At 35.7% G+C, this 144,179-nt stretch overlaps 3 protein-coding genes and 1 pseudogene across 5 annotated transcripts in view; all 4 read left to right on the forward strand.

Moving 5' to 3' along the window:
- Nucleotides 1-19,368: 19,368 nt before the first annotated feature.
- On the forward strand, nucleotides 19,369-40,727 carry LOC150020033 (sulfotransferase 1E1). 2 transcript variants are annotated; one of them, XM_090268132.1, is made up of 8 exons: nucleotides 19,369-19,448; nucleotides 24,837-24,943; nucleotides 28,593-28,718; nucleotides 29,529-29,626; nucleotides 33,999-34,125; nucleotides 35,792-35,886; nucleotides 38,091-38,271; nucleotides 40,569-40,727. In XM_090268132.1, the coding sequence occupies exons 2-8, from the start codon at nucleotides 24,853-24,855 to the stop codon at nucleotides 40,679-40,681; spliced, it is 831 nt and encodes a 276-aa protein (XP_090124258.1). In that variant the 5' UTR covers nucleotides 19,369-19,448; nucleotides 24,837-24,852; the 3' UTR covers nucleotides 40,682-40,727. The 2 variants fall into 2 exon arrangements, with proteins under 2 accessions (XP_090124258.1, XP_090124257.1); XM_090268131.1 differs by lacking the exon at nucleotides 19,369-19,448 and having other exon boundaries at nucleotides 24,785-24,943.
- A 19,993-nt stretch (nucleotides 40,728-60,720) lies between these two features.
- On the forward strand, nucleotides 60,721-108,010 carry LOC150020034 (sulfotransferase 1 family member D1). Its single transcript, XM_090268133.1, has 8 exons — nucleotides 60,721-60,835; nucleotides 76,233-76,391; nucleotides 79,378-79,503; nucleotides 80,538-80,635; nucleotides 91,606-91,732; nucleotides 94,124-94,218; nucleotides 103,640-103,820; nucleotides 107,638-108,010. Exons 2-8 carry the CDS (start codon nucleotides 76,244-76,246, stop codon nucleotides 107,748-107,750), a joined length of 888 nt encoding a protein of 295 aa, XP_090124259.1. The 5' UTR covers nucleotides 60,721-60,835; nucleotides 76,233-76,243; the 3' UTR covers nucleotides 107,751-108,010.
- LOC150020035 (serum response factor-binding protein 1 pseudogene) lies at nucleotides 103,862-105,682 on the forward strand (annotated as a pseudogene).
- Nucleotides 108,011-132,726: 24,716 nt separating the features above from the next.
- Nucleotides 132,727-144,179, forward strand: part of SULT1B1 (sulfotransferase family 1B member 1) — a 16,966-nt gene continuing 5,513 nt past the window's right edge. For both annotated transcript variants that reach the window (XM_090266794.1, XM_090266795.1), the window contains exons 1-6: nucleotides 132,727-132,965; nucleotides 135,028-135,228; nucleotides 135,511-135,639; nucleotides 138,816-138,913; nucleotides 140,510-140,636; nucleotides 141,267-141,361. In XM_090266794.1, the coding sequence (XP_090122920.1) occupies nucleotides 135,081-135,228; nucleotides 135,511-135,639; nucleotides 138,816-138,913; nucleotides 140,510-140,636; nucleotides 141,267-141,361 (597 nt within the window). In that variant the 5' untranslated portion in view covers nucleotides 132,727-132,965; nucleotides 135,028-135,080. The remainder of the gene's footprint in view (nucleotides 132,966-135,027; nucleotides 135,229-135,510; nucleotides 135,640-138,815; nucleotides 138,914-140,509; nucleotides 140,637-141,266; nucleotides 141,362-144,179) is intronic.

Genomic DNA, 144,179 nt, shown 5'->3' on the forward strand with positions numbered 1-144,179 from the left:
ATACCACTTTACACTGGTCAGAATGGTCACCATCAGCAAATAAACAAACAACAAGAGCTGGCAAGGATGTGGAGAAATGGGAACCCTTGTGCACTGTTGGTGGGAATGCAGACTGGTGCAGCCACTATGGAAAACAGTATGGAATTTCCTCAGAAAACTAAAAAGGGAACTGTCGTTTGAACCAGCAATTCCACTACTAGGATTATACCCAAAGAATCTTGAAACATTAATTCAAAAGAACTTATGCATCTCTATGTTGATAGCAGTGCTATTTACAATAGCTAAGTGCTGGAAACAGCCTAAGTGCCCATCTGTAGATGAGTGGATCAAAAAATTGTGGTACATTTACACAATGGAATACTATGCAGCAGAAAGAAAGAAGGAACTCCTGCCATTTGCGATAACATGTATAGAACTAGAGAGAATTATGCTTAGTGAAATAAGCCAGGTAATGAAAAAAAAATACCATATAATATCACCTAATACAAGAGACTAATGAACAACAAAAACAAATAAATAAAATTGAACCAGAGGCATGTAAACAAGGAACAGAGTAACAGTTATCGGGAGCAGGGGAGTGGGGGGGGGAGGAGGGAAAGAAGGAGGGTAAGTAGGGGAAGGGCTTAGTAAAGGAACTACTATAAATAACCCATGGACATGAACAATGGGGTGGGGATTGATTGTGGGAGTAGGGGTTGGCTGGATGGAGGGGGAATAATAGGGGGAAAAGTGGGACAACTGTAATAGAAAAACAATAAAAATAAATTTTTAATAAAAGTGCACTTATAAAGCAAGGATTTCAAAATCAAGTAAACAAAATGAGATATCTGTTTTTAAATGTTAATAAAGGTGAAGTTAAGAGAAGACAGGAGAGTCACAGGAATTATATCAGCAGGATAGAACTCTTTAAATGGTTATTAATAATTTGGATAAATAAAATGAACATTGAGGGGATTAACACAAAGTTTTTAATATAGCATTACCAAAGCTAAATGAACAAAAAACTCCATGTTGGTCCCCCCACCCACCATTAAAGGGTCCCAAACAGGTCTGCTCTATTTATCCCAGTTTGGAAACATTTTTTTAGACTGAAGGAGATTAAAATCAGAAAATTTACCATCAATTGCCTGGGGGAAGCAGTCAGGCTGGTTAAGTTTTAATCAAGTTAAAGATTGATGGTAGGCCTGATAACAGGGCTAAGATCTTTTGGCTTGACTTCTCACTGTGACCCAGAGTCTTTTACACTAAAGTGTGTAAAATCATCAAGGGATAGAAAAGAAAATATTTCCAGGACTTCTTGATATGGACATTCCATGATCTGTAGTCAAAATCCAGTGGTGAAGCCCTGACTCAGTTTGCAGTTAGCTGTTTTAAAAAATAAAGAAACGTAAGGATTTATAAAGTTATAAAAATTGGAATGTTTAAACAAACTTTTTGTAAAGAAGTTATGTTAAGTTTACTTGCAAGTTTTGTGGGAAGAGATACTATGTCTGTCTGGGAACACTTCTCCATCAGTTCTTTCTTTTGGCTCTCGGAAGAAATAACTCTGAAACCTTTGCACCCTCTTGAGTCTGTGAAATTGTTTAGCACTGTTAAATATGTTTACTGTTTGTTCTGGCTGAAACTTGTCAAGATATTTGAAAGGACTTAACAACTCTATGATTTGAAATTGGGCCCAATTGGAAGCTGAGATTCAGAGCCTGAAAGGAAACTTTATTTTAGGCTCCTCTGCAAGCCAAAATAAGACTGTGTACCCAGAGGAGAAGATGCGAATTGGGAAGATGTAGTTAGACAGGCAGATCGACTTTGGTGGCATTTAAGTTACAACCCAATTTTGAGAACAATTGTTCTGTATTGAAATCTTTAAGAAACCAGAAATTCTGCTCTAGAAACAGTTCAAAGCCTTCTTATCTTTATCATTCCCAATTCCTAAGACTGAAGAAAAAAATGGGAAACCAAGGGGTATTTTCCTGAAAGTACAAACCTCGTAAAAAATTGTAAGTTTCCCTTACCAAGGACAAATATTAACTGTAATTATTTACTCAACAAATGCTAATAAGAAAATGTTTAGCCACTTAAACAGGTAAACTTATTTCATATGCCAGAAACATAGCTTGGATCCAACTGTTTTTTTTTAACATTATTATACTGCTCATATGGCAGTAATTTTAAGATGAAGGCTAAGAGACTTCTGTGTCTCTCTATATGTTTACATGTGTTGTGTGACATTTTCAAACTATGGATTGTGTTATTAATTTATATGTAAAAAATATCAATTGGCTTAAACAAGTGCATATATGACATTTCTCAAAAATATAACAAAATTAACTTAAATTTTTTTTCAAAATTATGTGATATGGGAAATATTTGATGTTAAAGCTTAACTTCAATTTGGTTAAACAGGCATGCTGTTAGAGTTATCAGAATTAAGTATAATCTTGGGTTTTTTAGTCAAATAAATTCATGTTATGATGTTGCAAAATTTGTCAGCAAGTAAAACAACTTGATATGGTAAAATTTTCATAAGTAATCTGACATAATTATTAAGAACAATTAAATCTAAGTAAGATAAAAAGTTAATTTTTAAGTGAACTCTTTAACAGTAATTACATTGTATGTGTACTTAAAAATGGTTTCCTTAATCTTTTTTGCTAACTTGAAACCTTAGAACTCTGCTAAATTGAATAAGCTAAATTCATTGACTATCTAGATTATTTCCAAATCAGTTAAAGTAATAAAACACTAATTGCTAAACATAGATTTATCTACTTTTTTGCTTCTTATTATACAGAAACTAAAGGCATTATGGTCTATTAGTGAACATGTCTTGTGCCACATTAAAACAATTGTGCTATGAAAATATATATTTTTAGAAATTATGAAATGTGTTAATACATTTACTAAACTAAAAGAATACTGGTGTAACAGACAGTTCACAATTGCTTACTTCTTAGTTTTTACTAGAAAATAAGGTTTCAAAGGTTAAGAATTCTAATATAGGTAATCAAAGCTACAGAAATGGGAAAAACAACTGTATATACAAGCACAATTAGATATATTTTGCCTTTAAAAAGGTATAAAAATGTGTTTTTTATTAAGAAAAATGAAGCAGTTTTGTCCTGATTATTTTTGAGTTGGTTAAGAAATGAGACAAAATAAAAGAGACAGAAAGTTAATGAAAAGGAGATTTGAGAAAGGAAATCTTATGTGTAGTCAAGCTGTATAAGATTGAATGAATTTATTAGAAGTTTTAAATTAAGTTTTAATATCAATTGTGTACTGAAACTTAATGTTCTTTCATCTGTTAAAAATACAGTTTTTTTGGATTATTGACCTGCTATTGATAAGACAGTGTGAAAAATTCTTTGCCTAGAATGCAAACATTCTGTGGTTTATCAAAATGATTTTGTGTTCTATGTTGTTTTAATCAGGTTCTTGGTTATTTAAGAAAACCAAATCCTCTCAAAAGTAAGAACAAAGTTTTGCTAACAATTATTTAACCTTTGTAGTTATTTTCTTTGAAATCTTTTATTGTCACTTTGGTTAAATGAGTAACTATTATTTCATAATGACTTATAATCCTGTTTAGTCAAATATCCAAACCTTTTGATATATTTTGACAAACTTTCCCAAACTCAAATTACAAATAAAGTCTTGACCTATGAATAACTTCGAGGTATTTCAGAAGAACCCGTGGAATACCTCAAAATATTCATTTTCTCTTCTTTGGGAAGACAATTTTTCATCTAATTAGGCTTTGTGTTTAATTGCATGAGAAGTATTATAAAATAAGTCATGATAAACATCTAGAGTTTACTGTATGAGCAAACAATGGTTGCAAATTAATTAAATTGTTGGAGCTGCAAGAATCCCAACACAGCCTTTTGGTTTTTTTTCAACTCCCTGGCAAACCCTATTTTTTGGTTGTGGTAGTCCTTCATCTGCCATATTACATTTAAGATGGATTTCGTTTAACTGCTACTTAGTGTAGGTTATCAATATGTTCTTGTTGCATGTATGTTTTCCAATGGTTTGGAGCCTTCTCATGATGCAAGACTGATGCCTTCACAGTAGAAAATATTTTAAAAACCCGTTTTCTCCACTTGGGGAATATTTTCCCCAATCTCTAGTGATTGAGGCACCCATTTTACTAAACAAATCATACAAGATTTGAAGAACAGCCTTAGAAACTTCTTAGAATTTTCACTGGCTCTAACACCCTCAATTATCAGGCCGGGTTGAGAGAATTACTTGAAAAACTGGATTCAAGGAGAAAAGTTTTTTTTGTGTGTGTTTTTTAAGATTTTATTTATTCATTTCTAGAGAAAATGGAAGGAAAGGAGGAGAGGGAGAGAACCACTTATCGGTTGCCTCTTGCACACCCCCAACCAGGGACTCGGCCTGCAACCCAGGCATGCGCGACCTGACTGGGAATTGAACCAGTGACCTTTTAGTTCACAGATCAGTGCTCAACCCACAGAGCTACACCAGCCAGGGCAGAAAAAGTTTTAATGACACGAAACTGAACAATCGGAGACAGAGGCTACAATTTTTATGATTTTTGTTTGCAACATTGTTGTTTCTTCTTTTTTTCCTGATGTATAAAGATTTTTTTAAAATTAAAACTAGTTATGACTTAAAGCTTTTGGTAAATTATATTTTTGTAAACAGAACTGAAATATTTGTCTTTTATTCCCTACTTAGTTATTCCAGAATCAGAAACTCCAGTGAGTGTTCTCGTTTTCATGCAATATTGTTACCTGCATTCAATAAAGATATATTCTCTTTGTAACACAACACAATTGAAACTCGTTATTTACCAATGCTTATGTTTCTGAACAAATAAGGGGAATTCATCTGCCTGCCAGCCACCATAAAAGTCAAACTCATGAGGCAGTTGCTGGTGGAAAAGGAAGGAGGTTTTATTTAGATACTGTGAGGTTTGAGAGAATGGACTCCCTATCTCAAAGCTCATTTCTTCTGCAAAACCAAGAAAAGTTGAACTGTCCTCAACAACACCAAAACAAAAGGACCAGAATTTCTGCTCCATTGTAAAGTACTGTCCTTTGGAGCCCTAGGTAGCTTAGCTTGTTCCTGGCTGTTGCCTATTTCACACACGCTCCGGGAGGCCATGGGCTGTGGGGCTGCTAAAGCCACAAGGTCATGTGCTCCTGGGAGAAAGTATGGCGAACACTTTACTAGGTCGGCAAGACAGAGAGAAGCTCCTTTCTGGAGGCCTTGGGCCATGTGAATAATTAGGCCACGTGGCCCATGAAGAGAACAGCCTGCACCATCCTAATAGAGGTCCTGAGTAGCAAGCCTCAGCAAGAGAGCATTCTTTGTTCCCTGGGTTTATATTACCTTGGGTGGAATGGACCAGGTGCTTTCTCAAAATAATCAAGCAAACTTTTGCATGCTTTGGGTGGGTCCACCTCCCATCCAATCCCTTCTTTCCCCAGGCTAGACTGGCAGGCCTCTCTGGTCCAGCACCTCCCCTTGCACCATTTTGACTTTTATGGTACATGAGCCTTCCTTACCCTGATCCCACCCCCAATCTGGAGTCTGAGGGGCAGGGGAAGGGTTTTCTGCATGCTCAGTGTAAGAACCTCCCCTGCCACCAACCAAGCCAATGGAGGAGACTCCCTGGCACTGCTACGAACTGCCCCATGGTAACGCTTTGGAATGTTACATTTGAGAGAGACATCCATAGACTCAAATATGACCAGACAGCTTTAAGAAATAAAGATCAATTTATGAAAGCCAATAAAACTCTTGGAAATATTAACCTGGTACCTAGCTTATAGGGTTCCCAGAAGCATTATTAGATGAGCAAAGAATGTCACTTTCTGGCAAGTGCAGAAACCTCAGGATATCAGGGGGACATCAAAGAGAGGAACTCATCTAAATCTATAGGTATTACAGACCATGTGCAATGACAACTCACTGCCATGCCTTTTGTGGCCCCAATTGTTCTGTTTATGTTCAACTGAAAATTTCATTACAAAACACTCTAGCAAAGCAGTTTTAAAAGAGCCTATATGGTTAATTACTATTCTTGCTGGACTTGTACAAATAATTAGGACAAGTTTATTGAAATTAGGTTTAAATTGTAAATAAATCAGTCTTAACTTGGCCATGTCCTAAAATGGGGGTGATTTTAGAGAGAAAAATTATATTTCAGTAGCATACTTTTTATTGATATTAGTTTCTAGTGCTGCTCATTATCTTTTAAGGTGTTTGCTTTCTCTCTGTAAACTAGACTGGATATTAAATTTCTCTATTTTCCTCTAGTATTAGAGAAGGTCTTTCAAACTAATATTTCCAACTTTTCTCCCATCCTTTGACTTAGAATTATTGAGAACTAAAACTTCCCTTTTCCTGAGGCCATGCATGCTGAAATTGGACAACTTGGTATAGACTTCAGAGAAATCGCCACAACAGCTAATAACATATGGACAACCTTTGTGCCTATTGGAAAAGGACCACCAGACATTCAAACTGAAGAACAGAAGAATCTATCAGACTATCACTGCATGCTTTCACTCCATCTAAAGATACTTTGAGAAAGACATTTAGAAACCATCCTGACTGTCTGCTTTCAGAACTCAAAAAGTGGAATTTCTGCTCCAATAATTGACCACTGATTTTCTTGTTTCCGTAGAATGTCTCTCATTAAAGACCTGATTACTTGAATCATAGGCTTAATTTTGGGAGCCCACATACACCACTACCTCCTGAGATGAGAGTGCTTTAATGAGGTTTGAAACAATTTATCAACCCAAGTTCTGGAATGTAAAACTTTTTCAGACGTTTTAGTGGAGGTAAATGTAGGGGTTCAGAACTGGTCTCTCCAAAATGTATCACTTTGGTATGTAAATTATTTTGACCTGAAGGCAATCAAGTCTCTGTAAACTCACAAGGAACTTTTATCTCCTCCTTAAAGAGTCTAAATCAGGAGCTTTGCTCATAATAAGAAAAGTCACTAGAAACAACATTTTATCACCTGTCTATAGGGCAGGAAAAACTTCTAATTTCTAAACATCTGCTCTTCTTATCATCTTTCAATGACCATTTGAAGCCACAAGGAAACCTACCTCATCCTTAGCTCAAAATGTTACATATACCCCTCACTTAACTTTCTGTCTCTGAACCTCTCATGTTTGTGAGGTCTCTGACTTTCTCATGTATACGAGGTTCCCATACATACATATATATAAAATTTGGTTATTTGGTCTTGTTAATTGGTCTCATGTCTATTTGATTATTAGACCAGCCAAAAGAAACTTGAGGGTAGGGGAAAGTTTCTTCCTCCCCCAAAGCTGACATAGCAGAAAGTGGGCTGACTACAGAGTGGTGATCAGAGCAGAACTTATGATTATAGTGGTCCAGCACAGGTGTAAGCTATTTTTGTGGCTTTAGGTCTTCAGAACCTACGCCTAGAGCACAAGTCACCTGATCTAGTCAGCACTAAGAAAGATCCCTGGGGGCACTTTGAACATGAGAATTTCATCTGAGTCTCTATAAATGGAGGCAGAAGTCATTAGGTAGGTTGGAATTACCCTGATGATATGTCTTGTTTTTTTCAGAATCGACTCAGGTTTAACTAAGTGATCTTATCAGAGACAGAACTATAGGAAGCTAGTGAAGAAAAAGATAAGAGACATGATGCAGGAATTCAATGGGTCTTTTTTATTCTTTTTTCGTTTTACTGTTTGAAAAGGTAGGTTTTATTGTTATTCAGGTGTGGTGAGCCTGGCAGATCAGGAGACAATACCTATAGAAAGAGTGGTGATAACTCAGGTCCCAGAAGGAAGGTGGATGCCAGGCCACTGGGGCCATGTGGGAAGTCTCTGGGTGGGTCAGAAGTTAAGGGAAGGAAAACAAGCACAAGCCCCTGTACTACAGTTTCCACTGGAGGCACAGCAGGGCCAGCACGCCCAAGCCTGGCTGGTACAAATAACTCCAGTGGCTCTGGACAGAGAGGCTGCTCTGATTGTCTGGTATCTGCCCTGGTATGCTCACTTGTCTGCTACTCTCTCTGGGAATTGACTAGCCCTGCGAAGTGCAGTCCCTCCAGGGTCACCAGGGCCCAAATGTCAAAGCATCAGAACGCAAAGAATAAAAGACATTGTCAACACACAGGTCCAAACCAGCGGGTTCAGTTTACCCATCCATGAAAGGAGGGTCCTAGGTGGCCCTTCTAGGTCCAGTTCTGCTCTCTCATGTCCAGCCAGCTCTCTAGGCCTCCCCAAATTCTGCTTCTGACTCTGGAGGCACTGAGGCAGCCAGGCCAAGGCCCAACCCCCAACTCCTGCATTTCAAGGCCAGCAGGTTCCACAGGCTCACAGGCCCACAGGCCCCAAGGCCCACAGTTCCCATGGCCTCAGTGCCTCTGTAGAGGAGAGGGCTGGGAACTGGCTGAGGCTATAGGATGACGACAGTCTCTGCAAATGGCACAGCAGGCTCTGGGTGGGAATAATAGAGAAATGTTTGCAAAGGGAAGGACAGGAAGTAATCCAAGTAAAGTACAAACTGAAAAAACCCAGGAGAACAAAGATGAGGCTCCGAGGCTCTGAGTGTCGACATGGGGTGGTAATCAGGAGCTCAGATCCTGCCAGATCAGAGAGACTGGCTAGTGATTCATGCTGAAGGTTACATAGCCCAGAACACTTCTGAAAGTAAACACACTTTCAAAAACACAGGAACATCCTGAGAAGGCAGTGAACCAAGATTGGGAGACAAATCGCACACCCCAGGGGTGGGAGGACCATGTTGGGCACTCACAGGTCTGCCTGTCAGACGTCAGACAGCCCAACTCCCACGGCTTCCCCAACCATGGGTGGACCATTCATCTATGGCCAAGCCGAGCAGCCTGGTTTGTGTCCAGGAGGTGGGTAGGTGGCATGAGAGGGATCTTGGGGCTTGGATCTTGGGATCTTGTCTAGCCAGAGGGATGGGACTCCCAGGGTGTGCAGATCCTGCCTCCAGAAGAAACAATAGCTAAATGGCCATTCCTTTCAGGCCTCTCCCCAGAGCCAGCAAGATAGGAACCTGATTGTGGGGCACAGTTAAACCACTATTCTATTCCCGTCTGTACACCTGGCAACATGAGTATCTTCATGTGCAGAAGGCAGTGGCTCAAAGAGGCAGAGTGACCTGTCCAAGGTCACACAGCCAGTCAGAAAGGGCTCACACTTCTAGTCCAACCCCTTCCCGCTCAGACATGGCCACCAGCGGGCGAGTACAAAGGCAGTTCCTCTGAATAGGGCCATGGTGGTGGGCCAGGGACTCTGTAGCTGTACTTGGAGGAGTTCCTCTGTGTCACTCTAACTTCAAAACCAGGGACAACAGGAGAGCCCAGGCTCCATCATCTGCAAGTGACGTCTGTTTATTTACAGAAATAAGCCCAGGACTGCAACATCATTCTGGGGGGAAGAAGGTAGGGTTACCTGGACTCCACGTTGCCAGGGTGGAAGGGATCCTAGTCCTCACCTCTTCTGGATCCACAGTGGATTTTGGACCCCCTGCAGCCTTTATAACCAGCTCCAGGGCCCCATGGACAGTCACTCAGCACCCCTTCTCCCCTCTGATCACCAGGATTTCTTCAAGATACCTCTTCCCGTCTAAATCAGAGAACCAGCCCAGGATGTCAGCGATGATATGTTGGTTCTGGCAGCCAGGGCAGGTCACAATGACCACGCCCTAGTGAGGAGCCAGCTGGGAGATTTGCTCGGAGGACTGGGTTCCACAGACCTTGCAGGTGTGAAGGAGCTGGTAGTGCACTGCCCTGGGCCAGGGCTAAAAGCTCACGTGCTGCCAGCCAAAGTCCCAGGTCTGTCTCCCCCGACCCTCTGGAGCGACTCCACATCCCCAGAACGCACCCAGGCAGAGCCTCTGGGGCCCTGCACAGTTCACCAGCATCCACAGACTGCACAGCACCATTGGCAACATCTCTCGTGGCCTGACCATCCCAGCCCCCTCTCGCCCAGTGCAGCTAAGGTCACACCGCCACAATCTTGGAAGCCCCAATATGTTTTTAAATGTTGCCAGGTGCCATCAGGTTTGAGAATTAACTGATTAGAAAACAGTTGAGAGAAGTCTAAAAGGCAGTCTCTTTCCACCTCCATCCCCCAACAAAGGTTTACTTAGTATCGTTACAGAAATCCAGCAATAGGAATCTGATAGAAGTAAGATGACAATACTAAATCCAAGCCCAGAGCTTTCTGGTTCCCACAGCTGTGATATCTCTGCATGCTCTGAGGCCAGTTCTACCAGGAATTCAGAGGAAGTAGGAATAGTGGAGACCAAGTTAAAGTGGTGCAGATTAAGATTATTTAGCTACTACAGTCCTTTGCCACTGGATTTTATGAATGGGTTCTTGGGTTAGTCAGCTTGGGCTCAAACTTCAAGTCAGCCACTTAATGACTGTAAATTTGTGCAACATACCTAGCCTACTGGGTTTTTTAATTTTTCTTTTTTTCTTTCCTTCTTTCTTTCCTTCTCTCTCTCCCGCTCTCTCTCTCTCTCTCTCTCTGTCTCTCTCTCTCTCTCCCTCTCCTTTTTCAAGAGTGAGAGAGGGGAAGGAAGGAAGAAAGAGAGAAGCATCAATGTGTGAGAGAAACATGGATTGGTTGCCGCTCCCACATGTCCTCACCAGGGACCAAACCTGCAGCCCAAGCCTGTGCTCTGACCCAAATCAAACAGACAAACTTTCACCTTGCTGGATGCCCAACTAACTGAGAAACACTGGTCTGGGCACCTACTGGGCTTTTATTCTTTTGTTTTACAAGGGAGGAACCCCTGACACCCCCCCCCCCAAAAAAAAACAACATAATTATCTTCTGGAGGGCAGGCACCTTGTAGTACAGGCTTCCCCCACTACATGAGTGTTCTAGGAACCCATCTGTAACAGTATACCAGCTGGTGTGGTTGTGAGAGGCTGTATTTGGTTTCTGTGAATTTTTTTGAAGACTTTCAACATGTTTGCCCATTTCATGATGGGCGATTTACAGGCACTCCTGCCCACACTGAGCTGAGTGTTCAGCAGTTTTTGATGGAAAACAGCATGACCCCCATACCCCAGGCTCCCTATTCACCTGGTCTCACTCTGAGTGACTTTCTTTTTTGTCTCCAGATGAAAAAAAGTCCTCAAAGGGAAACATTTTGCCAATGTGGAAGAGGTGAAACAAAAAACGGCAGAAACACTAAAAGGATTCAAAGTCAATAAGTACAAAAACTGTTTTGAGCAATGGAAAAGAACTTCTCAATAGGTGTATTGCATCAAATGGAGAGTACTCTGAAAGTGACTGAAGTTTAAATAAGTAAGAATAAATACCCAATTTTTCATAAATACATTCTGGGTTTTTTGGGTCCACCTTCATAAAGTGAGGATAATAGTAATAATTTATAGGGTTATTATGATAATGAAAAAAAAAATAATCTATGTAAAGTAGCTAGCATAGTTCCTGAGATATAATAAGCCCTTATGGAGCATTAGATAATGTTATCAATATTTAGCTATGATTTAGCAGTTTTACAAACTGTTTCTTATGACTGGAACTGTTTCTTATGATCAAAAACCTTATATCCCAAGTTTCTCACCCCCCCCCCCCATATTTGAATCTTCATCTGGTTAGCTTATTTCCTCTCATATAGGAATCAGACTTGCTTTTTTTCCTATCTGTCTGGAAATTAGTACTGTTTTTGAGCGACAGGCCTGTAGCAACCTTTCTATCGCTTGCTTCTTTCTTACCCTGTCTGCCAGCTGCCCATGTGAAGTCTGACTTTTAGAAAACCACAAAGTCCCCTGTGCTCCAATTCCTGACTCCGCATACCCACCTGTCACTCTCTGCCTATTTGTTATGTAATTATTTTTGATCCAAAAAGTCAATTCAAGTCTAGATCATTTTAAAGATTAAGAATATGCCTTCTGGAAAGGGTTTATAATTAACCCAAGTTCTCTCACTCTCTTTTTACCAGGAAGCACCTTCCTGTTGCTGGATTCCAATACCATAGGTATATCTTTCCACCTGTTGACCAAGTCTCACAACATAGTTCTAGGACAAATATTCTTTTAATAAATGTGAAGATAACAGATAACTATACATAAACTGGTGACATATAGTAGGTCTTCTTCTGTTAATTTTACTTTCTCCTCTTACTATCATTGTTGCTGCTGCAGATTTATGAGGAATGAAAGAGCTTAGTTACTCGTCGTCGTCGGCAGCCGTCCGTCTCGAGAGATGATGGCGTAGCTTCCCGAGAGTCTATCTGCACCGCCGAGAATGGCTGTGCAGTCTGACTCAGGAGTGACAATCCCTGCCGCACTTGTTACAGGTGAAGGCAGATGGCTGTTGTTGCTGCTATTGACGCTGCTTCCGCCTCGATCTTTTCTGGACCGCCTCCACGTTGCGCGCAGCCTCTGCACGTGACGTACCTTGCCTGACCGCGAGCCTCCAGGCTAGGCGGTCATCTGCTTGAACTTCCCATGTGTTGAGATTGATGGAGCATTGTGTCATGTCCTTTTTGCAGATGTCTTTGAACCGCAGTTTTGGGCGCCCTGTCATCCTCTGGCCTTCTGCTAGCTCGCTGTAGAGGAGGTCTTTGGGAATACGGCCTGCATCCATTCTTTTGACATGGCCGAGCCACCTGAGGCGTCTCTCACTAAGAACTGCATGCAAACTGCTCATATTGGCTCGCTTCAGCACCTCGGTGTTGGGGACCTTATCCTGCCACGCGACATGCAGGACGCGTCGCAGGCACCTCATGTGGAAGCTGTTGAGTTTCCTTTCGTGCCTTGCGTAGGTGGTCCACGTCTCGCTGCCATAGAGGAGAGTGCTGAGTACGCAGGCTTGGTAGATGCGCAGTCTGGTTTTCTCAGTGAGGCTGGAATTGTTCCACACTCGCCGGTTCAGTTTGGCCATAACTGTGGCTGCCCTGGCGATTCTCCGATTGACCTCCAAGTCGACTGACAGAGAGCTCGAGATGGTGGACCCGAGGTAAGTGAAGTCGTTGACAACCTCCAGGGTGTATCCGTCGATGGTGATGCATGGGGGAGTCCCCGTGCCTTGAGCCATAACGTTCGTCTTCGTCAGGCTGATGGCTAGTCCGAACTCCTTGCATGCGTGGGAAAGGCAAGTGACTAACTGCTGGAGTCCCTCTTCGGAGTGTGATGTCAAGGCTGCGTCGTCGGTGAAGAGCATCTCATGGATGAGCACCTCTTTGACTTTGGTCTTGGCTCGTAGACGGGCCAGGTTGTAGAGCTTGCCATCGGATCTGGTGTGAATGAAGACACCCTCGCTGCAGTCCTTAAAGGCGTATTGGAGGAGCATGGAGAAGAAGATTCCGAACAGCGTAGGCGCGAGGACGCAGCCCTGCTTTACTCCGCTGCTGACTGGGAAGGCCTCAGAGGTTGCACCGTTGTAGGACACCGTGCTGTGCATGTTGTCGTGAAAGGACATGACCACAGCAAGCAGATGTGGTGGACAGCCAATCTTCCGTAGCAAGCTGAAGAGTCCGCTTCGACTGACCAGATCAAACGCCTTCGTGAGGTCGATAAAGGCGAGGTAGAGTGGTTTATGCTGCTCGTGACACTTCTCCTGCAGCTGGCGTAGGGAGAAGATCATGTCCACTGTTGATCGGCCAGCTCTGAAGCCACACTGGGACTCTGGGTAGACGCGGGAAGCAAGGGTCTGCAGGCGGGCAAGAGCGACCCGGGCGAATACTTTGCCGACGACGCTGAGGAGAGAGATGCCCCAGTAGTTGTTGCAGTCGCTGCGGTCTCCTTTGTTCTTGTACATGGTGATAATGTTGGCGTCTCTCATATCCTGGGGGATGTAACCCTCCTTCCAGCAGAGACAGAGTAGATGGTGGAGCGGCTGTAGCAGGACTGGTTTCCCGCTCTTTAGGATTTCTGGAGGGATTCCGTCGCTTCCTGGTGCTTTCCCGCAAGCGAGGCGGTCGATGGCTTTGCCGAGCTCTGCCGCAGTAGGTGGGGTGTCTAGCTCCTCCATGACTGGTAGGTCTGGGATGGCGTTAAGAGCAGTGTCTGTTACGGTGTTCCTCGTTGCATACAGCTTGAGGTAGTGCTCGGTCCACCGCCGCATTTGCTGTTCCTGGTCAGTGATGACCTCACCTGTCTTGGACTTAAGGGGGGCGATCTTGGAGGGGATTGGGCCTGTTGCCTTCTTGATACCCTCATACATTCCTCGTGCGTTGCCTATATCGGCAGCTTCCTGGATGCTTCTGCACAGGTTTAACCAATAGGTGTTAGTTACTAGGTAGAAGTTAACACGGTATCAGAAACAAGGCTGCCTTCTGTAAAATAAGTATACTATTAATGTTTTTTTCAAAATATTTTTAGTTTAGAATTTAAAATAGAGAACTCAGGAAGGAGTAAATAAAAAAATTTTGAACCTACATATTGATATCATCTTGGAGAAGTACATGTATTGAGGAGGAAAGTAATCAAAACAATAAGAGGAAAATGTGGTTTCACAGTCTGCCTGCCAGGTCATACTTGTTTGAATTCAAGGGGAAAACTACCCACAAAATAAATAAATCCAAAAAGAATAGAGCCATAATGTGAGAATTTTCAAAAGTATTTACAAATTCATCAGTGTCATTTTTTTTTAAGTGTAGTAATACTACACTAATTTTTGTTGACCCATGTGGTAAAAAAACAAAACAAAACAAAACATGGATTATAGTCTCTTTTACATGTAGTTTATTACTTTCAAATGTACAAAGTCATTAAAATGTTTGGATAAGTCTAATTTGTTATTAACACGACAATTTATAGGCCAACAACTCCTGTTTTTAGCTTTAAAGCTAACTCAACAATTGGATAGCAGGAACAAATCTGATAGGAATGACAAGGAAAAGATAAACTGCTAAGTTTGACATTGCCAAAATCTGAATTCAAGAAATTTTCTTTCACTGATGTTAAACAAAGTTGTTGACTTTTGTAAACCATTTAAAATTTCTGACATACCAAAGTACCCACATGTTAAAATAATTGCTACTAAAATGTTTATGGTATGTCTTTCTTTTCTGATAAGACACACAGGGGCTTTTCAGGAGTGAGCGAAGACTGTATTGAATTTTATTTTACTTTTAGACTTGTTAAACAGAAAACCACAGGTTCCAAATGGAGTGATTTGTGCTAAAGCCCAGGATGCTGAACCTAGACTTAATACTTGACTGAATTGCAACTTCAACCTTCTCCATGACTGCAATTTTATTAAGCCAGTCTGGAATTTTCTGGTCAGTACTAATGAGATAATCTGTCTCATGAGCACTCTTCCTTTCCCTAAAGGAAGCCAAAGGCAATCCATCTGGTAAGACCCTTACATTCCCCTAAGGGAAGGTAAACTTGCCTGAAACAATCCTTTCTTTCCGTTTGCTGATAACTTTCTTGTCCTACCCACTTCCTGCCTATAAAAGCAGTCCACGTATAGCTTCTAGGAGCTCCTTTGTACTTGCTACATAGGATGCTGCCCTTTTCCTGAATCATTTAATAAAACCAATTAGATTTGCAAATTTATTTGATGGGATATTTGTTCTTTAACAATAGTCTTACCATACTATGCAGGAATTAATTACACTCAAGTATTTACCCAAACAAGGAGAAAACTGTCCACAGAAAAACCTGTGCATTAATGTTAATAGCAGCTTTATTTGCAATTGCAAAAACTGGAAGCAGCCAAGATGTCCTTCCAGAGGTGAGTGGATAAACAAACTGTGGTACACTCAGAAAACAAGATGTTATTCAGCAATCAAAAGAAATGAGCTATCTAGCCACCGAAAGACATGAAAGAATCTTAAATGTACATTGCTAAGTCAAAAAAGACTGCCGGAAAAGGCTACATGTGATTTGGCTCCAACCATACAGCAATCTGGAGAAGGCAAAACTACAGATACAATACAAAGACCAGTGGTTGTCTGGAGTTCAGGGGAGGGGAGCGAGTGAAAAAATGGGGTTCTATGGAAAGTAACCTCACCAGGTGACCAGATCATACATTTCTAACTGGGCAGGTCATGTTGGGTAGCCACACCTCATACATATAAATTCTCTCTGTGTGTCTCTGTCTCTCTTTTAACTAAAAGGCTTACCTTTGCCTTAAGCAAGCCCTGTCCATTGTTTCTGTGCATCTAAATTAGTTTACACACCTTTGAAACAACCACCCGCAAGAGAGCACATAATCTCTTCAACTATCCTGTAATCCAATCTCTGCCTTACTTCTCTCCCATCCCTGTAATCTTTTTTAGTTCCCTCCTTGATTTCAAATGCATAAAAGAAGCTGCAAAACTCTTCTCCAGAGCTTTTGAGATCTTGCTCCCCAGCATCCAATATTCCCTCATTTATCGCTGGTATTAGGTTCTAGACGCCCCTGCGATAGGTGAAAATCCACGAAGTAGGAACCTTACATCTATTTTAGTATTTATATATATTTTAAGGCTTTATAAACCCTTCCCACACACTTACAAACCATTCCCAGTCCCTTATTAACCTTTTCCACTCCCTTATTAACCTTTTCCACACTTTTATAAACACTACTTATGTTCTTGAACATATTCTACACACTTAAACTTACATAACTTTAACAACATACATATACAGTACCTCAAAATCCCGTGATATAGCAAAAAATCCGCGATAAATAATTAAATATAATATTTTTAAAAATCCCACAATACAGTGAGGCTGCAATAAGTGAACCGTGATATAGAGAGGGACTACTGTATATTGTCAGTTTGGTTTAAGTAAACTCATAAAAATTGTCTACAGGTTTGGATGTTTTTATATCAACAACAGGCAGGATGAACAGGTGGAACACAAGAGATTTTTTTAGATGGTTGAAAACTATTCTATATGATACCATAATGGTAGCTGCATGACATCATGCATTTGTCAATAATAATAGAATTGTGAAATATAAAAGGTGAATGCTGATGTAAACTATGGACTTTATGTGATACTAATGTATCAGTATTGGTTCTTCAATTCTAGCAAATGTATCACATTAAGGCAAGATATTAATGAATGGGGGAAAAATGGACAGAGGAGAAAACATTTTTGTACTAACTGTTCAAATGTTTGTAAATCTAAAACTGTTCTAAAAAATAAAAAAAATTAAATAATATTAATTTAAAGAGTGCTCAGTCACCCTGTTATTTTTTTTAATTATTAATAATAAAACATTGTCATTTATAAAACAAAAGCTAGGATTCTCAAACTTGACCCAAGAGAACTGTGTGTGATATAGAAGGACAAGAAAAAGCTCGATGGTCACTAATAAGAACAACTATTGTCTTGGAAACATTTTTTCACACAGACATGCCAATTGCACACTTATTTTCAATGTTTTAGAATATGACAGCAGTGGTATAATGAGGATGATAACAAATATGCCTCAATTCTAAGAATCAAGATAAACATTTTTAAAAGTAGGTGCTTATCTGGGATTTTTTTCCCTCTAGAAAGGTCAGACCCAGAACACAAACATTTTGTAATTCATTTTGTACTCATTGCTCATGGAGAAGAATGAAGGTTAAGCTGGCTGTTTTGCCTATTGTCTTATTTTATTAGCAAGTGAATTCTCATCATTTAGAAGATTTTCTAAGAATATAGGTGTTTTTGGCCAATGAGGGTTGTCAGTATCACTTGATTTAAAGCATTTCTAATACCCTGACAGTCAGTTGCTTATAATTGAAAGCTAAGAGAAATAGTCAGAAGGTTAAACTTGTTCACATTAGCTTGTACTGACATCCTGATATTTTGGATGAAAAAACATTTTTGGCAAACAAGAAAGGAAGCCTCACAGATGCTCATAATTAAAGAGTAATAATGAAAAAATTAATTAAGCTATGCAACAGGGTAAAAATTATAGTCCATATTAAATTTGCATATTTGAAAATTAAATATTTTAATACATTTTATTTAACACAAATAGGTATTAAGTTAAAATGACCAACTACATAAAACCAAATTATAAAATGTAAACTTGAGCTCCTGGGTTCTCATGCTCCACCTTCATTTTTATCATGAAATGCCCTGTTTCTCAAAAACCACATAACTTCTTTTTTTACTTTAGGTAGGGCTGGAGATTAACATCTTCTATAACTAACAACTCTGGTTCTCTTAATTTCTTTTCTTTCTTGAACACTTCAGCCACTTACATTTCATTAGTATATTTTCAATCCCTAGACCCCAAATGTCATGAACTGTGCTAATTCCAGAGTAAGAACCTGTTATTAAGCTATATACAGTCAAATAAGTTTTCTATTCTCAAATCCCTTCATAAGGAAGGTGGACAAGTAAATTTAACTTCAGCACAGTGGAATAGGGCTTATTAACAGCGAGTCAGGGTTTGAAGGTCACTCAATGAAATATTGAATCTTCCAAGAGTCACCAAAAGCCTTCCAAAGGATGTGCAATTTAATGAAAAATTGAGAGACAAATGAGAACTCTCAGGTTTGGAACTGAGCTAGAGGCTTTGATGGGGATGGAGGTGTGGTAGCAAGGAAGATTTTTCTCAGCTAAAGACAGAGAAGGTACAGAGATAGGAAAAGAAAAGTGCAGAATTCGTAGATTCCACAAACACTTGACATTTTATTTTTCTCATCTTTTTATCTAAATTTCAATGATGTCAGTGGATAACTTTGCCTGGAAGTTCCATACTAAGCCTTGTGTTAAGCCTGTGATTTGGAGCAGAGAAAAGTGAGATTTTTTAAAATAATAATCTAAAGGTGAGTGATCGTTAGATGCTTTCCTAAGCTGTCATCTGGTTTTGATTTTCAAGGCTGCTTAAGCGCTAAAGACAAACATTTTTAATAGAAAATATTTTCCAATTGACTTGTTAGGACACAACCAAGTATGATAAAACTTTCTTTGACACGTGTTAGTAAATCGAGCTAGGTATCCTGATCCAGGGTCCTCACTGCCCTCCTGTTTCTTCCCTGTCATTTTCTTCTCTCACTCCTCCAACAACTTCATTCTTTAAAGGTCACATCAGTGAGTAAGAGGTGTTTTCTTCCCAGACTGTCATATATGTTGTTCCAATCTTCTCCCTCATCTTCCTTGTGTCTTCCTCTCCCTCCCTCTTCTCAACCCACCGATTGCCTTTGGCAAATCTAGAATCTGATTACAAGCCAAGAATGAAAAATAGCAGCAGAAGCATTCTACATTTTTGTATGAATGAGCATGACTGTGTGAGGCTGAATGCATTTGCATGTATGGATCTATATTTGTGTTACTCAACTGCATCACAGACTTTAGAAAGCCAAGCCCACAAAGTAATCTCCGCCTCCTTCTCTGGCATTAAGAATAAAAGCTCCTCAGAAACATTCCAGATGCACACACAACTCATCTTTTTTTGCAGCTTAAAACCTGAGTGAGGAAAACTACACTGAATTATCCAGTTTCCTTCACAGGATCATCTGGACAGGTTGTATTTTTATTATTATTACCAGTATTAATATTTAGATTTAGATATATGAAATATAGATGCAAATTGTGTATCACAAAGCTGTTAAAAAGATATATAGAAAGAATAAAGTCTTATCAATACTTTAGTCACTTAGTAATATAAAGCATTTAAAGTCTTTTAAGTCACGTGTCAATAAAAATAACATTTGCATTTATGTAGTACTTTTCTGTTTTAAGAGCTTTAACATAAATGACAGCATCACAGTTACTTTGTAAGTTCTGCTCACTAGATATATTCTCTACTTATGAGGAAATAAAGCAAGCAAGGTAGAAACATAGTGAAGAGTGACCTAATCTGGTGTTTACTTGTGTCAGAAACAGTCTATTACCACCATGGGTGTCACAAACATTGCTCTTAGTGTTAGGTGAGAGACATCAGATAAATACAGCAGAAATGTAAATCCTTGTCTGGTACTAACAGGTAAGTCATAGGCAGGATAGTACCTATTTTATCTAGGAGTCTTCAATAAAAACTAGAGAACCCAAAGAGACTTGAACTAACAATTAAATTTAATAAATATTCTTGAGCATCTACTTTGTGACACAGTGCTGAGGCCTGGGATAGAATTATGTACAAAGGATACTCTCTGCTTTCAGCCACTTTACTTAGACCTAGGTAAATCCAAGACAGTGAGGATTAAGTGAGCTCTATGCATATACACACCATAATATTCCAGCCCTTAACACTGTACATGGGGATGAAGTGGGCACTCACACAGAGAGTATTTGCTGAACGAAAGTTAGGTTAGGGGGGTGGTGAAGGGGAGGCCAAAAAAATGAAGAGAAAAATGAGGCAGAAAAAAAGAAACATAGAGAGAAAGAAGAAAAAAATCTTTCTGAGTTCAATTGAATTTATGAATCAAAGTTTTAACAATTTTTTTTTTTTTGCTGGTGTTTCTAGAGAACAGTAACCCACATACTTGATTATAAAATAAAATTGACCATTTCTAACTGAAATACATCTTTTGACAAAGAACAAATTAGCTAGAGGGTGTGTCCATACATTGTGATATGAGATAATTTACCCAAAGGAATTAAAGAAAGAGATTTTATTACATGCCACTTAGTTTAATTCTGAGTCCAAAATTGATCATGAAGGGGCAGTCAAAAGTCAGACAACTCTTCAATGATAAATCAGCTACTCCCAACTGACTATAAGCCAATTCTTTCAAATTTGGCAGAACACCAAGAAAGTTGTTCACATGAATAAACAAATTAGTAAGCAGGGCAAGCGATGCCTTTTATACACATTTCTTCCAGTGAAAGATCTATTTTCTGAGAGCAAGGGAAGGTTTGGAGAACAAGTTGATTTATTAGCAGGACTTATTCTAATTAAAATATTATAATTTTGGCAGGATTAAATCTAATATACCTAAGAGGGAGGTTTGAGAGAGTTGAGTTTGCCCTTATGGACCAGGTTTCTTTCTTTCTTTTTCTTTTCCTTTTGGTAGAAACAACAATGACTAGTGTTGTTCTGTGGTTTTCAAAACACATGTTAAGCCATTATTTGATTAAGAATAAACAAAAGAAAAACTCTTATATTGTGTCTCTCTTCTGTTGTGCAGTCTGGGGCTCAAATGGAATGAATGTCATACTGGGTTGTACCCAGAGAACCTTAGACAAGTAAACAGGGACAAAATTCATATTAGACATTTATAGATTTTTACCCTCTCCAGTAGAAAACAGATCACTGACTATGACTTTCTTCAGATAATTTTATATTTACATTCTTGGGAATTTTTTGACAAGAAATATTCTCCCTGCTTTGAACAAATATTACTATGTAATGTGTACTGTTAGTGAGAGAGTCCAAGTGTCCAAGAATCCAAGAGAGTCCAAGTATCATAAAGATGTGACATAATAACAATAAAAGCTCATACTTATTGAGCCTTTGTAATCGGCCAGGGTTACACCTTAATTTAATTCCCAATAATTGTTTCAGGCAGGTATAATTATTAACATTCTCAATTTGCAGATGAGAAAATGGAGCAGTCAAGTTAATTTGCCAGGATCATACAAATTCAATTAAAGAGCTAAGATTTAAACCAAGGTGGTCTACTTTAGAACCCACATTCTTAACTATGTTCTCTGTGATGTACACATTAATCATCTAAATTAATAGAAATGTATAAACTTTAGCACATTTGTGTTTTTCATTATATGAGCATATTTAAATACTTAGGTAACCACACCAAACATAAGGCAAACATTTAACACACTTGATTATGTGAGCAATAAAATTCTATATAACAATATTGCAAAAGTGAAAAACAACACATATCTTTGACATATAAACCAATAATAAATTACTAACTATAAATCCTTATAAGCAAAATGTATCAAAATAATTAAATTAACCAATAAATTTACAAATTGTGAAAATTTGAAAAGTTACATAATATCTATAAAGTACAGATTTAAAAAATATATATTCAATTATGAAAGATTACAAAAAAGTAATTTCCAGTACTGGTGAGTATTTGAGAAAATAGGCTATTTCATATACTGTGCAAATTTGTGCTTTATTTCAGTGACTTTAAAAAATATATTTATCAATATTTTGCACATACACAACTTTTATTTTGGCATTTCCACTATCACCTTGAAGATAAGTGTAAAAAGAGAGATGTTCAAAGACATCATTAAAATACTATTTCAAAAAAATTGTGAAAAACAGGAATTTCCATCAATAAAAAATTGTATCATCTATGTTAGATCCATACTATGAAATACTATGTGTCATTTGTAAGAATAAAAACAGAATTTACATATCAACACCAAAATATATTCACATTATATAGTTCAGTGAAAAAATAAATTACAAATAAATGTAGAATATAATAGAAAATATATGCATAAGTATTATTTATTAATTATTTTAAAATATTTGTAAGCATGCATACAATATTATTAGGAGTGATTATTTCTTAAGAGTACAATAAAGAGAACACTTTCATTTTCTCTATATTGTTTAATTTTTTCAACAATCATAAAATGACATTTATATGCATGTTTACATGTATGCATAAATGTGTGCCTATTTATCTTTCCTTGTGTAAGACAAATATAGTTCCATCTTCAAGGAATCTTGTGCAGGACAAACCTAGCCTAATATGATGTCTGCTTTCTTATAGAATCTTATGACTTATAAATACAATTTTAAAATAAAACCTTTTAAGTCTGGCACAACATAAGTAAATAACATTCATTTTCCTTCCTCTGGTGGTTACAGAAAGAGGATATATGACCTTTTTACAGGAAGGTCAATGGGAAGGCTATGTTTATATATTCAATCAAGAGTTGGAGGGGTTCCTAACTAGGGTAGCGACCTAAACAATAAGAAATAGAGGAAAATAACAGAAATAGAATCAATGAGATTTAGTGACAGATGCTGGTGAGAAGGAGTTAGGAGGCAACATCTCGAAGTTTGCATCTGTAATGTGCAGCCTAGAAATGTAGTGGGGAATACACTTCCAGAGAAAGCATACAGTATAAGTCGATGGTCAAATGATTTTGTTTGATTCGTAGGACACTTATTTTCCTGAACTTTTACCATCAGATATTGCTTCCTTTGGGTTAATCCATTTGTTACAGTATATTAATTTCATTTCCTTTTTAAAATGCCTCTCATTGATTAGGACCCTCTATTAAAAGAAATATATTAGGTGGCTAAAAGAACTACTGCCTCCAAGGGCCTCTTGTTGTAATACAAATTTCTGACAAACACAATAAAAGCTACAGCGGTCACACATCTAGGCATGTATAACAACCTGCCAGAGAGCTTTTGGGGCAAGAGTGAATTAAAGAGATGTCTAGAAAGGCTAATACCAAAGAAGGATAAAATTAGTTGAGATGCTATATAAAAAAATCAAAATGGACTAATTCACAGGAAAAATGATAGTGAAGAAGTTGAAAACCATTGAAAGAAAATTTGTGTAATTAAAAAGTCTGTGACTAACCCTGAACATGAGATGGGTTGTCATGGGATCAGGAGATGAATTATCAAATGATATCCATCTGGTTTAACCTTATAATTTTCAGACAATCACTCAATGGGAGTGTCCACTACTATATTAATGATAAAGTGAGACAGCTAAGTCAAGGTAATGTCAGAGGTCACAGAAGAGCCTTCTACACCCTCAAGAATCATGTCTTAGATGCCCATTACAGTGTTATTAATTTTACCTTTTATTTACAGTACACTCACCAAGTATCTGAATTTATTCATTAAGTAAAAATATTTCAGGAACTAAGGAAACTCTGAATTTGGAAACTGGCATTAGCTATCAAATATGACCATAAACTTAATTGCTATTTAATGTAGACATGATTTGCCCTGGCTGGTTTAGCTCAGTGGATTGAGCGTCGGCCTGCGAGCTAAGTGTCGCTGGTTCGATCTTCCAGTCAGGGTACATCAGAGAAGGAAAACTCTGACTCCAAAAAACCTCCGCTGCCTTGCGGCATACCTCTTCAGAGGAAAGGCTAAGGGAGTAAACCCCGACAGAAAATCCGGAGCCGGAGTCCCTAAGGCGGTTTGATGTTGTAGTCAACACCGGCAACTCCTGCGGCGCACCTGAAGCCAAGCTGTATCGACTCCGTCTTTCCCTTGGACCCTTCAGCTGCGAAGAGAGGGGGGGTCTGCTGCATGGGCAACAGCAGACCCTCCATATTACCCTGCCCAGGCTCTGTAGCTTCAGCGTCATCGCAAGATGTAGATTCAACACGGGAGGAGACAGATACTATGTCACTCCCGAGTCGGACTGCACAGCCATTCTCGGTGGTGCAGATAGACTCTTAAGAAGCAACACCATCGTCTCTCGAGACGGACGGCTGCCGACGAATGTAGACATGATTAATCAAAGTGATTCTTTGCCAAAATATTGTTGTATTTCTAAACTTCTTAGTCTTTTTATATGCCCAGCAATTTTGACAGAGAAATTGAAGGCTCCATTATTTTCATTCTTTATGGAATTTATTATATATGAATATTACATATAATGTGATAATATCAATGTATCAAATATTTTTACATAGTTTTAAACATTTTACTTTATAATGCCTTGTATTTTATTATTTTTCATAAGTTAGACTTAACTTCTAAAAAAAAAGGATTAGAAGCTCTTAAGGCACCAAGACTATGTTATATACTTCTTAAATATACATTTAATCAATATGTTCAACAGCTAAGAAATGCTAAATGGACAAGAGAACCTCAGTACACAGAGCTATTATTACTGTTAAAACATTATAAAGTTCTTACGAAGTAGAAAAAATGCCTTTTATTTCTTTCAGTGTACCACTGAACAATGGATTCTTCCAAACATGATGATTCTGAATTCTTTGGCAGAGTCCATGGAATTTTAATGTATAAAGATTTTGTCAAATATTGGGATGACGTAGAGGCATTCCAGGCGAGGCCAGATGACACTGTCATTGTCACCTATCCCAAATCTGGTAAGTCTTCCTGTTATGCCTAAGCTGTTCCCTTTTCTCCTAGTAATGATAGAACCACCTTGAGTGGCAAATACTAAGCTCTTCACTCCTTCCACACTCATTCTCCACATTAAATAAGGACAGATATAGTAGCTTTTATGGAGACATAAAATAAGTGGCATATGGTAGCTCTGTTCTAAGATCATAATCTATATCTATAACTTGAGCAATACCATTGAAAAACTGGTATTGTTTGCTCCTGTAAAATGATGGTGTAGATAAAAGTGGTACTTGGAAACTCCCACAATTGCATCAAAATTACAACTAAACTACAGAGCAACCACCAATCAGAACCACCTGAAATCTAGCTGAACAGAAGTTGTGTAAATAAGGATATAAAGAAAAAGTCACATGGAGAGTGGTAGGAGGAGAGGCGACACAGAACCAGCTTAAAAAATGAAGGATATCTTGGCTGCAGAGGTCTCCAGAGAAAAGCAGGGGTCCCGGCCCCATACCAGGACCCCTCCATCCCAGGGTTCCAGTGCCAGGAAGTGAACTGCCCATAACTTCTGACTGTAAAGACCAAGAGAGGTTGTGGATGAGTGAGACAGAGGGCTTTTAGAGTCCCAGGTGTTCCTCTTAAAGGGCCCATGCACATATTAACTTGGACTCACTTGTTCTGAGCTCCAGCACTAGGGCACCAGATCAAAAAGTGCCATGGACATCCTGAGAATAACTGGCAACAGGCCAAAGGCTAGAGGAGTAGCTTTCTCTTAGGTAGATGTGCTGGCAGAGGCTATTGTTCCTTTGCTGAGCCCTCTTCACACAGAAGTGGGCACCATATCTGAGTTTTCATCAACCTGACTCTCACTGTTTGCCCCACCCTGATGATTTCCTGACTCCCCACCCTACCCAATCTGAGGGCCCACCCAAGCATTTCTGGTAGTTTTTCTATACAAATAGCCTCTCTTGGCTCATGCTTCAGACTTTCCTAAAATCTCTCAAACAAGCAACATCTGGCCTCTGCATAGCCTATATGCTTGCTAAGTGGCCTCAGGCCTGGCACAAGCAACAGCCACCCTCACTTGACAGTTTGGCTTCTCATGGGAAACTCTGAGCACAGAAGCTCAAAATACATGCAATGTAATTAAAATAGCAAGCCTGTAAAAATCATGCAAAAGAAAAATACCCATACAGGCTAACACAAACCTCCTGCTTCCCCATAATAGTCATCAATTCTCTTTCTCCAGAAACAAGTCAAGCTGTCTCTTGAGCTCATCTGTACTCTCCTCCAATTGCCTTTCCAGTAATTTATTCCATATGTTTATGATCCTTTTCATGACATTCTCTGCCCAGCATGGAAGCAGAAAAAGGCAATTCTTCACACTGACATCTGGCTGTCTCTCAGAAAGCTGAGACCTTTCAAATGCTTCTCTTAGGTTTCCCTTTCACACACCCTGAACTGATTAAAATGTTCCTCTTCATCCCCAAGGAAACTCAAATCCAAGAGTCCAGTGAACTTCGTTCTATAAATAAATTACCTGTTATTAAGGCTACCATCTTCATAAAAAGCTTAAAGAATAACATGAAATGCATTACATTTACATTTTTATGATATTGTGTCCCCCTTGGGAATTAAATTACTTATGAGGAGCACTTCCCATTCTACTGAGCTGTAGTATGACTACCCTGTTTGTCCTATAAAAGTCAATTACATGTAACTATTCTAATTTTATTCATTTAAAATAAATTCAAAGATATATGAAACTTTAAACTTTAAATGCATGTACATGTGTATTATTTATAAAATATGATGTATAAAACTATAAATATGTAATCACTTACACAGGTAGGTAAACATGTATTTAATTACTTTGTGATTTTTTTCCTCAACCTTTGTATGATTTAATAACTTTCATATTTTTTAAATTGATTTTTAATTTAATTCTATTATGACCAAATAATATATTCTGTTTGGTTTCAACCCTCTTAAATTTATTGAACCTTGTTTAATGGCTCAGAATATAATCTAGTTGATGAATGTACACTTGTTCTGCTGTTGGGTAAAATGTTCTAGAAATATCAATAATATCAAGATGGTTGATAATGAAAAAAAGAAAAATGGATATTATTGGCCACATTAGAAAATCATGTACTATAGATGGATAGGTATAGAGCCATAAATAAAATTTAAGCCTATGAACTATGTTTACCTAATGTCATTATTGTCACTGTTGTATAGACATAGCATAACCAATTTTCACAGATTAAAAAAAAAAACTCAGCTAACCAGCTTTTCTATAAGTTCATCCCCAAAACTTCATATTTAAACAACATCTTTTTTTTTTCTGAGATTAGCTCACTGTTATAGTTCCAAACTCATAATCATAGACCTTCAGAAATTATAAAGGTCCATATCAAGCTTCTCTGTCTTGTTTTTCTATTTAGCACTTACATTTGTCAAACACTAAATATGTCTTTGGCTCTTCTCTCTGGCTCCTCAGATTCTCTAAAGCTGTTTGTCCACCTCTCTTCCCTGTCAGGATCTATATCAGTGTGATACCAGTCATCTGAAGAGGAAGCTCAAGAGCTATTCCAGATTCTCTTCTTCTTGCTGTTTCACCTCCTATTCAATCAGTCAAAATGTTTTGTCTATAATGTCTTATAGGCATGTCACACAGTCAGTGTCTTCCAGGTCTCTTGCCTCTCTTCTTATTGGCCCCTCATTCCATTGTTCTATTTACTCTGCCACTAGAAGACTTCTTCCAAACCCAACCCTTACTTAATGTATGTCGATGCCTTTTCAAACTTTCAGGAAACAACTTAACTCTAGAATAAATTACAAGGCATTTTATGCTTGCCATCCACTTGCCTCTGAAGCTTCATTTTCCCTATCTCTTCAGGTAGCCTTTTTGGTTTAAGCTTTACAACCTATTTCCAATTTTTTCCTCACCACTGTATTATTCTAAAGTATCTAACCTTTGATTGTTTTTTAAAAAGACAGTTCTTCTGTCTGGTAAAACCCTTCCTTACCTCACAAAACTGGTGAATTTATGCCAATAATTCGTTAAGGCCAAGCTCAGTTATTACGTTCTCCTGAAGGCACCTCTTGGTGAAACATCACAACAGCAGCCTCATACTGAATTAAATGTTCCTCGTTGTAGTCCTTTAAATCCCTGTGCCCACCGGTATCATAACATCTTAAGAACTAAAGAAGTGTTGTAATTATTGTTTTCAACTCTTCAAAGGGCCTTTGATCATCATAGGGCAAAGACTAGATTTTTTTTTTTTTCTATGTCCTCTGAACTAAGTACTCAACTTGAGTCATACAAAGCTGTCAGTAAAGTTTGTGTTTGAAAGCATGCTTGGGTGTACCATCTATTATTCAAGCCTTCTCACTTTTTAAATGTAAACATTTAGATCCAACCTGCTATCAGTTTGCACAATTTCACAATTTATCATGGACAAATTGGGACTCCTACTACAGGTATGTTTTACTATAATAATCATTCATATTTATCGAGGCTATTTTTGGGTCCTGGGGCTATTCTGACACCTTTCAAATATTATTGCATTGGTAATATCCTACTTTATCCAGCTACAGATTCATCACTTTCATCACCAGCCAAGCATGGTCAGTGGGAAACTCAGGTTTGTTTAATTTTCACAGGCACAACCTGGGTGAGTGAAATTGTAGACATGATATTTAAAGAGGGTGATGTGGAAAAGTGCAAAAAAGATGTCATTTTTAATCGAATACCCTTCCTGGAATGCAGAAAAGAAGAGATGATGAATGGTAATGTTTGTGTTGATTTTAATAGCTATAATATAGATATATTTTAAAGTGTGGATGTAGATGATATAAGGAAAGAAACTATAATCAAGAGTGGCAATTAGTATTATGTCTTCTATATAGTAAAGTGTGTAAATTTAATTTAAAATCTTGACAGAGTTTATGATATAGCATGTATCTAAAAAAGAGTGAATAAGGATAGCTCTTATATGCCTTCAGTAGAGCCTAGTAATATGTGAGCATTTATTTCTCTATGGACTAAATGTGATAATACTTAGAACACTGGAAAAATATCCATAAATTTTTAAGGACCCATGAAAAAGAATAGTTATTACAAATTGTTTTAATATAAAAACTTAAAAACACCATAAATGTTAATCAACAAAAAATATTTAGGAGTGACATGATGACACTAAAAAAATCATTAAAATTTTTAGGATATCATAAGTTCTTGACATTTCAGTATTAATATAATATATTGAGGAAAAGGATAATTAGAAAATATTAAAAGTTTTATGTGTGTATATGGTATTTGATGGCTATGAGTCTGGACATATAAATGTATTTATATAGAAGGCTGTTTAACCCAAATGTTAATTATGATTTTTCCAAAGTGATAAAATTTTATTTGATTCATTTTTCTTTATAATTTCCTTTATTAAAATTCTGTCATAGTTAGTATGTATATATTAATATTATCATTAATGAAAAATATAATCTTAAAGTTACTTCTATTTTTTTAATATCTATAAAATCCATATAAATATTTATAAAACTTTTAAGTTGTCTAAGCTTTATTTTTTTATAAATCAGGGGTAAAACAATTAAAAGAGATGGCATCTCCTAGAATCGTGAAGACTCATTTGTCAGTGAAGCTTCTTCCAGCCTCATTTTGGGAAAAGAACTGTAAGGTAACCAGAGTCAAGTATTCTAAAAACTTTATCCGAGTCAAAGAGATTTTAGAATGCTCAAATTATAACTGTGTTGTATGCACACTTGTTTGTTTTTTCTTTCATTGAATCTGTAAGTATTTAATAAATGTTCATTATAGTCAGTATAGTCAGAGTCTACATTTCAATTTCAACTTTAGAGGTGATTCTGAAAACAAACAAACAAAAAAACCCAAGTAAATTCTCTAAGCCACAGTTTCTTCATCTATAAAAGAAAGATAACAATAGCATCTTCCTCATATAAGAATTAAATAAAATAATGTTTATAAACTGCTTAACATAGTGTCTAGCATATTGTAAACAATCAATGGTAGCTACTTTTGTATTTGTTGCTATTACTAATTGTATTGAATGTACAAACTTTTGTGCTTGGGACTCAGAGGCACTCAAATGAACTAAACAAGGATAAACCAGACAAATATCATAATAATTATTTACTGAGTGTCTATCATGTGCTAACAATACAACAATTAACTTGTCATATACAATTCTTATCTTAATGGGCACATAGTTCATTGTGATGAAGGGACAAATAAACAGACAATGCACTTCCATAGTTCAAGTAAGAAAAGAATTCTAGCCTAGGCATTAAAGGCAGGGAAGACATCCAGGAGCAAGAAACATCTCAGCTGATATTTACAGAACACATAGCAGTTAGTCTATACAATCCCAGCAGCAACCCCAGAGGGGATTTAAAATGAGTTTGGTTGGAAAGTTGAGTGTACATAATGGCTGCATGAGTGAAGGAAGATAAGCTAGGACTTGATTACAGCATACCTTAAGGTCATATTAAGAAGTTTGAATTTTATTTGATAATAAGGAGGGGTTATAAACATATTAAGTTGATGATTAACATAATCAGGGTTTGTTTTTTTTTTTTTTAGAAAGAATTATATGAGTAACCTCAAAGTACAGGCATAACATTAAGTCTTGGATGACTGAGGCTGTTTTTCAAGACCTTTCTAGCTTTTTAAAAGACGCACTATGACCCATACTACACATATGAGATATTAAAGTATTATATGCTGTCATTACTAACAAAAGAGGGCCTTATCACAATCATGAAAGATTTCTACTTTGTACTCTGAATTACATGGTGTATTTGACCTTCTGGAGTTACATGGTCTAAAATTTTATAAATCCCAGTGCTGCTTGCATGTTTGTTTGCTTGCTTTTAAAAAATAAGCAATCCTGGACAGACCACATGCATTCTGCTAAAGTCAATCCATACGTAAATGCTCTCTCAGTATATTTTCTAGGAGATGTGTCATTACCATTTTTTCAAGATTTGACCAAGTCACTTTTTTTTTCTTTGAAGAATGGATTGTAACCTTGATGTTACCACATTTACTTTTCAAATGGAAATAGATACTGTACTTTTACAATGTTTTCAGTCTTCATAAAACTGCTTATCATCTCAGAGATCATCAAAGAGTAAGAAATAGTTGGATGGATTTTTGTTCTGAATATTTCCAGGATGATTCACTGAGGGACAAGAAGACAGATGGATTGAGACGGTTAGTAAAAGTGTGTGTAGAGGTGTAGACCAGAAACTATAAGTGATTAAAAAAAGAAAAGAGAATAATAAGCTAATAAATAATAGGTAATTAAGGTCAATAGATTTGAGGCCTCAAAGTGGTTGCAGAAAAAGGTATATTGGAAATAAGAGCTAGGGAAAATGGAGAAGCAGTACTTTCTTGAAGAAAACATGATGTTGCAGGATAAGGCTCCAGAAGTAAAGTTTTTAAGGTATTGACCACATTCACAATCTGATTTAAAAATCTGTTGGCTGAGGTAAAACAAAGGCAATAATTAATGAGTACAAGAACCTAGAGGATCAGAGGGACAGATACTAACATTACACAGAATGATAATAGGATTTGAAATGGAGAATAATACTAAGAACCAGGTATTAAAATCTTTTAATGAAATCAAGAGAGTGACCACAAGCTTAGAATGTCATCAGCTCATGGCAGGTGCCTTTGTTGAGCCCTTCCCTGACCCAGCCTCCAGGGTGCAGAATCTGAGTCCCATTTACCTGGCTAACAGTGATCTAGCCCCAGCCTGGTGATTTTCTGATACTCTATCCCACAAAATTCAGTTGTTCAGTCTGAGCTTCTTTCAGAGGCTGATCCACACAAGTGGTCAGCCTCGGCCCATGCTGTGGACTTTCCTAAAATCTATCAAAGGTCCATAAACCCCAATCACATAATGGCTGGCCTCTGGTGCCCTGTACTTCTTTGCTAAGTGGCCCCAAGCCTGGCACTAGTGACAGCCAGACTTGGATCACAGCAGAACTACTCCCAGGTGCTACCAATTGCAGATCACTTTGTAGTTCCTACCTCATGGCCTTGGGCTAAACACAGGCAACGGTTGATCTTGGACTGAACTTAAGCCCCAACTCTAAAGTCCCCAAACCAACACACCCGGTAGCCAGCTTCAGACCACACCAGAGCACCACCCAATTAGCCCCACAAATGACAAACCCAAAGGATGGACAGGAAAGGAGTAAGAGCCCAGGTAAAGCAAATCCTCCACTCTGTGAGGTCAGCCCACACACAACAGCTTGTCAGCTATAGTCACAGCCAGTGCTCATAGCCAGTCTGCCTGATGAGTTGCCAGGTGGGAGAGGGGTTCTGGGGCTAGGTGATAAAGGAGAAAGGACTAAGAAGTACAAACTGGCAGTTACAAAAGAGACATGGAGATGTTAAGTATAGCATAGGGAATATCGTCAATAATATTGTAATAATTGTGTATAGTGTCAGGTAGGTGCAAGATTTGTTGGGGATCACTTTTGTAACTTATATAAATATTTAAACACTGTACTGTACACCTGAAAGTAATATAATGTTGAATGTCAACTAGAATTTTAAAATATTTTTTCAAAATTCAACCCAATTTACAAGGAAACCAAATGTGCATAGTAAATGATATTAACATAAAAATGTCATCAGTAGGGAGTTATGGAATGAGTATCATAGAAACAAGAGTCTATTAAGGATAGTATTTTTCAGATGAATTATGATCCCAAGTGAATTGTGGGAAACTAAGTTTGACTCAAGAGAAAGCTGTAGTGAAAGTCATATAGCTTCAGGAAAGAACTAGACTTTTCTAGAAGATAGAGCATGTGTAGTAAAAAGTTTAGGGCATAGAATAGGATCTGCCAAACTGAAAGTTTATAAAGAGAAGGATTACATTTGTGTTCCCTACTCTTATCTGGGAAAGTAAAAAACTTCATGGAAGACATAGAGCTAAGCTTTAAATATGGATAGTATGAGATGCAGAGAATATTCAAGACAGGGGTGATAGCATGAAGAAAATAAAGGGGTGAAAAATCTGAAGCAAATTCATGGCTAGAGTGACAGAGAATTCAACTAAAAGGCAAAAAGAAGTAGAGAGAATTGTAAATAAAATTGGAAAAGTTCAATAGGGCTATCATAGCTTTGATAAGAAAAAATTTACTTTTTTTTCTGTATTAATTAAAGGTTTTATAGTGAGATCTTAAAACTGAGATTCATACTTCTTAGAATATGACAGCATTGCTCAGTGACGGAGGGAGGAAGTGGAAGACCACAGGAATATGAAATTTTCTTTTGCACAACTTTCCTGTAGCATTGAATATCAGACCTTGAAGAGATCATAGAGATCTGAACCAACTCACTTGTTTAGTGGGAAAAAATTTTGATCCAAAATGATTGGTGCTTTTTACAAGATGATAGAACTTCTTAGTGCCAGAACTAGCTATTAAAACCAAGGCTCCTGATTGTTAACTTGCTGGCATTTCCTCTATCTGTAAAACAGAAACTCAACAAGGTATTGATAGAGATTATATTTTCACTGAGGTTAATGTACATATAAACCCTCATAAAAATAATTGTTTTTAAAAGATCATGAGTGAGAAAACAACAGAACATTTTTTTATTATAAAGAATAAGTGATACAGTATAAAGATCAGAGGACTTTAATGTTGACTGTTTGACGTATCATTTATTCTCAGTGTGTATTGTGACTTACCTTCAGTTTAGTTTCTTCACTTATACTGAGGATAATAATCTAACTGGCCTAATTTATAACAATGGAATTGTGACACTCAAAGGAGGTATTAAATGTAAAAATAGCATTAAAATGAAAAGTTAGAACAAACATTGAACAACACTGCAAAAGATGCTGTCACTTCAGGCTATTGAAGGACTTTTCTTTTTTATAAATTTATATACTTTCTAAAATGAATATGTATTATGTTTATAACTGAAAACACAAATGCTTTTTAAATCTTGATGAAACTCTATTTGAAAATAATTAGGTAATTTAATATTTGATTTTACCTTCTTAGATGATCTATCTTTGCCGGAATGCCAAGGATGTGGCTGTTTCTTATTATTATTTCTTTCAAATGGTAGCTGGTCATCCAAATCCTGGAACTTTTACAGAGTTTGTGGAGAAATTCATGGAGGGACAAGGTAAGAACAGCTTTCTTTCTTTGAATTCTTTCAAGGTAAATGATACAAGAAAAATGACATCTCAGAGCAAAAATTTCTGTTATTTTTCCTGGTCTATTATCTTCCCTGATCCTTAATTTAAGAAAACAGAACTTCTAGATGCCCATGAACTTTAGAGCAAGTGTAGGGTTTCCAGATGTGGATGACAAATTGTAGAATATAGACAGCTCAGTTCAATGCTTAAAAATAAATATATAGGGTTTGGAGGTAATGATTTTCCTCTCTAAGATTGACTCAGTGTCTAATTTTTTCTCTCTTTTTTTAAATTAGGAAACTGTTTCACAGAATGTTATTACAACTCTACTGAACAAAACGGGGAAGGAAATAGAGAGAGTGCCCATTTGTTTCTAAGGAAAATTTTAGGCGCTACATGAGGCCAGAATTTATAAAGAAATCTGAATATCTACAAAGTTTTTACTCGTTCTACCAGTGTACAGCCTGAATGACTCAAATAGATTTCTCAGAACAATACTAGAATTACTTGAGCAGAAATTCTGGAAATTTTTCCTTTTTGTTCAACTCCAGACTAAAGTATTTAGACTTGAGGAAGACAGGGTTCAGGAGATTCTAGCATTAACTGAAGGCCATTCTAATCATGTAGTAATAATTGTAAGGAAAATTATAACAATGCCACTTTTATTTCCACAGAAGCTAATTTTGACTCAATAAAAGTAGGATATATGTCTTATGTTTGTTGCTATATTTTGAGAAAATTTATGCTAATACTTAATAAATAAAATACATGTTTCAAGATCATAAAAACCCATATTTTAAGGCAGAGAAAGAAAGTTGTACCTCCATAAAACAGATGAATAAGATTAGTATAAACATCATCATGTAATTTCTTCTGTAAAGAAAAATTGCTAATTCTGGAGGGAAGGGGATTACTGGAAAGAGGGAAACAAAGGGAAAAGAAATTGGGACAACTGTAACAACATAACCAATAAAATGTGCTTAAAAATAAAAATTGCCAATAGAGTAAAAAAACTGAAGAAATATGCAATGATTTAATGCAAAACAGAATACTTTGACTCACACATTATTATACCATTCTGTCAGCTTTTATTGGGTGAAACACTTGGATATATGTCAGAGAAGTTAAGGTAAGAGAAGGGAAGGGACAGCATTTGGTCATATCATATCATCTCCCAAATCTTCTAATTCTTTTAGAGTGAGCATGACACTATAGATCCTTAAGATAACAGCTCTTATCATATAAACCACATGTAGTATAATAAATAATTTATAGTTACTAGCTTCTGTTGCCAAAACCAATTTGTAAACGGCAAACTTGAGACCTGGGCTAAATTCTTATTATAAGAATATTAACAGTTCCAGTAACTCATCTCCTTTCATCAACAACCTGATTTTACACACACACACTTTTTCTCTGTGCCATACACCATGTTGTTATGATGAAAATTGAGAATGTTTCTGTAAATGAATCATTCAACATATTTTGCCTCCTTGCTGTAGAGAAATTTACTTGAGATGTGCAGCTGATCTCTAGTTTTCATTCCACGATCATTTGTTTATATTAATTTCTTACTACTGTTGTTTGAATACTCAATTTCAAACTGTATAAAGGTGATACTATGCTCTTATGCTGTTTTATATCTAATTTTAGTTCCTTATGGTCCCTGGTATGAACATGCAAAATCTTGGTGGGAAATGAGAAAGAATCCACATGTGCTATTTCTTTTCTATGAAGACATGAAGGAGGTAAGAGACTAAAAACATACAGGCAATTTAGTAATTTCTAAAATGTTAACATTTAGCAACACTCTAGATTCAAAAATATGCCTTTAAATAAATGTAACCATCTCCAAAAGTTACAATTATCCAGAAACTTTAGCACAGATTTAAAGTTAGTAAATAAAAACCTGTGAATAAATATGTTTAAACCCAAGTCTCAAAATATTACTAACAATAACATTTGAAAGAACTTGAGTTTATAAAACAAAACAACAATATACACAGAGACATACACACAAGAAATCACAACAGGCAGGAAGAGTCAACTGATCTCCAAATCTACAGATGTTGGAATTATCAGATAAGGGCTTTAAAATAACTATGCATCTTAATATTTTTAAAGAAATAAAAGAGTAAATTATAAACTTAACAAAGAAGCAAGAGGCTACTAAAATTAACAAGTCAGATTGGAAAAATAGCAAAATATAATTTTTTCTTTATTTTTTAAATATTTTAAATTTATTTTAGAGAGAGAGAATAGGAGAGAGAGAGAAAAAAAACATCAATTTGTTGTCCACTTATGTACACATTTTTCAGTTGGGTCTTTTATGTTCCATGAATGAGGATTGAACCCACAATCTTGGTGTATTGGGACAACAGTTTAACCAACTGAGCTACCCATCCAAGGCCAAAATAGAATTTCTAAAATAATAAATTAAAATTAGTAAGTAAAAGATGGTTTAAATGACAAATCAGACATGCTTAAATCATGGATTAATAATGTGGAAGACGGAGCTGAGTTAATTCTACAGAATTTACCACATGGAAACAAATAGAATAACTTAAAAAAGTAGTGGATATGTAAGATAGCATGATAAGGTTCCACATATATCTGATATTCCATATCAAGTTTAACTTTTTAACACTTTAAAAATTTTTATGTTTCCTTTTCTTTCTTCCTTTCTTCCTTTCTTCCTTTCTTTCTTTTTTCCTTTCTTTCTTTCTTACTTTCTTTCTTTCTTTCTTTCTATATTTCTTCCTTCCTTCCTTCCTTCCTTCCTTCCTTCCTTCCTTCCTTTCTTTCTTTCTTTCTTTCTTCCTTTCTTTCTTTTGATTTAAACCTTATTCTATTTTCCCATTACCATTGAGTCCCCTTATATCCCCCTCCCTTCACAAATTGTTGTCCATGCCCACAAGTCCTTTTTCCATTTTGCTCAATACCTCCACCTCGTAACCTCCATCCTGCAGTTGTCATCTTGCTCTCCATCTATGAATCTGTCCCAGTTTTCCTTGTTACTTCAGTTTGTTCGTTAGATTCCATATATGAGTGAAATCATATGGTATTTGTCTTTCTCTAACTGGCTTATTTCACTTAGCATAATGTTCTCCACATCCATCCATACTGTTGCAAAAGGTAAAATTTTCTTCTTTTGTATGGCCAAGTAGTATTTCATAGTTATTTTATCCACTCATCTACTGATGGACACCTGGGCCGCTTCCATATCTTGGTGATTGTAAATAATGCTGCAATGAACATAGGAGTGCTTATGTTCTTCTGAATTAGTGTTTTGGGTTGCTTCAGGCGTATTTCCAGAAGTGGGATTGCTGGGTCAAAAGGAAGATCCATTTTTATTTTTCTGAGGTATCGCCATACTGCTTTCCACAATGGCTGCACCAATCTGCATTCCCTCCAACAGTGCAAAAGGGTTAAATCAATAATAGGGGCTGGCAAGGCTGTGGAGAAAGGAGAATTCTTTGCTTTTCACTAGTTATCAATAAATTAGAAGAAAATTAAAAGCTAACTGCATTCTTTAAACATAGAACAATCTACCACAGGAAACTGTACTATTTGAGAGTGTATATTAATATTCACAGATATTAATTGAGCATATACTATGCATCAGGGACTACAAAAAGTATTTGATTGTACTAAGATCACCTCATTTAGTGTTCTCACAAACTTTGAAGTATCTATTTTTTTTTTTAAATGGTAGAGTTGGCATGTTGGTTTAATGGCTGAGAAAAAATGTATTTAGAGAAGTTCAAAAGATACCACATCTACAAGAATTTTTTTCTCATGAGATGCCCAATTCCAATATCAGTATGTGTGGGGGAAGAGGAGAACAAAAGTTTTTTTTTTCCTCTCTCTCTCTGCCTCTCTCTTCTTTTAATGCAAATAGTAATGTATTCAATTTTAGTATTAAAATCTTCAAAATAATTTTTCTTTCTAGGATATCAAAAGAGAGGTGATAAAATTGATACAATTTCTGGGGAGAAAGCCATCAAGGGAGCTTGTGGACAAGATTGTACAACATACTTCATTCCAAGAGATGAAAAACAACCCATCTACCAATTACACAACACTACCAGATGACATCATGAACCAAAAAATATCTCCTTTCATGAGAAAGGGTAAGATAGTCATGTGATTTACCTCTATTCCTATAGGAAGTCACAAGTTGAAATAGTTATAGGCAAAAACCTATCAAGACCTGTCCTTGCCTGTGGACTCAGCTTGTTTTCTTCAGAGCTGTTTCCCATTAGTGCCTCAGTCCCAGCACTAATAGCACACTCTTCTAGCTACCATTTACTAAGCATGTGTGCCTTGGTGCTGCACCATGTACATTATATAAACAAATATAAATTTAAAATACTAATTATCTTTAAATTTTTATCAGGCAATCAGGGGAGAGCTTTTATTATTATTTCATTTTGAAATGAAGAAACAAGCTCAGAACAATTAGTCAGCTTTTCCTTGACCAAGTGGCAGACATTTTGCAAGACTAAGTGGCAAGTGTCCAAAGTCATCAAATTATATGTACATAAATATGTACAGTTCTTTATATATCAATTATACCTTAATAAAGCTGTTTTTTTAAGCCTAGTGTTCAAAACCCTTAGTAGCAAATATGTCTCTGCTTATCAAAAATATCAAAATATCAAAAATAAAGTGACATTCTATTGAGAGGAGACATGGTCTGATGAGATGTACTTAGCTTATAAATCCAAAGACATGTAGGATACAGACTATTGGAATATCTGGGTCTTACTGATATGGAAAAAATGTTTGTTTGTTTTTTCCCCAGAAGCAGACTAGAGAAAATCATAATCATACTCTTTAAACTAAATTGTCATTGAGAAGACCAGGGAATTTTTTTAAATAATAGGAATAATGAACATGCCACTGGATGAAGGAGCCCCTGAAAAGAGAATTAACATGCAGATTATATTTTAATGATACATTTCTCAGATTATCTCAGTCTTCTTTCCCATAATGTCCATATATTTTTTTAACATAAAATTCTGTTTTTTCATTATCATGATTATAAAGGGCTGTTACTGTTGTACCCTCAGACCCTACCCAGAATACATGTTGGGTTTGTCAGAAATGTCACTTGTTATTTTCCATAAAGTAAGAGACAGACTTTTTTATTTTCACCAATACCTTTACTGATTTGGATATTTCAAGTATGTCAGTTATTTTTCACGTGGTAGAACATTGATTGTTCTCAATTAGTGTCTGGGTTTTATTGCTACCAACTTCATATGGTCTACCTGACCATGGAGCACCATCCAGTGGGAAATCTCCAGCACAAAACTTTGCAAACCACTTTTGAAACATTGAGTCAGTCACAGCACCTTCTCCATACTCTGCACAAATCTTTTGTGCATGTGTGTTTCAGTTGCATTTTTTACCTTCTTGAAATAATAAAGTATAATATGCCAAAAATGTTGTGTATTTTCTACCATCTTCAATATTAAAATGGCTACACACAAACTCACCAATTTTTTATTTATTTTTTATTTTTTTAATGCATGCTGATATGACAGCTGTCACAATACAACCTAATGAACTTATTTGGAATGAAGCTAAAGACAACTAAGCACTACTAGAGCCACCTTACAGAAAAACAAAACAAAACAACATTTTGGCCAAGCCAATACTTTCTCCTTGAGCTAAGGTGAAAAGTGAACTATTGACTGATTTAAAATATAGTGTGACTTCCTTCTGCCAGGAGAAGGATGAATGTGACAGAAAAAGCAAAAGAAAAGAGCCTGCTAGACTATGATAATAACCCACGTAAGAAATGCTTAGGAACTTCTCTGTCAGTGACAGGAGAATTAGAGAAAAGGCAGTGCGTATGAAGAAAGTCTGAATATGAATAAAAAATTAGATGTATGATTGAAAAAACAACTTCCAAGTTTATGCTTTGGATACCTGGTGTTGCCATTAATCAGATAATGGAAAAGAAAACAGTTTGGTGGGGAACAAAATGAATCAATTTTTGAACTAATTGAATTTGGGATATTTGTATGTAATTCAGGTGACAATATTATGTAGGCAGTTGGATATGGAAATATAAATCTGGATGTGAGGTTATCAGCATGAAGATGGACATGGGTAAAATGTGGATCTCATCTTAGGAGGAAGCCCCAACATTTGAGAAGAAATTGGAAAGGAAAAGTTCAATAAAGTAGCATTAAAAGGAAGAGTCAGAGAAGAAAATTTGCTGTGTGTTGTTGAACAATCGCAACAAAACCTTTGCAAGCTCAAATATGTATATTATTTATGGTATATATTTTATTACTATAATTGAGGGTTACAGGAATAAAATTTGATTAGGTGTTAATGAAAGTGATGAATATTAGAAAACTTTATGATTCTGGCTTGAAGACATAATACTTATTGTTTTTTTCTTTTGTTACAGGAATTGCAGGAGACTGGAAGAATCACTTTACAGTAGCCCTGAATGAGAAATTTGATATGCACTATGAGGAGCAAATGAAGGGGTCTACACTGAAATTACGAACTGAGATCTAAGAAAGGTTTTCCTAACATATCAGAGATTAAGGCTGTCTTCTCTTCATTTCTCAACTTTTCTAATTTTATATTGGTAGAAAAGGAGTCATGAAAGGTCATGGTCAAGTTCACAGTATAAAGAGACAAAGGATTTTTTCCTGATATTATCTTTTTATTTTGTTTTTTCTTTTTCTTTTTCTTCTTCTCTTCCTTCTTTTTACAAATATTACACAAAGCTGTAATCTATGGGAATATGTAGAAGCACAGAGATAGTTTAAATTAGAAGCTCATAAAAAATAAGCAAACATTCCAAATTTTTTAATGCTGGCTTTTTCCCATTTAGTGGTACATTTAGTATATGTATAAACTTTGAAAATCATGGGAGAAAGAACCACAAAAAAATGAATATGTTAAAAAAATAAATTGAGGGGCATAATTATACTTATTACTTTTTTCCTGATTTTTCTCACTTTCTACAAAATGGATTAATTTGGAATTTACCTTAATCTAATGTAAATCTTGGCTGTAATTTGAATTTATCATGTCTAAAAATACTCCCAGTGAGTGTTACTTATGTTTGAATGTCATATATATATATATATAATGTAATGAATTTACATTCTATAAACTAAAGGTTTGAAAAATGTGATATTAACCAAAAACAAACAAACAAACAAAAACCCCCAAAAGGAATGGAAGTCAATTATTATTTTTATATAAACTATGTTTTGGTTTATGTCTCCCATTTCTCTGCATTCTATTGATACTTTTTTCCTACATTACATTTATTTTTAACAGCCAATGCTCCCTTTCTCTAAATCAGAAACCACACAGGATCACAAAAATTCACTATGTGTCTTTAGTAGATTGTATATCTGTAATTCCTAACCTACAAGGTCAAATCTAAGGAGAAATAAATACAATTCATTTTCTTACTCTTTATAGAAAAATGTAGGGATTTCTGAACTCCTTGTTTAAAAGTATGATTTTTCAAAATCAAAGCTCCTAGAGAATATAAACATACTTATTTTTTTAAAAGAAATATAACATTGTTATGCATTATACAGAAATTGGAGTCTTAAAAATATTAAGTTTTTGTAGGGGTGGAGATGAGAAGCAGAATCTCAATCACTAAAGGCAACATTTGTTATTTATATTTTTTTCTTTTTAAATTAAAGATAATATACAATATTATGTTATTTTCAGTTGTATAACTGCATGGTTAGACATTTATATATCTTACAAAGTGATCACCCTGAAAAATTTAGGGCCCACCTGACACCATATATAGTTATTACAATTTTATTAACTATATTTCTTATGCTGCACTTCACATCCCCATGACTATTCTGTAACTACCAATTGTACTCCTTAATCCCTTCACTCTTTTCACTCATCCCCTCAACGTTTCTTCCATCTGACCACCATCAAATGTTCTCTATTCTGCACTGGCTGCTGCAGCTCAGTAGATTGAACCCCCCGCCTGCCAACCAAAGGGTTGCCAGTTTGATTCCCAGTCAGAGCACATGCCTGTGTTGCGGGCCAGGTCGCCAGTTGGGAGCACGAGAGAGGCAACCACACATTGATGTTTCTCTCCCTCTCTTTCTCTATCCTTTCCTCTCTCTCTAAAATAAATTTTAAAAATATTTTTTAAAAAGTTTGAAGAAAATGTTCTCTATCTCTGTGAGTCTGTTTCAGTTCTGCTTGCTTGTTTACATTGTTTTTAGATTCCACATATAAGTGAAATAATCTAGTGTTTATCTTTGTCTGTCTCACTTATTTCACTTAGCATAATATCCTGTAAGTCCATCCATGATTTTGCAGATGGCAAGATTTCAGTCCTTTTTATTATTAAGTCATATTCCATTCTATATATGCACCACTTCTGTATCCATTCATCTCTTCACGGACACTTAGGTTGCTTCCGTATCTTGGCTGTTGTAAATAATACTGCAATAAAATGCATATATATGTCATTTTGATTTAGTGTATTGGGTTTTTTTCAATAAATATACAGAAGTGGAGTTGCTGGATCCTTCTTTGTCTCGTTTTCTTGTCTTTGTTTTTAGTTTGTTTTTTATTTTATTTTTAAATTAAATTTATTGGGTTTACATCAATTAATAAAATTATATAGATTTCAGGTGTACAGTGCTATAATACATCATCTGTACATTGTATTGTGTGTTCACCACCCCAAGTCAAGTCTCCTTCTAACACCATTTATCTCCCCATACTCTCTTCTTCCTACTGCTACCCTTTCCCTCTGGTATCCATCATACAGTTGCCTGTATCTATGAGGTATTTTTTGGTTCTGTTTTGTTATTTTGGGTTTTTTTTTTTTTTTTTTTGCTTAATCCCTCCACCTTTTTCACCCAGTATAGCCTCTGTTTTAAAGCCTGTTTTTGCTAAATATTGCTACCTCAGATTTTTTGTTCTGTTTTCTTTCAATTTTTATGAAATATCTTTTTTCATCTCTTTACTTTCAGTCTGTGTCTTTCAATCTTAAGTGAGTCTCTTGTAGGCAGCATATATAAGGGTCTTGTTTTGCTACCTATTCAGTTACCATATGTCTTTTGATTGAAGCATTTAATACTTTTGCATTTAAGGTAATTATTGATACATATGTGTTTATTTTCATTTTATTATTTATATTTTTAATCTTCTTTATTCCTCTTCTTAAAGAAGTCTCTTTAACATTTCCTGTAATACTGGTTTGGTGTTGATGAACTCCTTTAGCTTTTTCTTGTCTAGGAAACTCTTTATCTGTCCTTTTACTCTAAATAATAGCTTTTCTGAGTAATCTTGGTCATAGGTCCTTGCTTTTTATCACTTTGAATATTTCTTGCCAATCCCTTATGATCTGCAAAGTTTCTGTTGAGAAATCAGCTGACAGTCTTATGCAAGCTCCTTTGTCGGTAACTAACTGCTCTTCTCTTGATGGTTTTAATATTCTTTCTTTGCTCTAACCTTTGAATTTTCATTATGATGTGTCTTGGTGTGGGCCTCTTTGGGTTCATCTTGTTTGGGATTCTCTATTTTTCCTAAAATTGTATGCCTATTTTCTTCACCAGGTTAAGGAAGTTTTCCATCATTATTTTTTCAAATAGGTCTTCAATTCCTTGCTTTCTTCTCCTGGCACCCCCATGATGTGAATGTTAGTACACTTGACATTGTCACAGAGGCTCCATATACAATCCTCATTTTTGGATTCTTTTTCTTTTGCTGTTCTGGTTGGGTGTTTTCTGTTTACTTATATTCCAAATTGCTGATTTCATCTTCTGCTTCTTCTACTCTACTGTTTATTCCCTATAAATCATTTTTCATTTCAGTTAGTATAGCCTTCATTTCTGACTTTTTAAAAAATGGTTTCCATGTCTTTTTTTATGCTGTTGAAGTTCTCACTAAATTCCTTGAGTATCCTTATGCCCATCATTTTGAATTCTGTATCTTGTAGTTTGCTTGCCTCCATTTCATTTAGTTCTTTTTATGGAGATTTCTCCTGTTCTTTCATTTGAGACCTGTTTTTTGTCTCCTCATTTTGATTGTCTTCCTGTATTTTTTTTTTTCTATATATTAGGTAGAGTTGCTACATCACCCAGATATGGTTGAATGGCCTTATGTAGTCAGTGTCCTGTGGGGCATAGTCATGCTAAGTACTCTAGGAGCACCACCACCCCCGAATATGGCTGTGTACCTCTTCTTCTTATAGTTGAATCTTGATTGTTATTGGCAGATCATGGGGAGGGATTGACCCCAAATGCTGATAGTTTTGAGGACCACCTGCAACTACAGCAAAGGAGCTGCTGCTCAGGGGCCAACTCCATAGAATAAGACTTACTTCTGCAATACTTTGGTGCCCACTAAAACTTCCCCTTTTGCATGTCCCTGGAGAGGTGGTTAGATTGCAATACTGTGTGATCTGAAGCTGTCCACTGGGTGCACTGGTTCTGAGACTCTCTGGTAGATCCAAGGTCAGGCATGACCTGTGCCCTTCCCAGGGCCACCTGGCATAAGCTGGAGAGAGACTTACAGATGACTACTACTTGTGCTGGGCTTGGAGGGGCCCAGGAGAGGCCAAGCTGTCAACAAATGGTGGTTACTGCTTTTACCAGGCTTGGGGCACTTAGCAAGAGTATAGGGTATGCAGAAGCTATATGCTGCTTGTTTGAGAGACTTTTAGGAAAATATGAAGCATGAGCTAATGGAGACACTTGGGTGGTTCCAAACGTTGGGAGGGGCAGGATCTCAAGGAATCACCAGGGTGGGGCAAACTGTAAGCTAGGTTGATGAAGATTCAGAGATGGCACCTGCCTGCCAGCTCTGTGTTCATGACAAGAGGGTTCAACAAAGGAACAGTAACTTCTACCGGTACTTCTTTTTGGAGAAAGCCGCCCCTCCAGTTCTCGCCCTGATGTCAAACAATTCAGTTCTTCCCCATGTCTCTGGTGCTTTTCAAGCTGCTGCCCCCATGCTGGGGCTCAGAGTGGCTGACTAGAGCAAATCTGTGCTTGGCCCTTTTAAGGTGAAGTTTTGGGTCTCTGGAAGCCTTCATCAGACTCAGACACAATCCCTGCTGGTTTTTATAGCCAGGACCCCTGAGGTGGTCTCTCACCAGCACTGGAACTCTGGCTGGGAAGCCTGGTTTGGGGCTTGGACGCCTCACTCCTCAGCAGCTTTTATGTGCCACACATGGTTGTAAAAGCAACCCATTCCACATCTCCACCCCTCTTACCAGTTCCCATGTAGCTTCTTTATATCTTTAGTTATAGAACTTCTGTTTAGATAGATTTTAGGCATTCTGAATGATTGTTGTTCTATAATTTAGTTGTAATTGTTATTTCTTTACCCATTTAGTCACAATTTTAAAAAATTTAACATTAAAATGTATAATAGCTTTTTAATTTTATACTTTGTAAAACTCATAGTTTGTGTTGTCCACATGTACCTAAATAAGAATAAACTCATGTAACTTTCTGACATTAATGCTTAGTAAACCAACATATTCCAAACTGGCCTGATTGAAATTTGGAGCATTTGCACTTCCCCACAGCTCATCCAGACATTTCTGTAACTTCATTGGAGAAGGAAGAAGTCTGAGATCTAATTGACACTTTAGCCACCCCTGAGATTTTTTGGCAATTTTTCTGGGCTGCCCTTAAAGAGAACATGGGCTGGAGACAATGAAGAACTTGAATAGCACCATGTGGTAAGGTACACAAGGATAATCACTCTTATATGCTCCCAAGAAAGCTAGAGATTTCTGGTTACCTAATGTTTAATGTTTTCTAATAATTAGATTTCCTGTATAATGCCTTCAGGCCAAGTGTTAGATATTTAGATGCACTTAATAAATTCTTGTCGACTAACTGATTAACTGATATCTTGTTAAGACCCAGAAATGCTAGGGCGAGGGTAATAAAGAAAATAATAAACAAATGGGACTACATCACATTAAAAAACCTTCTACATGACTAAAGAAATCATCAGCAAAATGAAAAGGGAACCAACTATATGGGAGAACATATTTGCCAATGATACATGAGACAAGGGTTTAATCTACAAAATATATAAAGTACTCATATGACTCAAAACAATCCAATTAAAAATGGACAAAGGGCCTGAACAGACACTTCTCCAAGGAGGACATACAGAGGGCCCATAGACATATGTAAAGATGCTTTCCTTCAACATCACTAGCCATCAGAGAGATATCAATTATAACCTCAATGAGATATTACCTCACACCTGCTAAAATGGCTATTATAAATCAACAAACAACAAGTGCTGGTGAGGATATGGAGAAATGGAAAACTTAGTGCACTGTTGATGGGAATGCAGGCTGGTGCAGCCACTGTGGAAAAAAAAACAATATAAAGTTTCCTTAAAAAACTAAAAATGAAACTTCCTTTTGACCTAGCAATTCCACTGTTGAGAACATACCCTGAGAATCCCAAAACACCAATTCAAAAGAATTTATGCACCCCTATATTCATAGCAGTGTTATTTACAACAGCTAAAATTTAGAAACAGCTTCAGTGCCCATCATTATTTGAGTGGATAAAAAAACTGTGGTAAATTTATTCAATGGAATACTATGCAGCAGAAAAAAAGAAAAAATCCCTTCCTTTTGCAACAGCATGAATGGAACTGGAGACTGAGAGCTGCAAGAGGGGTAAGGAGGAGTGGGAACTGCTTGAAAGAAGGTAAAGTGATTATTCAAAGAACATACATGAAAGCACATGGACATGGACAATGGGACAATGGTGTGGGGATTGACTATGGAAGTGGGAGGTGGGCTGTGTGGAGGGAGGCAAGGGGAGAAAATGGGACATCTGTAATAACATAAATAATACAAAAGGTCATTAAAAACAATGAATATCTGAGAAACTAACAGTCAGAAGGAATCTAAAGATATATCTAAAGATATATGACTCATACATGTAACATGGTGTAGTGGATGATATTATGAGTTCAAAAAAGGACATAGTAAAAAAGTCTAATAAATTATGAACTTTAGTTAATAATAATGTATCAATATTTGTACATTAGTGTGGTAAAAATGCACCCTAGCAGTGTGAGATTAATAGTAGGGGAAAATATATACAGAACATACAGAAACTGAACTATTCCTGAAACTATTGTTTACTTATAAAGGACAAGATAGTAAATATTTCCAATTTTAAAGACTATATGGTCATTGTTGCAAATATTCAACTCTGTCTTTTGCTTGAAAGCATCCATAAACATAGCACATAAACAAATGGGTGAGTCACTTTGTGAAAATAAAACTTTATTTACATAAGGCAGTTCCATTTTTACTTTTTGAGAAATCTCCACACTGCTTTCCACAGTGGCTGCACCAGTCCACATTCCCACCAAGAGTTCTCTAGGGCTCCCTTTTCTCCACATCCTTCCCAGTACTTGTTGTTTGTTCATTTATTGATGACAGCTATTTCAACAGGTGTGAGGTGGTATATTGTTGTAGTTTTAATTTGCATTTCTCAGACAGTATGGATGGACCTAGAGAGTATTAGGTACTAAGTGAAGTTAGTCATCAGAGAAAGACAAATACCATATGATTTCACTTATATGTGGAACCCAGAGAACAAACAGAATCGAAGCAGGCATAGATATAGAGAACAGAGTGATGCTTGCCAATGGGTAATGGGGTTTATAGACTGGATGCAAATGGTGAAGAGATTAAGAAGTACAAATTGGTAGTTACACAATAGTCATGGACATGCAAAGTACAGCATAGAGAATATTGTCAATAAATTGTAATAACTATGTATGGTGCCAGTTGGGTACTGTAAATATCTGGGGAACACTTTGTAAATTATATGATTGTCTAAGTATATTTTATTGATTATACTATTACAGTTGTCCCAATATTTCTCCCTTTGCCACCCTCCACTCAGTAACCCCTTTCCCTCCAGCAATCCCCTCCTTAATACATGTCCATGAGTCATCCATAAAAGTTCTTTGACTTCTCCACTTCATATACTATTCTTAACATCCTCCTGTCTATTTTGCACCTACCAATTAGGCTTCTTAATCCCTGTGCCTGTTCTCCCATTCTCCCCCTTCTTTCTCCCTGCAGATAACCCTCTAAATGATCTCTATATCTATAATTCTGTTCTTATTCTCATTGTTTGCTTAGTTTGCTTTTTTTTTTTTTAGATTCAACTGTTGATAGTTGTGAGTTTGTTGTCATTTTAATGTTCATAGTTTTGATCTTCTTTATCTTAAATAAGTCCCTTTAACATTTTATGTAATAAGGGCTTGGTGATGATGAACTCCTTCAGCTTTAGCTTTAGCTTGTCTGGGAAGTACTTTATCTACCCTTTCATTCTAAATGATAACTTTGCTGGATAGAGAGTAATCTAGGTAGATCCTTGCTATTCATCACTTGAATACTTCTTGCCAGTCCTTTCTTGCCTGCAAAGTTTCTTTTGAGAAATCAGCTAATAGTCGTTTGGGAATTCTTTTGTAGGTAACTCTCTGTTTTTCTCTTACTGCGTTTAATATTGTCTTTATCTTTAACCTTTGGTGTTTTAATTATGATGTGTCTTGGTGTGGTCCTCTTTTGGTCCAGCTTGTTTGGGTGTCTCTGTGCTTCCTGAACTTGTATGTCTATTTTCTTCACCAAATTAGGGAAATTTCTTTCATTATTTTTAAATAAGTTTTAAATTTCTTGCTCTTCCTCTTCCCCTTCTGGCACCCCTATGATTTGGATTTTGGTGTATTTAAAATTGTCCCAGAGGTTCCTAAGCCTCTCCTTGTTTTTCACATTCTTGTTTCTTCTTTCTTTTTGGGTTGAATGTTTGTTTCTTCTTTATGGTCTAAATTGTTGATTGGAACCTCAACTTCCTTTCCTTTACTGTTGGTTCCCTGTAGATTTTTCTTTATTCCACTTAATGTAGCCTTCATTTCTTCCCTTATGCTTTTGCCATACTCAGTTTTCTAAGCATCCTAATCACCAGTGTTTTGAACTCTACTTCTGATAGGTTGGCTATCTCTATTTCATTTAGTTATTTTTCTGGAGTTTTGGCTATGTTATTTCATTTGAGCCATATTTCTTTTTCTCCTCAATTTGGCAGCTTCCCTGTGTCTGTTTTTAGGTATTAGGAAGAGCTTCTTTGATTCCCTGTCTTGGCACACCAGTTACTTTGTATGGAGTGGAGCCTTAGGTGAACCTGCTTCACTGTTTTGTGGCTCTATATCTGGGGAAAATGTTGAAGAGGGGAAAATGCCACTGCCTGGTTGCTGGAGGTTTTTTCTGTACTCTCCCAATTTCTAGTCACTCCACCCACTTCCTGTATGCAACTGGTGCCCCTCTAACTGTTGACTTGGTGGTGCTTTCCAGAGTGGGTTGGTTTGGGTATGTTTTAGGACTGTGTTGGCCCTTTAAATAGACTCTCCTGAGAGGTCAGCAGTTTCTTCTGCTGGACCAACCACCTCTGGTTTTTATAGCCATAAGCTATGAGGCTTTATTTTCCTGGCATTGGAACCCTGGGCTGTATGATCTGTCCTGGGGCTGGGATGGCTAGTTTCCAAGGTATCCCTATCAATTTTTATCTACCACACATTAATGTGGGATCACTTGTTCTACCAGCCACCTTTCCACCACCATACCACATCCTCTTAGCCCCAGCTCCCTGTTTCCACCCCTCTTGCCAGTTTGGACAAAAATGACTTATTTAAATCCTTGATTGTCGAACTTCCATACAGTTCAATTTTCTGGCAGTTCTGGGTGTTTCTTCCTTTGAGGTTAGTTGTGATTCTTCTTATAGTTATGCAAGTAGGTTAAATGTGTCTACCTACACCTCCCTCTTGACCAGAAGTCCAGAAATCTCTTACTTATCAACAAAAATATTATTTTTCATTTATGTCAGCTCTTAAAACCATTTAACATTAATTTTAACTGAATTACTCAGTACTTTTGTCCAAATCTCCAAAAATAGAGATCAATGTTGTATATAAAGATAAAGACTTATTGTACACATTTTAGAACAACTACTCATAGAAAAAATGTTAAACTAGTCTTCAAATTAGTGTTTATTTTAAGGAAGTCTAATAGTCAAATTAGTCAGCTTTACTAAAGAAACAAAACAAAAGAATCTCAGATCTCTCATTACTTACAACAAAGGGTTATTGCATGTTCATGTTACTCTTAGACTGTAGTTCTATAGAGGCTGAGACTATGATACATATGTTTTTCATTCTGGGATGCAGGCTTAAGGAGCAGCTCCTTTGTGGGACATGTTCATCCTAAGATAGACAGAAAAATACTTTAAAAAGTTAATTTAAATTAAGAGATCCATTGTAAAATGCAATGTCTCTTAAAGCATCATTAGTGTGTTCTAATTTCTGCTATATTTATTGGGCCAAAAATATTATGGCAAGTCCAAAGTCATTGGACAGAAAAGTATACTGTTTTGATAGGCAAAATGGCAGGGAGTGAATATTTCCAACATTAATATAATCAACTTCCATGACCTTCTCTTATTTTTTTTTATAGCCTTTCATAATCAGGACTGCTGAAAAGTTGCAGAAAAAAATACATTATCAAGAGTTCAAGCACTTCCCACTTTCATTTTTAACCTCCTGTCATTCCTAAAACTCATACAGTTATTAATTTTCTTCTTATAAATATTCTGAATTCATCATATAATATTCACATTAAGTCCTCTGAGATTTCCAATGTTTGGCCAAAGTATCATAACACTCGAGGTTCCTGGGCCATGGTGAAAACATCAAAGTGATGTATATCTTAAAGATTATCCATAGTGCATACTGTCAAAGCTAGTGTAAATATGAGAAACTAAAAATCTATGCTTAGAAATTTCTTACCCTTGGTTCCATTTTTCCAGAGCTACAATTGTGTTGATTAAATACACTAATGTGATATTGTTCCTCAGAAACTCATAGTCTTGTGCTGTGTATAATCCATCTCTAGATTAAGCATGTTTTACATTTCAGTCTCGATTTATGTCTCTATATTCTGTGTTTGTAGTTACCCTATGTATATGTATATGCCTACATACACATAAGTTCAGTAAATTTGTACTTTCATAAGAAAATATTTACTTCTAAAATATATCTCTACAGAAGAATATTTAATATGTCTCATTAATATTGACAATTCTTTAAAAAATATATCAATTAGGGTCTGGTTTGGGCATCCTCTCTGAAAAATGGGACAAGTGATAAATATCATTAGTATACCCTCAAGATTCGTTCTCCACCTTTTTTCATTCTGCTCTGTACCCTGGGGGCTAATGTGTGTGGATTACATCAACAGAATTCTAAGATATCTAGTCTCTATTTGGCAGGAGTTATGAAGTCAAGTTGATTATTTCCCTGGCTCTTTCCCATGAGATAAAATTAAGGAGACTGAGTACTTCAGTCAAAGTAACTGGGAAGGTTTTAACAGTTAATTTCTTTGTTTTCATTATAACACTTTCTTCAGCTATATTTAGTGACTCTGGAGCTATATTCCTCTATTACAATTTTTCTAGATCATAAATTTCCAATATCCTACAAGAAGTAAAAATGGGGTGATGATGAGAGCCCGAGGATGATCCTCTGATTGCAAGGCATGTGAGGAGGCAAACTAAGAATACTTTTCCCTTGTTTTTCAGACTAATCTGCAAAAGTATTTTATTTTTTCCAATTGTTTTGCCTTCCTATAATTCTGTAGTGTGACATCAGGTTATTTCTTGGTTTCTTCTTGAAGCAGACTTAAAAAAAAACTTTAATCTAGATTTTCCCCTTGAGATCAAAGAAAATAACTGTATGGAATGTTCCAGAGGATGACAATGAGGCAGGGCATTAAGAAGCTAGGAAAATGGAGACTTCCGGCCAAGATGGAGGCTTAGACGGACGCGCTAGGTCTCCCTCTACAACTAGAGAGGAATACAACTACTTCAAAACAAAGGATAACTAGAAATTCCAGAAAATAAAACTACACGGAAGCCCAACATATGAAGTTATAAACCAGCGGTGCCATTTGGGCAGGTAAGGGGAGCGAAAGGGGGCGGTGCTGTTTGCGGTCGCACCTGGGACAGCGGCGGGGAGAACAACCCCGGCTGCAGTCGAACCCCCGGCAGCTCGCGACCCCAACGCTGGGGAAAGCAGCCACCACATCGCCTTGAACAGCGAGGCCCAGGGGGGCGGGAGGACAGATCCTGGTCTCTTAGCGGAATAACTGTGTGAATCCATCTTGGACCCCCGCCCCCAAAGAAAGCGCCACAGGGCCGCGAAATAGGTCGCGGACAGGCACCGGTCGCTGGATTGTGACGACAAAGCACCACGGCACAGCAAGAAAGGTTGCCGAACGGCGGCCGGTCGCTGGGTCATTACGAGTACACAGGCACTGCCCCCTATAGCCGGCCCAAGAAAACAAAACGCATCTGTCAAAATGAGGCAGACAACTATAGAAATCCCGGTGGCGCAGTTCACCAGGCAACAGATGAAGAACCTGACAGATGAACAAATAAGAAACCTGTCAGAGGCTCAGTTCTGGGCCATTGTTATCAGGTGGCTTACAGAATTCACAAAAGATCTGGAAAAAGATGAGAAAGAAGCGAAAAACACTCATAACGAAAGGAACAAAACCACATACGAGACAGATGGTGAGGAAAAAAAATCCAGAGTTCATTTCAACAAACTGGAATATGGAGAAGGAACAAGCAGTCAACCAATGCAGGGAGAGGAAATGGGAAGCAACGATGAGAGGATCAGAAACCTCTGGGACAGCTATAAAAGGCCCAACATAAGAATCATTGGTTTGCCAGAGAGCGAGGAAGATGAACTAGAACTTGAAAAATTGAGTGAAAATATAATAAAGGAGAACTTCCCAGACTTGGGGAAGGAAATAGACTTACAGGTCCAGGAAGCACAGAGAGCTCCAAAAATACTGGACCCAGGGAGAACCACTCCAAGACACATTATAATCTAAATGTCGAGGATTAATTAAAGATAAGGAGAGAATCTTAAAAGCAGCAAGAGAGAAGAAAAGAATTATGTACAAAGGGGTCCCAATTAGACTATCAGCTGACTTCTCAAGGGAGACCCTGCAGGCAAGAAGGAACTGGCAAGAAATATTCAAAGTAATGAAAATCCAAAACCTACAACCACGAATACTCTACCCAGCGAAATTGTCATTCAGAATAGAAGGACAGAGAAAATGTTTCCAGGACAAAATAAAACTGAAAGAGTTCATTAGATCCAAACCACTGTTATATGAGATGTTAAAGGGACTGGTTTAGAAAAAGGAGGATCAAGACAATGAAATCTAAAATGAAAACTGCATCACAAGAAACAACAGAAGCTAGGGAATTGAAACAAAGGCAAACTAAACAGGCAACGAGAGTGGAAAAAGAACTATAGGTATGGGGAACATATTGGGGGGAGGTCAACAGGGAGGGGGAATGGGGAGAGGGAGGGAGATGATATAGGAATTAAGAATCATGGTAGGAGGGAATGGAATAGACAGAGAGAGGTTGAGAAGAACTGTATGCACAACTAATGGACATGATCTAAAAGGGGGGGACAACTGGAGGGAGAGGGGCCACCGGGTGGAGGGGAGCAGAGGGAAGGGAAATTGGCACAAATGTAATATTATAATCAATAAAACACATTAAAAAAAAAAAAGAAGAAGCTAGGAAAATACCTGGGCAAGTGGAATGGGAAAATGAAAACAAGATAGTTAAACATGGCCAAAGAATTTGGCCAATTTACAGCCAGCTTGTGAATCACAAAACCTTATCTTCCATAACAAAGTGTACTTGAGAATAAATGCTTTACACCTTTCCTCCCTGGTCAGAGAATGAATAGTTTAAATCACCCTGAACAGGATGATAGAGGACAGAAACCTAGTAAATGCCATTTGTGCCAGCCAAACCCAAGGACAGATGAATTCATGGGAACAGATAACAAAAACCTGATTAGAGCCAGACAATCCCAAGATAAAAATAAAACATTGATCCTGGCCCAGTAGCTCAGTTGGTTAGAACATTATCCTGGTACACCAAGGTTATGGGTTTGATCCCCCATCAGGGCACACACAAGAATCAACCAATGAATGCATAAATAAGTGGAACAAGTCAATGTCTCTCTCTCTTTCCCTTTATCTCTCTCTCTTCAAAGTAAATTAAACAAACAAGCAATAAAGCTGACCAAATATTAATCCCAAACTTCCCTATACACTCATTTTGATGCATCAGCACATTAAAAACACCTGAAAAATTGATGAATACTCTCCTGAAACCCTCCCGTAAGATTCTCACTCACAGAAGACAGAAAAAAACATTCAAAAGATACCATATGGGCTCTCTCTCTAGAGCATGTCTATGCCTTTTTTCAGGCATAAATTTTTTCCTTTTTTTTTCTCCTAAACTCTAAGGGTCCCCAGAAGACTTGCAACCAGGGAAGCAGGGGGCAGCAGCTGATTGTCCTAGAATTACCCACTGAACCTGTTCCCAAAGCATCCCTTTTCTTTGACTGTCCAGTGAGCTAAAAGCAGCCCCATCATGGTTCACATCTTCCCTATAACATTTCTAGGGAACCAAAGCAGAGCATGGTCTAGGCATTCTGCTGTTTCTTCTTCTTCCCTAAGTCTTTCCTTTGCTACACTGTCCCCAGTTTTAATAAATGTGCTTTCAAAATTACCTAAACTTGTTGGAAAATCTTTCTTGTGTGAAGTCAAGAGCCCACACACTACCAGCTGGCTGGAGGCAGACCTACTCAAGGTCCAGTCCCTGTCTGAAACACTAATGTAAAATATTTACATTTTCATATTTTGTTGAATGAGAAGATTCAAATTTCAAATTTTATTATTTTGCAGATTGATAAACTCAAAGTCTTTGAGTTTATCAAGAAACTTTGCCATTTCCCAGCATCATGATTTCAGGTTCTAGATACAAAAAAGAATTACATCATAGAAAGTATTTGGGTCATATGAAAAATGACAAGTCTCAAATCAGTTTTGTGTTTTGAAACAGGAATTTTTACCACAGTCACCGCTGTTACTAGGTAACTAAGAAGGGTTATATACAACCTGTCTTTGGACGGTACGTTCATAATTTAAGATGTAGAATTTCAACTGGTCAAGGACTAGGTCTAGTCTATCTCAGGCCTGCCTGTCGTATGTGGATTCCTGATTATGTGCAGCAAAGATTTCACAACACAAGTTCAGGTGGTTTTGAGAATATAATTATTAAAGCTGAGAGAGTGAAACAAAAGAACTTAGAGTAGAAGAAGTAACAGGAGAAAGCCTAAGTGGTGTTCCACTTTGGCTCCTAGAAACGTTATAGGGAAAAAGTAAGCCAAGTCTGGTTGGTTGCTAGCTCCCCGGAGAGTCAGAGAAAAAGAGGCCTTAGAGACAGGTTCAGGGGTTAAGCCTGGGATAAGCTGCCACTGCCTACTGCTTCCATGGTTGCAAGTCTTCTGTGGACCCTTAGAGTACAGGAGAAAAAAAAATAAAAAGTTCTTGACTGAGAAAAGGCATGGACATGCTCCTGAGAGAGAGCCCACACTGGTATTTTTATCTTGAATGTTTTTATCTTTCTTCTGTGAATGAGAATTTTAGGGAAAGGTTTCAAGGGGAATATCCATCAGCTTCCCATTTGTTTTTAATATGTTGGCTCATCAAAAATAAAATAAAATATTTTTATTTTTTATTTACTTTTTTTTTAGGAAGAGAAGAAGGGAAGGAGAAAGACAGGGAGAGAAACATCAATGTGTGAGAGAAACATTGATCGGTTGCCTCTTGCATGCCCAACAACCCAGGCATGTGTCTTGACTAGGAATCAAACTGGCAACTCTTTCAGTTCGCAGGCTGGCATTCAATCCACTGACCCACATAAGCCAAGGCGTTAAATTTTTTAAAAAAATTTACTTGAGAGAGTGAACAATTTGTTATTCCACTTATTTATGTATTCATTGGTTGATTCTTGTATGTGCCCTGATGGGGATCTTTTGTATATCAGGATGATGATATAACCAACTGAGTTATTGAGCCAGGGTCATTGTTTTACTTGTATCTTGGGTCTGTCTGGCTCTAATCAGGTTTTTATTATCTGTTCTCCTGACTTCATACATCCTTGGGTTTGGCTGGCACAAATGGCATTTACTGGATTTCTGTCCTCTATTTTCTGACCAAGGAGATTCAAGCTATTTGTTCTGTGGTCAGGGAGGAGAGGTATAAACCATTTTTTCTCAAGTGCCTTCTATTGGGGAATATGAGGTTTTGCAATCACAAGTTGATGTAAATTGGTCATATTGTTTGGCCTTGTATAGTTATCTTATCTCTGCTTCCCCATTCCACTTGTCCAGTAATTTTCCTAGATTCTTACTATACTGCCTTAGAATGTGCTCCAAATTTTTCTTAAGTATATTGTATTGATTATGCTGTTACAGTTGTCCCAATTTCTTTTCCCTTTTCTCCCCTTTGCCCCGTATCCCCTTTCCCTCCAGCAATCCCATCCCCTTAGTTCATGTCTATGGGTTGCGCATGTAAGTTCTTTGGTTTCACTCTTTCCTATACTATTCTTAACCTCCCCCTGTCTAATTTGTACCAACCCAGTATGCTTCTTAATTTTCTTTTCTCCTCCTTCCCCGTCCCAGCTGATAACCCTCTAATTGATCCCCATACCTATAATTCTTTTGCTATTCTGGTGGTTTTCTTAGTTTGTTTTTGTTTTTATTTTTTAGATTCAGTTGTTGATAGCTGTGAGTTTGTTGTAATTTTTTAAATATGCTTTATTGATTATGCTGTTGCAGTTGTCCCAATTTCTTTTCCCTTTGTTCCCCTCCACCCAATGACCCACCACCCTCCAGTTGTCCCCCCCTATTTAGTCCATGCCCATTGGTTGTGCATATAGTTTTTCTCAACACCTTCCTGTCTACTCCACTCCCTCTTACTATGCTTTTTAATTCCTATACCATCTCCTTCCCCCTCCCTGCTGACCTCACCCCATAATGTTCCCCATACCTATAATTCTTTTCCCACTCTAGTTGCCTACTTAGTTTGACTTTGTTTTGGTTCCCAACTTCTGCTGTTGGTTGTTGTGATACAGTTTTCATTTTAATGTTCATAGTTTTGCTCCTCTTTCTCCTAAACAAGTCCCTTTAACATCTCATATAACAGTGGTTTGGATCTGATGAACTACTTCAGTTTTACTTTGTCCTGGAAGCACTTTCTCTGCCCTTTTGTTCTGAATTACAGCTTTGCTGGATAGAGTAATCATGGTTGTAGGTTTTTTCTTTTCATTACTTTGAATATTTCTTGCCAGTTCCTGCTTGCCTGCAGAGTTTCTTTTGAGAAATCAGGTGATAGTCTTATTGGGACCCCTTTGTACGTAATTCTCTTCTTCTCTCTTGCTGCTTTTAAGATTCTCTCTTTAACCTTAATTTTTGACATTTAGATTATAATGTGTCTTGCTGTGTTTCTCCCTGGGTCCAGTTTTTTTGGGACTCTCTGTGCTTCCTGAACCTGTAAGTCTATTTCCTTCCCCAAGTTAGGGAAGTTCTACTTCATTATTTTTCCACATAATTGCTCAATTTCTAGTTCTTCTTTTTCACCTTCTGGCAACCCTATGATTTGGATGTTGGCCCTTTTACAGCTGTCCCATAGGTTTCTGAGCCTCTCCTCATTTTTTTCCCTTTCCGTTTCCTCTTTCTGCACTGGTTGACTCTTTGTTCTTTCCCTATGTTCTGATTTGTTGATTTGATCCCTTGTTTTCATTTCCTCACCACTAGTTTTGTCTGTGTTTTTATTCATTTCAGCAGGACTAGCCTTCATTCCTTCCCTGTCTTGTTTAAGATCTGCTGTTAGGCCTGTATGCATTCTTATAACCAAAGCTCTGAACTGTGCCTCAGAAAGATTTCCTATCTGCTGCTTTGTTAGATTAGATATTTGCTGTCTGGTCAGCTGTGTTACTGGGATCTCTGTCATGATCTGTGCCATCCTGACAATTTTGTGTTTACCTTTGCTTCCTGGGTGGGGCGTCACATCTCCTGTGCTATAGGAAATGGAGCCCCACACACTCATCACAACTGGGTGACCCTTCTCACCACACTGTGGCACTTTGTGTGGGTTGGGGGTCCAAGATGGATTCCTGCCATTCACTCTCTGCTGAGAGACTGGGAGCCCCCTTCTCTGTCCCCGCCCCCTCCAGGCCTCACAGTCCAAGGCAATGGGGGTCTGCCTTCCCTGGCATTGGAAGCACAGCTGAGGGTGTTTCCCAGGAGCTCCTCACCTCTCCTTAAATAGAGGTGTCTGTGCTTTCCGCCATAGCTGCCACCACCAGCACAGCTTGACCTCTCCACCCCAGCTTTGCCCCTCCCACCTGTCCGGACTAGCACCACTTTTTTATAACTTCATACATTGGACTTCCATCTTTTTTTGGGAACTTCTGGTTATTTCTGATTTTGCGGTAGTTGTATTCCTTCTTAGTTATGGAGGGAGACAGAGTATGCCAGTCTAGGCCTCCATCTTGGACAGAAGTCTCCTGTGTGTGAGTTTGTTGTAATTTTAATGTTCATAGTTATGATCTTTTTCTTAAACAAGTCCCTTTAACATTTTATATAATAATGGCTTGGTGATTATGTATTCCTTTAGTTTTACCTTGTCTGGAAAGCACTTCATCTGTTTTTTCATTCTAAATGATAGCTTTGCAGGATAGAGTAATCTTGGTTGTAGGTCCTTGTTTTTCATCACTTTGAGTACCTCTTGCCAGTCCCTTCTTGGCTGCAAAGTGTCTCTTAAGAAACCAGCTAATGTCTTATGGAAACTCTTTTGTAGGTAACTCTCTTTCTTTCTCTTGCTGCTTTTAAGATTCTCTCTTTATCATTAACCTTTGACATTTTAATTATAATGTGTCTTGGTGTGGTTCTTTTTGGGTCTGCCTTAATCAGGACTGTCTATGCTTCCTGGACTTGTATGTCTATTTCCTTTGCCATATTAGGAAAATTTTCCTTCATTTTTTTCTCATAAGTTTTCAATTTCTTGATCTTCCTCTTCTTCTTCTAGTTCCCCAGTGATTCAGATGTTGGTATGTTTAAAGTTGTCCCAGAGGTTCCTAAGCCTCTCCTCGTTTTTTTCAATTCTTGTTTCTTCATTCTATACTGCTTGACTGTTTATTTCTTCCTTATGTTCCAACTTGATTTGAAACCTGGTTTCCTTCCCTTCACTATTGGTTTCATGTGGATTTTCCTTCATTTCACTTAGCACAGCCTTCACTTCTTCCTTTATGCATTTGGCCATACTTAATCATGTCTGTCAAGTCTGTGAGCATCCTTATCACTAGTGCTTTGAACTCCGCATCTCTCAGGTTGGTTATCTCCTTGTCACTTAGTTCTCCCACTAGAATCTTGATTTGTTTCCTTTTTGGGGCCATATTTCTCTGTTTCCTCAACTTGAAAGCTTCCTGTATTTGCCTCTGTGTCTTTGGTAGAGCTGTCACACCTGTTATGTTGTAAGGATGAAGCCTTATGTATTCATCGGTGTGGGATGACCTGTTTCACTATGTTGTGGCACTGTATGTGGGGGATGGGTCTGAGAGGGAACAATGTCATTTGCTTAGCACTTTGTCCTTTTCCAGCCACACCTCCTGCTTTTTCTATGGGATGGTGCCCATCTAGCTGTTGCCCTGGTTGTGGTTCCCACGGTGTGTAGGTTTGCATATGTTCTAGGACCTTGGGTGCTCTCTATACAAATGGATTCTGCTGAGAGACCAGCAGTTTATTCTGCTGCCCCAACTCCCACTGTTTTTCATGGCCAGAAGCAATGAGACTTTATTTTCCCTGGAGCTGGAACATTGAGCTGCCCAGTCTGATCTGGGACTAGGATCGCTCCTCAGGTGTGCCTCCTGACTTTTAAATGTGTGACTGCTAGCTGGCCACAGCCACTGCTTTGCTGCTGCTAACACTACACAGTCTGTTCTCCACCCTAGCTCCAACCATCCTACCTGTATGGATGAGTATTGCTTCTTTATATCTTTGTTTGTTGGACTTCCATGCAGCTCGATTTTCTGATAGTTCTGGTTGTTTTTAGTGTTGCGGTAGATATAATCCTTCCTACAGTTGTGGGGAGAGGCAAAGCATATCTACCTATTCCTCAATCTTGGCTGGAAGTTCTTGCTCCAACTTTTTGGCTGCACTTTTCCCCATTTGCTTCTACATATAGAGCATGACCTTACCTGTCTAAATGACCAAATAGTTTTGGAGGCACAGAAAAACCACCTTTAAGTGAGGGTTTCTAATATGATCACTGGAACCATGCAACAGTCATCTGTGTTTTGCTTGGTTTTTATAATTGAAATCAGAGGCAAAATTAAAAGTCAATGTAAAAAGCTTTTATTTACTACACATAATTACTTGACAGTAGTTAATTCTAGATGCTTTGAATGGGCTCTTTGTTTCATTCTATTTCCTCCCATAAAGTGATAGCAAAAAGCCTTCCCTTAAGCCTTTACTGTTTAAAACAACAACAGACTTTGTTCAGCTTAATCATTAATTTGATACTGCTCTATAAACTTTATCTTTCACTTTCTTATGCACGAAACGGATTATCTTGGTTGACTGAAACAACATAAAGGGTGAGAATTCCACTAACCAATTACTATAGAAACAAAATCTAGACCTCCAGCTTCTCAAGACAAGTACCTGGTAAGTGACTTACCAGCTCCGTCTTTTAAGTGCCCGTATTTTGTAGAAAACTAAATTTAATAATTGAAACATTAGAGAATGAGAAATGGAAAATTCTACTATGGATGTTTTGCCTTAAAAGGGGAATTCTTTGGGAATTATTAGGTTCACATTTCCTATCTTAAATGGATAAGATTATTTTTCATATTTAAAGCTGTGTTGAGGTAGTCTGCTCTACTAATTTTAAGTTTATAAAACTAAATATATTTTAAAAAATTATTAGTGTTTTACTTACTCAGTATTTCTATTTAGTTTAAAGGAATACACTTGTATAATCCACTGCTTAGTTGAGTTCTTAAAAATTCTATGTGTGGGAACATAAAAATCAGATCTTGCCCAAAATTATTTTCACAAGCCTGTTTTTGTGTACATTTCAATATTCTCAAATAAATGTGTTGTACAAATGCTAGAAAATGCATTTTCCATCAAAAACTGATTTATCTCTTTCAAAAATATTTTGACTGTGTGGAATATTTTTCATTAAAATATGTATTCAGTCTTTTTAATCATTAAATCTGAGAACCATGACAGTGATGTGTTCTTCAAATTTCTAAAGATTAATTACTTACTCAAGGGTCTTGAAACAAGATTTGAGTTATTTTTTTTCACATGCATTCTCTTATTGTCACTTTTATGAATAACTGTGTTTGTATAAACTTGTTTACATTCCTTTATTTTTCCTCGAGTTCATTTTCAAAGCAATATTCTCAGAAGCCCACATCAGTACAGAAAGCCCTGATAAAGACTCATGTAATATAATTATTTTGTTGCAGTATTGAAAACACTTGACATTTTAACAAGAAATAAAAACACTCAATATTTTAAATTAAAATTCTACTAATCAGTAAGTCAGTGTTTAGGCTAATGCCTGTGACCAGTCAATACAACTTTTTCCCCACTGTATAAATGCTTCACTATTACTATGATTTTTAAAAAACTCAATATTTTCATCAGCTACATGAACATTTAAATATTTAAAATTTATTAGCCAATGTTCTGAAAATGTTTCAAAATTATATTTTTATTTTTAATGGTGTGTAAATTTGTTAGCTATCAACATATATAAAGCTGTACTGAACTTAAATTATTACATCACCAATTTAAAATCCAGATTTAATAGTTGCTGCCTTGTGTGTCATATGATATCTAAGTTTTCATAAAAAAAGAAAAGAAACTTTTATGTGATTTTTAAAAAGCTCACTTTGGGTTTCCAGACTCATTTAGAATTTCATGACGGTCCACAGAATTTAGAGAGTGTTTTCAACATCAATTCGATTCTTTGTATTCCTTGGAATATTAGCAAATTTATATCCTTGTTGATTGCATCTAGGAGCGAGGTCCTCTTGCATTCTGAAATTTGATACAAATAGCTGTGAAAGAGTCCCTGAAACTGATTTAAAAAGCTGATAGTATTCTCAAGTTAGCAGAAATTAGCAATGTTTTCAGTTTATATAAATACGATTATTTCTCAAAGGCACTGCATTTTGTCTCATATCCTCAAAAGAAACTCATGCTATAAAAGTTTCTATACTCATAGAAGTTAATGATGAGCAAGGAAGAAGGAAACATATTTTAAAAGAATAATGAGATCCCTCTTTAATGAAAGTACTCACACTGATTTAAAAATTAAAACTAGATGAATATATATGGTGTATATATGTACATACATATATGCATGTATTTTAAAGAAGTTTTAATTGAGAAATAGATGACAGATATAGGCAAAAATTGTAATAATATTATTGTCTCATAAGATAAAATCAAAATAAAAGAGGTTAGGCAGTAGAAAGGTGAATCTATGGTAATAAATATTATATTACATAATAAATACAAAACAGTCAAAAGTTGATGCTTTGAATAGCACATTTTCAAAGAAAAACTCATATACTATATGTAAAAAGTTGTGGAAGATACTAGTAGAGACATGCAGAGGAAGATCTTATACAATAATAATTCAACAAATTAAATTTTAAAATATTTTAAAAACTAAAAAATATATTGATATTGACAAACCCACAGTCAGCATCTTACTCAGTGGGCAAAAACTGAAAGAATTTCCCTTACAATATGAACAAGACAGGGATGTTTGATTTCACCACTCTTATTCAACATAGCACTGAAAATGTAGCCACAGCAATCAGACAAGGAGAAATAAAAGGTATCCAAGTTGAAAAGGAAGAAGTAAAACTGTCATTATTTTCAGATGACATGATATTGTATATAGAGAACCCTAAAGACTTCACCAAAAAACTACTAGGACTGATAAATGAATTCAGTAAAATAGCAGGATAAAAAATAAATATCTAGAAATCAATTGCATTTTTATACTCCAATAATGAATTATAATAAAAGGAAACTAAGAAAACAATCCAATTCACAATGCATCAAAATTAAAAAAAAAAAAAAAAACACCCTGCAATAAATTTAACCAAGGAAGCAAAAGACATGTATTCATAAAATTATAAGACACTGAAGAAAGCAATTGAACATACAAATAAGTAGAAGCACATACAGTGTACATGGAGGGGAAGAATTAACATTATCAAATTGTCCGTACTAACCAAAGTAATCTATAGATTCAATGCAATTCCTATCCAGATACCAATTCTGCATTTCACAGAACTAGAATACATAGCCAAAAATGTATCTGAAACCACAAAAGATCCCTAATAGCAACAGCAATCTTGAGAAAGAAGAACAAAGTTGGAGGAATCATGCTACCTGATATCAAACTATATACTATAAGGCCAAAGTAATCAAAACAGCATGGTGCAAGCATGAAAACAGATATATACATCAGTGAGACAGAATAGAGAGCCTAGAAATAAACTCATGCCTTTATTGTCAATTATTATTTAACCAAGGAGGGAAAAACAACAGGGTAAAGATAGTCTATTCAATAAATGGTGCTGGGAAAATTGAACAAATACGTAAAAAAAAAATGAATTAAATTAGACCACTTTCTCATACCATACACAAGAATAAACTCAAAATAATTAAATACTTTGATGTGAGATAAAAAACCATAAAAATTCTAGGATAAAACATAAGCAACAAAATATCAGACATTTCTCATACCAATTTTTTTTTTTTTGATATGTCTTCTTGAGCAAGGGAAACAAAAGAAGAAAAAAATAAGTGAAACTACATCAAACAAACAAGTTTTTCCACAGCAAAGTAAACCATTAACAAAATGAAAAGACAACTCACTGAATGGGAGAACATATTTGTTCATGATACATATGATAAGCAGTTAATATTCAAAACTTATAAATAACTTATACAACTCAACATCAAAAATACAATTTGCTTTAAAAAAATGGGCAAAGGACCTGAATAGATTCTTCTCCAAAAAGAACATACAGATGGCCAATAGATATATGAAAAGGGGCTCAATGTCACTAATCATCAGAGACATGTAAGTTAATACCACAATGAGACATTATCTCACACTTGTCAGAATGGCTGTCATCGATAAATCAATGAACAACAAGTACTGGGGAGGATATAGAGAAAAGGAAACCCTCACACACTAGTGGTGGAAATACAGGTTGGTGCAGCCACTGTGGAAAACAGTATGGAGTTTCCTCAAAAATTAAAAATGAAACTTCCATAATTCACCAACACAATCTAAATTTGAACATAGATATAACTGCCTACAGTTTCATGTGCAAATATTATCATCACATCTGTAAAAGTCTCAGCAGTAATATTAGGTGGCCCTTTGGGCTATAAAAGTCTGTGGGGAAGATTCTTGTTCAATTTCACTTCTGGGAATTTATCCAAAGAAACCTGAAACACTAATTCAAAATAATATATGCATCCTTATGTTTATTGCAGCCTTATTTACAATAGTAAAGTTTTGAAAGCAGCCCAGTGCCCATTAGTAAATGAATGGATCCAGATGCTGTGATATATTTGCACCATGGGATACTATTGTCTGTAAAAAAGAATGAAATCTTATCTTTTGCAACACCATGGTTGGACCTGGAGAGTATTATGCTAAGTGAAATAAGCCAGTCAGAGTAAAACAAATACCATATGATTTCAATTAAATGTGAAATCTAATAAATAAAATAAGCTAACAAACAAAATAGAAACAGACTCATAGAACAAATTGACAGCTGTTCTAAGGGAAGAGGGTTAGGGAACTGGGTGAAAAAATGGAATGGATTAAGCAAAAAATACATATATGTTGTTGTTGGCAGCCGTCCGTCTCGAGAGACGATGGTGTAGCTTCTTAAGAGTCTATCTGCACCGCCAAGAATGGCTGTGCAGTCCAACTCGGGAGTGACAGGGTATCTGTCTCCTCCCGTGTTGAATCGACATCTTGCGATGACGCTGGAGTGTCCTCTCCAGTGAAGCTGAAGCTACAGAGCCTGGGCAGGGTGATATGGAGGGTCCGCTGTTGCCCATGCAGCAGACCCCCCCTCTCTTCGCAGCTGAAGGGTCCAAGGGAAAGACGGAGTCAATACAGCTTGGCTTCAGGTGCGCCGCAGGAGTTGCCGGTGTTGACTACAACGTCAAACCGCCTTAGGGACTCCGGCTCCGGATTTTCTGTCGGGGTTTACTCCCTTAGCCTTTCCCCTGAAGAGGTATGCCGCAAGGCAGCGGAGGTTTTTTGGAGTCAGAGTTTTCCTTCTCTGATGTGCCCTGACTGGAAGATCGAACCAGCGACACCCAGCTCGCAGGCCGACGCTCAATCCACTGAGCCAAACCAGCCAGGGCCGACAGATGTATATATGTATACAAATTTATATACATGTAAAATGTACATACAGATATATGTATGTAATAATTACAATAAACTTTAAAAAAAGTTCATCATCATTATCATCATCATCATCATAGCAGATAACACTTATACATAAAATACATATATAGACAAAGGCAATAATATGGTGATTACCAGAGGAAGGAAAACTCTAACTCCAAAAAACCTCCGCTGCCTTGCGGCATACCTCTTCAGGGGAAAGGCTAAGGGAGTAAACCCGGACAGAAAATCCGGAGCCGGAGTCCCTAAGGCGGTTTGACGTTGTAGTCAACACCGGCAACTCCTGCGGCGCACCTGAAGCCAAGCTGTATTGACTCTGTCTTTCCCTTGGACCCTTCAGCTGCGAAGAGAGGGGGGGTCTGCTGCATGGGCAACAGCAGACCCTCCATATCACCCTGCCCAGGCTCTGTAGCTTCAGCTTCACTGGAGAGGACACCCCAGCGTCATCGCAAGATGTCGATTCAACACGGGAGGAGACAGATACCGTGTCACTCCCGAGTCGGCCTGCACAGCCATTCTCGGCGGTGCAGATAGACTCTTAAGAAGCTACACCATCGTCTCTCGAGACGGACGGCTGCCGATGATGACCAGAGGAAAAAGGAGAAGGGGAGATTAGAAAAGGGTAGAGAGGGAATAAATGGTGAAGGAAGGAGATTTGACTTTGAGTGGTGAGCACAATACAATACACAGATTATGTACAATATGATGAAATTGTATACCTAAAACCTATATAATTTTATTAACCAATGCCACCCCAATGAATTTAATAAAATGTTAAATAATATATTGATATTAAATTCATTTATATGTGCATATATAAATACCAGATATATGATCATAATTCCAATAGATAATAAACTTGCAACAAAATGAGCATTTATTTGTGTAAGAAAATTACCATCAAATCTACAACATAGAATTTGTAATGTTTGCCTCCTCTAGACCAGCAAATCATATTGAGAATCTAATGAAAAATTGTTGCTGTAAAATCCAATTGATTAGAAAATGAAAGCCAAACCAAATATATTATTTTGAAATAATCAATTGGGTTGGCAGTCATCACATAATTAAACACAAATTATGTAGTAAATAATAAAAACCAGAAATACTAAAATCTCTGTGATTTGGCCAAATCTGTGGCTTATTCAAAATGATAAACAGCTTTATATTAGATTTTTTAAAATAATTAATTAATTAGTTAATTGAAGAGGAAAAAAGAAGAAAAGAGATGGTCTCAGAATCCATAAAACTGGTTACAATTTTTTACTTCACGACGTATGGTTTTTGACTTCAGGAAATGCTCATAACTTCTCCAAGCTTCATTTTCCTCCCTATAAAATAGAGATAAATAATATGTATCTCAAAATTTAGTATAAGGCTAAATTATTGTTATAGTTATTTTGTTGTTAGTATTTTATTGCTCTTTACTTTATGTCAAACATTTTCTAAGTACTATACTCATTTAATTCTCACAACTGTCCAATATAATGAGACATAAAATAATTCCCATTTTATAAATGAGGACATTATGGTAAAGAAAATTTACATAAATTATTTGAAATCTTACTTCAAAGGTCCTTTAAAATTTAGCCCAATCCATAGTTGATGCTCCATAAATGTTTATTTCTCCACCTATCTATTTCTGCTTACTTTTGATTTAATAAAACAAGAAACTTTCAATCAGCGTGTTTTACAATCAACTCTGCAGGATACTGTCTAGTTCTCAATCTCCTACTTAAATCTGCAGGTAAAATCATATAATACTATGGTGATAGAAAACCAAATCATTAAAGTAAGCAAAAACAATTAAATAAAGTTTCCAAAACCCACATATACAAACACACACAATTATGTTTTGTTTTAATTTTATATTTTGGTTTTTCAATTACAGTTGTCCCTTTTTTTCCCCATTGCTCCCCCCCACCCCGCCTACCCCTTCTCCCACAATCATATCCTTCCCCGTTGTCCATGTCCGTGAGTCATTTATACATGTTCCTTGACTAAACCCTTCCCTTACTTAGCCTCCTTCTCTCCCTCCCCCCTCCCCCCTATTGACTGTTATTCTGCTCCTTGTCCTATTTAGTTCATTTTTTTATGTTGTTCTTTAGTTTCCTGTATTAGGTGATATCATATGGTATTTTGCTTTCTTTGCCTGTCTTATTTCACTAAGCATAATTCTCTCTAATACCATCCATGTTGTCACAAATGGCAGGAGTTCCTTCTTTCTCTCTGCTGCATAGTATTCCACAATTATGTTTTAAATGTTGATACATGTTTATTATTTTATTTCAAACATATATTTTGTTTATGCTGACAAACAAGAAAGGCCCATTATAAAGCAGACTGTTTAAGCTTTTAGGACCTGAGATGATGATTTCATTAATGCTTTCCATTGCTAGAGTACTGGGAAGCTGTATTCTGGATTTTATTAGGCCCTTGGCACCCCAAATGAACTCTTTACCAACAAATACCTATGTTAAAAGACCCTAAAAATACAATATTGCCTAGTAGCAAATGGTATCCAGTACCTCCTGACCATGTACAATTAATTGTCTGAGGATATCAAAGAATAGGGTATAATTAACACCAGAATTTCTGTATGAGGTGGAAGAGACAGATAAGTATAATTGTTTCCACTTAAAGGCTCATGTTCCCCAGTACTTGTAGGATTAATGACTTGCTAAAGACTGACTATAAAGTAGAGATTAAATATAAAAACTTAGGCTCATTATCTTTTTGTGTGGGACTGAGTGAAGAATAGTAAATAATTCTCTAGGTGAAAGAGAATGCATTTTCCTTCTGATTTGAGGCAGTGTTGAAAATAAAAAAGCACAAATTTTCAGATTAGGGTGATATAAATGGTGACAATATGATACTTTTAGTAATACATAAACTATATAGAGCAATTTTTACATGCCAGATAGCATGCTACATCTTTATATACATTAAATAATTTCATTTATAACATTAAACAATGACAATGACACAGTGACAATGATTTTATCAATTGAATACTGTCCAATACAATGAAAAATTCTGTGCTCAAAAAAAAAACAAAAAAATTCACTTGCCCCAGAGCAACACAGTTGATAAGTTCTAGATTTTTCTAGCAATGGCCTTTCCAGCAAAAAAGCTAAGTGTTTGCCCCATTAGGTGTGTTATATCCCAGAATTTGAAACCTGAATTTATTATTTATAAGTTTTTTGTAGTTGGGCAAGTTTCATAAACACTGGAGATTTCTAATAATAATATGAATTTCAAAACTATTATTATAGGTAGAAGTGGAAATATAAGAAATGAAATTATAATGTATAAAAATTGTTTAATAAATATTAATCTTCCTCATAGCCTATGCCTTAATATTACTCCATGTTGTTTTAGGTATCTAACTTTGATTATGGAATATAAAGTAAGATTATTTATAAAATACATTGTGTATTTTCTAGGTATGCAGCAAACAAAACAAAATGTAAGTCAAAAGAAATAGAATCAATTATTTCCGAGATAAACTGCCACAGGTCATGTGTAAAGTACAGTACAGAGTAGTATTTTATTACCTTTCAGTTTTTATAAAATATAAGCTTTTATAAATGTCTACTTTTAGTATTTATAAAAGTGAAGCAATATTTTAATGGAATGTTTCAGCAATAAAGGACTATTTTGTTCAACTGCTTATTCTTTCCTTCTTCTGTTGTGACTTAAAGAATATAGTTTGCTAATCAAAGCATATTAATTTCACTTAAAATTGTATAATTTTAGAGGTGAAACAAACTGGAGTGATCACTTGGTACATTTGCCATATTTTTTCAACAGCTAAAATATGGCTCAGAAATATGACATAAGTAGTTCAGGGTCACACTGCTGGTTTGTGGAAGAACTGGACTCAAATGCCTGTTGTCAGGTTCCCAAAGGTGTGCTTAGAAAAACCGCACAAATACAGCATTTCCTACAATTATAATATTTTAGCTTTTACATATCTAAAAAGAAGCTAATAAAATCTGTTCTTTTTAGGCCAAGAATCTGTTAAATATCAAAATATCACTTTCTAGGAAAGGAATGCATTTTCAATTTAATACTTAATGTTTTCTTAATGACTAAGGCACATCATATCTTTAGGTAAAGTATTTAACTATTTTAACTCACCAATGGTCATAAGAGTCAATAGTTTCATTTCGTAAACATAGATTAACAAGGACTTTAACAGCATGAAGGATATTAAACTGTGCCCACGGTCTTACAGTTGTCCTCTAGAGGAACTTATATTTCAAGGGACATCTTCAGAGACGTAAACAACAGATACCTAAGGGACATGATCATCTACAACATTTCATGAGCTTTTACCAACTCAGAGTCTCTCACATAGTGTTATATGCTGCTCAAGGGTATCATCCTTTTAATGATTTTTTGGCTCTGATACTTAACTTAAGGATCATTTAGAGCTCTCAGGAGTTTAAAGGTAAGTTAAATTTCACTTCATTTCTTGAGTGTTTTAAGAGTCATAATGGTAATTTAAGCTATTGAATTCATACAAAATTTGAATACACTGATGTGATTAGTTCCTCTTGAAAAAAATGACCTAAAATAACGAGACACTGACAAAAACACAGATATTCCAAAAGACACAAAAAAACTACCTAAATTAAATTAAAATATTTTATTATACATTTTCACACAGTTATTAATAAAATTAATAAAATTGTATATACTTATCTAAAATATGTAATTAAATAAAAATATTATTAAAAAAATCATTAGTGTGAATCAGGTGTTGTAAAACTCATTTCATATATACTATAGTAGATTAAGCCTTCATATATTTATAAAACACCTTAATGTGTGCAGCATTAAGCAAAAAGGAATACCATTTCTCCATCTTTTCTACCTAGAATATTCTTTTGTATCTCTAACTAAATTTAATGGTCAAAATCAAATCACACCACCTGTACTACAGACCTGACAACCACCTTACCATAATTTGGCAATTGTCTTATGTACCTTGTATTGAAATTTATCTTTTCAATGTTTATATTTAGAAGGTAGTATAGAAAAGTAATTAATATTAGGGATGGTTGTCAGGCTATTTGGGTTCAAACCCAGTCCTGCCACTTACTGACAGTGTGACCTAGGCAAGTTTCTTAAACTTCTCTATGTTAATTTCCCCCTTGATAAAACCAGGATAACAAGATTTAAATTAGAAGACTTTTATGAAAATTAAATAACAATACATGCACTGAAAGCAGGGTTGTGTTGGGGGGGGTATGCATATGAGAGAGTGTGTGTGTGTGTGTGTTTTGAATAATGATTTAGAATGTAAACTCCTTGTTGATTGGGTGTATGACCTGCTGGCTAATACTTCCCAGTATATCTCAAAGTGTTAGATTGCTAACTGAAGTTATAAAGTTATAGTGGTAACATAAAGTAATTTGATTCCTGGTTATTCTTTCTAGCATTAGGGAAAATTCATTTCATTTCAGTACACACTTTTTAACCTCAACAAAGTAAAGACTTCCTGGGACTAGGAACCTAAATTCTAATCAAAGAAACAGACACTGAATTGTTAATAATAACACTTTAAAAATATATAAAATAATATCAGTATATTCAAGAGAAGAAAATGAAGAATAGAGAGTAACTTTGTTTTTAGGTCATGAAGAAGGCTTTTCCAAGGATGTGTAATTCGTACAAGATTTTGAGAAATGCACAGGAGTTTTCCCTGTAGACAAGAGAAGTAAGAGTATCAGCTCAAAGACAGTAACAGGCAATTGCAACAGCTAGATGTGAGGGGGTGGATGCTTTTTTTTTTTTTTAATTGCCTGTTGCTAGAGGCTAAAGTCTAAGTGCAATGAAGGTAATCAGAGAGGGTTGGTCAACTCTTGAAATTTGATCCTTTCAGTCGTGTGGTTGTGCTCAAGTTTTAGTGAGAGTTGGCAAGGAGATGGGAGGAAGTGAGTTTAGAGATAAGGGGACAAATTTTAAGACCATTGTCATAGTACAGAGTTTATGATGATAAGGACATACATTAAGACATACCTGTACTTTTGGGGAGGGTAATAATAAAAATATTAATAATGGTTACCCTTTACCAAATATACACCATGTTTTATCAACATACATAATATAGCCATCATATTATTTCTCTACCACAATAGCTGAGTAAAGTTACTAAATCTTCACCACCATTTTAAGATTAGAAAATTGAATTTAGAATTTTGATTTGTCCAGAGTCACATTGGTAGTGAATGACACATCTAGCATATTAATTATAAATCTGGCAACCTTACAGTCTTAACTGCTAAGCTAGTTCATGAAGGGAAGCTGCTTTCCCCCATGGATAGTTGAAAGAAAAGAAAAATCAGATTTGTGAGCCAATTGGATTTAGCAAAGTCGAAGAGAAGACAGAATCTAAGATAACTTCCAGATTTCTGAGTTTAGTGATGAAGTAAATGTGGTATCACATTTACCCTAGGACAAGAACTGGTCACTGAAGAGCAAGGCTCATGAGTTAAATTTGTGATTATTAAATGTGAAAGGTCTAAGGAACATCAGGGAAAAATGGGTAATAGCATTTGAATATACAGATCTTGAGTTCAGAACAAATTAATGATAAATATACTTTCTGTAGGATCAGCTCACAGGTGGTTGTTAAAATCTTGGAAAAGTATATACAATAAGAGCCAACTAGAAACTATGGGACCCCCCAAAAAACAGCAATTCTATCCTAAGTATTCCTTTGAAAAATTGAGAATTAAATAGATAAAAGATCAATCAGAATGTGATAATATAAAAATCAAGAGAGTTTCAGAAGACTATATGGTCAATAATATCAAATTCCATATATAAGAATACTTTGAAATCATGGAGCATGATACCTGTCCAGCTAGTTTTGTTCTTCTTTATCAATATTACACCTGTCTTGGAGCAACCTGATCAAGCTGACAGCATAGGCAGACATGGTTCACCTCTTTGCACAACCACATTAAAATTGCAACTAAAATATAGAACAGCCATCAGCCAGAACCATAAGAAACTGAGTTGAATGGAAGTCTGACAACTACAGAATTAAAGAAACCACACCCATGGAGACAGAGCTGGCAGGCTGGTGCCATTCATCTCTGAGAATCCATTAACCTGGCTAACTGTGATTGACCCACTTGGGAGATCCCCAGAGACTCCACCCCATCCAACTTACTTGCCCACCCAAGCTGCTTTTCCATATAAATGGCTGGTCTTTGTTCATGCTTCACAACTTTCTAAATTCTATCAAATAATTAACAGCTGATCTCAGTGAGCTCAAGGCCCAGCATTACCAACAGACAGCTTAGACCCACAGATTGGCTTCTCCTGAGAATCTGCAAGCTCAGCACAAGTAGCAGCTATCTGTTTGCTTTAGGGTGCCTTGGGCAAAACATACGTGGGGTCTGACCTTGGCCTGCACTACCCAGGAAGCCCCAGGGTCAGCACACAAAGTGGACAGCTAGAGACTACATCGGAGCACCACCACCATGCCCCTCCACAGCTGGTCCTCCATGGTGGGTGGAAGTTGGTGGTCAGTGGTCACAGCCAGTCCTTGCAGTGACTGGCAGAGGTAAATCCTTCCCATTGACCTGTCAACAGCAACCAAGGCTTAACTGCAAGAGGAGAGTGCACTCTGCCCACATGATGGGTGCATCTTGAGTACCCAGCTTGGGGAGGCTATGCCACTGGACCCTACAAGACACCTATTACATTAGGCCACTCTACCAAGACAGGGTCAAAAGCAGCTCTACCTAATACACAGAAACAAGCATAGGGAGGCTGTCAAATTATGGAGGCAAAGAAATATGACCCAAATGAGAGAACAGAATAAAGCCCAGGAAAAAGCTGAATGAAATGGAGATAGGCAACCTATCAGATGCAGAGTTGAAAACACTGGTGATCAGGGTGCTCACAGAAGTGATTAAATATGGCCCCAAACTAAAGGGAAAAAATGAAGGTTATACAAAGTGAAATAAAGAAAAATATACAGGGAACTAATAGGGATAGGAAGGAAGCCAGTACTCAAATCAATGATTTCGAACAAAAGGAATAAATAAATGCTCACCTCGAACAGAAAGAAGAAACAAGATTTGAAAAAATTGAGGAGAAGCTTAGGAAGCTCTGGGACAACTTTAAAAGTACCAACATCCGAATCATAAGGGTGCCAGAAGGAGAAGAGAAAGAGTAAGAAATTGAAAAATTATGTGAAAAAATAATGAAAGAAAACTCCCTTAATTCAGTAAAGGAAACAGACATACAAGTCCAGGAAGCACATCATAATTAAGATGCTGAAGGTTAAGGATAAAGGGAGGATCTTAAAAGCAGCAAACAAAAAGAAGAGAGTTACCTGCAAAGGAATTCCTATAAGACTATCAACTGATTTCTCAAAAGAAACTTTATAGGCAAGAATGGTCTGACAAGAAGTATTCAAAGTAATGAAAAGCAAGGACCTACAACCTAGATTACTCTATCCAGCAAAGCTATCATTTAGAATGGAAGGGCAAATGAAGTGCTTCCCAGACAAGGTAAAGATAAAGGAGTTCATCATCACCAAGCCCTTATTATATGAAATGTCAAAGGGACTTATTTAAGAAAAAGAAGATCAAAACTATGAACAGTGAAATGACAACAAACTCACAGCTATCAACAAGTGAATCTAAATAATAAAAACAAAGCGAACTAAGCAAACAACCAAAACAGGAACAGAATCATAGGTACGGAGATCATTTGGAAGGTTATCAGCTGGGAGGGGGAAGGGAAAGAAAGGGGAAAGTGGTGCAGGGATCAAGAAGCATAATTGGTAGGAATAAAATAGATAGGGGTGTGTTAGGCAAAGAAAGAAAAATACTATATGATATCACCTAATACAGGAAACTAAAGAACAACACAAACAAAGAAACTAAATAGAACAGAGAGCAGAATAGCAGTCAATAGGGGGGAGGGGAGAGGGAGAGAAGGGGGATAAATAAGGGAAGGGATTAGTCAAAGAACCCGTATAAAAGACTCATGGACATGGACAACGGGGAGGGATATGATTGCGGGAGAGGGGGTGGGTTGGGTGGAGGAGAGAAATTAGGGGAAAAGGGGACAACTGTAATTGAAAAACCAAATAAATAAATAAATAAATAAATAAATAAATAAAAAGAATAGTATAGGAAAGAGTGAAGCCAAAGAACTTGCATATGTAAACCATGGACATGAGCTAAGGGGTAGGGGATTGCTGGAGGGAAGGGGAGTACTGGGTGGATGGAGGCAAAGGGAAAAAATTAGGAACACTGTAACAGCATAGCCAATAAAATATACTTTAAAAAAAGATTGCTATGGTTATTTTGGTTTTATCTGGTTCCATACAAATTTTAGGATTGTTCTATTTCTATGAATGATGTCGTTGGAATTTTCATAAGGATTGCTTTGAATCTATAGATTACCTTGGGTGATATGGACACTTTAACAATGTTAATTCTTTTAATCCATGAGTACAGAATATCTTTCCATTTATTTGTGTTTTCTTCAGTTTCTTTCCTTTAATATCTTTTAGTTTTCAGTGTATAGGTCTTTTGCCTGTTTGGTTAAAATTATTTTATTTTTTGATGCAATTACAAATAGGTGACTTTATTAATTTCTTCTTATGATAGTTTTTTAAATTAGTGTATAGATATACAACAGACTTAAAAATAAAGAAATAAGAAAAGATGAGAAATGGCACTTTCGAAAAGGTACACGTTAAGTTAGGTCTGCTGACTTCAGAGACTTCTGATTTTAATTACTGAAGAAAGATTCAGCAGCTGCTAAAGGGCCTCAGGAAGCCTTTTAAGTCATTTTCCTAGAACTTTAGAGAAAGAAAAATAACCAGTCAGCTCATGCTAAATTTGGAAACAACATGTTTTGGAGTAGAGCTTAGGTTATAGTTGAAGCTTTTCCACTTTTTACTTATGGCAGATGAAGAATATAAAATAACATATGATGTCACTAACGCTAAAAAGTTCATCAGAGCAATGTATTTCCAGTGCTATACTAACCTCAAGTTCTTTTCTTCTTGACACCCTCCCCCCAACCTTTTATTCTTGTGGTTTCTTGTAGATAACTTAGAATAATTTACTTTTACCAGCCCAGGCAGTAATTTAATGGATGGAAGTACTAAGGCCACTTTTGGTTTTATAGTTAATATAGTTCAGTGCAGTTACGGGGTTTATTCAGACTTCCACTGCAATGAATTGGCAGTGCTGTGGTTAAGAAAGACACTTCTAACTCCAAAGTCCTATAACTTTATTACATATCTTAGAAACCTTTGCCTGAGGAAAAGCTGTACACAATTATATACACATAAAAAGTATTGATGATATTATTATATAAACATCACATATGAAATAAATTGTGCAAGATCTTACTGGTTTTTATAATATATTTTTTCCTTCTGCTGATTCATAATGCACAGTAGTACTGTGATCTGACGCTGCTAACTCTAGAGGAATTAAATATTTTATTCAATAAAATTTAATTCATTTTTAGTTGTATCAATGCTATTAAAACAAAGACTTTTTTACATGTGCCTTTTAATATGAAATGTAGTTTCTTCTGAAATGGACAACAAGCTGGATGTCTTCAGAAGGGAGTTAGTGGATGTTCAGAGTGTCCCTCTCTTCTGGTGCATTGCTGAGGAGTGGTCCCAGGTGGAGTCATTTGAAAGCCGACCCGATGACCTTTTGATAGCTACCTACCCCAAATCTGGTAAGAGATTTTTATTTATTTGTACAGTTGACCCTTGAGCATCATGGCTTTGAACTGCACAGGCCCACTTATTTATGGATTAAAAAATACATACGAAATTGGCCTTCCGTATCTCCGGGTTGTGCATCAGCATATTCAACCAACCACAGATGGAAAACAGTATCTTCGCTCCTCAGATGGGAATCCGTGGGTGTGGAGGGCTCACTGTGTGCATTGCTCTGCACCATTTTGTGTCAGAGACATGAGGATCTAGGGATTTTGGTATCTGCAAGGGTCCTGAAATGAACTTCCTATGAATACCAAAGAGGCATGTCTGTAGTTAATTCTGGGGTAGTCAAATGTTAGGTTTACAACCCTTAACCCTATCACTGTTCAAGGGTCAACTGTACTTGTTGACTAGTTATTGATCCATATGTGGAAGCCCACTGATCTGAAGATCAGTTGTGAAGCAAATACTGGAGCTGTTTTGGGGATAATTTTGTCTCAAATTAGACAAACTCACTTTTTATTCTTGAAGGCCCACAGTTAAATGAAGGCTCTATCTGAAGGAAAATTAATGCTGTTGTTTTGCTTTCCTTTTTAAATTCAAATAAAAATTATTAAAGTTGCATATATAAATGATGTTGGTACATTGGATTATGAATATATTAATATATATACTCCTATACATTTTTATGTTTAAATATTTTGTTCATTTTAATATTTTGTAAAATATTTTATCACTTTAAACATGTTTTGTAAATATGTTCAGAGGTACTGTTTTAAATTTAAAGAACTGCTCTCTATAGCCTCAGAAAAGAGAATTTAAGATAACTCAGTAAGAATAACTTTTATTTCTTCAGATCTTTTTATGACAGTCTTTCAACTTGCTCAGTGATAGATGTACAGAGAAATACCAGAGAAATGAGGCTCTCTTTAACCTTTTAACCAACTAATTTACTTGAACCCATGATCAATCAACTGCTCTAATTACTAAACTCTCTAATGTCAACTTTGATATTCCTGTCTCATTTCTTAATAGAAATGAGAAAAAGATGTTTTTAATTAGTATATGGACCACTAATCTTTTTATTATAAGTACTAAAATTACTTCAAAGAAATACGTAACAAGTCCTGGGAGGAAAGCCCTGAATTCGGGGAATTCTAATGTGCCAATATTGCAAACATTGCCAGTGCAATATGGTCCTTCCAGAAAGTAAACAAATGCACCATACGGGTTTTTGTAGATATAAAAAACAAGCTTGTTTTGGAAAAAGTTTGTTTTTTCTTTCTTTTTTACTAGTTACATTGCTCTCTGAGTAGTTCCCCAAACCCACATTATTTAAGACCAAAATTACTTTTCATTTTCTTGTTGAGATACAAGGTTAGAAAAGGAAGGGCAATCACTGGGAATGTATGTGCTTGTTTATTTTTTCTACTTATCACATATTTACAGATAGGAAACCATTAAGATGATCTTTGGAAGGTATCATTGCACAAGTAGTTCATCTACAAAGGTGCTGTTAGTTGGCTAGATAGTTACAAATAAATTAACCATATATTCTTTTTGTTTTTTTTTCTTTTTTCTTTTCTTTTGTTCTATTTTAAGATTCAAGTTAACTATCTCTTTATGGGCTAAACTGTGTCTTTTCTTTTTTATTTTTTTTCAAAAGTCATGGAAAATAAATATTTCAATTCAAAGCATGTCTATATTGGCTTTTCTTTCAATCAGATACATTGGCCAAAAACTGAACCACCTACTGATAGAAAATGTGTTGAATTTAGATTTCTTTTGTTCTGTGAATCTTTGCTTATGCCAGAATAGACATAGCACTATAGCTGTCTGAGTTAGAAGGATGGGAATGGGAGTCTTGTACTCATGATTTAGGGACAACAAGGAGTAAGAGTCATCCACAGAAAAGACTAAATAAAAATGAGCCCTAAAGTATTCAAATATCTGGAACCAATTCAAAGGTACCTCCAAATAAAGATTATTATTCTAAAAATTTGCTGTTTTCATAGATTAATTTTTAATTTACTTTTTTCGTTTCCACTCATGATTATTCTATTTAGAAACTATCATTATACATTTGGTAAAGAGGAAGAAAATGGGAACAGTTAAGAAGATACTTTTCTCCTATATCTTATAAAGGCTTTTTTAGCAATACCTTGATAATTTCATCATTGAGGGACATAGATGATTAAGTTGACCATATGCTCATGTGCATTAGATCCACTTCTCAAAGACTGGTGAGACATAATTTATAAAGATTAGAGTGACTTGATTCACTGTGCTCAAACAGGATATAGTCTTTGATTTTATTAGTGTCCCACTGGTCACCACAGATACAATCACAAAGTTATCTTTGCTTCCCTTCACCCCCTTGTTCCTCTTCACCCCTCCACCAAATGTCAAATATTTTTGAAGTTCTCTTCAGTTCCAAAGAATAATAGTCTTTTTGATATCAATAGGAAATGTACAAACTGATGTTCAGACTCATTAAAATTGGCTGCTTTCTCCATCTACCTCACACAGGAAGGTGAACTATCTTACACAATCTCTCTCTCTCTCTCTCTTTTTAAAAATATTATTTATTGGTTTTGAGAGAGAGAGAGAGAGAAAGAGAGAGAAACATTGGTCTGTTGTGGCACTTATTTGTGCATTCATGGGGCTTGACCACAGCTCTAACCCATAACCATGGCCTGTTGGGAGAATGCTCTAATGCAACAGAGCTACCCAGCAAGGGCTCACAATGTCTCTTTCATACCCCATGTTTTACTTCCTTTTCAAGTTTTACTTTATGAATATCTTAATCAGATTTACATACAATACATATATGTATGTGTTAAAGATAGATAAGAATGTCTACTAGGAGAAGGGAGAAGAGAGAAAAGAAATGACTATGAAGAGCACATTTTGGTTTTTGATGTTATACAACTTCTTGTGACCCTCTTACACTCTTTTTGACACCAAAGTTTAAAGTACCTTCTATTCTTTTTTTTCCAGGCACAACCTGGGTCAGTGAAATACTGGATTTGATCTATAACAATGGGGATGCAGAGAAATGTAAACGGGATGCAATATACAAACGAGTGCCATTCATGGAACTTATAATTCCTGGACTTGAAAATGGTATTTTCTCTTAATGTTCTTTTTCATCATAGGAGTAAATTTCCCTGTTTTTTTTTTCCTGGTGTCTAGAGGAGTAATGATGGAAAATAATACAGACAGAGCTTGAACAGTTGAATCATAAGTTTCTATAACAAAAGAGTATGAATTTGGTATTCTAATAACCATATTATACTCCTCTTCCACCCAAAGATAATATCTATATAAGAAGAGGTTTTATTGAGTATATGTTTTATTAACAAGACAGGAAGAAGTCTTTAGCATTTGAATATTGGCTGATCATTAGACATTAAAAATTCAGGGTTTTATTTAAGATAGAATCACATATACTGCTAGTTAGCTGATGTTCAGACTCAAGAAATAGAATTATGTCCCTATAAGGACTTACATCATTGAAATTTTTAAAATTAACTATGAACCTCACAACTTAATTTGATTTCAGAATTTTAATATAAGAAAGTTGAAAAGAGATTAAGAAGTACAAACTGCCAGTTATAAAAATAGTCACAGGGATGTAAATGGTACTAGACTTAAATTCGGGTGATTATTTAATAAAATATTATAATCTATAATCACTATATTGTACACCTGAAACTAATATATATTGTTTGTCAAATATGTCAATTGTAATTAAAAAATAAATTTAAAAAATATATTTTAAAGTGTCTAAAAAAGAAAGCTTGAAAGGGATCTTCCACATTGTAAATGAAGCAAAGAGGAACGTAAATGAAGGAAAACTTTTGTGTTTTTATAATGACCTACTGCTATTTCTACCTCACCAAGGTATTATATCTGAAGATTTTATAGACACTTATAAAGATAATAACCCCTACTATTCATAGGCAATTAAACAGCCTAATTAACCAGAATTTATCTTTAAAAAAAAATCTCATTACAGATTTTAGATCTGAGGCCATTTAGCCATGTAGCCATTTCAAGTCATATAGTTGGGTTAAAGTTTACAAAGTCTTGGGTTATATTGTAATTGACCTTTATGATTCCACATTTATAATGTAATTTAACTTTTATGATTATAGGCATTGAGGATTTGAAAAACATGCCATCTCCTCGATTAGTGAAAACACACTTGCCTGTTCAACTTCTTCCTTCTTCATTTTGGAAGAATAACTGCAAGGTAGCAAATTTTAAAGAAAAAAATTCTTATTTTTTTTCTTTTTTAAAAATTATGCTTTAACGATTTTGCTGTTACAATGTCCCAATTTATTTTCCCTTTGTTCCCCTCCACCCAGTGACCCTCTGCCTTTCAGTTGTCCCCCCTCTTAGTCCATGCCCATTGGTTGTGCATATAGTTCTTCTCAACATCCTCCTATCTATTCCACTCCCTCCTACTATGCTTAATTCCTGTACCATCTTCCTTCCTTTCCCCCTTCCCCCTCACTGCTGACCTCCCCCCATAATGTTCCCCATACCTATAATTCATTTCACATGCTCGTTGCCTACTTAGTTTGACTTTGTTTTGGTTCCCAGCTTCTGCTGTTGGTTGTTGTGATACAGTTTTCATTTTAATGTTCATAGTTTTGCTCCTCTTTCTCCTAAACAAGTCCCTTTAACATCTCATATAACAGTGGTTTGGATCTGATGAACTACTTCAGTTTTACTTTGTCCTGGAAGCACTTTCTCTGCCCTTTTGTTCTGAATTACAGCTTTGCTGGATAGAGTAATCGTGGTTGTAGGTTTTTTCTTTTCATTACTTTGAATATTTCTTGCCAGTCCCTGCTTGCCTGCAGAGTTTCTTTTGAGAAATCAGCTGATAGTCTTATTGGGACCCCTTTGTACATAATTCTCTTCTTCTCTCTTGCTGCTTTTAAGATTCTCTCTTTATCCTTAATTTTTGACATTTAGATTATAATGTGTCTTGCTGTGTTTCTCCCTGGGTCCAGTTTTTTTGGAACTCTCTGTGCTTCCTGGACCTGTAAGTCTATTTCCTTCCCCAAGTTAGGGAAGTTCTACTTCATTATTTTTCCACATAATTGTTCAATTTCTAGTTCTTCTTCCTCACCTTCTGACAACCCTATGATTTGGATGTTGGCCCTTTTACAGCTGTCCCATGGGTTTCTGAGCCTCTCCTCATTTTTTTTTCCTTTCCATTTCCTCTTTCTGCACTGGTTGACTCTTTGTTCCTTCCCTATGTTCTGATTTGTTGATTTGATCCCTTGTTTTCTTTCTCTCACCACTAGTTTTGTATGTGTTTTTATTCATTTCAGCAGGACTAGCCTTCATTCCTTTCCTGTCTTGTTTAAGTTATGCTGTTAGGCCTGTATGCATTCTTATAACCAAAGCTCTGAACTGTGCCTCAGAAAGATTTCCTATCTGCTGCTTCATTAGATTAGATATTTGCTCTCTGGTCAGCTGTGTTACTGGGATCTCTATGATGATCTGTGCCATCCTGACAATTTTGTGTTTACCTTTGCTTCCTGGGTGGGGTGTCACATCTCCTACGCTATAGGGGACGGAGCCCCACACACTCATCACAACTGGGTGACCCTTCTCACCACACTGTGGCACTTTGTGTGGGTTGGGGGTCCAAGATGGATTCCTGCCATTCACTCTCTGTTGAGAAACTGGGAGCCTCCTCCTCCATTCCCGCACCCTCCAGACCTCACAGTCCAAGGCAATGGGGGTCTGCCTTCCCTGGCATTGGAATTACAAGGTGATGGGTCTGGTCTACAGCCGGGTGTGCTCCCCAGGCGCTTCTCGTCTCCCCTTAAATACAGGTGTCTGTGCTTACCGTTGTCCCACCACCATTGCAGCAGCTGCTGCCACCAGCACAGCTTGATCTCTCCACCCCAGCCTCACCCCTCCTACTGGTCAGGACAAGCACCTCTTCTTTATAACTTCATACATTGGGCTTCCATTTATTTTCTGGAACTTCTGGTTATTTCTACTTTTGTGATAGTTGTATTCCTTCTTATTTGTGGAAGGAGATGGAGTGTGTCAGTCTAGGCCTCCATCTTGGCCGGAAGTCTTCTGTGTGTGAAAAAAATTCTTATTTATGTTGTAATTTCTTTTACAAATTATGTAGACATTAAGATGGTGGATTTCAACCCCTAGATAAATCATTGTAAAAATAACAATGTGGTCCCTGTATCCTGAAGATCAAAATAAAACCATTGATTTTTAGTGCTAATGTAAGAGATTACACTCAGTGCCCATGCCCTGAGATTCTCTCAGGGTTTTAATTCTCTAAAATGCCAATCTCTCTGTCTAAATCTATTCATCACTGTCTACTTATAAACAATAAATATTTAAATAACCTCAGAACTGGTTATGCATAAATTCAGTATAATAGCAATTTAAAGTATATAATTTTATATATAATATTTATAAATACATAATTATATAAATTATATATACAGTATATAATATATAATATTGATATATAATTGATGTGTTTTATATACTTATACATTTATATATAGATTCAAATATTTTATATATATTTATAATTATGTATTATATAGTTATATATTATAAATATGTATAAATATAATATATAAATTACATATATAATATATAATTTATGGATTAGTTATAGACTTCTTTTTTTATAATTATTTTACTACAAGAGTAGTATTAGAGAAAAAGTGCATATATTATAATCTATACCTTGATGAATTTTCACAAAGTGAGCATACCCATGAAACCAGCACCTAGATCAAGAAATTGAACATTATACACTGGCTGGTGTGGCTCAGTAGATTGAGCTCCATCCTGTGAACCTAAAGGTCACCTGTTAAATCCCCACTCAGGGTACATGCCTTGGTTATGGGCCAGGTCTCCGGCTGGGTACATACAAGAGGTGACTGATCTATGTTTCTCTCATGCATCATTGTTTCCCTCCCTCTCTTTCTTCCTCCTCCCCCATCTCTCTAACAAGAAATAAAATCTTAAAAAAAAAGAAATTGTACATTATCAGCACCTTAAAATCTCTGTTCCAGTACATTTCTAGGCAAGAATTCCTTATCTCCAAAGATTACCACTATCCAGAAAGTTTTTTACCATTAATTAGTTTGTTTTGTCTGCGATCATCAAATGTATAGTCTTGAATAGCTAATTTCATTTAACGTAATTTTTGTGAGATCAATTCTTATCATGCTTGTTATTTTGCTTCTGTTTTGTTTAATGTAGCCATCTGGATCACAAAATGTGGTACCTTGAGCAAAAGTTGCTAATTAGAGATGCAGACTCTCAGGCCCAATTCAAACTTACTGAATCAGGAATATTGGGTTGAGATCCAGCCACCTGAGTTTTAAAAAGACTTCCAGGTGAATTTGATTCATGCTTACATTTGAGAACCACTGATATAGGCATTTCCTTATGTGTATTTGACTATTTCATAGCTTACTTATCCATGGTACTATTGGTGGACTATTGACTTGTTGTTAGTTGTTAGAAATTAAAATAGTGCAGCAATGTACATTCTTATACAAGTTTTTCATTGCATATATATGTACACATTTTTCTTGGTTAGATATATTGGGATGGAATTGTTGGGTCTTAAGGTATGCACTTGTTCATCTTTAGAAGATATTTTCAAACATTTTTTCAAATCATATGCACCAATTTAAACTTTGAACAACATTGTGTAAAACTTTAAGTTACTCTATATTTTCACCATCACAAGCTATTGCTAAAAATATTTAACTTTAGCCATGCTAGTAAATGTCAGGTAGCATCTCATTGTGGTTTTACTTTGCATTTCTCTAATGACTAATTAGGTGAAGAACATTTATATAGCTTGGATATTTTTTTCTGAGGTATCCTATAGAGAAGCTCCTTTCTTTTTATTATTAAAGAGAAATATTCCATATGCTTTTAATACAAGTCTTTTGACTAGATAATTAACTTTCTTATATATTTTTTAAAAATATTATTGAATTTACTGGAGTGATATGAGTTAATAAAGTTATATAAGTTTCAAGTGTACAATTCGATAATACATCATCTGTATATTGTACTGTGTTCATCATCTAAAGCCATTTCCTCTTGTCACCATTTATCTTCCTTTTACCTTCTTCTATCTCCCCACAACCCCATTTTCCTCCAGTAAATGTCATACTGCTGTCTGTGTCTGAGTTTTTACTTAATTTCTTTATCTTTTTCACCCAGCCACGCAATCCCCTTCCCTTTTGAAAGCTGTCAGTCTGTTCTCTGGGTCTATGAGTCTGTTTCTATTTTGTTTCTTTATTTTGTTCATTAAACTTCACATATATGTGAAATTGTATGGTATTTATCTTTCTCAGATTGGTTTATTTCACTTAGCATAATACTCTCCAGGTCAATCCATGTGGTTGAAAAGAATATTTTCTTTTTTTTTTTTTTCACAGCCAAATAGTGTTTCATTGTGTAAATGTACCACACCTTTTTTATTCACTCATCTACAGATGGACACTTGGGTGGCTTCCAAATCTTGGCTACTGCAAATAATGCTGCAATGAACACAAGGGTACATATGTTCTCTCATTTTAGTGTTTTGGGTTTCTTTGGATATATTCCCAGAAGTAGAATCACTGGGCCATGAGGCAGTTCCATTTTTAATTTTTTTGAGGAAACTCCATACTATTCCCCACAGTGGCTGCACCAACTTACATTCCCACCAACAGTGCATGAAGATTTCATTTTCTCCACATCCTCACAAACACTTGTTGTTTGTTGATTTATTGATGGTACCAATTCTGACAAGTGTGAGGTGATATCTCATTGTGATTTTACTTTGCATTTCTAATTAGTGATAATATGCATTTCTTTATATGTCTATTGGCGATCTCTATGTGCTCTTGAAGAAGAGTCTATTCAAATCCTTTGCTAATTTTTTAATTGGATTGTTTGTATTTTTGGTGTTGAGTTGTATATGTTTTTATAAATTTTTGATATTAACCCCTTATCAGATGTGTCATTGACAAATATGTGCTCTGGTTCAGTGTGTTGTCTTTCATTTTGTTGATGATTTCCTTTGTTGTAAAAAAAACTTTTTAGTTTGATGTAATCTCATTTGTTTATTTTTTCTTTTATTTACTTTGCCTGAGGAGCTATGGAAGAAAAAAATTGTTATGAAAATTATTTGATGTTTTACTGCCTATTTTGTCTTCTAGCATTTTTATGTTTTTAGGTCTTACATTAAAGTATTTAATTCATTTTGAGTTTATTCTTGTGTATGGTGTAAGAAGATGGTTTCTTTTCTTTTCTTTCTTTTTTTTTTTTTTTTTGCATGTGTCTGTCTAATTTTCCCAACACTGTCTTTACCCCATTATATGTTCTTTCCTTTTTGTCAAATATTAATTGACCATAAAGTCTTGAGTTTATTTCTGGGCTCTCTATTCTCTTCCAATGATTTAAATGTCTGTTTTTATGCCATACCATTTTTTTTATTATTATTACTATGGCCTTGTAGAATTGTTTGACTTTAGGTGTCATGATTCCTCCATATTTGTTCTTTCTCAATATTGCTGTGGCTATTTGGAGTATTTTGTGGTTTTATGCAAATTCTTGGAATATTCTTGTTCTGTGAGATACTCATAAGCCATTAGTGTCTTGATAGACATTACTTTGACTCTTTATATGGCTTTGGGTAGTATGGACATTTTAATGATGTTAATGCTTCCTATCCATGAACACAGTATATACTTCCTCTTATTTATATCTTTTTAATTTTTTTTTTTTGTATAATTTTCCAAGTATAGGTCTTTTACACTTTTGGTTAAATTTATTCCAAGGTATTTTATTTTATTTTATTTTATTTTATTTTGATGCAATTGTATATAGGATTATTTTCTTAGTTTTCCTTTCTGATAATTTACTATTGGTGTATAAAATGCCACTAATTTCTGGGTATTTATTTTGTATCTGACACTTCATTGAATTTGTTGGCTTCAGTAATTCTTTGGTGGAATCTTTAGCGTTCTCTATATTTATCATCATGTCATCTTCAAATAGTGCAGTTTTCCTTCTTCCTTTCCAATATGAATGCATTTTATTTCTTCTTCTTGTCTGATTTTTGTGGCTAGCACTTCCAGTATTATGTTGAATAAGAGTGGTGAAAGCAGACATCCCTTCATTGTTCCTTATCTTATGGGAAACAATTTTAGTTTTTACCTTATTAAATATGATGTTGGCTGTGGGTTTAATATATATTGCCTTTATTATGTTGAGGTATGTTTGCTCATTCCACTTTGCTGAGAGTTTTTATCATAAATGGGTGTTGGATTTTATCATATGCTTTTTCTGCATGTATTGATATGATCATGTGGTTTTTATCCTTCATTTTTAAAATATGGTATATCACATTAATGAATTTTCAGATATTGTACCAACCTTGCATCCCCAGAATAAATCCTACTTGATCATGGTGTATGATCCTTTGACTGTGTTGCTTGATCTGGTTTGCTAATACCCTGTGTTGAGGATTTTAGCAACTATTTTCATGAAGGTTATTGGCTTATGATTTTCTTTCTTTGTAGTGTCTTTATATAGTTTTGGAATTAGAATAATGCTGGCCTCATGAAAAAAGCTTGGAATTCTTCCCTCCTCTTGGATTTTTTTTGGAATAATTCTGAAAGAATAGGTGTTAGTTCTTCTTTGAGTAAAATTTATCTTTGAAGCCATTGGGTCCAGGACTCTTGTTTATTGGGAGTTTTTTGATTACTGCTTCAATTTTATTATTTGTAATCAATCTATTCATATTTTCTGATTCTTCCTGATTCAGTTTTGAAAAATTGTGTATTTCTAGAAGTTTATTTATTTTATTCAGATTACCCATTTTGTTGGCTTATGGTTGTTCATAATATTTTTGTACAGTTGTTTATATTTTTTGGTGCCAGTTGTTTCTTCTCCTCTTTCATTTTTTGATTTTATTCATTTGGGTTTTTTTCTCCTTTTTTTTTTTTTGATGGTCTGGTTAAGGGTTTGTCAACCCAGTTATTGTTTCAAAGATCCAGTCCTTGGTTTCACTGATCTTTTGTATTGTTTTTTTAGACTCTATTTCATTTATTTATACTCTGATCTTTATCATTCCTTTTCTTCTACTCACTTTGGTCTTTGTTGTTTGTTTGATTATTTGAAATTGTTCTCGTTTCTAAGGTATGCTTATAATGATATGAATTTCCCTCTTAGGACTACTTTTACTGTGCCCCATAGGTTTTGGTTGGTTTGTCCTAATTTTTATTTGTTTCAAGGTATGTTTTGATTTTTTTCTTGATTTTAATGTTAACCCACTTATTGTTTATTAACATGTTATTTAGCCTCTATGTTTTTGTGTGTTCTTCATTTTTTTTTTTCTTGTGGTTGGTTTCTAGTATTATAGCATTATAGTCAGAGAAAATGCTTGATGTGATTTCAATCCTCGTAAATTTATTGAGACTTGTGTCCCAACATGTGGTCTGTCCTAGAAAATGTCACATGTGCACTTAAAAAGATTATGTGTTCTGCTGATTTGGGGTAAAATGCACTGAAGAAACCAATTAAATTTTTCTGGTCTGGTGTGTTATTTAAGGCTGCTGTTTCCTTTTTGATTTTCTGCTTAGATTTATCCATTGATGTCAACTGTGGTGTTAAAATCTCTTACTATTACTGTGTTACTATTGTTGGTCTCTCTGTTTATGTTCAAGAAATGCTTTATATATTTAGGTGCTTCTATATTGGATGCATAAATGTATACAAGGATTACATCCTTTTGTTGTCTTGATCCTTTTATCATTATGTCATGTCATGTTCTTCTTTTTCTCTTTATAGTCCTTGTTTTAAAGTCTATTTTGTCAGCTGTATTATTTTCTACATGAAATCTCTTTTTCCATTGCTTTATGTATAGTCTGTGTGTTTCTTCACCCTGAGGTGCATCTGTTATATATTATATATATATATATATATATATATATATATATATATATATATATCTTGTTTTCTTATACATTCAGCTACCCTATATCTTTTGATTGAAGCTTTTAAGTTATTTGCATTTAAAGTGATTATTGACAGGTATGTATTTATTGCCATTTCATTCTTCACAACTTTCTTCTCCTTCTTCCTCTCCTGCTCTTCCCTCTCCATCTTTTTCTTCCTGGTTTGATAGCAATGAACTCCCTTCATGTTTTTTTTTTTTTTTTTTTTTTCTTTTTTCCCCCTGAACCTCTTTGTTTCTCCTTCGGTTTTAAATGATAGCCTTGCTGAGTAACGTACTTTTGGTTTTAGGCCAGCCTTTTCTGCCTCTCCACCCTTCCTACTAGTCTCAATATGGCTTCATCTATAAATCTTTGGTTATAAGACTTCTGTTCAGCTAGTCTTCAGTTGGTTATTCAGACTGATTGTTCTATATTTTAGTTGCATTTTCAGTTTGTTCCTGGGAGGTGGTGAATGTAGTTTCCACCTAATTCACCATCATCTTGGCTCTCTTAAATTTCACAATATCATAGTCCACTCTGTATTTCCTTTTTCAAATTTACAATAATATCTTTTAAAGTTCTTAATTTTGTAGTCAGTATATCAGTATATCATATTTTTTTTGTTAGAGCATTTTGTATTTGTTTTTAAAAATGCCATTCCTCCAGATCATGAAGATATTCTCTCTTCTGTTAACGTCTACAAGCTTTGCTCTTTCAATTATCACATTTAAATCTAAATATATTTAATATCTATAACTTAATTATTCTTTAAAAATGTTTTGATATATTGATTCATATTCTCTTTTTTCTCTCACACATGCACACATACACAAACACATTCACACTATTTTCTAAATATTTGTTGCTAGTATATTGAATAAATCTTTTATCCTGACACCTTGATCATCATTATAAATGCAAACATGAATAAGCTATTCTCTGTTATCTAAAAATATATTATCTTATTTAATTTCCACAAATACTATTGAGCTTTGTCTGCTTGCAAGTTACTTTTCTATGTTATATTATACAATGGTTTAAATAGCATATGGTCCTGCAGAATACCTCAAGTAGTGGCAAAAAGATATTAATGAAAAATAATTACGTATTAGTAAGATAAGTGCTACTATAGGACAACAACATCTTATAATAAGTCAGCATCCTAAAAAAAGAGTAGGATTCTTTTTTTTAGATGCACAAGGTCATTTTACAGAAAGAAAACTCTGTGTACATAAGATAACAGATGTGAAACAGCAAGGTGTGTGTTGAATTTTATAAGTGGTTCAGTGTGGTTAATCTGGACAGGTAGGAAGTCATTAATCCTAAATCTGAGAAAGATGTTTAGAGTTCGCTTTACCATAGTACTTTTAATAGAATGACCAAACATCTGTTGTTTCTCTTTTGAAAAATTGATTATAATTTCAACTTTATTATGTAAAAAGTTGTTATGTTTTTCTGTATGACTTATTTTTTCACTCAAAGTTTAATTAAAAGCAAAAGTGATAAGAAAATATGAATAAAGGTTATAGTTCTTATTCCAAAAATAAAAATCCATAGAAGACTCGAGAATCTATGCCCTTGCTATTAAGAGAACTGGGGGATATCTCCAAGATAGCCTTCTGTCCACACTGAGGCAAATGGAAACAGACCTTACTAAGGATTTTAAAGTGATGATGATAGGAAAAGAAAGCAGTTTGTTCATTGCCATAATCCCTTGGTGTTGAAATAGGAAGTAATTGGTATTAGTAAAGGTTTAGTGTTTTCTCCCCCTGGCTGGTTTGGCTCAGTGGATTGAGCATCGGCCTGCGAGCTAAGTGTCGCTGGTTCGATCTTCCAGTCAGGGCACATCAGAGAAGGAAAACTCTGATTCCAAAAAACCTCCGCTGCCTTGCGGCATACCTCTTCAGGGGAAAGGCTAAGGGAGTAAACCCCGACAGAAAATCCGGAGCCGGAGTCCCTAAGGCAGTTTGACGTTGTAGTCAACACCGGCAACTCCTGCGGCGCACCTGAAGCCAAGCTGTATCGACTCCGTCTTTCCCTTGGATCCTTCAGCTGCGAAGAGAGGGGGGGTCTGCTGCATGGGCAACAGCAGACCCTCCATATCACCCTGCCCAGGCTCTGTAGCTTCAGCTTCACTGGAGAGGACACTCCAGCGTCATCGCAAGATGTCGATTCAACACAGGAGGAGACAGATACCGTGTCACTCCCAAGTCGGACTGCACAGCCATTCTCGGCGGTGCAGATAGACTCTTAAGAAGCTACACCATCGTCTCTCGAGACGGACGGCTGCTGACGACGACGAGTGTTTTCTCAAGGAATTACACCAGCAGCATAGTCTCAACTTTTAGAACTCAGTAATCAATCTTTTGAAAATTCCCTTTCCAGGCATTCTCTTCCTTCTTTCATTTTTGTCTCAGAATGTGAGTACCAGTTACTTGGGAATACAAAAGTTCTCACTTCCTTTTTCTCTCAGTCAGAAGAGCAGAAGAAAGTCTGAATCTACTAAGATAAAAGGAGATTTCTTGCTGAGTGTATTTTCTTTTAGAAATATTTTACTGCATGTGTGGCTGGAACCTCAGTTTTATTAGCTGTGCTTCAGGAGAGAATTAGACTTAAAGGAATCCAGCAGACTTGATGGAAAACTTAATGTCAGTGAGGCATAATAATGTCATTTCTACTGGGAAATATGTTTAAAATTTGTACCTGTAAGAAGACTGGAGGCCTTCAACGTGAAATAAAATTTAATTTTATACTAATCATTATAAACATGGACTGAATGAAGAATGTTTAATCTTTATTGACTAAATTTATGCAAATAATAATTTATTTTTATTGAAAAATGGAACATTTTTCTACTTTAAAAAAGTGTTTCTTTTTATCCATTTTAATAAGTGATGATACAGAAAAATATTCTAAATTTTAGAATAGTATTGTTTTGTTAATTTAATATTTACTGTTATTCTTACTATACTTGGTTTTCCTGTTTCAAGAGATGTTCTTTTCAAAAGAAAGAGAACTCAGTGGTGTGAGAGTTGAGAAGTCTTTGAATTAAGACAATTAAGTAGTTGTGAATATCCTTTTATCAGGATATAGATATACACACCCAGATCAGAAAAAATGAAAGAGAAATAGGCATTCTGTCAAGGTAAGCAAAAGTTTACAAACTATTAAAGAATAGAAAAAAAATTATGATTTCTCATATTCCCCACAGATGGTGTATGTGGCACGGAATGCTAAAGATGTGGTTGTGTCTTACTATTATTTCTACCAAATGGCAAAACTGCACCCAGATCCTGGTACCTGGGAGGAGTTTCTGGATAAATTCATAACTGGAAAAGGTGAGTCCAACTCTTATTTTAATCATGAAGTTCCTTAATAAAAGGAGTTTTCTTTTTGCAATGAGATATAAAATTTAGATATCATTTTGTATTTATTATAAACTTAATACGTGCCCACCACTCTACTAATGCATTAGGAAGACAACAGAAGACGAAGAATACATAGTCATCTCTTCCCTTTAAGGACTTTTGAGGAATATGTGACACATATTTTTCAGACATTTGTCTCATTGTTTCATTAGTGCTTGATGACTACTTCTGGGTACTTTCTTCTCTTGCTGTCTGTCATTTTATTGTTTTGATTTCATACATATTTCTTGGACTCTCTTTGCTTTATCATTCTTTCAGCTTTATTCTATTTACCGAAAATTTTTGAATGAAGATTTTATCCTCAAAGTTTTCTTTTTCTGTATATCCCGTCTTTCAGGAAAACATACTCATACCCATGGTGGTAACTCTACTTTTAATTCTTATATAAACATTTTTCATTAAAAAGTCTCTTTTCAAGGCAAATGCATCTCAATGGTATCTTGTGATTTTTTACTACTGCCTTAGTTTGGACTATTCTCTATCCACAGACTGTCTACTCATTCTTATCAATGCCCAACTCTTCTTAGAACCAGATACACTCTGCTTCCTCCACAGCCTTTCATTTACCTCTCCATCCCAATACTTTTCACTTTCTATTTTTCCCTCCTTTGAACATCTGTACTACTTATTGTTTGCATTACTATCTGCCATCTTGCTCTTCCAGTTTTAGTTTTATTTATCAAAAGCTGTATTCATTTGCTAAGGCTGTCTCAAGAAAGTACCAGAATGAGTAGTTTAAACTACAAAATTTTATTTTCCCACATTTTTGGAAACCAAAGTCCAAGATCTAGTGATTAATTTTTTTTCTGAGGCTGTTTTCCTTGGCTTGTAGTTGGCCATCTTCTCTCTGTGTCTTCACATGGCCTTCTCTCTGTATGTGTCCATGTTGTAATTACTTCTTCTAAGGAAGCCTGTCCTATGGAATTAGGATTTGTTGGGAATGTGGAAACTTCCTCTTTTCCCTCTTAGTTATTCTGGCTTATAGAATGATTAAAATGATCTAAGGCAAATTAACAAAAAAAAAAAAATCAAGTTTTAATACATGCACATGGAGAATTCACATAAAAATGACAATTTCAAAGACAGGAAGGCAAAATGAGGTATACATGTCATTCCAGACAAAGGAGGAAGAACGAGGGAAGTAAGGCAAATGTACAAGGGGTTTTTAGTAAACAAAGGTTTATGGCTGTCTTAATGGAACACATGAAGAACTTCAATCAAATGGTCTCTGCCAGGTTCCTCCCTAGTTCTAATTAAACTGGAATTACCCATAATGATATCTCCCTTCCTGGAGCACGTCCACTATCTTAAATACTTTGAGCCAGTAAAAGGGAAGGCCAAAGTTTCTTCCTGAGCCTCTGAGCCTTAATGGTTTTTAGCTTGAAATAATCTGCATACCAGAATGGCACATCTTGGGGAGACTCATTATGAACCCTCACAGACTCACCTTAATGACTTCATTTTAACGTACCTGTTTAAAGACACTATCTGCAAATACCAGTACCTCACATTCTGAGGTACTGGGCTTAGAACTTCAACACATGAATTTAGGGGTATACACTATTTAGCCATACTACCTTGCCTTCTAGTCCCCCCAAATGTATGTCCTCACATACAAAATGCATTTACTCTATATCCAGAGCCCCCCAAATCTTAAACTATTCAAGCATCAACTCTGAGTTTAAAATTTCATCTAAATATCATGTAAATCAGGTATAGGTGAGAGTTAAGGTATGATTCATATTGAGACAAAATTCCTTTTTAGCTGTGAACTTGTAAAACCAGATAATTTTCTTCCAAACTAAAGTTATGGGACAGACATAAGATAAACACTTCCATATGAAGAAAGAGAGAGAGAGAAATCAGAGAGAAAAAGAACAACAACAAAAAACCCTGAAACCTAACAAGGCAAATTCCATTAGATTTTAAGGCTTGAGAATAGTCATCTGGATTAGGACCCACCCTAATGACCTCATTTTAACTTAATTACTTCCTTTACAGGTCCCATGTCTAAATTCAGTCATATTATAAACTATTGATTGGAGTTCAGGACTTCAACATAAGAATTTGAGGAACACAATTCATCCCATAACATAAGCACTTCATTCTGTTTTTAGACTGTAAATTCATGGAGAACAGGATGATGTGATATATTTCCCTTATACTATTGTCTCTTTTTCATGAACTAATAAGTAAATAGTATGTATGTATTGATAACAATAACTTGCAATAACACTTAATAGTTTAATGATTCTTTGTATAAGTAGTTTTAATTTTCAAACATTTTATCTTTTAATATAGTGGCTTTTGGTTCTTGGTATGACCATGTGAAAGGTTGGTGGGAGAAAAGAAAAGATTATCCTATCCTCTACCTATTCTATGAAGACATGAAAGAGGTAAGAGACAACCACGGTTTCTTCTTTATTTTTTAAGGAAACCTAAGCTTCACCTTCTTCAGGTCACACTTTCCTTTCCTCTTCATCTATAAATATGACTAATCTACTATCTTACTAACTCTGCTTTGACAATTTACCTTTCACTCAACCCAATTCTTTCTACCACAACTGCTTCTTACTCTAGTTCAGACAACTATCTTGATTTATTCAGACTATCTCATTTTGTGTCAATCATCCACTCAGAATGATCTTGAAACCTAAATCAAAATAATGTCAACTTCCTCTTTCAAATCTCTCCATGGCTTCTATCTTTATATGAAATATAAGATCATTAAAATAATGTATAAAGTTAAACATTATTTAGTTCTTATCTCTCCAACCTCTACAGGTGTCATCATTTTCTTTCTCTGTGAGACTACATGTTTTCACTTAAATGTTACTTCTTCACAAGGTTATTTTATGTCCACAATGTCAAATAATCTACCTTGTTATTCCTAATTAGAGTCATAGTATCTACTACCATTTTGAATATTTTATGTATGTGTTTCTTTTCTTAATATTTTCTTGTCTCCTTTACTATAATATAAGCTCTGTGAATGTAGAGACTAAAATTATCTTATCCAAGTGGCAAGCACAGTGGGGCAACAATGTAATTTTCTTTTTTAATCTAGTTTTTATTTTCTCATATTTCACCCGATTTTTAGAATGGAAAATAACTAACTCTCTAATTTGACCTAAAATTTATTCTGATCTTTTTAAGTGATCTATTTAAGAAATGTTCCTCACCTCCTTATAGATAGAGAGCAGGCTGATAACTGTTAGAGGGTGTTACTGGGTGGGGAGGATGGAGACTGAGCAAAAAAAAAAGAAAAAAAAAGAACTCATGGATATGGACAACAATGTAGTGATTGCTGAGGTGAGGGAGTGGGAAGAGATGGAGGAGGGTAAAGGGGGATAAATGGTGATGGAAGGAGGCCTGACTTGGAGTGGTAAGCACACAATACAGTGAACAGATGCTGTGCTGTAGAATTGCACACCTGAAACCTGTATAATTTTGTTAACCAGTGTCACCAGAATAAATTTAATTTAAAAAATGTTTCACATTTCTTAAGTTGAATGTTTCACAGATAGCTGATCTACACATCTCTTTTCTCTTTAACATGGTGTCTGTGTGTGGGGGTGGGGGTGGGGGGGCAATGGGTAAATTACATAAGATATATAATAAGAAAGAGGACAGCTGGGACCCCTAGAAACAATGTCCATTGACCTCCCTTTCCCCACAGTGTACCTAGTTTTTCTGCCTCAGTTGCTTATTCTAGTACCTTGACTTGGCCTCATCTTGGTCCTTTAGATTTCTCTGAATTCCTTTAGATGACTATGACTACCAATAGAAAATTTGTTCTACAGCCTCTTGGGAAACCACCTTTCCCAGCTAAGGTGACCCCCTCTGGGAGATTCCTTAGTCAAATTCTCAGTCTCTTCTGCATCCTATTTATGCCATTTTGTACCTGTGACTTTGAAATATTCTGATATATTACCCTAGTTGTGGGTCTAAAAGCAACAAATAGTGATTGGAGTGGGTCCTGAAGAGGATAGGCATTATCTTGAAAGAAAACTTCTCAAATGAAGTCATAATAAGGTCTCCAGAAAAGAAGTTTAGTTTCTTCAAATATGGAAAGAAAATCTATATCTGCTGGCAGAAAGGTTCAAAATTACTCAAAGGTCTCAGAGTCTGTGTCATCAGATTCACTCCAATTTCTCATTATAAGCTAGAGCAGTCCACCCTTTCTCTATTACTCTTCCACTTAACTTTCACATGACAGATTTGGCACAACTAATAATTCAGCTTTCTTAGTAATTTATCCACTAGACTAATAAAGGTGTTTGCCTAATTTTCAGCAAATTCAGTTCTGTAGCTAAAATAAATAGACTATTTTAGAGCCACTACAGAAACTCTCTGATTCAGTTTTCATGAATTGAGAGGGGTAGCTCAGGAAAGCTAAATCTCATATTGCCCTTCTTCCTGATCTCCCCAGGTCACTAAGAGTATGGCTCTATTTCTCAGTTCAGTTTGTACCACCAAGAACACCTCCTGATGTGTAGCAGGGAAAAACTTTTTGGCCTAAACACCATGCTTTCATTTTATCTAAAATGCTGTCCTATGCACAATCTGAATCACAGGAAAGGGAAAGCAAGACCTTACTAAATCCATTCAAACAAGCAACAGCTGAACCAAGCCCTTGTACCTCTCACTGAGTAACCCCAGGACACACATTAGCAGCCATCTTCAGATTGCTTTATTGCTTATGCCAAGGGGCCCCAGACAGAATATAGGTGGAGGCTGATTTTGGCCTGCACCGTCTTCAAAACCTCAGAGCCTGCACACACAGCAGACAATTACAGAACACACCATGAACCACTCAACCACCTCAAGAAGCCACAGAGAAAGGTGGTTGTTGGCCGGAGTCACAGCCAGTCCTACCACCTGTCCGAACTGGGTCTGCACATCTCTCCCATTGACCTGCTGACAGCAATCAAGACTCATCTATTAGAGAAGGGAGTGCTCAGCACACAAGGGCACACTTCAAATACGTAGCTTGGGAGATAGCTGTGCCAAAGGGCCCTACAAGTCACCTCCTACATTAGGCCATGCTACCAAGACAAGGAGTCAAAGCAGTTCTATCTAGAACATAGAAACAAACATAAGGAGGTTGTAAAAATGAGGAGACAAAGAAATATGGCCACATGAAAAAATAGAACAAAACTAAAAAAAAAAAAAAAAGAACTGAATAAAATGGAGGTAAGCAACCTATCAGATGCAGAGTTTAAAACACTAGTTATAAGGATGTTCAAGGAACTCAGTGAGTACTTCAACAGCATAAAAAGAGCTAGGCAGAAATGAAGGATATACTAATTGAAATAAAGAATAATTTACAGTGAATCAACAGTGGAGTGAATGAAACAAATCAATGATTTGGAACATAAGGAAGAAAAAGACATCCAATCAGTAAAAAAAAAAAAAAAAAAAAAAAAAGAAAGAAAGAAAGAAAGAAAGGGCAGAAAAAAAGAATACAAAAAATCAAGGATAGTGTAAAGAGCCTCTGGGACAAGTTCAAATGCTCCAACATTCACATTATAGGAGGGGTTATAAGAAGAAAAAGAAGAAGAAATTGAAAACTTATTTGAAAAAACAGCAAAAGAAAACTCCCCTAATTTGATGAGGAAAATAGACATACAAGTCCAGAAAGCACAGAGTCCCAAATAAGTTGGACTCAAAGAGGACCACACCAAGACACATCATAATTAAAATGCCAACGTTTAAAGGTAAAGAGAAACTCTTTAAAACAGATAATTAGTTACAAAGTAGTTCCCATAGGACTGTCAGCTGATTTCTCAGAAGAAACTACAGGCAAGAATGGGCTGACAAGAAGTATTCAAAGTGACAAAAAGCAAGGACCTACAACCTAGATTACTCTATCCAGCAAAGCTATCATTTAGAATGGAAGGGTAGATAAAGTGTTTCCCAGACAAGGTAAAGCTAAAGGAATTTATCATCACCAAGCCATCATTATATGAAATGTTAAAGGTGCTTATTTAAGAAAAAGAAGATCAAAACTATGAATATTAAAATGGCAATAAATGCATAAATATCAATAGCTGAATTTAAAAAACAAACTAAACAAACAGTCAGAACACAAACTGAATCATAGGTATAGAGAACTTGGGATGATGGCCAATGGGGAAGAGTTCTGGTGGACTGAGGGTAAAGGTGCAGAGATTAAGAAGTACTAATTGGTAGTTACAGGATAAGCGGGAGGATGTTAGGAGCAAGTATAGGATATGGAGTTGTCAAAGAACTTATATGCATGACCCATAGACATGAACAAAGGAGGGGGAACCACCTTAGGGAGCGGGTGGTGCTGGATGAAGGAGGACAAAGGGGGAAAAATTGGGACAAGTGTAATAACATAATCAATAATAGAAAGGAAAAGAAAGAAAGAGGAAGAAAGGAAGGAAGGAAGGAAAGAGGGAGGAAAGGAAGGAAGGAGGGGAGAGAAAGAGAAAGAGAGAGAGGGAAAGAAATAAAAGTGAAAGCATAATAAATACATTAAATTTGTCTTTCCATTGTTTTTTCTTAATCCTCCCCATCATTTTTTTAGGTTGGAAAATTGACAGGATTTTATTTTACTTTTTCCTAATGTACTCATATTATATTTTAAAAAATCTATATGGGTGTGAGAAGTATGAATAATATTTTTTCCACTATGAGAACTTTGAGACAAGTAATCTCTTCTTTTATTGAGGTATAATTGATATAGCATAATGTTGGTTTCAGGTGTACAATATAATGGTTCAATATATGCATATATTGTGAAATGATCACCACAATAAATCTAGTTGACATCTATCACCATAAATAATTACAAGTTTTTGTATGATGAGAACTTTTAAGATCTGCTCTCTTAATAACTTTTAAATATATTATACAATGTTATTAACTGTAGTTAACAATTGTTCTTGATCTTAGAGGAATTACTTTTAGCTTTTTACCCCTGAGTATGTTAGTTATGGGCCTGTCATATATGGCTTTTATCGTGTTGAGATATATCCTTTCCATCTACTTTATTCAGAGTTTTTATTATAAATGAATGTTGAATTTTGTCAAATGCTTTTTCTGTATCTATTGAGGTGACTATATAATTTTTATCCTTTGATTTGTTAATGTGGTGTATCACTTTGATTGACTTACAGTTGTTGACTATCCTTGCACCCCTGGAATAAGTCACAGTTGATCATGACATATGTTCCTTTAAAAGTGCCGTTAAATTTTGCTTTTTGTTTGCTAGCATTTTGCAATCATGTTCATCAAGAATGTTAGCCTATAATTCCTTTTTTTTTGTACTGCTCTTGTCTCGCTTTGGTATCAAGGTAATATTCGCCTCACAAAATGAGATTAAAAGTATTTCTTCCCCTTCAATTTTTTTTTAACAACTTGAGGAGGATTTGTATTAATTTTATCTAAAATTTGTGGTAGGTAATCTATTCTTGATGTTAGGTTTGAAAAAAAAAACAGACTGGGGGATTTTGGAAATTATACCTTATGATAATAATAATTTCCTTTGTCACCATCTGCTATTCTGTTTTTGAATGTGAAAGGTTGAATACACAGGAGAACAATTTTTAACATAATTCCTATTGAGTTTGACTTTTCTGCTGTTTTAAACTTAAATAGGCATGCTGATTCAAAACTGCAGTTAGCTTTCTTCAATCACATCAAGTTTATTCTCTACAGCTTATCTTAATGTGACCACTCTAGGCTGGATCAAGCCTGGATTGAGAGAAGCACTAGTGCTCTCCTATTGGCTGAGAACAAACCTCCCTCCAGTATAAATGGAGGGTAGGGGGACAACCTTGGAGACCAGCGAGAGGTTCATACTTGTCTAGGCTATTCAGTTACACATGAGACAGTGTGGTGAGAGGTTGTGTTCCACTCTATACAGTGAATTGCATTCTGAAGTGTAGTCCAAATTCTTGTCTGTATACAAGGAGTTAGCAGAATTTATATTTTTATTTACATACGTACTTCTTTTCCTTCAGATCATGTCTGCCTCTGCTATTTCACATCATAAATGCCTAAACAACCTCGATTCATTTTGTTATATCTGTGGCAGTTTCACCATTTCCAGTCAAAGGACAAATATCAGTGCATTTGTCAGGCAAGCCTATTTTGCATATTTTAAAGTAAAACTTGTTGCTCAAGATTAGTCTTGAACCCCTCACAAGATGTGCAAGCAGTGTGTTGAGAGTTTATGGATGTGGATGAAGGAAACACGTGATAAATTGCCATTTGGTATACCTATTGTTCGGTGAGAGCCCAGAGATCATTCAAGTGACTGTTACTTTTGTATAGTGAAAATGTCAGGATAGAACAACAAAAAAATAAATGTAAAATAGAGTATCCTAATCTACCATCAGCTATACACCCAGTGCCTCATTCAACTGAAATCTCAGTGTCAGTTTTCATTGAACTACCCTCTTTCGAAAAACAAGAGTATGGTGAAGAACTAAGTGACAGCAACGATGAAGATTTTTAAATTGAAGATGACTCAGTTCGTAAGGGATTTGATCAGCATGAGTTGAATGATTTGGCATGATATTTAGGATTATCCAAAAAGGCTTCGGAACTCCTAGCATCAAGACTGCATGAGAAAAACTTGCTTGAAAAAGGAGTGAAGGCATCCTACTTTCGATCGAGAGAAAGTGCATTTCTGTAGTACTTCCAAAGTGACAGTGGCTTTGTGTATTGCCATAACATACATGGTTTAATGGAGGAATTGGGGATTCCAATCTATAACGCAACTGAATGACAACTGTTCATTGATAACTCAAAACAGAGCTTGATGTGTGTCCTTGTCCACAATGGCAATTCATTTGGTGCAGTCCCAATTAGCCATTCAGTCTGTTTTTGTAAAGAATATGAAGACATAAAGAGAGTTATTGTTCTGTTGCAATATCACAAGCACAATTGGATCATCCGTGTTGACCTTAAAATGGTCTGCTTCCTTCTTGGTTGGCAATGAGGATACATCAAGTACACTTGTTTTCTGTGTATGTGGGACAGCAGAGCTCGTGAGAAGCATTGGGTGGAGTCAAACTGGCCTCCAAGATCTGACCTCAAACCTGGTTATCCAAACATTCTACATGAGGCATTTGTTGACACATAAAACTGGGTCTTATGAAGCAACTTGTTAAAGCTTTGCCAACTGAAGGAGATTGTTTCAAGTATCTCATTTTAGCATTTCCTAGCCTGTCATTTGAAAAGATAAAGGCTGGTGCGTTTGATGGTCCACAGAAATGGGAGCTCATTAAAGATGAACATTTCATCGGGACAATGTCAGAATTCCAAAAGAATGCTTGGTTGTCATTCAAAAACTTTGTCAAGGACTTTCTTGGAAATACATGAGCACAGAATTACACAGAAATTGTCCAGAAACTCTTGGAGAGCTTCAAAATGCTTGGTTGCAAATGAGCATCAAGGTGCATTTTCTGCATAGCCATCTTGCTGACTTCCCAAAAAACCTTGATGCAGTCAGTGATGAGCAAGGTGAATGATTCCACCAAGATTTGAAGGTCATGGAGGCACGGTATCAGGGTAGATGGGGTGTATATGTGATGGCTAACTATTGGTGGAGCATCAGGCGAGATTGTCAACAGATTGAACACTCCAGGAAAGGCTGTAAGCTTAAATTTTCACCTTAATATGTATGTTTGGTAGAAGAACTTTACCCACTTGTACACAATTTGACTTACAGTAACAATATATAGTCTTTATATGAATGAAATAACTCTAAATAAATAGTATATTCAGGTAACTTTTTCTTTATTTTCCTTTGTATGTACATTTTGTATGATTTTTGGGACAAAGGGAGGGCATCCTGTACCTTAAAAAGTTGATGTGATAGAGAAAAACTGGGGTCATTTTTGGATTCAGATGCCAAAAGTTAGTCAAAAACAAGTGTCAGATCTAACTCAATGAAAATTTTGTTTCCCAGTGTAATTCTACATATTCATTTTTTCAGAAAATGTGCTACAAAGTACAGCACATCAGCACATACAGAAAAGAACACAGAAGACAAAGGTACAGATTAGTGAACTGTCACAAAGCATACACTCATGTAATTGTCACCTACTCAAGAAACACACAATCAGAATGCCAGAAGCAACCTCCCTCAAAAAAGTTTCTCCCAGTGAGCTTTCTTTTTTCTACAAAGCAAACACTACCTGGACTTCTAAGTCTACTTTAGATCTAGCAGTGTTTGATTAGTACAGAAATAAAAGCATGTGGCTGATATAATTTTGTGTCTAATTCTTTCATTTGTGAGATTCATATATGTTTCTGCATGTGTCTGAATTCTTTTATTTAATGTGTTGTAGAGTGTTATATTAAAATACCACACTAATATAATAAAATAAGATATATAAATTATGCAGTCATTCTACTGCTGATAGGCTTTTGAGTTGCTTGCACTTTGGGGCTATTAGAAATAATGTGGTCAGGAATGCTCTTACACATGGCTTTTGGTGCACAAATTATGCCTTTCCTGGTGGGTTTAGAATAGTAGTGTAATTTCTGGGTCTCAAGACTGGTGCATATTCTGCTTTACTAGGAATACCAAATAGTTTTCCAAAGTGATGAAACAATTTACACTCTCAACAGCAGTAATTTAGTAGCTCCTCTTTTTCACCAACCCTTGGTATTATTATTTTACTTAAACTATTTAGTCAATATGTACTGGTTTTAATTCCCTGATGACTAGTGAAGTCGAACATCATTGCGTATGACTATGGACATCTGTATATCTTTTTTTGAACTGCCTAGTAAAGCTCTTTTTTTTTTCTATTGGGATATCTGCCCTTTTTAAAATTATTAAATTTATAAGCATGCTTTTTAAAAATTCTGGCTGTGTTTTGTCAGATAAATGTATTACAAATATGTTTTCCACTCTGAAGCTTGCCTTTTGTTTTTTAATATGCTTTTTAATAAAAAGGAGTTCTAAATGTACTTCAATCTATCAATCTTTTCTTTTGTGGTAAATGCTTTTTTGTACTCTTTATGTGAAAACTTTATTTTCTTCCAGATCATGAAGATCTTTTCTTAAGTTATTTTCTAAAAGAATATTGTATTACCTTTTACAATACAATGTATGATCCTTCTAAAGTAGATGTGGTGTAGGAATCAAGTTTTTATATATAAAAAGATATCCAGTTTCAAACACTGAGTATATTCTAACACTAAGAATGTCACCTTTTAGGAGTCCAACTGAAAGCATAGTCATGTTATCAACAGCCCACACCTATAACAGGCCATGAATTCCAACTTCTGACCCTGTTGCCCTGATACTGTCAGATGATGCTGCCTTCTGCTTTTCAGATTCACAGATTCCTTTTTCAGAAAAGGCAGTTTCAAATAGCAGGCTAACTTCTATGGGTTAATCTTCACTTAGATCTAGGCCGTGGAATCCTTTGTTGTCTTGTTAGCTTCAGTATCACTTCAAAATATTTTTTAACTATATATTTTATCCATCTCTCCCTCTATAATTATCAGAAATACTGGTCTGAATTGTTTAGTCCATTATTACCAGAAATATCAGTCAGATCTAACTCAATGAAAATTGTGTTACCCAGTGATATCAATTCAATATTTTTCTTTGTATTTTTTGGAAACAAATTTCTCTAGGAGATGATTGCTTGTGACAACCAAGAGTAGGATTGTACTTGGGAAATCAAAATGAAAAGTGTGGATAAAATGTAAAATAATTTCCTCCACCATATTGACATATGTAGAACCTAAATGAATGTATTTGCCTACTTCATGACTATATCTACCTGAAATAATTCCTTGTCTTTATAATTCTTTTAGGATCCAAAGCGTGAAATTCAGAAGTTGTTGAAGTTTCTAGATAAAGACCTTCCAGGAGAAACTGTGAATAAAATCATCTATCATACTTCTTTTGATGTGATGAAGCAGAATCCTAGTGTAAATTATACTACTGTACCAACATTTGATATGGATCATACTGTATCTCCCTTCATGAGAAAGGGTGAGAACATCACATATTAACTTCTGTAGAGCTTGCTAGTCATTTGAAAGAGAGTATAGATGGATAATAGAAGTAATATGATAAGAAATAGAGAGATTGGACAGGAGACGTAGTTCACGTGCAGGCAGCGGTGGATCGTCTTCCTACATCTACCATGGCTCAACCCGGAACTCTGAACCTCAATAACGAGGTTGTGAAGATGAGAAATGAAGTGAAGAGAATCCGAGTTTTGGTTATCCGAAAACTTGTCAGGAGTGTTGGAAGACTGAAGTAAAAAAAGGGTACTGAAGATGCACTGTTAAAAAACCAAAAACAGGCACAACGATTAGTTGAAGAAATTCATGCCATGAAGGAATTGAAACCTGATATAGTAACAAAATCTGTTCTTGGTGATGATATCAATTTTGAAATAATCTGCAAAAAGCCTGATTCTACTGCAACTGAAAGAACAACTGCCCGATTAGCAACACACCCTCTTCTGAAGAAAAAAATAGATGTGCTAAAAGCTGCTGTCAAAGCCTTTAAAGATGCAAGACAAAATGATACTGAAGTTCAGTCTTCAAAGAATGTTTCAGGAGAAAATTATTCCAAGGATGCTTTACATTCAAATGATGATACCATTAAGTTAGAGCATGAGGGAACTACTGTCACTGAGCAAAAAGACAAAGAAGCCTAAATGTTGGCAAAGAAACCAATAAATATTTCAAAAGAAAAAATAGCCAAGATGGAACATGGACCCAAAACAGTGAAAAAGCCTCCCTCAAAGCCTTCTGAAAAGAATTCTGTAGTTCCCTCTGAACCCCAGAAGATACCTGCTAACCCAAAAATGAAACAGTTACGTCAAAACAAAGAAAAGAAAGAGTCCAATAGCTCACTTGATGGTAACAGTGGTGGAGAAGAATTACATGAAGAAGAGAAGGAGTATTTTGATGATAGCACGGAAGAAAGGTTTTACAAACAGTCTTCCATGTCTGAGGATAGTAATAGTGGTGATGACTTCTTCATTGGAAAAGTCAGACGGACACAAAAGAAGGAAAGTAGTTGCCATTCTTCAGTTTTTGACCAAAAATCCCCCCAAAAGATGTTCCCTGAAGAAAATATACTTGAAACCCATCAGGGTATAAGAAATAATAAAAACAAGCCAAGTATAGAAGCAAGGAAGTTTGAATCAGTGTTTTTCCATTCTTTATCTGGATCTAAAAGCTCTAGAAGAAATTATAGAGAACAGGCTCCGAAAAGCAACACCCCAGATTTTCAGCAAAACGAACCTCAGCTCGAGACTCAGTTTAGTAAGCATGCATAAAGAGGACCCAAAAATACAGAACAGCAGACACAGCTGCCTCTTCATCCTTCGTGGGAAGCAAGCAGGAGGCAAAAGGAACAGCAATCTAAAATTGCTGTGTTTCAGGGGAAAAAAATTACATTTGATGATTGACTAGTACCTTTTTTTGTGAACTTTTCCACCTAAATTTTTTTTTCTTTTTGTGTTTTTACAGTTCATTATTTAAACTCATATTTGAATAAGTCTCTTGGAGGGGGTGTAGAAATAAGTTTGTTGTTCTCTTTTTTTAAGTGTGTTCAAGTTATGTTTACATAAACCTTCCACAAATCAACCGCATAAATTGGCTTTTAAAAATTTACCCTGATAGTTCCCTTTATAAAAGAATGTTGAGTTTATAACTCTCAGATTTCCTCATTTGTGCTTACCATGAAGTATACTCACTGGATTAAGTCTGTGTTTCTTTGCCTTGAAAATAAATGTTGAGATATATTTAAAATAATAATGGAAAAATATGAGGAACTTATAGTTATCTAAAATATAGATCACCTTTGCAAAACTAAGATTAAGATAATAATGTTTATTATGGGCATACAGATAATAAATTATACAAATAAATATTAATTTTTATTATTGTTTAAAAAAAAAGAAATATATTGATAGTAAAATTTAGCAAAACCAAAACCTTTAGAGAAAATAATTTATGGCAAAGAAACTTTATCATTGCTTTAATTCTAATAGGTAAAACAAGTCTTTAATGAGAAATGTTTATATCAATAAGCATGAGTCTTGACACCACTTTCTATATCAGAAAAATTCCCTTCATTTGTCTGAATCATCTATATTCTTCATTCCTTAGAAATTTTTCTGTAGGAGGTGGCAAGTTTACACAATGTTAGACCTACTAAGTTAATAAGGGAGAGTGTCAACTCCTTGAGGTTGTTGCTATTATCATGGTAAATCATTGCATTCTTGGCTTTGAACTCAATGGATAGCTATCATCTTACACAATATAGTACTTTAATAAATAATAAATGAGTTGTATTAAATTGTGTGTGATTGTGTGTGTGAGAGAGAAAGAAAGATGGATTCTGTTCGTTGTGTATGTCTTAGCTTTGTTATAAAACCAACTCCAACAATCTCAATGACTTAAAATCACAAAAGTAATTTTCATTTAATGTTGGTGGTTGGTGGTCACCTGTGGCTGCTATAGTGATGCTCAGCTCTTTTTGAGTCTGATCAGTGTGTTTTTTGCTATTATGGGCTTGAGTAGCTTCTTGTGTCTTCTCTTTCTGAAACGCAGGCTGAAAGAGCTGCCCATTTGTGGGATGTGCCAACATTATGGTATAGAGGAAAAGAAAGAGAGGTAGCATAAACTTGCAATGCTTTTTAAAAGTTACTGTTCAGATGTGGTATGTAGTATACCTATTGAAATTCCATTGGTCTAAGCATATCAAAAATTCAAGCCCAAAGTTAGGGAGGCAAGAAGTAATCACACAACATATAACAATTGTCAGAGATGTAAAATCTTCTTACAGTGAAGGAGAGAATGAATCATATAAACTGAGACAGTTTTGGAGAAAAAGGTGTTTTAGTGAGAGCCTACAAAGGGAACTATTAAGGGTAATTTTAATTACAATGTGTCCTCATGCATTCTAGAGAATTTTCTTTTAAAAAGTTAGTAAGTATGTCAAAGATAAGTATTGCTGAGGATATCTGAATCTTAATCATGTATGGTTTGCCTCCCAGGAAGCACTTTGGCAATATCTGGAGGTATTTTTGATGGTCATGATAGTGGTATGTAACTGGCATCTAATATGTAGAGGCCAAGGATGCTGATAAACATCCTGCAATGCAGAGGAAAATCCCACATCCTTTCCAAAAAGAATTGTCTGGCTTCAAATGTCAAGAATGGAGTTATAAATAAAATGCCAAAGTTGAGAAATCCTCAGCTTCCAGATGTGTCTTCTGAGTACTCTGTGAGATATTTTATGAAAATGGCATTTTTTTAAATCACATTTATTGCAAATGTGGTATTCTGTATCCTTGCTTTGAAATTTAAAATATGGTTAGTACATTGAAGATGGAACAAATTTATAATAAAGACACGTTTAACTACATTTAACCCAGTAACTTTTTGATCTTACTTGACCATAAAACTTTTTAAAATAATCATTTGACATTGAAAAATAAGGTTTTAAAAGGACTGAAAAATTCTATCATCTGTTAACAAATCTCTTAAAGCCAAAGAGTAAATATTTTGATATGTTGGATATTCTCCCAGTGACATTTCTTGAAGCCACTTAAAATATTTTCTTCTTCATATAAGATCTGGGAAAAATGCATGGGAATTTTTGGAAAGCTAAGAAGGCCTAGGATTCTGGGAGTAGTAGTAGAAGGTAAGGAATGGAGTTATGGAGTAAATTTGACATTCTAAAGTTAAAGTCTTAAAGATGTAAGTGTGATCATTCAAATGAAAACTGATCTTAGAAGGAACTTTTACAGTAACCTAAAATTTACCATTTATCTTTCTTTCAGGTATTTCAGGAGACTGGAAAAACCACTTCACTGTAGCTCAGTATGAGAAATTTGAAGAAGATTATGAAAAGAAAATGAAAGGATCTACACTGAAGTTTCGTTCAGAGATCTAAGAAATACCAGCTCTTTGTCCAACTCCTTTAATGGCACTTAAATTAGAAAAAACATCTCTTTAAACATTTAGTGAGAGAAAACTCTATATGTGATATTTCCTTATTTAATAATATTGGTGATTTGTAATAGAATATTCAAAGAATTTCTAAGTCTACATATAAAAAATCAGTACTGTCTCTATGATTTTAACTACCTTCCACAATGTTTTACTATTCTTGAAGACTAAACAGTAAAATAAAGTTTAAAATCTATAAATTTACCTGCATTATTTTTTCTTAATTCGAGCTCTGAGTCTTTGAACTTACAAAGAAGATATTTAGGTGAGTCTTCAAGATAGATCAAATAGAACCAAAATATCCCGCAAAAGGCTTTATTTTCTCTTTGTTATATGCTTAGAATGATAACTATGTGTGGCAATGGAGGTTAACTAGACCTGTGGTGGTGGTCATTTCAAAATATATACATCATTAAATCATTTTGTTGTACATAGGAAAGTAATATAATGTTATACATCTATTATAGCTCAATTAAAATAACATTTGAGAGTGCCACTGTCAACTCCTTTGTCTTCCTGGAATTTCTGTTTTCTCAGGATATTTTTGGTGCTATTATATGTGATTCATGATCACCTGACATGAGTGAAACCAGAAAAGTAAGCATTTGTGCTGCTTGTCACTACTAGAACCAGTAAGTAGAGACAAGGATTGAATCTTTATGGATGCTTTATTCAGATACCACTGATCTGAGAAAACAGTGGGTTATGTACTCTCAAAAACCATCTTAAGATCTCATCTCAAGCCAACCTTTTTATAAGGAGATAAGGGGTTTGGAAAAAGATTAATTGGATAAGAGTTGTAGTCTGGAGAAATTTTCCTAGTATTTCTTTATCTGTTGATTAACAGTTCTTTACCTGCATCACGGAAGTTTCTGCAACACAATGGCTCAGATACCATCTCCATTCTACAAAGGTTGAATTGCTTGTCCACCTCCTGGAGTCATAAGTCATGCATTCCAGTTCCTAGAATAACAGCTTTCCACATGCATTAATCACCTAAGCCTATCAACTAAATCTAAAGTCCTTAACTCCTTTTGAGTTCTCCTATCCTAAGGACAAAGTAAGGATGCTAGTGTGAGTCCATAAATTGCATTGTAATAAAGTTCAATCTTTTTATTTTTGTCATATACAATTATACATAATTGCTATATATATATGTATATATCGTCGTCGTCGTCGGCGGCAGCCGTCCGTCTCGAGAGACGATGGTGTAGCTTCTTAAGAGTCTATCTGCACCGCCGAGAATGGCTGTGCAGTCCGACTCGGGAGTGACACGGTATCTGTCTCCTCCCGTGTTGAATCGACATCTTGCGATGACGCTGGAGTGTCCTCTCCAGTGAAGCTGAAGCTACAGAGCCTGGGCAGGGTGATATGGAGGGTCTGCTGTTGCCCATGCAGCAGACCCCCCCTCTCTTCGCAGCTGAAGGGTCCAAGGGAAAGACGGAGTCGATACAGCTTGGCTTCAGGTGCGCCGCAGGAGTTGCCGGTGTTGACTACAACGTCAAACCGCCTTAGGGACTCCGGCTCCGGATTTTCTGTCGGGGTTTACTCCCTTAGCCTTTCCCCTGAAGAGGTATGCCGCAAGGCAGCAGAGGTTTTTTGGAGTCAGAGTTTTCCTTCTCTGATGTGCCCTGACTGGAAGATCGAACCAGCGACACTTAGCTCGCAGGCCGACGCTCAATCCACTGAGCCAAACCAGCCAGGGACTATATGTATATATATATATATATATATATATATATATATATATATATATATATATAAATGGAGAGAAAGATACAGTGAGAGAGAGAGAAGTATGAATAATATATGCAATTGAATCATATTTTAGTGATTTTGGTGCTCCGTGGAGTGCATGGATGCTACTGGAGACCAATCTTATAAATCACAGATAATAACCCTTGACTTCTTCTATGCCATAAAGGAGTTAATTACTTGTTTGCACACATTTTTACCACCAACATATTAAGTTCAGAGGCTCCAATATCTTTCACTGACTAAGGATTTCCCATTACTCTCTATATAGTCTCTTATGCTCTTAGAACCCTGGTTTCTGAAGAATGTAGTTTGACTCCAGCATTTAGGTCACCATTGAGCCAGAGATAATAATTAACTCATTGAGTTACTCTGAAGTTATTTCATATCTTGGACATAATGACTTTGATATAGATAATTTTATAGGTCATGATGTCAGAATACCTCATTTTAGATATATTTCAAAAGAATGGGTCAACACTGCTAATTTTGAATCATGTAAAGCAAGGAAGAATAAGATGATCCAATTACTTTTATTTTTATGTCACATATTGAATCTATCCTAAAATTCTGTTATTGTAGCTGGTGATATTTTCTTAAAATATTCCCAGCAGACCAACCTTTTTTTGAAATATTATTTAAATTCAGATGGTTTATGCAAGGGTTTTCATGTATAATGAATCACCCTTCAGTCAGACCTCTTCGCTTTACCTGGCTCCTGGCCTACATCAGAGTACTTGCTACATAGCATTTTTCCCTCTGGCATTCACCATTCTTAGTTGTGGACCAAACCCTTTTATCCTAGATTCACTACTGAGCAACAAAAAGAAACATCAAACAATTTGAAAAAGTCTCCAGGGATTTATGTGGAATAAAAACATCTAGTTCCCATGCATCAAAGACTATATTATTTCATTTTTATTGTAAAAAGTGAAATAAACAGAAGCATTCCAAAATGGAGTCTGAGGCACCAGGCCAGGGGAAATGCTTTGCATGTCTTTCTCCTTGAACCCTTTAGAATATTTGTTTGGGGCAAAATAATCTTCGGGCTGGTCTAAACCAGCATTATCTTATAAACAACTGTAAAGCTAACAGGAAAAAGCAGACATCCTGACCACAAAGAATAATGATTATGGACATTCTTTAGAATCAGTAACCAGTAATTTAGCTTGTTAATGTCAATAGAAATTTCTTTTTCTATTCATGTAATTAGTTCTTTTTCCCTTTCTTATACAACCCTTTGACTTCACCCTGAAATTGGAGCACTATTTGGGTTTCTGCCTGAATCAGTGCTTACAGGATTGCAATCCTTTGATTTCAAATTAATGTATATTTTTTCTCATTCTGACTTTTTGCTATTCAGGTTAATGATATAAAATTCTTCAAATGACAAAAGTTATGAAATGGAGAACTAATTGGTGGTTGATAGACTTTAAAGAAGGGGCTGCAGTGAAGTAGGTGAAGCTATAAAAGATAACCTAGGCAATCTTGTGGTGTTAGAAATATTCTGTATCATAACTCTTAATATCCTGGTGTTGATATTATACTACAGTTTTGCAAGATGTTACCATTGGGGAAAACTAAGTAAAATGGCATTTAGGATATTTGTAGTATTTCTTGTAACTTCATGTGAATCTACAAGTATCTTAAAATGTAAATATAATAATTAAGAAAAGAACGATTTGGAGAAAGCCATATAACTACAGTCTGAAATAAAGCTTAGTTAAAGAAAATTAATTATGATCAATTATGGTACAGTTTAATAGGGTTCTAAGGCTTGATTAAGGGGTGTGATAAAGGGAAACTTTCAAGTAGAAGACACCTTAATCACTGGGCACTTGGCTCCCTGTTAATATGGCTCAATTAATTCTGAGCCTTGGAATACAGAGATGAGTATGCCCTCATCTTAAAAGATTAACAGTCTTGTGATATTAACAGGCAAGTATTAAAAAATAATAATAGAAACTTGTTCAGACTTCTATGATGACTTTGAGTGAAGTAAGGTTGAATCAAATACTTTTCTCAATAGTTTGACTTTGCAGCTATTGTTTGTAGAATAGCAAATAAAGAAAATAATACCCATGAGCGCCCTGGTGGTCTTTTAATAATAGCCTCACATTATTCAATTATATGTAAAGTAGTGATTGTATGATTTATCTGTTGATATCTTAACAGAAAAGCAGTTTAATGCAAGCTGATTAAAGAGATTGAGTTTCTAGGGAAAAAAAAAAAAGAAATTTACATTCAGAATGGTCCAAAATGAAAAGAAATATATCCATGCTGTAGAATTGAGACTGAGTCTTTTAATCCAGAAGGAGAAAATCTTTTTTCTTTTTTTTTTTTTTGTCCTCAGGCAAAGTCCATTGTTTATTTGTTCATCTCAGTAACATGCACCCTTACCATACATTAGATAAATGCTTCTCAGGTTCTCAAGGCATTCTCTAAAGTGAAATAAAATATCCTACTTATTTTAAAAGTGCTGTTTTTGCATAAAATTCTAAAATTTTAGATTGCCATATTTTAAGTATAAAATTTCAAAGATAATTTTGACTAGTTCTCTACCTTTGTAAAATTATTTTCATTGCATATTTTCATTGTCTTTGATTTGTTCAGCTGTGTATATCTACTCAAATGAAATATTCAAATAGGAAATTTATTCTTCCAAAATAGAAAAAAGACAATATTTTGAAATGAGAAAGATATCTTGTGTTTTTTGGCAATGAGGAAATTTCAAACCAATTAATGAGTGAATTAATATGCTTTATCCTTTTCTCATATATATTCAGCTGCTTTTTAGATCATGTCATCAGTGTTTTGATTCAGAAAACACTGGCATTGCACTTATAATGCTTGACTTACTCAGTATAAAAATAACACTTTGGGCTTTAAAAATATTAAATATTGTCAATCTATGCACTCAGTTGACATAGAAGAGTCAAATGAACTTATCTAAATGTACATTTGGTTTAAAACATTTGATGCACAACTGATGTGAAAGTTATTTATAAATACTATAATCTCATGTCATTTTGACAGCCAGATCCTTTTCAATCCTCAACTATTCTACTTTTATGATAACCATCAAAAGCTCTAATTTGAGATTAGAAAATTTCAATGTATTGAAATTTGTAGTTGAATAATTGAGTTTGGCATTTTCTCAATCTCTATTAGAAGATGTGGTAGTTTTGTTACCAAATCAAAGTGGACTCAACTGCCCACCACCATCAAAAGACAAATTCTAAAGGCAGAGGCTGGTTCTAAACACAGCCATATAACACTTTTAAAACCAAAATGGAGACATAAAGAATAGATATTCAAGATTAAGACTGTAGGTGGTTTATCAGAGCAACAGCCTTATGTTACAGTGAATATTGTGTAATCACTTTTCTTACTAACAAACAAGTAACCTACTGAACATCATTTTAACTAACCCACCTCTAGGTGATTGAACAACTCCATGAAATGTACAAAATGTTTTATGAATTTTGTAACAATATGGTCTGTCTGTGAAAAGTCTAGCCATTTGTTAATATAATGAGAATGTTTTTCATGACATAGATGTAAACTGGCAGCCAAGGACAGTGGACTGGAATGTGCATGCATGAACAATGACAATTTTACTGTACTAGTCAATGAGGGCAGTAGACACCATTCAGTGAGCACGTGTCTCATGAAGAGTTTTTTGGAGAAACATAATCACCCAAGTAACTCAGACTCCTACAGTCCAGATTTGACACCCTGCAACTTCTGGCTTTTCTCAAAACTCAAATCATTTTTGAACGAAAAAGATTCCAGACTGTTGGTGAGATTCAGGGAAATACAACTGGGCAGCTGATGATGATTGGGAGAACTGTGTGAGGTCCCAAGATGCCTACTTCGAAGGGGACTGAGGTATCATCGTCCTATGTACAATATTTCTTGTATCTTGTATCTTCTTCAGTCGGCGGTGGCGGCAGCCGTCCATCTCGAGAGACGATGGTGTAGCTTCTTAAGAGTCTATCTGCACCGCCGAGAATGGCTGTGCAGTCCGACTCGGGAGTGACACGGTATCTGTCTCCTCCCGTGTTGAATCGACATTTTGCGATGACGCTGGAGTGTCCTCTCCAGTGAAGCTGAAGCTACAGAGCCTGGGCAGGGTGATATGGAGGGTCTGCTGTTGCCCATGCAGCAGACCCCCCCTCTCTTCGCAGCTGAAGGGTCCAAGGGAAAGACGGAGTCGATACAGCTTGGCTTCAGGTGCGCCGCAGGAGTTGCCGGTGTTGACTACAACGTCAAACCGCCTTAGGGACTCCGGCTCCGGATTTTCTGTCGGGGTTTACTCCCTTAGCCTTTCCCCTGAAGAGGTATGCCGCAAGGCAGCAGAGGTTTTTTGGAGTCAGAGTTTTCCTTCTCTGATGTGCCCTGACTGGAAGATCGAACCAGCGACACTTAGCTCGCAGGCCGACGCTCAATCCACTGAGCCAAACCAGCCAGGGTCTTCTTCAGTAGATGTCTCTATTTTTCATAGTACATGGCTGGATACCTCTGGACAGACCATTATATAAATAAACAAACAAATAAATAAATATATATATACACACATGCACACACACAAAGCGATTTTAGGTATTATATCTTGAGATATTTATTGCTTAGTATGGCAATATTTCAAAACATTAAAAACTATAAAACATAAATAAATCAAATACTTAAAGAATCATTAAATGAGACCTTTTTCTAAGCCTTACTTTTCTGTAGTTGCCTTGCTTCTTCCCATCAACCAATAGTTAACATGTTTCTACCACTATACTGGTTAATGTTAGAAATAATGATTAAAAAAACAGAGTACATAGCTCCTGTCTGTATTTGTGAAGCTTACACATGAATAAATCAAAGAGAAATGAGGGACTGTATATTATGTGTTAAGCTGTCTTCTTCAACATTAAATGCCTCTGAAATTCTGATATTTATTTAAGCTGGAAGAGACAGAGTACATATTGCCTGTGGGCAATGACATTTATTTTAAAAAAAGGTGGTCATTTTTCTTCAGGATTTTATAAATTAATTTTCTAAACAAACTTTTACTGCTCTATAAATAAAAAAACAGGAACTGAGAAGATGCAAGAAAAATTATTAGAATCAAAATAACGATACAGGTCAGAATTTCTATATTAATTAGCAAAATTTAAAGAACTATTTAAAAAATAATTTTAAAGAATTAATAAGAGAAAAAAGGGAGTAAAAGAGACAGAGAGAAAGAGAGAGACAGAGGGAATTCCATTTTATATATATGGTCTTATTACAAGCAAAAGTAGAGTTCAGTTGCCCTCCCTCACCTGTAGGCAAATTACAAAAGCAGACATTTCGTGAGAAAATGAAAGAAGTCTTTTATTCAGAGCTTCATAAAGTGGGAGGATGACAGGCTCCTGCCTCAAAGACCAACCCCGCCAAAAAGCCCCCCCAAAACCCAGTCACCCTCTGCCAGACCAGTCCAAGGCTACACGCAGACGTCCTTCTCCCATCTAAAAGTACTGTCCTTTAGGAACCACGGGTGACTGCTGCCCAATCATCCAGGTAGCTTAGCTTGTTCCTGGTTGCAGTCTTGCTCCAAGCTCCCTCCTAGGGACCTGCATTTAGAGCCAGCACTGTCATTGGCCACACGGCTTCCAGAGCCAGCTTGTCCCATATGCCCACTAGCCAGTATGTCCATTAGGTGGGTCCAAAAGAGCAAGTATACGCCTCTCCTTTCCTTGAGTTTATATCTCCCGGCCCAAACGTTCACATGCTCTGGAACGGTCCAGCCCCCTGAACCAATCTTGTCTTTTTCCCAGGTTTTCTCCAACACAGCGTCACCTCCTGCCACCATGTTGAGCTCTAAGGTTACATGCGGCTGCCTGTCTCCACCCAGGGACTGGAACGGAGTAGGAGGGCCAATCACCCTTGCTAGCCTTGTGCACACTCAGCCCAAGGAGTTGCTCCTGTTGTGACTTAGACCAGAGATGAGGGAATCTGTTTTCATGCATCACATCCAGGCGCCTTATGCACAAGGCACTAGTTACCCAGTAAATGCAGTGCTGCCATTGTGGCCTCTCCCTTCTGCATCTGCTCTCACTCCTGGCACTGACCAGGTTACCAGTATCAGTCTGAGTCCCACAAGACTACTACCTGAAAACTGAGAAAGTGAAAATTATCTTTTATTGTTTCCTGTTTGTTATCTTCCATAGGGAGATACAATTTAGAAATATTATAAACCAAAATCAAATTCCTTTAAACAAATATAGAATTATATGTGATTCCTTGAACAGTTTAAACCAAAAATAAATTAAATTTATGACTCCTTCTCATTAATATGGTTTGTGTTTCTATTTTTCAAAGTGGAAAAAAACAAGACACTATGTAAAAAAATGGAAATATATATTACATTAAAAAAATCTTAACCTGGGACTTTAAAAAAGTCCCTATTTATGTAAATATAAGGGTTTATAACTTCAACCAAATGTTACAGGGTATACCAGAAAAATTTTAAGCAATATAAACCTGGTCAAATTAAAAAAAAAAAAAAAAAGAAACAATGGATTATATTTTATATATAAATGATATAATGACATATATAATGTATATAATTTATGTATGTGATAAGTATATTATGTATATGTCTGTCCAGAAAGTATCCAGCCATGTAATATGAAAAATATAGGTATTTAATGAAGAAGATAAAAGAAACATTGTACATAAGACAATGACACCTTAATCCCCTTCAAAACAGGCACCTCAGGAACTCACACGGTTCTCCCAATCACCGTCACCTGCCCAGTCTTATTTTCCTGAATCTTATCAACTGCCTGAAATCTCATCTCTTTCAAAATGATTTTAGTTTTGGGAAAAGCCTAAAGTCACAGGGTGCCAAATCTGAGCTGTAGGAGACTGAGTTACCTGGGTGATTAGATGTTTCACAAAAAAACTGCACAAAATGTGGTACAGTGTTGTGATGAAACTGCCAATCATCAGTTGCCCGTAGCTGTGACCTTCTAAATCATCCAGATAGTTTCTCAGAGGTATATTTAAACTTAATGCAAAATTTGATGCAGACTCACTGCTCTACTGGCTCAGTCATTGTGAATGCCACACAGTACACATGCTCATTCCCTGGTGTCTACCACCCCCACTGACTAATACAGTGAAGCCATTATTGTTCACACATGCGCATTCCAGTCCACTCTCCTTGGCTGCCAGGTTACATCAATGTCATGCAAACTGTTCTCGTTATATTAACAGTGGCTAGAATTTTCCCAGACAGACCTGTACATGTGTAACTTGTACATAGTAATATATATATATGTATCATCTATTTTAATGTAACATATATAAGTATATATATTTACACTTACATATAATGTATCCAACATTATAGTCATGCAGAGTAGTTTCACTGCCCTAACAATTCTGTGTTTTGCCAATTTGTCCTTTTTTCTCCTAACTTTGGGCAATCACTGATTTTTTTACTTTCTTCACAGTTTTGCCTTTTTGAGAAGGTCATATAGTTGGAATCATATGGTATATAACTTTCCCAGGTTTTCTTATTTCACTTAGTAAAAACGATTTGTTTTCTCCTTGTCTTATCATGGCTTGATAGCTCATTTCTCTTTTGAGCTGAATAATATTCCACTGTCTGGAGTTTATCCATTCACCTACTGAAGAATATCTTCATTGTTTGTGTCTTTTGGAAATTATGAATAAAGTTGTTATAAACATCCCATGCATGTTTGTAACTGAAAATAATTTTTCAGCTCCTTTGGATAAATACCAAGAAGTGCAATTGCTGGGTTATATGACAAAAGTATGTTTACTTTTGTAAGTAACTTCCAAACTCTTACAAAATTAATGCAACATTTTGCATTACCATTATCAATAAAATAGAAATCCTGTTGCTCCACACCATGCAATCATTTAATGTTAGTGTTTCTGATATTGGTGATTCAGAGAGATATATAGTGCTATCTCATTGATGTTTCAATTTGCATTTCCTTGAAACATCGAACATCTTTTCATACATCTTCTTTGGTGAGGGGTCTGTTAAGGTCTTTGGCCCAATTTTGAATTGGGATGTTTGTTCCCTTTTTGTTAAGTTTCAAAAGTTCTTTGTATGTTTTGGAGAACAGTCCTATGTCTTCTCCAAATATTATCTCTCAGTCTGTGGCTTGTCTTTTCATTCTCTGAACAATATGTTTCAGAGACCAAAGGCCATACAATAACATACCAAAGTGCTGTGAGAAAAAAAAATATATAATTTAAATGATGTGGCTTTCACTGTTGCTTGTGAAATTTAATGATACCTCAATTATGATGTCTTTACAGGTTATCTGTCTAACTTTTAAAATATTTTTCTTTACTTTTGTTGTTTGCAGCTTTACAGCTCTATGACTACATATGGAATTTGTATAAAAATATATCTTCTATTTGCAATATAAGCCTGGGAAGTTGCATCATTCATCATTTCTGGTAAATCCTCATCTATAATTTTTAAAATAATTTACCCCCCTATTTTTCTATTTTATTCAATTTTTTTATTTTATCTTATTTTCTGTATCTTAGTCTTTTCTTTCATATTTTCTCTTTCTGTCATGCTTTTTCAGAACTGTTCATTTTTTAGTGCTGTTCAGTTTTACTATTTAGTTGCTTGTCTATTGAATTTTTATTTCAACATTTTTATTTTTAAATTGTTATTTTAGTGTTTTCTTACAGCTACACACATTGTCAATTTGATAGTTTAACTTTTAATATTTTATTTCTTAAAATATTTTATACATAATTAAGTTCTCTGATACATCCAATATGTGTCATATTGGAAGATTTATATCTATTATCTTTGTTTCTACAATCTCTATTTTATAGCAAATTTTTAATTTGTGTATCATCTAATTTTATTGTGAGGTAATAATTGTGTGAAGCATACATATTGGAATTTTAAAAGACCCATATTTAAAATATTTTTCTTTAGAAAGTATTTGTATTTCTGTCTCTTAGATATCAGTACTCATACAAACCTGTAATAATTTTATTGAGACCCATATTTAAAATATTTTTCTTTAGAAAATATTTGTATTTCTGTCTCTTAGATATCAGTACTCATACAAACCTGTAATAATTTTTTGAAGCTTTAATATCTGGGTTCCAGTTTTTAAACCTATGTAGAAAGTACACATTTAATCATAGATCCATATGACAGCAGACGTATGGTTACAAATTCAAATACAATGTTATTGTTAATATTATCAATTCAGATTCTTATCAGGGAGAAGCAGCTTTCATTGTAGGGTTTCCCTGATGTCATTAGCTCTGCAATATGTGTTATAATAAATTCTATTTTATTATGAAAATATTTTTAACATCTTGTCACACTCAAAAATCCTGTTTTATGTTTTCACTTTTTATTTCTGATATATAGAAAATGCTGATAAAATTACTGCATAATGGCACAAACTAAAAGACTTTATGCATATTTTACCAAAAAATTAAAAAACAGGGACCACACAAAAGTTTAGAAATGAAGTATGACATGGTATTGGCTTCAACGTTCTGGAGCTTTCTGATGAACTGTGGTGGTTTTTATTGCAAGTAACACTCCCCAAAATGTGCCCATGAAACCAGACTCTATTAGTATTCAGCTGGAACAAAACTGGGAAAAGAAAAAAGAAACAGTTTTACATTAGGCAAGCTCCAATAAAATAATTACAAAACCATATGTTCTGCTTCACTCTCAGACCACCAACACTCCTCAGTTAAGACAGTTTTAGAAACGAATAACATCTGTGCCTATATGGTTCTGAGAGACAAGCAATTTTCAATGAAATGTGTGCCCTACTTATATCCCCTTGTTTAGATATCTGTTAAAGATTATAATATGAGGCCTGTTGAATCAAAACCATCTTTTAACTCAGCAATCTATGGTATTCTTGTCTTTGGAAAGTAAATAAGTTCTCAATAAAAGGAAGTTTAAATTTCTTCATCTAAGTCAAAGGCACTATAATGGCTTCAAAATTCCTGAGAACAAATTTGATGAAAACAAATGTAAACAGTGTAGTGAGCAATGGTGGCTATAGATACTTAGGGTGTGTGAGTTCTGAAGGTTTAAGAGCTGTAAGAAAAGAAAATTAATAAGAGAACTAGAGAAAGAGAGGAGTGTAGACATGCATTAAAGTTTTACATGTACCTGTGGGTAGGTATATAGTAGCAGTAGTGGGCATCCCGAGGGAGCTTTCTGAGATATGGGAAGGAAAACTTAAATCTCTAGGGCTGCCTTCAAAAGAAATGTGGAGTTAGCATAGCTGAGAAGCAAGCCACCTCTCAACAGCAATTCCTGGGGGATAAAGTTAGGACTGTTGTGCTTATAAAACTCTTTGTAAGCATAACTGCCTCTCGCTCATTAAGAATTCAGCTAAGCAGCTTATTTCTGCTTAGTCACTGCTCATTGTTCTAGCCTTTTCTGCTACTGAGTTAGAAAGTGAATACAGAAATAATAATGACAAAAGTTCACACTTGCATTATGCTGGCAATCAATGGAGTACTGTAGTGAGTGCTTCACAAACACTTTTTTTAAATTGTGCATACTGCTTTTATGAATTCGATACAGTATTATCCCCATTTTACCTTATGTAAAAGTGAAGTACAGAGATAATATGTAACTTCCCTGATGTCCAGCTGAAATGGGATTTGAACCTATGTGATTCTTGCTTTGCTATAAAATCCTATCTCATCCTGACCAAAGTTAGTGTTTTATAAATTAGAAAACTGACACTAAAGAAATTAAAGAACACTTCCCAGGCTATTACTGATAGCAAAGTGACAGCATCCAGGTTAGAAAAGATCTTCAGTTCTAACCTTCACTCGTATATTTCTAACTTAATTGGCTGAAAATGGTGTAGACCAAAAAGTGAAAGTGATTTAAAGACAAAGTCATGACAAAATAAAAACAGTTAACTACATCCTGGGCAAAAGATACACAATACTGCACATGGAGTGAGGGTGTATTGTAATATATCATTCTGTGCTTCCTATAGATTTACTTCTGATGTGGTAATAAGCCTGTCTCAGAAAGTTACTGTTCTCTGGGAAAAGTTAAAATGATACCCAGAGTAGCAAATTACTGAGCCACTTATATTTAAAGACGTCTGAGTCATCATTTCCTGATTAATACCCTTTATTATTTTTTAGTATGTTGAGATATTTTCAGGGTGTATACTTAACCAACCATGTCAATTAAAATACTGTGTATCCAGGTGACATGAAAGTAGACCCTAAGTTCAGCCCACTTTTTAAAAAATATACAAAACCTTCAAGGATCTCACAGTTCTCAAGTTAACATAAACTCTGAAAAGTTTAACAGCTGTAATGCATTATATCACCACTAAACAAAAATAAAAATATTATCATTCCCTTTAAAAGATAAAATATCCATTTTATTTCATGCAAATAAAATCAAAACAATCACTTGCATTTCACACAGTCATAAAGTATGTATTTAGCTGATAGCTAGTTGATAGCTAGTTAATAGCTGTGCTAGGCCCTGGGGCAAAAGGTCTAGTGACTCTTGCCATGATGAAAAATGGCAACCGAGAGAAGGTAGCTCATTGTAGGAGGAGCCGAGTAGGAGGTCACATAGGAAAATCTGGGTCAGGATTTAAAATAAGGGTTGGCAGCCATGAGGAAAGAGAGCCATGGTGTAGCAGCTAGGAAGTTTGTAGGAGAGCTGGCCCACCATGGGAGAGGGCAATGCAGGCAGAGTGAATGTAGAAGCAAAGGAGGAAGAGTAGCCTGAGGAAGAAGCTGTGAGCTGGGAGGGGATTCAGCCATGCTGCCTGTAGTGAAGTAGAGGTTGCGCAGTTTGTAGTGAAGCTGGTCTGCCATAAGAAGGAAGAAGTAAGCAAGCAGCTATGTAGTTTGTGTCAGAATTTCACCATGCGGCCTGATGTAGTAAGGAAGCAGGAATGTTGCTGCTCTGATTGTGTTCATTCTAGATGACTCCAAAGTCACCAAGGACTCTGCCCAGCAAGATGCTGACCTGCTGCCTCTCAGACCCAGACTCTATCTGGACTCTTGGGACTCAGGACATACGGAGAGGATACTCTCTTGGGACTAATACCTTTCCCATAATACTCCACCATAATCCAGTGTAACTAGACTATTACATGAAGACTAAGGACAACATATCCCAGATCCTAAAGAAGAGAGCTGCTGCAAGAGGATGGGAACTCTGAAACCCACAAGTGTGCCTTCCAGAGGCACTGGAGAACTGTGCACAACCAGCTTAAAGATAGGGATATGGGGGACTATTGGGCTTGTTTTTGGCTTACAGCCTGCTGGGGAACAAGGAAAGGGCTGGATCTCATGGGAGAACAGAGTTATGAGCTGGAGTGCTCCCAGCCCCTCACCCAAGGTTTCACATTTGTAAATAAAAATCTGTTTCTCTCAACACTAATTGTTAGGTCATGCATGAGGAACCACATGCACAAGCCCCACTTTGCTCAGTTACACCCTCGCCTTGGAAAAGAGAAGGGAAGATTTTTCAGTCAAGCCCTTTAACTGTATGGTGAACAAGAGTGGGGTTACCCTTGCTGTATTTTTGTGACTTGGAGTGTGTGTGTTGGTCTGGTTCCCAGGAAATAAACTATTGTCCTCTATTTCGTCCTAGAAAGGTGTGTGTGTGTGTGTGTGTGTGTGTGTGTGTGTGTTGGGGGTGGGGTAGGATGTGTGTAAATGAAGTCCAAACATTCGGTTGCAGGTTTTTTATTTGCTTTTCCTGGGGCAAATTAAAGTCAAGAGTAAAGGTTTCCCTCACTACCCAAATGTAGCTTACTTATGAAAGCTTTTGTAAGCTGAAAAGGTGTAAAGCAGAGAAGCAATTCGGTAACAAGTGCACAATATTAACTGAGATAGAGTACATGTTCTCACAGACACAGTTCAAAGCTCTGATGGCTTGATGCTGAGCTGCTGAATGTAGTTCCCAGGGCAGGAGCTTGGCAGGGCTGCTCTGGCTGCTCAGGGAGCTTGCTGCCTCTCTAAAGGCTCAAAAAAAAGCTTAACATTACATTTCATTTTCACCTTTTTCACAAAGCAAATATCCTCTGCAGAGGCACTAACGCGGGTCTTTTTTAAAAGACGAATGGCCTAAAGTGAACTTTGAAAACACACGGTATATCTGTCTATACAAAAACCACAGCCGTCAAATAGTGCTTTATTCTTTGGAAGCTAAGAAAATAAGCACTCCTGTAGCACCCAAGATTACAACTTTTATACTGAGATAGTCACTGTCTATTGTTCTGTAAATTCACTTTTATACGGAGAAAGAAAGAAGACTGCAAACCCACACCCATAGCCCTAAGCACCTTGTTTTGCCTAACCAAACAAATCTCCCTTGCTTGAGGAAGAAGAAAATATATTTGGTTGCTGGCAGTTGTATATGAGAACTTAGTTTTGTACTCACTTTGATTTCAATAGTGTTTACCCAAAAAGGAACAAGTGAAAGAATTTCGGTATAAATGGAGTATAAACATCATCCAGATACTGAAATCCACGGCCTCATTGCTGTACTATGTACTCATTGAAGGCTGATTACTTGGACTTTGGGTCAAATTAATAATTAGAGATAAAACAATATGAGATTAATTGTATTCTAATATTTACCAGGTACAATTGACTAAATAAGATTAATCTATTTCCTATATCTAGGACTAAAGCTTTCATTAATATATCACCAAACTCTATAATTATTAACATAAATCTAAGGCTTATCATTCAGCAAAATATTTACCAAGTGCATTCTAAGGGCAGGATAATTGCTAGTCTATAGCACCAGCAAGTACAGCTGTATGTGTTGAACACTACAATTCCAGAAGTTACCATTCATATTGCACCTCACAACCCAGTGTCACAGCCTGGATATTGAAAGACATCCACTTTATAAGGAGGAATAAGCCCCAAGTTTTGCCCCTAGTATAGGCAGTGGACTTCTTTGTTTTTGATGACATTTAAGGACATAATATTGGATATTTTCATTTATTTCCTAATGCTAATAATTTTTATTTTTTGTGGATAATTTTTTATTCACAATTGTTCCTTCATTGTTATTATCCTTCTTCCTCATTCAAGATGAATGATAAATACAGGGATGTTAATACTCAGATGAGGGACTAATTCAATTCTGAGGAAGGGAATGAGGAAAAGGCATTTTGGTGACAAATATGTCAACATAAGAAACATTCAAATCTGTAGAAAATTTTTGTGACTATTTAAGCCAAGCTGGTGACAGTTGCCGGGAAGCAAAACCTTAACAGATTAAGATGTGCTCCAGAGAATGATAGTTTCACCGCTTATTTTACACATTACAATTAAAGGAGGAAACACAGTGGGGTTACCTGAAATCCATTGGTGATAGATTAGAGAGGTCAGAGAAAGCAAAACGGGGGAAACCTCTGGGACTGGATATGAAGTAAAATGGAGAGACACATACTTCTTTTACATAGGCGAGTATATCACAGTTAACAATGAACATTAACAGCACATGGAGATTGTATGTGGGAGAACAACACAACAATGAGGGGCTCCAGTGGTCTTTGCTCTGGTAGAAGATTGTGCCCTGAGAGGTCCAGAGAAAGAAAATTATCTTGACATTCCAGAGGTATGTTATTTTAGATGTAAGAAGACAACAGACAGGCTTAGTTATGGTACAGATTGACCTTTGTTAGGGAAAGATACTGGCCTAGGACTTGACCACCCACCATGAACTGCTGTTAGTTAATAAGTTTTAATTTCAGACCATTCTTTGTGGTTACTTTTTAGGTCTTTGAGTTTGTAAGGCTGCCACTCAGGCCTCCCCTGAGCTTGTCAGGTTAATATGTGGCTTCTTTTCTTCCACAACTGTCAGTTTAACTCCCTCAGAGAAGGAAGCAGACTCATCTCCATCTTAATCCCCTGCCTTCTCAGGCAGGTGGGATGTGATGAAACAAAAATGTCAAGGAGGTGACTCTCACCGCTATTTCTACCACAGGTGGAAAAAGATGGTTTAGTGCTCAGGAATTTAAAATGGAAGTAAGGAGTTGCAAGAAAGACTGATTTCTCCTTTGGACTCATAAGAATGGTAACAGACAAAATTTTTGTACGTGCACAATCTACTGCCGTAAAACCAAAAAAAAAAAAAAAAAAAAAATTGGAGAACATAGGTATTAGAATATTAAAATGCATACTCCTAGATAAGAAAAATAAAAACAAATTGTCCTAAAAATGTAAAAGGGAACTAGGAAAATCATCATCTGAAAAAAAAAACTATCATCACTTTTGCCTTGTGTTAAATATACAAAAATAACATTTCCAGTTACAGCATTTTTCACTTCCCATTTTGAACTTGCTCTTTAAAAAATTTAGAACATTTATTCAGTACTACAAGGTTCACAACTTGAAGGTATCTTTTTAAAAATGCAGTGAAAAATAATTACATTATCTTCACTATGAACTCGTGTGGCTAAAATTTAGAGGCCCTTTTTCAGACCAACTACATTTATAAAAAGCAGGTATGTATTTAGCATTTCTTTCTATTTATCTTGCATATGTAATTCTTTAAAAGTGTAAGTCCTAGTCCCTGTCTTCAAAGAATTTATTTTCTTTTAAGAGAGATAATAAAAAAATATATATACCTATAAATATTAGGCTATTATGCAAAACTAAATTGCATACTATAGTTTCTGTGAGAAAAGTAAATAAAATGGTAACTTGGGGAAATATTTATCCCTTTTATGGAAGAAATATTATTATGGTTCTTAATTTAGAAAGATTACTTAAAATCATAATATAAATATTTCAATACAAAAATAAGAGAAGCTCGTAACACAATGTTCAACATCTAAAAAAAACTATTAAAGAAGAATAGCATAAAAAAATTAAGCTCTGGTGTAATTAAAGAAATGCCAACCAAAACAATGAGATGATAGTTTTTGCCTGTAAGATTATACACCACCACAGAGGCTGCCATATCAAATGTTAGTCACTAGGATGGATAAGATGTACTTTGATATTCTGCTGATAAGAATTTAAATTGGTATAAACATTATAAAGTACATAATTTTATTTAACAATTCTGTTCCTAATTTTTTTTTTTTCAGAATTAGGAGATAAGTTTTCATAACAGCAAAATCCAGCTAAAACTGATATACATAATAAAATATCTCTGGGGGAATATATATATAAAGTTTTTTAGAATAATATTCTGTAATTACCCAAATATTCATTGTGGTTGTTTCTGTGTGTAAAATTTAGAACAAATTTAAATTCATATTTTCTGTACATTCTAGAATTATTTTGCAAAATGCATAATTATTTTTATAAATAAAAATGCAAATATTTAAAATCTTTAGTGCCTCTGAAATTTGTATCTTTCCCACCTACTACAAAATAATTTTCTAATTTTATTTAAATCCTCATAGAATTTATTTGTCTTTATTTATTAGACACTTAGTGAAATTGAAAGAATTCAAAAAAATACTTCTCTTTAGACTGGTTAATATGCATAAAGCAAACATTTCAGGGGAAAATGAATAAAATGAATACACTGTGAATCTTTTCTGTAAGTCTTTCTTAGTCTCTCATCTCTATTTTTTTAAAGCTACATGACTTGGAAGTCATAAGTCATTTTCTGAGCTTGATTAATTACCTAATATATATAAGATCTTACCAAATCATTTAGAGTCTCTGAATATCATGGGCAAAATTTGAACTATTAATAGATTGAGAATGCCCTCTATAAATAATTATTTATAAATCAGCAAAGCACACAGAATGCCTTTCTTTTTTTATAGTGTAGTGTCTGAACCTGTTAGGTTTGATGACTGAATAAATGAATAATGAATGAATAGATTAATAAATGAATTAACCATAGAATATTAGTATCTCCTTTAAAGCAAGGGAAGATTTTTTTGTTTGTTGTTTTGTTTATTTACTTATTTTTAGAGAGAGGGGAAAGGAGAAAGAGAGGGAGAGAAACATCACTGTGTGGTTGCCTCTCACTTGCGCCCCAACTGGGGACCTGACATGCAACCTAGTCATGTGCCCTGACTGGGAATCAAACCAGCAACACTTGGCTCACAGGTCAATGCTCAATCCACTGAGCCACAGCAGCCTGGGCTGCAAGGGAAGATTTTTATTCCTGGTTCTCAAAGTATGGTTGTCAAACTGTAATGAGGTGCAGAGTAGGGGTCCCCCAAAATAACAAAGCATAAGCCTTCATAAACCTGAATTGGGGGGAGGGGGAAGCAGACAATATGGCATCTAAGATATTTTGCATAACAATGGCAAGTTGATAACTGTGCTGCCACCCTGGGCCAAAGTATGTGTGACTCTAAGGGCATATAGTGACTAATGACATAGCCAGGGAAGATGGATGACCACCCGGATGTCCATGCATCACTGAGAACTCTTGCTCTGACTAAAGATGGCAGACAAAAGAAGGTAAAAGATACAAGAGAACTGGCAAAAATAGCACATTTCAGGAGGGGCTGGATATGAAGTTATGTAGGAAGTTCTGGGCCAAACATGTAAAATAAAGGCGGGCTGAAAGAGAAAGGGATCCCACCATGCTGTCTGTAATAAGAAAAGAACTACATCTGTTCTCTGCTTCTCTGAGGAAGCAGACATGCGGTCTGTGGCATAGGGATTCCGCCTTGTGGCCTGGTATAGTAAGGAAGAAGTAGCCACGCTGTCTGTAATGGAATTCCATCATAAGGTCTGAAAGAGAGGAGGAAGAAGCCACACAGGAGGAAAGGGTGTAAGGAGAGAGCTGATGAGGTGTGCAGGGACCTGCCTAACCAAGCACAGATTTGTGGGAAATACTTGGAGCTGAACTGAGCTGGGACTGGGAACACTGAAGATGCAGATTTTGGCTTCTCTGAACATGTGCCTCTCTGGACTCCCCCACGATCCAGTGTTACGTGGCACATGTTTTCCTGAACTACTACATGGAGGCTGAGAACTATGTACCCAGATCCTGAAGTAGAAAGCTGCTGTGAAAGGATGGCAACTCTGACTGCCCCACCAAGTACACATTCCAGAGAGGATAGAGAACTGTTTGTGTAGTTGGCTTCAGAACAGATAAGGAAATAGGAACTTCTGGGCATGGTTTTGGCTTATAGCCTGGTGGTGAGCAAGGGAAGTGCTGGGTTTCATGGGAGAACAGGGCTCTGAGTAGGAGAACCTCAGTACCCCAAGGTTGGAATCCTGTAAATAAAAACCTGTTTCCTTCAATACTAATTGTCAGGTCATATATCAAGGTGCTATGTGGCTGAGTCCCAGTAGCATCAGCATCATTTGGGAGATTGTTTGAATAACAAATTCTGAGGTTCCACCCTATACCAAAAGAATCAGAAACACCAGGAATTTGGCCCAGTAATCTGTGTTTATCAAGCTTTCCTAATGATTCTGGAGCATTCTAAAATATAAGAATCTCTTTCTTAGGTTGTTTTCAATTAGTATATGCTGATTGGAATTTGCTGAATCAGTTGATAATATGGTTTCTGGGTAACCCATGCACATCTCAAATTAACAATGTATGCAAAAGTTTGCAAATTGCACTCCTTGGCATATGCCATACAAAAGTGTTTATGTTGTTTGAGGCAGTAGTTAGTTGTTAGTACTTGAATATTTTGCATTCGGACATTTCACAAGAAAATTTAGATCTGTAAAAATGTTGCCCTGGTTTTTGGCACAGCAGGGGTATGCTGGACCTCAGTCTGTCCAGCAGCAGCATCACAATTATTCTCCTAATACAGAGACCATATATTAGTTTATTATCTTGCTTTTTTAAATCTCAAGTTGTTCTTGACAATCTATAAATGTCTGATTGACTTACTTTTCTAGTTTGTCTGGGACATTAGTTTCTATCTTTTATCTTCACACAATTATTATAGCACCTTGTTATTTCCAAAGTGTCTTGGTTTAGATCAGCAATTTTCAACCAGTATACCATGGCACAGAGGTACGCCACAAGAATTTTTAAAACATGCAAAACCTGACCTCTCTTTCCTTACATTATCAAATAAAAATACAACACCCAACAAAGCAATAGCCATTCAGTGTGAATGAATCAAAATTATACCTAATGTTTTTGTCTGATTGGCAAAAAACATTTTTTGCTGTGCTGCAGAATTTTTAGTAATAAGTTTATGTGTGCCATGAAAATTTTTTTTAAGTTGAAAATCACTGGTTTAGATGATAAATTATAATGCACCTTATTCATAGACATTTGCTTCTGCAACTTTAGGCTCACATCAACCCTTCTCAAAGTTAATATTGAAGGTTCTCTATTAAGAGATTAAAGTAAATGAGACCTGAGGTATAGAGAGAGGAAAAAGGAAAAATTTAAGAGGAAAGCCTAAATCATAAATCTATTATGATAATACAATTTAAAAATTTTGTTTCAATTACAGTTTACATTCAATGTTATTTTTTGTTAGTTTTAGGTGTATAACATAGTGGTTAGACAGTCATATATTTTACAAACTGTTCTCTCGGATGTTTCCAGTATCCAGCTGGCACCATATAGAGTTATTACACTATTCTTGACTATATTTTCTATGCAGTTATAACATTTCTTTAAAATATTACACATTGCCTAAAATCTATATAAAATTTTATTCTGCATATAATATATATTTTAAAACTAAAAGAAATTTCTTTAAAATGACAAAATGAAGAGAAAATTGTCTTCAACTTGTTTCAATCAGTTGGAGAAATGCTATTGAATTGGAATATGACTCATTGATTGTATTGAGGCTATTTCATTGGCGACCAATACATAAGGTTACAACTTACAACCAATTTAACTTCTAAATTTTGGCATTATAATATTTTGAGAATCCAGTCTCTTATGAATATATGTATAAAAATTAAAATACCATTTTCCCTAGTTTGGTAATCATGATAAGGCCTAAATATAAACATCTAGTATTTTGCCAAATATGCTAAATAGCTACCAGATAGAGACTTTTTAGATATAAACAGGTAAAGTTAATAAAAGTTTGTCTATTGGTCAGTTTTTATTTATTTTAGAAATGTCATAAGAAGTTTTTATTGAGGGAATATTGTTAATAACATTCTTAAAAATTTTACATGACACTATAAATTTAATCTTAACTTCTCATAGTTCCATAATCAGTTTTCTTCTAAACCACTGATTTGTTCTGTAGCAATTTTTCCATGAAAAGATTAGATTTTCAGTGCAGGAGTTGATCAATATGTTATTCTTTAAAAAAATAAAACATCAGAAAGTATACTTTCTAAAGGCTAATTTATTGCTTCAGAGATTTGTTCTTTGTTGGAACATTATTTTTCTTCATGCAAAAAACTGGCAATACAACCCAAATAAAAAAATCTTACCAAATTAACAGCAGTGTAGTACAGTAAGTGTTCAATGTTTTTCTCATTAAAAAACATGACTTAGCTTTTGAAAGGCTGCTACAGTCTGTGGAGCCTATCCAGGAAGGGGGGTTATCATATCCCTTCCTCCTTTCGACTTCCTGTTGCAACCAGTAAAGACTGTCATACTATTCAATTAAAAAATATAATCCTTTTTACAACATATTTTTTTCCTAACAAATCTGTTAAACACACTGAGAAGAGCAACATTTAGAAGCAGGCCATGCAATGGATATCAGTGCAGTGTGCATGCTGATTTATGAAAACTCCCAATTACAGTGTGGTTTTTGTACAAAATCTTTTCATTATGTCAGAGTATATGTACACACACGTTTATCAGTATGTACATTTTTATGAGAAGACATAAGCAAACAAAATTGACAAAAGCCTAAGTATTGTATGGAAAATGTCTTTATTAGTGCTTCCTTACCCTTCATCTATTTGACCCCCCAAAAATGACCTAATTAACACACCTTTCTCTTTGCTACACCAACAACATGGCTTAAATCTACAGTGTGGGGCTTCACAATTTTTCCTTCATTACTTTATGATGCATGTATTCATATTACATGATGATTTTAAAGTTGACTTCAACTAAGATAAATGAGTTTTAAATATTTTTGTTAGAATTTTCTTTTTCTGTTTTATTCTTTTTTTGTTCTTGTGGAGGCACAGAGATTAAACTTGAGTTTGAGATTTAAAGTTCAGGGGTTCTGGTTCTAGAGTCCATCCTTTGGCCCACTAAGCTTCTCCCACTGATTTCAGAGTGCCTACTGCTATTTTGCATAGCTTCACTAATTGTGGCTGAGATAGTGAGTGCAATAATCTATTTTACTGTGAAGTTTATTTAGGAGAATCTGAGGTAGAACTGTACAAGTGTCCAAACTCTGCCTGATTTCAGGCTGTTTAGATATCCATTATTATCTTTCCTATTTCAATTGCTCTTTTTTAACAAACACTGCAAAATTAATTTTTAATAGCAGATCTGTATATCCAATTGAAAATATAATTTCCTAAACTTTTGTTTTTTGGTGATGGTAGAACTGTATTATTAACCCTGTGTCTTTGGAACATGTCATTTGATTGCATGGTTTTCAGGAAGGGGGGGTGATTTGGGGGAGCCAATGTCTTTATGTGTTATCAAAAGAAAAAAAAATACCTTAGTCTACAGAGTCACAAAGCCATGCAAAAATAAACAAACTAGCTTAGGAATATATCTCAGAAAAATCTTACATTCAAGATCCTCAAAGAGAGCCAGATTGATGTTGATATATGATGCATCTTAATGCTCTCCAGCTTCATATATCAGATGCACTGCGGATTATGATTTTCCATAATTGCAATAAAATACAACTAAACCAGGTGTACATAAGTACTTTTTCTTTGTGTTCTCTCTATCACACACTTTTACCATCCAGACAAACTAAAAAATAAACACTTGCTGGTAAAAATTAAAAAATCTATTGGTAAAGGCAAGTTCTTTTAGAAACACAAATATATCTTTTAAATGTCTTAAAAAATCTGTAAGTAAAATGAAAGATTTTCAAAAGTATGCTAGTTTCTTTCAGGGCTTTTTGACTTCCCCAAGCCTACACTGATAGAATTACTAGGGCAAGGGGTTAGTGCTTGTGATTGTATCTAAGTTTGAGACAAATGCCCTTAACAGAAGGATTGATACCAGAAACTAGAGCATAAGAAAATCTTATAGGGTGGTTGAAGTAGGGGGTGGAGGGCAGGGGCATATTTCTTCCCCGTCACACACAAGCTTCTTGTGCATTCCTTCTTTATGTATCTGTGACTCAGAATGCAAAAAAAAAGAAAGAAAGAAGGGAGAGAGAGAGAGAGAGAGAGAGAAAGGAAAGGAAAGGAAAGGAAAGGAAAGGAAAGGAAAGGAAAGGAAAGGAAAGGGAAGGGAAGGAAAGGAAAGGAAAGGAAAGGAAAGGAAAGGAAAGGAAAGGAAAGGAAAGGAAAGGAAAAGAAAAAGAAAAAGAAAGGAAAAGAAAGAAAGAAAAAAGGAAAACCCTAGAGCAGCGGTTCTCAACCTGTGGATCGCAACCCCTTTGGGGGGTCAAACGACCCTTTCACAGGGGTCGCCTAAGACCATCGGAAAACACATATATAATTACATATTGTTTTTGTGATTAATCACTATTTTTAAATTATGTTCAATTTGTAACAATGAAAATACATCCTGCATATCAGATATTTACATTACAATTCATAACAGTAGCAAAATTACAGTTATGAAGTAGTAACAAAAAAAAAATTTATCACAACATGAGGGCTGTGACATTAGGAAGGTTGAGAACCACTGCCCTAGAGGTTATAGAAATGATTAGACTAAAAGAAAGCAAATACATTCTGAAACCATTAATTCTAGTCCTTCTGTTTCTGCTGCCAAATTTTTCTTTATCTTCAGCATATGTTTGCTCTTTCCATGATATTAGGAGCCCATGTTTCTTCCAGGTAAAAACACTCCCCACCATACACACACACACACACACACACACAGAGAGAGAGAGAGAGAAAAAACAACTTTTCATTATGGCCAAAATGGTTAGAAGACAATCTCATACATTGTAGAGAAGCAAGTCTTTCATCCACTGACTCTTCGGTTCTTTCCCTGTACACTCCTTTCAGGACCTTTGAAGCCTTAAGGGAACCTTCAAATCTAGACAATCTGACTTTGCTCACTTCTGGCTACCACCCAATCCATTTCTTTCTCAGTGCTTCCTGGCTGGGCCAGCTACTGAACCAGCATGCCTTGCCTTTGTGAGCATATGTGTGTGTGCCTTAACTGCCTATAAAGTCCCTGAAAACCACATTCAAATCATATCGTAGAATTTATTTTTTCACCTCCCAGGACTCCCTAGCCCTGCCCTTCCTGGACTACTACAAACTCTCAAGGTTCCTTTCAAGAGGAGCACTGCTGATTGAAAGTGAAAATCAAAGAGGAGGATTAAATTGTGAGGTAAACTTTACATTTTAAATCTCTCTTCTTGAAGTTCTTGTCTTGTATCCACAGAAGATTGCGCTCTTTGAATGATTTCTGTTTTGAACAAGCTTGTAATTTGAATGTTTTTGCCATATTTTTTTTTTTCCAAAGGAAACTCAGTTATGGTTATGTTGTGCAGAACTTGTCAGGTTTCCATGATCCCTTTATTCTTCTGGATTAAATCAGACTCTTCTGAAGCAGGCCTGGATTGTCTTCTCATGAAACACTGAGCCTCATAAGGGAAAAAGGAGTTCACTTCTAGTTCTCACTCCTCTCCTCTGTCATTCCCTCCACCCCTACAAACAAGTGTGTGCACCACGCGCTTTACAGTATATTGAATATGTTATTTATTTTATTTATTTCGGTAGCTGGGGTTTGATGTAGACCAAATAAAGCAGGACTTTATATAGGGTGAAACACATGGAACAAATATTCTTTTCTCATTAAAAGAAACATTCAGTTTTGAAGTCAGATGACTCAGTTTCTTCTAAGAGGTGCATTATTTTCCTTTTTTATTAATCTTTCTTAAAACCAAATTTTAAACAATTTAATTTTCAGCTTATGGCTTAATAAATAGGAAGGCTTGCTGGATCATGCAGGCTACAATACATAGCCACATAACACTGTTACTTTCTGGTAGGATTGAAAAGACTTTTTTATGAACTAACTTTATATTTGAAAGTAAATACCAACCATGAACTGTCTTTCAATGTATCTGGTTCGATAAGATTAGTTTTCTTATGTTTTCTAGCCCTACCTCCTGGACCCATCACTGCATGTCATTATGAACTCATCACCATCCACTTGTCACGATGAAGCAGTGCTAATTCAGGACTAATTCTCCAAGATTTCTGAACTGGTTACACCCATATCCCAGACATGACTAGCATGCATTGTAATCAGCTGCCTTATTTTCCTCTTGTTATTCATACCATTCTTTGACATTTTTGCAGCATGGAAAGCTTGTGCCTTTGTCAGGGAAAAGTTTGCTTTGTCAAAGAAAGATTTCCTTATAAACTGCGAACCTCTTATTTAAATAAGATAAATCATGAACATTTGTTGACTCTGGGTAGGGCCCACCCATGATAGATTTGCAGTATGATCAAGTGAGTAGAGCTGGGAAGACTGAAGTCTATTTCTGGGTCACCACTAACATGTTTTAAGTCTTTAAACAGATTCTGCATACAGTAACTATAACTATATTCAATATGTTTGAAAAGGTGGGACAGGAAACATGTAATCACTCCCAAAATGATCTTCTTGAGATGAAAACCACAATGCCTGAAAAAATGCATTGGATGGATTAACATCAGATAACACATTGTAGAAGAAAAGTTGGTGAATATAAAGGCATACCAATTGAAACACAATGAGAGAAAAATATTTTTAAAAATAAGTAAAACATCAGTGAGCTGTGAAAAACTTTACAGTGCCTTTAGTTTCAGAAGAAAGAGGGAGAGATAAAAATATATTTGTAGAAATAATGACTGTGGAACATTTCTAAAAAGCTCAATAAATCTGAAGTGCACATGTGTATGCACACAAACTCTCATAAAAATAACCACACCAAGAAACATCATAATTTAATTGTTCAAAATCAGTGATAAAGAAAAAATAATCTTACAAGCAGAGAAAATAAATGCATTATGTACAGAAAAAAATGGTAAGAAAGAAAACAGATTTCTATAAGGGAAAATGAGGCAAACTAAAGTGTAATTATGAGTAATAGTCCAGATACTTTTTGCATTAAGTCCAGATACTTTTTAATGTATTTCTGAGTAATGTGATTTTTTAATTTGAAGTAAGATAAAGTTTCATTTCTTTCCAAAGCCTCCACCAGAGACCTTTGTTCTGCTTGTCACTGAGCCAGTTGCTGCTCTTGCAATCCACAGCTTTATACTCACAAAAATGCCCTTTGTATTTAGGTCTCTGTGCGCTTAGTGTGTGAGAGGCCAATTTTACTTTGTGTTAAGTTGCAGTGTCTTAAGAATAACATTAGTTACTCAGCTTCTGATTCTTATCCTCTTTATTTTTACAGGATTTGATTATCAGTAAATACTTTATTAAGAATTTGTACAATCTGATACAAAAATGACTTCCCAAGAAGACGTCCTGAGAAAAAATTTGAAGATGATCCATGGCTGCCCCATGGTCTTTGCTTTTGCAAACAACTGGGAAAATGTGGAAAAGTTCCACAGCAAACCAGATGACATTGTGATAGCCACTTACCCCAAATCAGGTGAGTTTTGTGGCCTGACAAATGCAGGTCTGACTTCAACCTTTGTTTTCTGAAAATCAGCTTCTCTATAAAATCATTATCATCCTAAATAAAATTAGTATTCTGATCAGTCAGTATAGCCATCTATTTGAAGTATGTTAAAATGGACATTTGGGGCATAGAAAAGGAAACTCTGCAGAATTAAGTTTCTTATAAGATGTATTAGGATGGCAGGCATCCAACAGATACTTTCCCCCTCAGATTCAGGTGGTCTTTATTAAAAAATGTTGCTTTTTGACACAGGTACCACTTGGGTAAGTGAAATTGTGGACATGGTTTTAAATGATGGCGATGCTGAAAAGTGTAAGCGAGATGTTATAACTGCTAAAGTTCCAATGTTGGAAATGGCTGTCCCTGGACTGAGAATTTCAGGTAATTTTAAGCCATTTAGGAATTATAATTTTGTAATATTATTTATAGAGAATTTTAATTATTATTTATGATCTCCATTCAAATAAAATGTAGTATATTCGGTAACATAAATGGGAAGTTTGAGAATAGTACAATAACAAGGCATATAGAGACAGTGCAGTTTTAGCAAATGACATATTCGGGTATTAAACCCCAAAATGAATGAGTTCTGTTGTAGGAAACAATTAAAAATTTGGTTGATAACATAAAACAATGTTTCTTATCTTTTATTGACTTCTATATTATAGAATTTGGTAGATTAGAAAAATAAACTCCTAATTTAGTACTTCACTGTAGTTAAATAAGTAAAGAAGTACAATGCCTCTCAAAAAGTAGAATTTATTATGAATACAATTTATTTTTCATTTCACAAATATTTATTAAGTGCTTCTAAAGAACTATGTACTGTTCTATGGGCTAGATACAAAATGATTAGTAAATTAATGTCCTAAACCCAAGGAGCTTATGGTAATTTGGGAACATTAAATAAATAAATAAACTAACAATATGTGAATATTATTGGTCTTATGTGTCCAAAGAATAAAGCTCTATGAAAGGGAAAAACAGGAGAGTTTACTTTATATTGGATAATTAGAGTTACTGCTCCTAAATTAAGACCGAAAACCATGCATATAGTTGGAGAAAACATATTTCAGGAATGTGAAGTATCAGTTATAAAGACCTAGATGCAGAAAAGATATTGGTAGAGTCCAGGGACTTAAAAACAACTACAGCAACCAACAGCTGCAATAAAAGATGGGAAAATGAGATGAAAACAATTAGAGGCTAGACAGGGACAGATCATGTAGGGCTTGAGATGTTTAAGAAATGGTGAGCTAAGAGATAGTCAGATGGTGTCCTGTAGGCAAGTGAGAAGGGTTAAGTAGTGAGGCCTGGCTCTTCAAGGCTGCTGGAAACTTGGGGTAAGTACGGTGGTGAAATCGTTTATCAATTTAAAGAGAAGAATCCAAATTCTCTGCCCTGCTGGAGCTGGTTAGTTATGTAGACAAAGAAGGACCAACTGGATGTCATTCATTCTGTGTGTTTGCCTGAGGATTACTCTGGGACAAGCAACCAAAATGAGTGCAAGAATGAGTTAATACTCCAGAGCCAAGGAAAACTGGAAAGCAGCCATAGAATCAAATTAATCAGGAATAGAGGAGTGGAGATTATTGGTGAGAGATGGGGGTGGAGGTAGTTAGTGAGGTTGTGTAGCATTGCCAGAGAGTGAGTAGGTGAAGTTAACCAGGTAGAGGATAAACTGGCACTCAGCTCTACTCTGGAGCCTGAATGTGAATAGTTGTGGTGTCTTTACGTATTCCCAATTTATATCTGTTCATGTAAAGGGTTTATTTAAAGGATCTCAATGGCAAAACAATTACAAGACAGAAGAGGTTGAGAAATCTTTCAGTGAAGTTTAGAGAGGGAAGAGGAAGAACAGTGTGGGAAAAACCTCATGAAAAAAACAGACGTAAGAGTTCATGACATCATGACATTGAGAAGGAATAGTGAGTTGTGGAAGATTACAATCTTTCATTTCTAAATGCTGAGTAAAGAGGCTGTAACTATTAAGTCAGTAGAAATATAATGAATACCTTGTGGAATTTCATAAGTATATAATTAATTTTTCCAGATAAAATTCAGGATACCCAATTTAATTTTAAATTCAGATTGTTATTTTATTTAGTAAAAATATATCCCAAATATTACATGGGAGATACTTATACTCAAGGGTATATGTTGTTAATCTGAAATTCAAATTTAACTGGGAGTTTTGCATCTTTATTTCCTAAGTTTTCCAACCCCATCTGCATTGATATTAAGGGATTCTTCTTAATACAACCGTGTCCTATGCCTTAGTCTTTATAGAGCATTTGTTGGTGAAACAGGATCTATCTCTGCTTTTATGAAACCTCCATTCTAATGTGTGTGTTTGGGGATGGGGACAAGAAAGACACATAGAAACTGACAATAAACAAGTAGGAAAATGAACTATGAAACAAAAGTAAATACTGTATAGAACCTTTCAAAAGGATGTTTTACTAGAGAGACACTGACTTGCTTTTTAACACATGCAATAGAATTTTGTAAACAATTGAGGTATAGGATTGCTTTGAATTAGTGAGTCAAATAATTTTATGGGCAAGTGTGTCTTCATATGCAAAAGGTGGAAAGATAATGTAGGATTAACAAGTAATCTAGAAATTAGACTGGATATAAATGATATTGTGAGAAATATGCAGAGGACTAAGATTTATTGGATGTGAATCCTAAAAGAGGAGACAATAAGTGAGATCTTGGTGACTCCATAAGAAATGACATTTTTAACAGAGATACCTGGGATACAGGCCGAAGTCCATTATAAGAGCATTAAGTGAAAAGAGGTAGCCCAGCTCTTTCTAGTCTATGTCAGAAATTCTCTGAGTGTATCTTTACTCCACAAATGCCTTCAGAATGGCCAAGTCTCTTAATTAGTGAGATCCTCCTGACTCTAAACACAGAAAATTAAATGGGTGCTTTCTGTCTCAGGGAAGTTTAAATGTCCCTTATCCAAAGACTTAATGTGAAACCAAGTTCTACCACATATTAGTTCGATGATCTTGGAGGGTTCAGCTAATACCTAAAAGTTACACAACAGTTTTTCATTTTGCATATATATATATCTATAACAAATACAGGAAATAATGAAAATGCAAATACAACAGCTGATGCAAAACAGTTGACGTGAGACTTACTAGTTATTAATATCTCTTTGGCATAGAGAAAACATTTTTATAATTATTTCTAATATGCACCGGTATGATAAAACTCCAAAGTGCTAAGGTTGGTATTATTACTCCTCATTTTGGAGGTGAAGAGTGTGAGGCATAGAAACTGAGATCCTTTCAAATGTCTCACAGTGAGTAAGTGTTAGAGTTAGATTTTGAATCCAAGGAGGCTGACCTGAGAACCTATGCCCTTAACTGTCATACAATATTGTCTCTTAGAATCCTGGTAAATAATGCCTATGATTAGTCCAAAATTTAACAGCATTATATACTGCTTAAAAAAATTTTGGAAGGTTGGCTGAAAAAAACAGGAAATGCAGGCTCCTTGGAGACTCTAATATCTCTATATACCAAACTAAATTTTCTCAGGTGTAGAACAATTAGAGAAGACTCCATCACCTCGGCTTGTGAAGACACATCTACCAATTGATCTCCTTCCTAAGTCTTTCTGGACGTACAATTGCAAGGTACACTCTAGATTGACAGCCAATTTTTAAATGACCTTATACCCTCACTCATGTAGTAAATAATTGCTCAGATGTTTCAATGAAAGTGTTTCAATTATTTTAGTCTAAACCTACATATTGAAGTTTTCTGAAGTTATATAGCGACAGGATTCTCATCTCAGCAAAGTATTGTTACTATTATTCCCCAGCTGTCCCTAGAAGTTCTTGTCTTCTCTGAAAACTCAACATAAGGATATTGGTAGTCAGATTATTTCACCTTAGCTGACTTTTACTAGTTTGTGATACGTGAGGAATTCTAAGTTGTTGAATTCTGTAATGAAAAGTTGTTCATGTAGTCTCTTCTTATTCTTTCTTTCAACAGACTTTATTTTATTCTACAGCAATTTCATTTATTTATACACCAATTTTAGTACACAGAAAAACTGAGTGGAAGTCAAAGGGATTTCCCAAAAATCCCTTTTCCCCACACATGCTTAGATTCTTCATTATCAGTATCTCCCACCAGAATGACACATTTGTTACAGCTGATGAACCTACATTGATTGACACATCATTATCACCCCAAACCCTTAATTTACATTAAGGTTCAGTCTTGGTATTGTACATTCTATGGATTCGGATAAATATGTGTATATATATATATATATATATATATATATATATATATATATGTGTGTGTGTGTGTGTGTGTGTGTATGTGATCATACAATATGGTATCATACAGTGTAGTTTCACTGCCCTAAAAATCCTCTGTGCGGCACCTATTCATCCCTCCCTCCCCAACCCTGAAAACCACTGTTCTCTCTCTATAGTTTTGCCTTTTCCAGAATATCATATACTTGGAATCTTACAGTATGTAACCTTTACAGATTGTGGTCTTTCATTTAATATTATGCGCTTAAGATTCATTTGTCTTTTCATGGCTTGATAAGTCATTTCTTTTTAGTGCTAATATTCTATTGTCTGGAGATTATCAAAGTTTATTTAGTCACTCATCTACTGAAGGACATCTCAGTTGCTTCCATGTTTTGGCAATCTTGAATAAAGCTGCTACAAACAACCATGTGCAAGTTTTTGTATGTACCTTATTTTTCAACTCCTTTGGGTAAATGCTAAGTAGTGCAATTGCTAAATTGTATGGTAAGAGTATGTACCATTTTATAAAAGAATGGCCAAAGTGTCTTCCAAAATAGCAATGCCATTTTCATTCCCACCAGCAATGAATAAGTTTCTGTTGCTCCAAATCCATAACAGGATTTGGTGCTGTCAGTGTTCTGGACTTCAGTCATTCTAATAATTATTGTGGAGTGGAATCTCGTTGTTTTAATTTACATTTTCCTGATAGCATGTGATATGGGACATATTTTTATATTCTTCTTTGTATTTTCTCTCTTTTATGTTGTCAGTCTTGCTAACTGTTTACCAATTTTGTTGATTTTTTTAAAAAGCCCACGTTTTGTTTGATTAATTTTCTGTAACATTTTTCCTGTTTTTAATTTCATGGATTTCAAATACATTGCTTTCTTGCCTATATGTTAACTTTTATTTTCCTAAATAAAATAGCATCCATTTGACTTCTTCCTCCTCTTCCTGCAGATGATTTATGTGGCTCGAAATGCCAAGGATGTTGCAGTCTCATATTACCATTTTGACTTAATGAATAATTTGCACCCTCTTCCTAGCACCTGGGAAGTGTATCTGGAGAACTTCATGGCTGGAAATGGTAGGTAGGCCGTGGCCTAAAATTAATAAGTAATTTTTAAAAATTTTAATGATAGTATTAGCTATTACTGGTATAATTTTTCTTTTCTAAACACTTATTTTTCCCATCAGTAACAAGTACATTCAAAAACCATTTAAAAAATTAAGTCAAATATGTCTAATATTTTACTATAACATTCAATATATAAACATGGTATTAAACACTGGCTTAATGAAAATATTCTCTAATCTCTTTTCAGTTGGTAGAAGCCCAGTCTCTGCTCACAATAGAAATTGTTTACCTTGTCCAAACAATTAGTAAAATATGTCACATGTATATTTATAATATAGATAAATTGTTGATATGTGTACTTTATAAAATAATAGTTTTCTTCCATGTGAGGCTAAGTATAATCTATTATAGGTCAATGTATTTTCACTCGAAATACTTCCTTGTACTTTATATATTTTTAATCTGATTGCTTCTAAATTAATATTTGGTTGATTATATATATATTTAAATTGGCTTTACATTCTCAGATCCCTTGATTATTAAATTCCACAAAATGTTTGCACAATTTGACGTATTGTTCAGAAACAGATCTTTAATTTTATGAATGCTTATGGAAATAGGCTGTTTCTCTGGTTTTAGTGGCCTATGGTTCCTGGTTTAATCATGTTAAGAGCTGGTGGAAGAAAAAAGAAGAACATCCAATACTTTTCTTACACTATGAAGATATGAAAGAGGTAAAATGGTAGAAATTAATTCTAGATAATTTCCCACTACATCCTGGGGTAAAAAGATTAATATAAAATTTTCAACTTTATGGAGTTCAAAATAATATGATTGCTTTTTCTATTCTTCACGCCTGCTTACCTAAAGCTTGTCAAGATCATTAATGACTTTCTAATTGTGAAACCTATGATATATTTTTTCTCTTATTATTTTTAATCATTGTTTTTCTTTTGGGCATCTTTTCCTTCTGAAATTTTCTTCTTTGTTTAACAGGTTGTCACACTCTCATGGTTTTCCAGTGAATCTCTCTCTGGCACTCAGTCATTCTTCTTTTTAAGCTGCTTGGCATATTTTGGTACTCATCTCCATGCCCACTGTTGTCAAAACTATTTATGGGCTAATGAACTCTCAAAAATTATTTTTACTTCTACTTTGAATTCAAACCCATTCTTTTATTAAAATGACCCTCAAATCACCATATTCAAAACTAATCTCATCTTGTTTCTTTCTCTCCAACATGCCATCCTCTTCTTCTTTCCTTCTCTCTTTTGGTTAATGTTGTTATATGTCCCTTCAGTTTTCAAAGCTCAAAAGTTAATGTTCCTCATTGGCTTCCATATGGTGGATATATTTCAACTATATCTTGAACATCTCATTGGTTCACACGCCCTAGCTATTATATCCTTTGAATGTACCCCCTTCCTTTATTTTCTTACTACCTCCTTTTAGGGACTCATAAGCATTCATTTAACTTCCTGTATAAAATAGCATTACTTCAAATACTACTTCAAAGTTCTAGGCTTATTCTGGGCTATTTTACTTAAATTAGGCAAACATGCACACACACATGGCAAATATGTTGAATCCAAGATTCTCTAGTTCTAAAAGCCAGAGTATACAAATAAAGATGTTTTTTAGACTTTCAGATTTGTGAGGGAAGGTAACATATGTGCCATTCTTGTGACAGCATCTGTAGTACCTAATATAGCACCTACCACATAAATAAGGGCTCAACGTTCATTTGTTGTATGAATAATTGATCGCGTGAATGAATGAATGAATAAGCAGTATAACAAAAATTTTAGTGACAATTCTACTTAGCATAACAGAAATCATGTCCCAGGTAAAAATCTGCCTTGTCCCAAGTATTTCTGAGAAACCCCAGATTATTTCTCACATTTTAGTAGGGAGTTGCCTGCATTTTTTTGCTCTGCACAGGCTCTCACCCTCTATCACACTTGTTTGCAGCCCATAGAGAACCCATGGTCTAAATCTTATCAGTGCTTGAAGCAATTAATGTAAATTTGCTGGCATACACAGCTGCAAAACTAAAGTGGTTTTGATTAATCAGGTTAAATTGTGAATTCTTTATAAGAGAGATAATTGTTCTTCTGTACCAAGTATCTCTCTTTCTTCCTGGACACATGAGTAGTATTTATTAGCTCTATGAAAAGAGCAATTTTAGCTGCTAAATATAGTCCCTATTCTCCACAGAATAGAGAAATACATTTCCTGGGCTGGGCTGGTATCCAAAATCTGACTCACATGCTGTCTGCCACATGATGCTCTCATGTCAGCCTTTTCTCTTTATTTGGCTAAACGGCCTTATTCAAATCAACTCATTTATATTCATTTACGGTCTGTCCTAATCAGCTTTATAAGCATATCCAGATACTTTGAGTCCCACTCAAGTCTTCTATAAGGGTCATAATTACAAGACAATGTTTTTCTACTGCCATACAGACATTCTTAGACAATGCTAAATAAAGAGGTTTCATAGAACAATAGAGCAAAAGTATAATTACATCTCAAGAATAAAATTCAGAGAGAAGTTCAATCATTTACATCAGGTTTATGAGTGTCTGCATAAGTTCTCAATCAACTGGATGTAAGACAAATGCAGCAGAGGAAGATTCAATAGGAGCCAATACTCTGTACTTGAACTGCTACTGGTTTATAAACTAACATCATCATTGATACTTTGGCTATGGCCAGATTATTCTCCGAACACTTTGAGTCACTAACAGAAATTGTTGTCTATTTGCCTGTCCATCTGTGAGTTTTCCTAGTGCTACTACTAACTTCTCTTTTGGCTTCTTCTCCACTATCATGATTTCTGATTTTTTACTCATTCCAAGCATTGCCACCCCTTAATTAGACTTCTCATTCTTCTCTCATTAAGGTCTCACACATAAAATATTACCAGAACTTCCATTCTAGGGAACTCCCTGCCAAAACATAATCATGTGTATATATGAACACACACACACAGAGTTAATAAGACATTATTAAAAACTGTTGGTTCACTTTGGCATTACAGATACAGTTCAAATCCTTCCACAGGACACCCAAGGATGTTCTCAATTCAAACCCAATTTATCTTTCTAGTTTTATAAACTCTCTCACTCCCATGAACACCTCAAATCTAATTCCAAGCATTTTGCTTTTTTTTCTCCCTTGAACACCCTATGAGACAGAAATACCTCCAAGAGTTTTAACTTTTTTTGTTATTGGAAATTCACTGTTTGATACCACAAAAAACCTTGCATGTTGGAAATTCTGACTCATCTTTTTTAACTCAACTTAGATATTATCTTTTCAAAATCTTTCTATTGTATTCATGCAAATTTTAGTTTGACTTCCTAAAAAGTTGAAAATATTGTTTATGTCATCAAAATCTGGAAAACGATCCATTTCTCAAATTTTGTTCTTTTTATCCTTGATAGTTAATAAATAATTTAGGTCTTGATATCTATGCCATTTATTAGCTTATTTTTAATAGCATATATAAGAAAGGTCTGATCAGTATTTAAACTTTAAGGCAAATAT

This window comes from Furipterus horrens, unplaced genomic scaffold, assembly GCF_987537825.1.
Source record: "Furipterus horrens unplaced genomic scaffold, mFurHor1.1.pri manual_scaffold_2, whole genome shotgun sequence".
Taxonomy (NCBI): Eukaryota; Metazoa; Chordata; class Mammalia; order Chiroptera; family Furipteridae; genus Furipterus; species Furipterus horrens.

Excerpts from the sequence above, each read along its gene's own strand:
- LOC150020033 (XM_090268131.1), top strand. The coding sequence starts at position 24,796 with ATGGATTCTTCCAAACATGATGATTCTGAATTCTTTGGCAGAGTCCAT. Across the intron at positions 35,887-38,090 it reads TCTATGAAGACATGAAGGAG|GATATCAAAAGAGAGGTGAT; the intron begins GTAAGAGACTAA and ends TTTTCTTTCTAG. Across the intron at positions 38,272-40,568 it reads ATCTCCTTTCATGAGAAAGG|GAATTGCAGGAGACTGGAAG; the intron begins GTAAGATAGTCA and ends CTTTTGTTACAG.
- LOC150020034 (XM_090268133.1), top strand. The coding sequence starts at position 76,244 with ATGGACAACAAGCTGGATGTCTTCAGAAGGGAGTTAGTGGATGTTCAG. Across the intron at positions 79,504-80,537 it reads AATTCCTGGACTTGAAAATG|GCATTGAGGATTTGAAAAAC; the intron begins GTATTTTCTCTT and ends TTATGATTATAG. Across the intron at positions 91,733-94,123 it reads TAAATTCATAACTGGAAAAG|TGGCTTTTGGTTCTTGGTAT; the intron begins GTGAGTCCAACT and ends CTTTTAATATAG.